The sequence below is a fragment of the Diabrotica undecimpunctata genome, chromosome 10, assembly GCF_040954645.1.
Source record: "Diabrotica undecimpunctata isolate CICGRU chromosome 10, icDiaUnde3, whole genome shotgun sequence".
NCBI classification, from domain to species: Eukaryota; Metazoa; Arthropoda; class Insecta; order Coleoptera; family Chrysomelidae; genus Diabrotica; species Diabrotica undecimpunctata.
The window spans coordinates 1,171,994-1,316,172 of NC_092812.1; the positions used below are offsets into that span (position 1 = coordinate 1,171,994).

The 144,179-nt window shown below is 33.4% G+C and overlaps 1 protein-coding gene across 1 annotated transcript; it reads left to right on the forward strand.

The window, feature by feature from the left end:
- Positions 1 to 3,262: 3,262 nt before the first annotated feature.
- On the forward strand, positions 3,263 to 118,288 carry LOC140451921 (uncharacterized). The gene is made up of 4 exons (XM_072545888.1): positions 3,263 to 3,328; positions 36,388 to 36,549; positions 84,778 to 84,948; positions 118,082 to 118,288. Exons 1-4 carry the CDS (start codon positions 3,263 to 3,265, stop codon positions 118,238 to 118,240), a joined length of 558 nt encoding a protein of 185 aa, XP_072401989.1. The 3' UTR covers positions 118,241 to 118,288.
- The last annotated feature ends 25,891 nt before the right edge of the window (positions 118,289 to 144,179 follow it).

A 144,179-nucleotide genomic window follows, 5' to 3' on the forward strand; every position in this document is an offset into this window, starting at 1 on the left:
TTTTTTATCCTTGGGCTGTGGAAAATGAAATTGAGTTTGCAATTATATTTTTCGTTGATGGACATTCTAGTCACTTGACTTTTCCTCTTAATGATTTCTGTACTGAAATAAAAATTATTCTTATTGCATTGCATCCTAATTCGACATATATTACGCAGCCGATGGATGTAGCAGTTTTTAGACCCCTAAAAATATTCCTGCAGAAATTAAGTAAACGATTGGAGAATACAAAACAATGGTTCAAAAATAAAGAAGGAAAGTTTTTCACCAGTTTTAGCAAAAGCCATAGAGAATTCCATTACCCCGAAAATTAATTTGAATGGTTTTCGTGCTGCCGGTTTGTGCCCATTCAACGCCGATTCAATCAACTACAAAAAATATTTCAAGTCAAATAATACAGAAATTTATAATAATCTATTTCCCGTAGAAGAAACTCCACAAGAAAAAACATTTCAACAAATGTTAGAGACCTACATTGATCCTGACTTGTTACAAGAATTTATTGCAGCAGACTCGGATACGTGCAACAGAAATATACAACATTTCTTTGTAGTCAGTCTTTTTCAAGTTTGGCTGAAGATCAAAAATGAAAAACAACTCAACACATTTATCGTTAGCAAATTAAATGATCCTGCAGTCTCAACAACAGAAGAAGACCGTTCAGATAACAAGGAGAACAGCATGGATAAATGCAATACAGATAAAGATCCACAACCACATTTTTATACGGATAATAATCCACCAGGTGGCGATATTGCAGTTGTTGAAGGCGATTGTAATGTTTACGATACAACTACTTTAGAAAATTTACATCAGAGTCTCATTGAAAAATCGCATGAAAATTATATACTAATTGATGGAAAAATTCCTACTCCATTTAAGAAGGCACTATTATGGCCAGACAAACCATGTTCTAAAGAAACGAAAAAAAGAGTCGGTGAAAGGTTGTTTTTTGTTGCAACTTCCACTTAGTGGAAACAATACCATTTAAAGAAAAAAATGAAAAAAGAATTCAAAGAATACGAAAAGCAAGAGCGAAAACGAATACGAGACGCAAAGAAGATTCTGCAAGAAAAAAACCAAAGCGTAATTACAAGGAAAATTCAGATTCTGATGAAAAGAAGATTTTGAAAGAAAAAAAAAACAAAACGAAATTTCAAGGAAAATTCAGATTCTGAAACATCTCTATCTGGTGAGCAATTAAATTTGGAATCTGATAGTGGTGATGACATTCCAGCTATTGTTCCAACATTCAACAGATCTCATTTAAAAGAAGGTGACCATGTTATCTATGAAGATCAACACTACCCGGGAAAAATAAAAGATGTAGAAGAAAATGAGGCGTTTGTTAGAGTTATGGTAAACAGCAACTTTAATTCGTGAAAATGGCCAAATAAAGAGGATGCAATATGATATGATCATACTGATATTGTGGAGAAGATCAATGAACCAGCAACTTTAAATATTCGTGGAATGTACAGAGTTCCAGAAATAATAAAGTTTTCCTGTTTTAATTAGATATTTGAATAAATAAGTTATTTAAATACCTTTTTTGATATGTCAGGTATTGGATATTTTGGATTCTGCAAAATTTGCGATGCCAGGTATTGGAGACAAAACATGTATTTAAAAATAATTTTTGTTTTTTGGCAAGTTTTATTTAAATCAGATCTCCTTTCACATGTACAATTAGTAATAAACTTAATCATATATTTTGCTTAAGAGAACAAAAAAATCTCAGTAAAATTAACGTTTTAATATCAGAAAATGTATCTTTCCGGCCTTAGAGTGCCCGGTACTGGTGCCTCTACCTTATATTTTTTTTTCAACGTGAAGGAATATATTCTGCTTGTTTTATAACCTTATTTGTGTTTTTCTGCATATAATTATTATGTATATTATTCTAGATATATAGCAAAACAGGTTTTGTTTTGACGCCTACTTAACCCTGCGGTGCGCTGGTTGGGTCTGTTAGGCCCATTCAGTTCTTCTTATATCTCTATTCGGTCAGCGAGTCTAAGTACGGTCCTGACGGTCTAGGTACCTTTCGTCGGCATAGCTAGCTATAATCCCTCAGTTATGAATGCGCATTGAAGCAATAGTGTCGATGATATATCTGTTTTCGTTCTCTCAGACCCAACCCGTTCCTTAATGTAAGTTTTTTTTTATGAAAGTACAAAACAAAATTTGCAGTGTATTGTTTTAAGAGCTTAGCAAAACAAAGTATTCTTACGAGAGAGAGGCAAAACATTTGCAACGTCTCTACGAGGAAGTTGCAAACGACGAGGAAGAAAATTATGAAGATTCAGATTCCGATAAGTCTATAGTTGGCAAGTTAAAACATGAAGATGCTAATCATAACTCAGAGTCTGAATTGGATTTATCAGACACCGAATTAAACGTACAAGAATGTATTCCACAAGGTAAGTCAAACCAACACCTTTATTACAATACCAAAGATGGAATGAAATGAAATAAGATATGCGGATCACGAAATGTTAGAACTAGACGAGAAAATATCATAACAAAACTTCCTGGAGTTATTCGTGAAGCGAGAAGTTGCAAAACTAAAAAAGAATGCTGGGAAAGCTGGGAATGACAAAATTATAAAACATATTGTTGAATCTACTACTGTATATATCGAGCGTGTGTCCGTGAGATATAAAGACAGTACCGATGCGAGGCTAACAAATATATGTGAACTAAATGCTCTGATTGGTCTGCTTTACTTAGCTGGAGTTTATCGTGGAGGTAGAACTTCAATTTTTGAGTTTTGGGAAAGAAATGGTACGGGCATTGACATATTTCCGGCAACGATGGCTCTCCGCAGAGAGCCACCAAATTATCACCCGTGCACCGCAGAGTTAATAGTTATAAAATCCAGCACTTGAAATTAATGCGATAGTTATATGAGGAAAAGAAAAATAAGAAGATGAATAAATTAACATCTTGTTTTGCAAAGATTAGTTTTGTCTTATATTACTTCAAAAAATCTTCAATGCCTTATTAAATGCTACAAAATTTGCTGGAATGGAAAGCGTTTAAAATACAATTTATTTACGTATCAAAAATAATTACACAATCTATTCCAATTGTAATTGGGTAAAATTCTTAACAAAACAACAAAAGTATTTTTTTATTTCCATTTAATTTAGCTTGAACACTAACGAGAAAATAATTATAATATTGATGAAATGATTGATATGTCGAATTATTTTATAATAGATAAAAAAGTTTCATTAACTTTAAATCATTTGTAAAAATGACTAAGTTAACTATAGTTCTTTGCGGCTTATTTCTTGGAATTTCAGGTGATATTGATATATTTGTACGTATGTCACGTTAATCGTTTGTAAATATAAACTTATAATAATTAGGTAGTACTATTCTCATTTTTTTTCTGTTTTTTTTTTGTCTACACTGCTAGACAAAGAAACATTGACATTTTCATATTTATATTGTATGTAACTTTAACCTTAATAATTTATTTTTTTTTTATTTATTTATTACCAATTACAAACACCACCTAGGTAGTAATTACATGTAAGAGTGCTCATTACTTGGTATAACAATATACACACAAAAAATACAAAAAAATACAATATACACACAAGTACAAAATAAAAACACAGAAAGTAAACACATTAAAAAAGACACAAGTTAATAAAATTTTAAAATTGAGTACATTACTTATCTATTCATAACATTTTTAAATATCCCTTACACTACAGTTAAAGAGGTCTATATCACAGATCTTTATTAACGCATTACACTGATATTGCATATTATAGTTTATTATTGCACAAGAATTATATGGACTACTAGAAAATAGGTCATTACTGTTTACCCTTAGGTTGACCTTTGGCACATGAAAGCTAATACATTTGATCAAACCACATGTCTTATATTTTACATTGTTAATAATATTATGAATAAATATAACACAATGCATATTTCTTCTTTGCTCTAATGACTGGAAGCCAAATATTTGAAGCAACTCTTGTGATGACGTAAGGTGAGTATACACATTGTATTTCTTAAGGTATAAATACCTTAGAAATCTTTTTGTACCTTTTCTATATCAATAATATGAACTTTGGCTTCAAGAGAGCATACCACTGATGCATATTCCAAATTTGGTCTAACTAAAGCGTTATATAGTCTAATGGTTGTGTTTATACTAAAGTGTTTGGAATTTATTATTACAACTCCCAATATTTTGTAGGCCTTATTAACAATATTATTATAGTGTTCATTAAATTTCATGTTTGCCTGTAGGTATATTCCCAGATCTTTACATTTGGTTTTCCTAGATACTACACAATTGTCAATTCTATAATTATTTTGAATGTAGTCCACACTTCTTAATATTCAAGATCATATTGTTGTCCCTAAACCATTCTACAACTGAGGTCAAGGCCTCCTGTAGTAACTGACAATCATTTGGAGTATGTATAGTCTTAAAAAGCTTCAAATCATTAGCATAGATCAAACTAGAAGAAAATTTAAGAGATTGTGGTAGTGAGTTGACAAAAATTAAGAAAAACAAAGGCCTTAAGTTGCTCCTTTGGGGGACACCAGATGTAGCCTGAAATTTATCTGAAAAACACCTACCAATTTTAACTCGTCGAAACCTTGATTCCACATACGATTTTATAAATGTACAAGCATCATGCAAAAAACCAAACTCATTTAATCTCGATAAAAAAATGCCATGGTCAACCATATCAAATGCTTTTGAGCAGTCAGTCATTATTAAATCTAATTGGAGTTTATTATTTATTGCCTTACTAACAAAATTAGACAGAATGCACAGATTACTAGTTGTTGTGGATAACCCAGGCAAGAAACTATGTTGTTCTGGAGCAAATTCATTTTTAAAATTTTTCAGTATATTCATATAGAGAATAGATTCAAATATTTTAGCCAGAGAATTAAGGATACTTATAGGACGATAGTCTTCTATATTGTTTCTATTACCTGATTTAAAAACTGGATTAATGATAGCCTCTTTGAGTTTGTCTGGAAAGGTGTTAGTTTTAAGAGATAGATTAAATAGATGTGATAATGGTTTTTGAAATACAGAACATCCTTTAAAGATATAGGCAGGAATATTATCAATACCAGTGGCCTTTTTTGGCTTTAATTTTTTTATACTAACCTTCACATCTTCTTCACTAATAACTGAAAAGTTAAAAGATACCTGTGAACTACCCTGATGTGTGGATGATACCTCATAAATTGAGCTGAAATGATGAGAGAAAGCCATGGCAATATCCTGAGGGCCTGTATATGTATGATCATTTAAATACATCTCGTGAGGAAAACCGCTGGTTTGTCTTCTACTTCTTATGAATGTCCAAAAACTATTTGGATCATACAAAATGTTATCTTCAATATTATTTTAATGCTGCATAAATTTATTTTTGATTTGCGTCACAAGCTTTCCCTATTTTTATATGCTTGCTTAATTTGTTGTTTTTTCTGATTTTTTTAATAAGGTCTACACTAAAATAAGCTGGATATTTCTGTTTTTGTCTATTTTTAATAATTTTCTTTGGGATGGCTTGATCAATGCATTCATACAATTTATCGTAAAATTGATTAATACAATCTGTAGCAGTTATACAATTATACATATCTGACCAGTCAGTGTCCCTTATTAATTGATACAAAAGAATATAGTCCCCCTTGGCATAATCATACCTATAAGACTGTTGTATATTACTCTCAGTGTATGAATTATCTTTAAATTCTAGTAACATTTCTAGTGCTGGGTGCTAATAATCTTCAGAAACCAAAGGAGATTGGTAATGGATATGTTTGACAGTATAAGATCAAGCAGTTTATTTTTACAATTTGAAATTGTATTATATTAATTTAAATTATTTAGATTTTGCAATTCTTTAAGCAAGCTGTTCTTTTCACAACTTAAGTTGGATATAATAAATCCAGGAATATTAACATCTCCAAATAAGATAATATTAACATTTTCTGACAATACTTGGTTATAAAGTTCTAAAAGTTCTTCATAGATATCTAACATTATACCAGGAGGTATATATACACAGGAGACATACAATGAATATGTTTTAAACCTTACCTTAAGTAACAAGCACTCAACAATTATATTACAATTAACTTTTATACTTTCTACAATAAATTTCTTTTTCGAGGCTACCAAACTCCACCACCCAATGTCTTACCACTGGCCCTATCTTTGCGGAAGACTATGTAGCGATTATCAAAAAGTTCTTCATTGGAGATTCCATCTATAAGCCATGTTTCAGTAGGATTATATCAAAATCTTCACTAAGAACATTGGTATATAGGTCACTTGTTTTAGTGCGTAGCCCTCGTAATAATGCTTAAATGAAACTTAATGTTAATATGGCATAACTCAATACTGTTTTAAGAACATTGCTCAATAACTTATTTTTCATTCTTCTGTCTGAATTTGTAAAAGCATTTTCAGATTTATTTTTTCAAAAATTATTGTTATGTTTGGAATTTTCGGTTTATAAATTGCGTTAGGCTTTCACGGCCATCGTCTAATTTGTTAAACTGTTTGTTCGGGCTGTTAGGCCGTTGTCTTCTGAGATTAGTTCTCGACGTTTCGCCAACACTAGGGTTTGGCATCTTCTGGAGATGTTACTACTTCGCTTGTAACCTGAAAATGACGCCACGTTGTACTACGGAGGCAATATTTATATTTCCCACTCGCCTTCCCTGCGAATTATATATGGTCCTTGCAGGGACAGCGTGACAAATGAATGGAGGAGCAGATACAACAATGAAATAGAGACTCTCTTCGGGAAAGGAAACATCGTAAGATACATAAAAGCCAATAGATTAAGATGGGCAGGCCACGTGGTACGGAGTAATGACGACAGACTGATTAGCAATGTGTTTTGGGAAAGACCAGATGGTAGAAGATCGACAGGAAGGCCTAGGAAAAGGTGGAAAGACGCAGTCAGGGAAGACCTGGAGAAGATGGAAGTAAGGCCATGGGAAATAATAGCACAGGATCGGAATCAATGGAAGGCAATAGTAAACGCGGCAAAAATTCACGAAGAGTTGTAAAAGCCAATGATGATGATGATGATGACTCGCCTTCCCTCCACTGGTTTCGTCTTGAGGGGGAGTGTCGTCGTTTGTAGTAGCTTTTCTTTCTTCGTGTTTGGCGGGAAGGGTGTTTGTGGATTTTAATATTGGTATCCATGTCTTGTTAATTTTCAGTCCTTCTATCCGATTACAATGATTTGGGTGCTTATATATTTCCACAGCTTTCCGATACAACCGTGGGTAGTACTGTGAAGTTTTGTCCAGCATCTGCGTTTCTTCAAATATTATTCGATGTTCTCCGCTTCCTAAAGCGTGTTCTGCAACGGCAGATTTGTCAATATGTCCTAAACGACAATGGCTTTTATGTTCATTTATCCTTGTATTTATGTGTCGTTTCGTGGTTCCCACGTATACCATTCCACATGTGCATGGTATTCGATATACTTCGGCCGTTGCTAATGGGTCGCGTTTGTCTTTCACCGATCTTAAACAGTCCTTGATTTTATTTGTAGGCTTGAAAATGGTTTTTACGTTGGCTTTCTTAAGTATTCGCCCAATTCTGTCCGTTACCCCCTTTATATAGGGCAAGAACGCTTTGCCTTTACATTCTGTTTCTTCGTCCTTTCTTCTAGAGATGTTGTTCATCGCTTTATGTATTTCTCTTCTGGTATAACCATTAGAGGTGAGCGCTTTTTCAATATAAAGAAGTTCACTTTGGAGATGCTGTGGTTCACAAATTCTCTTCGTCCTCTCCGCCACAGTTTTGATGATACCTTGTTTTTGGCTTGGATGATGATTTGAGTTCCTGTTTAGGTATATGTCCGTGTGTGTAGGAAGTCGAAAAAAGCTTCTTTTTTAGATTTAAGAGGTTCTATGGACTCTGGGAAACTAAAAATTTGTATGAAGTCATGTTTTTATATGCTTTATTGAAAGCACAAGTCACGGTGCTGATCGGTGCGGGGGCACTTTTGACCATCTTATCCCGCTATAGTTTTTGCAATGATCTTTATAAGCAATAGCTTATTGACTGAACTTTACACGTTCAGATCAAATAATTAAACCTTGTCCCTTCAGAAAAAAGTGGTTTAAGTGGCAAAGTCAATTGCGTATAGAAGATCGTATTTTGTGCAAGTTTTCTCTAGCATAAGACAACTAAGAAAGTGTGATTTTAGTCGTCGTAAAATGGGCTGGTACTTGTGGAGTGGATCTTGTGAATCTAAACTTTGTTTCTTTCGTTATCTAGCTACTTATCTTCGCATATTGGATGGATTGATAGCTACGATAGGTAGAGCTTACGTATTAATGTGTAATCTTAATATCCGCTGAATTTGGCTTAATAATTTATAGCTTAATCCAAGTGTTAAGAATGTGTTGGTGTCATTCATACTGGCAAGCTTGCGGAGAATATTATTTCTGGTCCTCAACTTGCCTTTTAGTTGTGTGTGCGATACAAACTATCTTTAAGGTATTAATAGGAAGTCCAGAGTTCAAGGATTTTATGACACTATTGGATGTTCAGTTTTGTGAAAGCGTCGTTGTTGGGAAAATTCAAGGAGCACACCCGAGGTTTTCCAGAATTTATAGTGTATTTTTATTTTGTTTAAGGTATCATTTAGATTTTTTTTCCACTTCAGCAACAAAAGTTTTTATTATATATGTATATGTTAATGTATATGTAAAATTAAACTGTATTTTTAACTGAAAGGTAAATTTAAACTGTATTTGATATTGTATTCAGATACAACGTAAGCATTTTCCTGAAAGTGATAATAGCAGATGTGTCTCTTTTGTATAAAAAATATTTGTAATGCCATGGTAAGTATTTAGAATAAAAGGACACATACCAAAGAAATAAACATTTTAATCAATATTTTATCATTAATTTATGTAGATTTTAGTAAAATTAATATAAAAAAAAGATGACAATGTCAGGCTATAAAAATAACAAAAGTTAATTCTGAAACTAAATAAGTATTGGTCTCAGAAACATAATAAAACTCTGTATCTTAAATTAAAACTAGTTATTCTTAAGGTACATAGATAGATACTGATAACTTATTAAAAGCAATTCAAAAATTATCTATTATTTTTAACAATACAAGGTACGGTTATAACTAGCTTATAAAAACTGTCACATTTTGGTCATAATTTGTACTTGTTAAACATTATTGTAATTCATATCTTTTGCCTCTCAACACATGACCCAAGTATTGAATTTTCCTCTCTTTGATTATTCTTAGTAATTCTTTTTGTTTACACATGTGATGAAGTACCTCAATATTAGTAACTCTTTGTACCCATGGAATTCTCAACATTCGTCTGTATATACACATCTCAAAGGCATCTATTCTTTTTTCTATTTCAGAGTCTATTGTCCAACTTTCACAACCATACAGTAAGACAGAAAAAACGTAACATCTGATCATTCGGATTCTAACCTGTAGACTAAGGTCTGATCTTGTAAAAAATGTTTTCATGCTCATGAATGTTTTCTTTGCTTGTTCGATTCTTGATAGGATTTCTTTTTTTGGATTACACTGACTATTGATATTTGCTCCCAAATATTTTATGGAATTTACCTGTTCTATTATTTGACCCTTGGCATACACCTTTACCTTTATTGGTGTCTTTGAAAATACTAAAGTTTTAGTTTTGGAAACGTTTAGATGTAAACCGAACATTTCGCAGTGGTGAACTACAGCATTTATTACATTTTGTAGTTCTTGTGCGTTGCTTGCTATTAAGGCGGTGTCATCAGCATATCTGATGTTGTCTATGCTGATTCCGTTAATCTTAATTCCGCCTTGGATCTCGTCTAATGCTTCTCTGAATATAGACTCCGAATACAAATTAAACAGTAGTGATGATAAGACGCAACCCTTTCTCACTCCTCGTCGGATTTGTATGTCTTCGGATGTTGTGTGCTCTATTTCAATTGTTGCCGTTTGGTGCCAGTATAGTTCTGAGACAATTCGCAAGTCTTGTTCGTCAACTCCAGTTGTTCTCAGAATTTCGATCATCTTTTGATGGTTAACGCAGTCAAATGCTTTTCTATAGTCAATAAAACATGCATATACATCTACATTCATGTCTCTGCATCGTTGATTTTAACCAGTCTGTTGGTATTTTACCTGTGTACTTTAACATCAGTCTTGAAAAAGAATCCTTATACGTTGGTATGATATTTTTATTTGTCAGGTTGGGATTTTTTGTTTTTCAATATGAATTATCTTTATTTCACACCCTCTCAACCTATCTTCATCTTCGTTAGTTGTGTAGTTTTTACAGGTAAGTTGTTTGAGATCAAAGAAACTTTCATGAGTCAGTTCTTTCTCTGAATAAGGTGGCTCTTTTTTCTTTGCAGTTTTTATTAATGTTGTATATTGGTCAGGCACAAAAATTGGAGACTTCAAAACTCTGGACCCATTTCTTTGAATTGTAGAATGAACCCAATCGTCCTCATTTTGAGTGTGTTCTTTAATTAGAAATTTGTGAGTAATGCTCTTCAGTTTTGGGGATATATTCACGGCATATTTATACATCGCCACCATATATTTATTTTTTTGCTGACCACAGCAATTATCGCTATAAAAGACAACGTCGAAATCATCAGTTGCTTTGTTTTGTAAATATTCTAAAAGCATAAACACGCACGAGCCAATTTCATTTACTCCTCGTGTTCCTTCTCCTTCATACCATACAAAACAAGTTGTAGCTTTGAAACGCAGTTCGGTAATTGTAAAATTAAGTAGATTAACTTTCGAAATATAATAAACACTAGAGCAAACTACTGCAAATCACATACTGCAACTATAAATATCTCAGTAACTTTTTGTTTTTCTGATCTTGAAAGGATTTTCTCTTTCAGGTGGTTTTTATGTTTCGCTTGTAAACTTGGTTTATCGTCAGCATTATTAAAGAATGTACATTTTTCACACTGGTCTTTCTTGGGCTGACAGGAGATAATAAAGTCTATCATAAAAATGTGATAATGCTTTTGGTATGGAAGATATTGTTAATCCTCAGAAACACATTTATTAACATTAGGTGTAAAGCAGCAATGGTAAGACTTCTATATATTCGCGTTTAGAACGAGATCTACAATAATGACTCTCGATTCTCGGAATGGAGTTAATATGATCACTGACGTCGTCGTAGAGATGGATTAATCTGGTGATGATTATTGTGTCTTCCTCTAAGGTCTTCATCCTGAATGTAATTGGCTATTATTGCAAGAACGTTTTGTAAGTACTAATTATTTTGAACATTATTTTTATTTTTACTTTGTGAGAAAATTTAATTTATATTATATTATTTAGTTTAGTACATACAACTATTTTGTAATTTGGGTCATATAAGCTCTACTTTGGCTCGATATCATTATATTATAATAATATTAATAATAATAATACTCATGTTACTCGTGTTAATGTCTCATTCTGTCTCCGGCTTCTGCACGCAATGTCGCTTTGCTTCAATAATTTTAAAGTGTTTGTTTGTCCTTTTGTAGTGTAGTGTGATGTACAGTTATGTTTATGACATTTTGTTCTTGTCGGATAGGCCGCAATTGACGAAATGCCCCTGAAGATGATCTAGGGATCGAAAGTACTTGGGCAAGATTAAATTAAACTGTGCTTAATATATGCCTTTTATTTGATCAAAGTTCATTTATTCGAGCATTCAACCTTATATTTATTTAAAGATATATTTGCTTACTTGGTCTACTAGTAAGCAGATAAGTTATAACGTATTTGATAAAATTACTGTTTATACAACTTGGCAACTCAGCCAATGGATATAATGATAGTAAACTGCAATTTATGTTAGGGTTTGAAAATATTACAGAGTCATTATGTAGAAATCTACAATTAAGTTAAAAAATTTATCACAGCAGCATGCCGCAGTAGAGCCATCTCTAGGATCAGAAACAAATTAATCGAGGGTGAAGATCAACCTTACCTTAATATATTTACTAAATTTATACACCGTTGTCATCCCTATTTACTATGCACGTGTTTAAAAATAATAAATGAAAAAAATATATTGGAGGGAAGTACTTTAATGTGTGGTAGCGACAATTAAATTTATTTCTTACACTTTAGCGTTTCGTGGTAAAAATGAAGTATTTTTTTTGTAAAAATAATGGTAATTATGTAGGTGCTTTGAAATATTTATCGATTTCAATCCAACTGCAAAATTGGTACCAATAAACTATTTATTCATACAATATGTGATAAATTTATTACTGGGAACATTTGGTACCTTATTTTTACCAGTAGAAGTTAATTCGGTCGTAAATGATATCGGTTTTATTATTTTTGTTTGAAATTGTAAACTACTATTTTTACGCGAGCTTTTAAGATTTAAGGACCCTTAAGCTAGCAAGGATAAATGAGCGGAATCCAATTTAACCTACGTAATATTTTTTCACCCATTTTTCACTAATTTATTACCACCCTAATAATTTTTCACCACCAAACCAACATTAAGGGGAGTGATTCTGCTGGTTTAAGGTTCAAGCTAGCAGAATTCGGAAAAAACTTTTTGCCTATGGCATATTTTTTCACCCATTTTTCACTAATTTATTATCACCCTAATAATTTTTCACCACCAAACAACCCTTAAGGGGAGCGATTTTGCTGGCTTACTGTTAAAACTAGTAGAATTAAAAAAAATATTTATGATATACAACAGTGCTCTGCTAGGTTTTTATGAATGTATTACCACCTTAGTAATTTTTCACCCGTTAATTACCCCTTATGGAAAGTTAATAATTCTGTTAGATTAATATATTTAAGCGGAAAAATCCTTTTTTTATTTTTCAAATTCACTCTCCTCTACTTACAAATGAAATAAAAAAGTATTTTTTAAATTTTTACTAAATTTTAACCACCCTGATAATCTTGCATCCCTAAACCAATCTTATTTGGAAACGTTCCTGTTAGCTTAATATTCGAGACAGACAATTCATAAAAATTATTTTTAAAATACCATAGTGTTCTGCTAGGTTTTTACAAATTTATTACCACCCTATTAATTTTTCACTTCTCAACTACTCCTTGTAAGTCAATATTAAGCTGAAGCTCGAATATAAAGCTTGCTAAGTCAAATAAAAATTTTGAAATACCACATGATTCTACTCGATTTTTACTAATTTTTCGCCTCCTATTAACCCGCTGTAGCTTATGTTAAAATAGAAAAAAGGAATTTTTTAATACCACTGTGTGCTACAACCTTTTCCAATTCATTTACCACCTTCACAATTGTTTACCCCTCTATAAGAAGCCAATAATTCGACTAGGTTGAATTTTGAACTGACAAAACAAAATTATAAAAAGTATTTTTAATAATTTTTTTGTATTGTATTACTTCAACCTTTTACTATTTTTTGCTATCTTCATATTTTTCACCTAACATACTGGACATAAATTCCGCACTTGACGTTCTAATTTTGGGGGCTTAAAGTTGTACTTTTTCGTCCGGTATAAAAAAATGCACGTTTTCGCATTTCAAGAGTTAAAATCAACTATAGACGTGATTGTGCGTAGATGAATGTGCACTGGTGTTTACTATTAAAAAAATTACTCAAAAACTATTGTACTCAGCATAAAACACACTCAGGGACAGTACAGAGGCGCTATATTTGCAATTTATTGCTAAAATTAAATAAAAGTAAAAAGGGCAGTATCAATCTAAAATCCAATTAAGACTACAGTCCCCACTCCTTGATTGGCGGTACACTTCGCTCAGGTCTAAGGATGTACTCAATAAATACAAATCTTTTAATCTTTTAACAATAGGTGCGCAAGATGTCCCGACCATCCTTTACAATTAGATAATTAATGTAATAGACATAATAAAATTATTTCAATTTAAATACTTCTAACCTAGTAATTATTCTGTGAAATATAACAATTCCATTGTATTTACTAAAAATCAATTTGATTTCAGTTATTTTATATTCATAAAAGGGACTCACGATTTGATTTCTCTTAGCCATGTACTCAATACTATAATCAGAGTCAATTTTTTAAAACAGTTAAAATTTATAATTTTTGTGATAAAGTATTTTCATATTTTCAATATTTAAACATTTAAAAAATAAGTAATAGTTAGCACAAAGTAACATTTAAGAATGTTTTTAATTAGGGTAGTTAAGAAAACAAAGAGTACACTGGTAAAAATATAGTAAAAATCTAGCAGAGCACTTTTGTATTTCCAAAAAGATTTCGCATTTAGTTGGCGTAAATGCGTAGCTTGTTGAATGTTTCCCATTAACTGTGGCTATGGGGGTCAAAAATTATGAGGGTGGATAAAATTCAGTAAAAATCTGGCAAGCACTGTATACTTTTAGTTACAAGAAGAGATTATAGAATAGTTACAAGAAAATAGATTTTTTATCACCTTAAATATTGACGCAACAGAATTATTGACTTCTCGCAAGGAGTAGTTAACGGGTGAAAAATTACTAAGGTGGTGATAAATTCATAAAAACCTAGCAGAGCACTGTGGTATATCATAAATATTTTTTTCGGAATTTTACTAGTTTTAACCGTAAGCCAGCAAAATCACTCCCCTTAAGGGTGGTTTGGTGGTGAAAAATTATTAAGGTGGTAATAAATTAGTGAAAAGTGGGTAACAAAAATATGTCATTGGTAAAAAGTTTTTTTTCTGAATCCTGCTAGCTTGAACCTTAAGCCAGCAGAATCGCTCCCATTAAGGGTGGTTTGGTGGTGAAAAATAATTAGAGTGGTAATAGATTAGTGAAAAATGAATGAAAAAATATTACGTAGGTTAAATTGGATTCCGCTCATTTGTCCCCGCTAGCTTAAGGGTCTTTAAGATTTAAGACATGGTCACTATGCTCAGCAGTTATTAATAAAGAATTTACTTCTTGTCTGCCATCTTCTTGATTAGAAGAGCATGGTAAATTGACTTTATTGTTATTTATAGTAATATTGCACCGCCTTGCTTTCTTGTATCACAACTTACAATGAAGTTGTAAAAAATTAATCAATAAATTTTTCCAGAAAAACATTGTATATAATGTTACAATGTTTTTATAAAAAATATTCATCAATAATAAAATTTTTCAATAATATTGGTTAAAACTTTTTTTCCACCAAGTAGTTCAAAATTTATAATTACAATGAGGTTATTTTGTTGAATAATTTTATATTTACATAAGATAGGATAAAAGTTATTAGACCAAAAAAAGGTTATCCTTTATAGATGTTATTTAATCCATAGTTGAAAAACATTGTAAGTAGAGTTACAATGTTATTCATATCAGGTATCGATATATCTCACATAGATCAGCGTACCGTCATTCTTCACTATGTTCTTCTTAGTGGTATAAAATAAGGGATTTTTGTGATTTTTACCTATATTTTCTGATACTCGTGAAAACTTAAAAAAAGTTATTTTAGAATTTTTAAATATTTTAGGTTTAGGCCTATCACCAGCGAGTTCTAAATTGAACATAGACATTCTCCTCCATCTCTGATGGCTTTATATGTTATATAAAGGTCATCGTAAAAAAACAGAGATGGAAATAGGCGCCAAGAAACTTTGTGTTAAAAAACAGTCGAATAAAATATAGATTCTCGATTCAAACAGTCAAAAAATTAAAGCACAGCTTAGTAAAATAGAAATTACGCCTATTCAAGATGTCCCAAAGTACAAAGCAGCTTCTAGCAGATACTGACGATATAGATATTATAACAAACTCCTGTTTGTATACGACATCTTCAACAAAGACCAGAGAGCACAAAGAAAGTTTCATTTGAAATCAACGAAATGAAAACCAAATACAAGCGAATAAAGAGAAGAGACCGATTCAATAAATCTAGATAAAACATTAAAGTCAACAACTACAATTTCGAAAGTATGGAAGACGTTAAATATCTTGGATCAATCACAATCACAAAAGTTCACACAATCACAAGCTAACAAAATTCTAAATAAAAACCCTTAAAAAGTTATAAAATTTAAATGTGTTACATTGTAGTTGAAAAGATGTTGTGATATTAAAGAATATAATAGATACCCTGCATGGCAGCGTAAGACTCCCGATAAGGGTTGTTGAAGACTCTCAGATTAGGTCTGAATGCGTTCTAAATATAGTTTGATAGATTTCCTAATTTCCATACTAATTTTTCCAGTTTAATATTTCTTTGTAATGAAATTTTTTTTGTCAAAATGAAGTATATCACTGATTTGTGTCTGCTTGATAAAAGTGTACTTTTCTTGATCTTGGTTACTGAAATATTTTATTGTGTATTATAAATTTTTAAGGGGTTCTCCATTTATATGTCGTGTATTTTTACAGATTTACGTTATCCCTGGTTTAGTCTCTTAGGGCTCTAAAAATTAATGTTTTTAATCTATGTTGTTCCGTGTTTCATCCACTTGGATTCACTTGGTGATGTAGTCAACATTTTTAATGTTATTCGTTATCGTCTGTTTTTGCTTATTAGTACAGCTATGCTCCTTAGCTCTGATGTTCTTGAAAATTCTGGTATATATGAGTGAGGTATTGGCCTAACTATTGTTTGCCTGTGACCGTTTTACCTCATTTGAATGGCGCACATGTCTACATGTGTTTCATTAATTCTGTTATGAGTTCCTTGCCCTTGTTGTTTAGTGCTGTAATATTACAGATCGCTATCATTTATTTACTTATGTTTACTTTTACTTCTGAATATTTCCTTGTACGCTGTGTTTAGTTCTGTCAAATGCCGTTAAAATACATTAATATCTTAATATTTACTAGTTTTTTCAGGTATATTTTGTAAATGCGTAGATCTGACCAGTTTTTCCTCTATTTGAGTCGTCGTATAATGGGCTGGTAGTCGAGGAGGGAATCTTGCGAATCTAGAATTTGTTTCTTTCACCAAAAGAAATTAATTGATGACGACTTGTCTGCAATATGTGTCGAAACTGCTGATCGGCTGAACTATTGAACGGCAATACCGCCGAAAATCGGGGTTACTTACTTACTTACTTAGTCCTAAGCCTTTCTACCGTTAGGTGTAAGGCTGGTGGAGTTAAGTTTTGCACTGTTGTCTCCATGCTTTCCGGTCTTGTGTTAGATTTCGTGCACTTTCCCATGTCAATCGTTTTTTCTCAACTTCTTTTCTGATTTCGTCTACCCACTTAACTCTTGGTCATCCTCGTTTGTTTTTCCCTTGCACTCCCGTTTTAAACACTCGTTTTGTTAATCTTTCATTCGACATTCTACACACGTGCCCGCACCATCTTAGTTGCCCCTTTACTATTTTTTCTTTTATTAGTTCTAGTTTTAGGTTTTGTCTGATTGTTTCGTTTCGTATTTTGTCTGTCCTCTTTCTGTTTGCTATTTTCCTCAGGAACCTCACTTCCATAGCATTGACTCGAGATTTTTGTCTCCCAGTCAATGTCCATGACTCGCCATTATACATGATTGTAGGTCTAACTACTGATTTAACGACTGCCGTTTTTACCTTCTCCGGTATTTGTTTTTTTCCCCAAAAATGTTGTTTTCATAGTTTTAAATAAGCTTCCTGTTCGTTCCATTCTCTCATTTATTTCAATGTCTTGTTCACCGTTTGATTCAATTATTACTCCTAGGTATTTAGAATGTTCCACTTGTTCTAGTTGTTTACCGTTTAATTGTATTGCGTGTGTCTTTCTCTTATTTGAAATTATCAATTGTTACCCTGTCAACTCTTCTTTCCTTTAATGTCCTTCATATGTCCTTTCTTTGTATTCTGTCAAACGCCTTTTCCAGATCAATAAAGCATATATGTATTTCTCTATTTTTATTGATTACTTTCTCACTTACTTATCTTATTGTGAATATGTGGTCTTGCGTGCTTCTGTCCTTCCTAAATCATTGTGTACCTTACATTGTGATACATTGTGTATCTTCCATAGTTGGTTCTGTTTGGGTTTTTATTTTTGTTTCTATTATTCTTGCGAATACCTTCCCAGGAATACTTGATATAGTAATACCTCGGTAATTATTACAGTTTCTCTTGTCGCCCTTTTTGTGTATTGGTAGTATAATGTCTTTCTTCCAGTCCTGTGGTATTTCTGCTCTCTTTATGATATCATTCATTAGTTCTTTCATGCTATCCACTCTCTCTATTCCCATGAATTTGATCATTTCCGGGGTGATATGATCCTTGCCTGATGCTTTGCCTAATTTAACTCTTTCAATTGCCTTTTCTAGTTCCTCTGTTGTTATGGGTTCTGCTTTTTGTTCTTCATTTATTTCTTGTATCTCCACTATGTTGTCTACGTCTGCATGAGGTAGCTTTTTGAAATGTTCTCTCCATTTTTCCAATATATGGTTTTCTTCTGTTATTACCTTTGCATTCTTGTCTTTTGTATTCAGCATCATGTGTTCTTTCTTTTGTCTGAGCTGTTTTAATGCGCCTTAGAAGAGTTTTTGATTTTCTCTATAATTATTTGTCATTTTTAGTCCAAACTTTTCCCATGACCTTTCTTTTTCTGCTTTCACAGCCATTTTAACCTGTTTTCTTTTTTCTTTACATGACTCATAATCCTCAGGGCGCTTTGTATTTAGATATCTCTTCCATTTTTCTTTTTTGTTCTTTACTTTCCTTCGTATTTTGTCCGTCCACCATTCAGTTCTCCTTATGCTATTATTTGCTATTTTTGTCTTCCCGCAAGTTTCCTCAGCAGCTATGATTAAGTTGGTCTTGATATTTTCCCACTTTTCTTCTATACTTGCAGTTTTTGCCCTACCTTTCAAAATATTGTCTAATTTTTCTTGGAATGTCTTTATATAATGTCGTTATATCTTTCTTCTTTTAATTTGTAGCTTTTTACTTTTTCATTTACTACATTTCTCCTCTTTTCTTCCTTTTCTTTTGCTGTTCTCATTCTCATTATTACTAGATGATGATCACTGCCAATCTCTGAGCCTCTTTTCACTTTCGTGTTTTGTACTCTTTTCCATTTGTTGCTACTTACCAAAAAGTAATCTATAATTGATTTTTCATTTCTGCTTTCTTGTACTCTCGTGTATTTGTGTACTTTTTTATGTTTAAATTTTGTATTTGTTATAACAAGTTTATTCTCCATACATATTTCTATTATTCTTTCACCATTTTTGTTTAGTAGTTCTTCTTCTTCTTTTCCCATGCATTCCTCAATTCCATTGTTATTATTTCTGACTCTACCGTTTAGATCTCCCATTACAATTATATTTTCTTCCCCATTGTCAATTTGCATTTGGAGCTTCTCGAAAAATTTATCCTTCTCTTCCTTTTTTGCATCTTTATTTACTCCGTAGGCTGTTATTATTGTCCATATTTCCTCGTTTATCAGTTTCATTTTCAGCGATAATATTCTCTGGTTGACATATGTTTCTTCTATAACGTATTGTAGTCTATTCGGTGCAATTATTATCCCTACGCCTTTTTAGCTCTCTCCTTTGCATCAGCTCCTACCCAAAATAACCAATATCCTTTGTGTATCTTCTTAAAACCTCTTCCTTTCATTTTCGTTTCCGTTATTCCTAATATTTCTATTTTTTGTCTGATCATTTCTTCTACAAGTTTTACCTCTTTTCCATTGATGCTTCTTACGTTCCATGTTCCCATTTTTATCTCTCCTTTTTTCTGCGGTATATCTTTCATCTTCTTCCTATTTTCATCCTTGTTTACCTTTGCATCGTGCTTTTTCCTATTCGTCGTCCTGGTCGTCATTCTCAGATCCTTTCCGTTGCTTTGGTCGTTATCAATATTTCTCTTGTGGGTGTAATTTTCTAGTTTTTTGGATGTTTTTCCAGTTCCTTTTTTATTTTGTCCCATCTCCATTCTTCTTGGTTTACTAACACCTTGTTGTAACCAATTTTGACGTCTTTGCCTTTCTCTTTTTCGTTTTTTGCAAAATTTCTTAGGTGTTTCTGCTTTTCTTTCTCTTCTCTAGTCAAGTCATCATTGATGAATACTTTCTCTCCTACGACGTTTTTAGTTTATATTTTTTTGCCATGATCTCGTATTTTTCCTCTTCATTTCTTAGTTCTATTACGCATGTATTCTCGCCTATTTTTTTTACTGTTGTAGGTGTAATATCAATTTGAAGATGTTTGTTAAAAAGTCCCTTTATTCTTTTTTTTGGACTGCTTGATTCATGTTGTTTTTTCTTCTATTTTTTTTAATTATTTCGACTGCTTTTTTCATTTCTTGTAACTCTCTCCTTATTTCTGAATTCTCTTTTCTTATATCCTGATATTCTTTTTTTAATTGTTCGTTTTCTACTGTTAGTTTTAGTAGAGCTTCGTTTGTTTTATTTTGTTGGTCTTTAATTTCTCTTTTTTCAGTTTTTATTTATTTCTGTTCTTGCTTCATATCTTTTTGAGTTGTGTTCGTTTCTTTCGTCATTATTAATAACTGGTCTAATTTCTCAGATTTAGTTGTTTGGCGTTTTGTATGAGTTCTTGGTGTTTTTTTGCTGTTTACAAAAAATCTATATTTTCTCCTTTTCTTTTTCTCCCTTCATCTGTAGAATATTCGTCGCTATCCATTCTTACAATATTTTCTTTGGACTTTTCTTGTTATTTTGCTGTTTATCTCCTTCCCTGTTCTACACCACGAAAAGAGTCGTCGACCAGTCAATCCGTCGAATCTCCGACCCTTATCGGTGTTTATATGTGGGTCACTTCTACCGAGTTACTTTTCGTTGTAAGTCCCGTTTTCCGAGTTTTCGTACAGCCGAAAATTAAAACGATATTTATTTCATTCACCAACGCCACTTTGCCGTCGATTTTAGTGTGTGGTCACCTTTATTGTAACGAACCGTAATTACTGTTTGGCACAAAAACGTTACTTACAATATAAAAAGTTAATATGTTAAAGTTGATAATACTAAAAACTTTTATTTTAAAAACAATAATTTAAGAATTTTAAACTTTTCTCTTAATTATATGAATTGAATTATATTTCTGAACCGCCTTCGTCTATAACTCTTCTTTGCATCTATAGGTATAGCATCTGCCAGATTTTTAATTTAAATATAAAGTGTACATACCCAAATTCACAATTTTTCCGAGAGAGCACTTTTAAACCTACTTGCTTGTAACAGGTGACCACACATCCCAAATCGGGGTTAATGTATCGTAATTTGCACGAGGTGTATAGGAACACTGTCGCAGTAGCGACTTCACCTTGGTGCTATGCTTCACACGCTACCTACCGCGAAAACAACCTAATGTCTTGTAAAGACGTTGATTGTTTCCGTCGAAAAGACTTCTAACAGCCAAGCACGACTTCAGCTCGGGCCACCGAGTAAGGAGTAATTCTAAGTCCACCTGGGACTTTTATTCACTCCTAATCGTCGGTAGTCCAGTGGAACACTGTGCCAGGGAATGTTCACTCCGATCTGATAGTTACTTTCGTGAGCTGATAAGTTTGCTATTAAACTTTTCTTCACCTCGATGAAAGAATGACCAACAGTCGCTACTTTGGTTCCTATACCTTCCTGGAAATACTTCGTAGCCGATAAAGCTTCTTACATATTCACTACGAAGGCGTTCGGACTCTTTCTCAAACGAAGTCTTCTTAAAAGGGTTCACTCTTGGGTAATAATATTAAACGTTGAATTTTCAAGAGGCACTCGGCCAACAAGGTCTAGCAGGGGCTAGTGATGTAAAACGACTAGATCCCGATCGGAAGATGTGCTGCCTTTTTTGTACACTTCGTGTTTGCAATTCAGCAGCGATCTTCCACCGGAAGGCCGATAACAAAGCAGTTAATAAAACCGTTTGTTATTGGCCGGTCAGAGTGACAATCTACCTCCTGATCGGTCACTTCTGGCGACAAAGGCAAGATACTATAACATTATAGTAGTTAATGCATATCATCCCTCAAATAAAAACGACGAAGATGAGAAGAACGAATTTTATGAACAACTGCAACGTATAATAAGATTAACAATAAATATACAGGATATATGAAAATAATAATCGGAGACTAATGCTTAAATAGACAATCATAATACAAGACATGAACAGGTGATGGAAAAGGAGGAAATAGGGGAGAGAATGAATAGGGAAAACGACAATGAAAATCGACTAATCGAACTTTGTGAACAATTTTAATTTAAAATAGGTAAAAGCATCTAGACATAAGCGGACACATAAGGAAGCATGGAAACGTCGCCAAAAGGGAGGTGCAAGAACCAAATAGACCACATAACAATTGAATATAAATAAAGAAGCTGGTTGCAAGATGTCAGAAGCTTTGGAAGTGCTGATGTGGGGTCAGACCACATGCTAGTCAGAGCGAAAATAAATAAAATTAACCAAAAATAAAAAACCAAAAACACCAGAAGGAACAAATAAAACTTCTAAAACAAAAAAGTACATCAAAAAATACATCCGCTGAGAAACTCACAATTAACCGAACTATATCACGACAAACTGGGGAGTCAGTCGAAGAAACATAAAAGCATTTTAAATAAGTAATGATAAATACAGCGAATAAAATAATCAGATTGAAGAGAAGAGAAAGTAAAAAGTAAATAACTAAAGACACTATACAACTAATAAAAGAAAGGAAAAAAATCAAAAAACAAATCCTTAAGGGAAAGATCGAAAGAAGAGAGGTTACTTAAAAAAAATACAAGGCAAAAAATGCCCTAGTAAAAAACGTTAATGATTAAAGAAGAGTAAAACATATAAAGAAAAAATTAAAACTATATAAATGAGATTTTAAATTTATTAGAGAAAGCAGCGTAAGAAAACGACTTACGAATACAATATATATTCATATAAAACCTAACACGAAAAGCACAAAAAAATATATGAGAAGTTAAAGATAAACAAGGAAATAGAACAAAAAATGAGAAAGGCATAATACAAAGATGAAAGGAATACTTCGAGGAAATATATGCATAACATGAAATAACACAAGTTATAGAAGATGAAGAAGAATCACCAGAGGAAGTGAATATAGGAAGTGAATATTGGAGAAATTGCAATGGAAGAAATTGGAAATACACCAACACTTTTACAGAATGAAAAAGCCACAGGAATCGACAATATACCCATAGACCTAATAAAAGACTGAGCAATCCAGAGAGATCAATAGAATTACCAAATTAGTGGAAAGATGGATTGATAATAAAAATAACAAAAAAAAAGGAGATCTGAGTAGATGCAATAATTGGCGTGCAATAACACCATTAAGCGCCGCATTCAAAGTGTCGACCAAAATCATATTGGAAAGATTGAAGCTGAAGCTAGATAAAACACTGAGATATAACCAAGCAGGCTTCCGTGGCAAATGCTCCACCATTGCCCACATTTGCACCCTTAGAAATATTTTGGAACAAACAAATGAATCGAATAAAGATATTGATGTGAGTTTTATCAACTTTGAAAAGGCCTTTTTTTACCGTGTAAATTGGACACGAACGTGGAAAATCGTAAGATTATATGTGATAGCACTAAAAATCATAAACTTTTCTGCGAAGGATATAAAGCTAAACTGAAACACTCAGGAAAAGTAACAGAAGAGATAGCCATAGAAAGTGGAGTCAAACAGGGTTGTGTACTATCTGCTACCCTATTTCTTACTATGATAGATTGGGCAATAAGAAAAGTAACTAACAATTAAACAGGCATCAGGTAGAACCTATTCAAATAGCAAGATCTTAAATTTGCGAACTAAATCTGCCTGCTAACAAAACTCCGAAGTGATATGCAAACAAAAATTGACAAGTTAGCACAGTAATCGGGCACGATTGGACTCCAAATAAAGACAAAGAAAAGGAAACTCTTAGAAAATAATAACCACCTAAATAATAAAATAATAATAAACGGTAAGGAAGTAGATGAAGTAGACTCATTTAAATATTTAGGATCAATCATGTAAAGGAACGGGGGTGTAAAAAACATAATACAGACAAGAATAATAAAGGCTGATCATGCACTCAACCCTTTGAATAAAATCTGGCAAACAAGCGAAAATTCCGAAACCATCAAAAATTAAAATCTTTAATAATTGCATCAAAAGTATACTACTTTGCGGAGCAGAAACATGGAAACCGGATGAAACCACAACTAAAAAATTACAAACTTTTGTAAACAAATCTTTAAGAAGAATCCTCAAAATATACTGGCCTTATAGAATAACTAATAAAAAAACTGTGAAAAAGAACAAAGCAAACTAACATTTCTACTACAGTCAAGAAAAAAAAATGGAAATGGATTGCCCATACTTTAAGGAATGATGAAAGTAACATGACCAGACAAGCACTTAAATAACAACCAGAGGAAAAAAAAGAGAGGAAGATCAAACAACAGCTGGAAAAGAACTACAACGAGAGAACACGAAAAATTTGGAAAAAGTTGGGTGAAGGGATTAGAAGAAACCATGAAGGTTGGACTGTATATTTGCGCTGGTTGGGAACTTCCTGTTGAATAAACTCGAATAACTTAATTAAAACTTTGACAAAATGAAAACGTGTTTGTCACTTGAAGGGAAAATTTATTCTTTCTTTACAATGTTGCCGTTCAGGTAATGTTGCGCTAATTGGCGCGTAATTTGAAGTTCAGACATGCCCCTCACCTTGAAAGGGGTAACTTTCAAAACAATTTACATTATAACAAAAAAGAAATACATACATAAGGTGAAATATACATAGATTAGATGAAATATATATATATATATATATATATATATATATATATATATATATATACATATATATATATATATATATATATATATATATATATATATATATATACATAAGCTAAAATAGAGTTTACTTAAAAATGCACTTTTACATTATTTGTCCGTTTCAACCGGACATATATTTGACACTGTCCTCCGAAGAACACCATTTAAAGTCTGCAATGACACAACCCTAGTAACGCCATCATTTCCAGGGTGAAGATCTCGTACTCGACCAAGAAGCCATTTCTTAAGTGGTAGCTGCCTGTCTTTAATGAGAACTAAGGTATTTACCTTGACGTTTGAACGATTCACCTTCCACTTCTGGCGCTGCTGAAGTTCTGAAATATATTCTAAAGACCACCGTTTCCAGAAATGTTGCTGAAGGAACTGGAGCCTTTCGTATAACTGTAGACAAATTTCCCTTTCATTGAATATGTCGACTTCAAGAATTGAAATGATTGGTCGGCCAATTGAGAAGTGGGCAGGTGTAAGCGGATTCACATCAGAAGGATCATTGGAAAGAGGGGAAAAGGTCTAGAATTTAGTATTCCTTCTATTTGAACAAGAATTGTTTGAAAATCTTCATACGTCAGTAAAGAATTGGAGAAAACTCTTTTCATATGTGATTTCATTGATTTGACCCCTGACTTCCAAATACCACCGAAGTGGGGAGTATAATATGGAATAAATTTTTAAGAAATTTGGTTATGATTGAATTCATCCTTAATTTTATCTTTATTTAATTTGAAAAATTCACTTAGGGCATTGAGTTCATTGAATGCACCAGTAAAATTTAATCCATTATCTGACATCAGATGAGTGGGTTTGCCCCTGCGAGAAATGAAACGTTTTAAGGATGACAAAAAGTTTGAGTTGAAAGATCTGATACAAGTTACAAGTATAAGGCCTTTGTGCTGGGGCATACAAATAAACATACATAGTCCTTATAAGTCTTGCAGCCACGTCCTCATCTGTCCTTAAGAAGAAACATACCGGCATAATCGACTCCAGTAACAGCGAACGGAAATGAAGGCTGTATACGGGCTGCAGGAAGATCACCCATTATTGGATTAACAGAAGAAGGATGGGCCTTGAAACAAGTTACACAGTTACGAACAACAGCCTTAGCAGTATTTTTGCCATGAATTGGCCAAAATTTTTCGCTCATGAGGTATAACAATTGCTGAGGACCATAATGTAATGATTGAACGTGAATGTCCTTAAAGAGAAGTTTGGTAACATGATGGCTGAAAGGAAGTAGGACAGGATGCCTTTTATCCTGACTAAACAATGAATTTCTAAGTCTACCTCCTACACGAAGAAGACCGTCATTATTGATGAAAGGATGTAAAGAGATAATGTTAAGTCTAACATTATTTCATGAAGAGTTCCTTTGATAACAGCTGAACAACAGCTGAAATTGGAAAGACGCTCAAAAGAAAGTAATTCTATTGTAGGTAATATTTTCATTGATATAGATTCTATCTTTAACTTAGGTAGATTATTATTGTATTGAACAGGTTGAATTGGGGTATCAAAGGGATCCACAGAAAGAAAACTGAAACCTTCCCACCACAAGCTGGAAGAATGTAGAAGTGAAGGTTCAAGGCCTCTGGTGAGTAATTCTGCAGGATTTTGCTTGGTACAAACATGAAACCACTTGCTGGAATTGATATTGCAGACAATTTATGACACTCTGTTTGCAACAAATATTTTAAGAACGGTTAGTGGTGTATTGATCCATCCAAGAACTATAGTGGAATCTGACCAGAAAAACATATCATGAAAATAAATAGTCAATGAATCAATATCCTTGGCGGCTAACCTAGAAAGAATAAGAGCTCCACAAAATTCTAGTCGAGGAAGACTTATTTTCTTAAGAGGTGCAACTTTGCTTTTTGCAAATAAAAGATTGACAATTAAAGGAGATTTAAACATGTGCCCTAAATCTATATACTCTTGAATGAAATTTGCATAAGCTTATTTAAGAGAGGAATTGTTTTGAAACATTCTTTTTATGCTATAAAACCGTTTAGAAGCAGATTAACTGGAGTCACCTAATTTGTTCGGAGATTCTTTAAGAGAAATAGAAACTATGAGTTTACCATTGGAACTTCTTTTGAATGTTGAGATTGTATGCTGTTCACATAGCTGTTCTTCCTCTGACAATATAGGCCTTGAAGGAGAACACTCCCCTATTCCCCAAAATCGAGAAAGTTCTTGTGACACCATATTTTAAGACAAATTAGAATTAATATTATTTGTATGAGAAATTGGCAATGGAGCTGAAATGATCCAACCAAATTTAGTTTTTTGAAAAACTGGCATATTTTGCCCTAAACGAATTTGACCAACTAGGAGAAGATCCCATAACACAGCAGAACCAATTAAGAGATCAATCTTAGAACGTTTAAAGAAATTTGGGCCTGCTAGACGTACATTTTGAGGTATAGAGGTATAGTATAAGACAAATTAGAATTAATATTATTTGTATGAGAAATTGGCAATGGACCTGAAATGATCCAGCTAAATTTAGTTTTTTGAAAATCTGGCATATTTTACCCTAAACGAATTTGACCAACTAGGAGAAGATCTCATATCACAGCAGAACCAATTAAGAGATACATTTTGAGGTATATTGAATAAGTTGGAATCTAAAGGAAACTTTGGAATTAGGTTACATATTTCTTCTACTACCAAACAAGAGATTGAGAGATTGAAATTAGAATTAGTTGCTTGAATAGAGACAGAACATTTAGAACTTACACGAGAAGGTACCTGAGTGATAGTTCTACCTGAGCAGAAACAGCAATATTCACATGTTCCCTTTTTGTACCCAAATTATTGCACAGTTTATCAGAAATAAAGTTTGACTGAACCAGAGTCTAAAATGGCCTTACACACATGATAATGGCCATGAGCATCACTAACAAGAAGAGTAACTGTTGAAAGCAATACCTGAGTATCAGAAAAACAAGAAGAAGAAAGGGTGATGGGAGCATTTGAAGGCTCCACTATATTTTGAGAAGAAGAAGCATGCTGTAGATTTGAAGGTAACCTTGAAGTATGTGAAGAACCAAAGGACTTAATATATGAAGCAGTGTATGATGCTTCACACCACATTTTTGACATTTTCCGTATTTACAATTTTTATTTATATGCCCCAGATGTAAACAGTTTAAACATAATTTATGACTTTTTGCCTTAGCTGTTCTTTGCTTTACAGATAAATTAAGAAACTTTGCACAATTTGAAATTGTGTGTCAATTTTAACAGAATTGACATACATATTCAGTTGAAACAAATTATTTTGCACTTCTATTAATAATTTTGAGGTGTTGAGGCTTAACTGAGTCTCACTCACGTTCAGAAATAGGATTTATCTTACTGCATACTATATAGTTTAAAAGTGTGTCCCAGTATTCAGTGGGCTCACCAAGAAAATTTAAAAAACGTAAATTATTTGAAATATTGTCTATTAATAGTCTTATAGTGGAAAAAGCCCTGGACCTGACATGCTTCCCATACAAATCCTAGAAATTCAAGATGAGAAGCATATTGATGTTTTAGTGATACTCTTGAAATTTATAGTTCAGGCGTATTATAAAGAGTGGTTAACGTCGATTTTTATTTGTTTCCTCAAAAAGAAAAACGCAAGAGAATGAAGCGACTACCGCACCATTAGCTTGATGTCTCATGTGCTAAAGTTACTACTAAAAGTCATCCATAACCGAATATATCACAAACTGAACATAGACGTTAATGATACACAATTTGGTTTTCGCAAAGGCCTAGGAACGCGTGAAGCTCTTTTTAAAGTTATACTTCTATACACGTGTTTGACGTTTAAAATTTGTACAGGAGTGAATTGGCAAAACCATTATATATGTAAGATATAGGTAAGAGAGAGACAGAAGATATATTTTCTCTCTCTTTCTCTCTCGAGAATAAAAATGTTCCTTTTGTAAATATATTTAATATTTATTAATATTATTATTATTTTATATTAATTCGGTAGATATATACATTTGGCCAGTCTTTTGCAAATAAATATTCTTCCTGAAACTTCTATGATTCGTAATAACCTTTCCATTTTTGAAATACAATAAATAAATAAACACAAACACAAAATACAACCAAATAAATGACATAATGTTCTTAACAAATAATGACATTGATTAGCCTCCTTATTACTTTTCTGGTCGAATGAGCTGAGGCGCGGTATTTAGAACCAGAAGTCGCGAGTTCGATCCCAATGAGGGATATTTTTTTAATTATTATATTCTGATTTTTGTCACTTTGGTTTTAAAAATCAAAGAATGGAGAAATCATAATATATTTTTTAATATTGTTTCGCTAATTGTATACATTATTTAATTTATCAAACTATTTTATTTATCATTGAATATTTAGTACATATAGTAGTCATGGGCGTAGAGATGAAAGGAACAAATATAATGATTGTTATTTTAAATTTCTTTTATGTATATTTATATGCATGACATAAATTTCAAAAAAGGTCGATTTTATTTTTAAATTATGATTTTTGGCATATATATGATACTAGTGACGTTATTCATCTGGGAAAAAGGAGTTATTCTTTCACCGAGAGTTAATTTAATAAGATTTTCAAAATTTAGTGGGGATTTTGAAAAGGTGCCACAAAGAATCAAAAAATCCAGGGACCTAATGATTTATACAAGTGCTTTCAAATAATATATTAATTTCTCCGTGGTCCCATTTAAAAGTATCTTACAAAATGGCGCCAAGACGCTATTAATAAAACTGAGGCTTAGTTCAGTTACCTAAAAATTTAGTAATTTAAGTTTTGAGGTTCAGACAAGAGTTGTTTGGGTGGGACTAATTTCGTTTTTTAAGTTATACTTCTATACGCGCGTTCGACGTTAAAAAATTGTATGGGAGTGAATCGGCAAAATCATTACATATGTAAGATATAGGTAAGAGAGGGACAAAAGATATATTTTCTCTCTCTCTCTCTCTCTTTCTCTCTCGAGATTAAAAATGTTCTGTTTGTAAATATATTTAATATTTAATAATATTATTATTATTTTTTTATTAATATTATTATCATGGTAAATTAAACATATGCGTAAGTATGTAAGTTATGCATATTGTCATTTTTAAATACTTATAAATGTTGCATTTTAATTTGTATTGTATTATTATATTCAATTGTGTTGCAGTGTATTGTATTGTATTTTTATATTAATAACAAAACAAACAATGAATTTTACTGCAGAGTATGTGTAAAAAAATTTTTTTGAATTCAACTTCTTTCATACATATATAAAAATAAAAATGCACTATATATCTATATACCTAATTCTGTTTCTCTTTCTGCTCTCTCTTACCTATAGCATTACATATGTAATGATTGTACAGACTGACTCCCATATAAATTTGTAACGGCGAACGCGTGTATAGAAGTATAAATTCTACCGACAGTCTCACTGGACTGCCACACCCGTTTTTTTCGCTTAATATACAAAGATGCCTGGACGTCAATAAAGATATATACGCATATTTTATTGACTATAATAAACCATTCGATAAAGTAGGACATAAACAATTAATGAATGTCCTGAAATTAAAGAAGATTGACTACAACGACCTCAGGATCATATCAAATTTATACTATAAACAGCCAGCAAAAGTACGTGTTAACGAACAGCTGTTAGAAGAAATTGAAATTAGACGTGGAGTGAGACAGGGATGCGTATTGTCGCCAATTCTTTTTAATGCCTACTCCGAAGAGATTCTAAAAACGCCCTTGAGGGTGAAACAATGCTCTGGAATAAAGGTAAATGGAGTTCCCATTAACAACATTAGATATGCGGACTACACTGTGATTTTAGCCAAAAATATTAAAGATCTTCAGAGACTGGTGACCAAAATAGCGGAGTATGGAAAAGAGTACGGTCTAACAATGAACGTCAAGAAGACGAAATTTTGAGAATATCGAAAACTCAAAGAAATAACGAGAATCTTCTAATAAACGAAACCAACGCGAACAAGTGGACAAATATGCATATCTGGGAACAATGCTTAACTCCACAAATAATTACATTCAGGTAATCAAAATCACAATAGCAAAGGCTAGAGAAAATTTCAACAAAATGAGAAGAGTGCTATGTACAAGGGATTTAAAATTGGAACTAAGAGTTAGGTTGGCGAGGTGCTATATTTTTTCGACTTTGTTTTATGTAATGAAATCTTGGACCTTGAATGCGACATCAATGAAAAAATTGAATCATTCGAGCTGTGGGTGTATAGAAGAATTCTGAAAATATCGTGGACAGAACACGTCACAATCAATGAGGTTCTGAGAAGGGTGAATAAAGAAATAGTGGAAAGTTTCGAACGTAGTTTTGAGGTTCGAATCGGTTTGTAAATGTCCGTTTGTCCGCTTCTTGTCAATCGACGATGATAGGTATAATAAAAGGTTGAAGTTGAGGAGTAAAAGTGTTGATTTATTGACAGCTACTGGTAATTACACAATATGATATTCGTTAGGTAACTACCTATGATTGACTGTACTCAAATGAGCTCAAATCCCCAATTTATAATCTCACAAATATTTCATACCTAAGCACAGAGGTTATTGCTTCCTATCATACCATACCAACAAACTTTGCTTACAATACAATTGAATCTACGCCTTAATTGCGACACTTAGGAAGTTCAATTAGAAAATATATTATTCGGCAATTTATTTAGTTGTAGGTAAATGAACTAATCATTAAAATATTATACGGTATGGTTTTACAATGTCACTTATACACGGTGAAACTATAATAGATTAAGAAGTTAAGAATAATGTGGGATTACAAATTAAGGGTTTAATTTGTGATTGAACAAATAGAAATTTTAAATACAAATAAAACAAGAAAATTGGAATATCTCAGACATATTACACGTGGAGAGAAATACACCTTGTTCCAACTGATTATGCAGGGAAAGATCCAAGGAAAGAGAAGCACAGGGAGGCGTAGAATGTCTAGGCTGCGCAACCTGAGAAAGTGGTACGGATGTACATTAAATGAACTTTTCAGAGCAGCCGTCTCAAAAGTCCGAATATCTATGATGTTTGCCGACCTCCACCGCGGAGTTAGCACTTGAAGAAGAAGAAGAATAGTCTTAAATGAAAAGAGTTGTCTTTATTTACTGTTGGCAAGTTGAATATTGCCTTTACATAACTGTCGATTAAAAGATCTTGATTTGCATATCTTTCACATATAAGCTGCCACGCAAGACTAAAATTTGTAGAAGAAAGTGGCAACGAGCTGATAACCTTTGCTGCATTGCCAGAAATGGCAGATTTTAAATAGTGAAATTTTGAATTTGATTTAAACTACTATTATTAATAATTAGAGACTCAAACGAGTCATAAAAGTCTAGCCAGTTTTCAGAGTGGCCTGAGCATTTAGGCAGCTAGCTCTATTGTAGACAATTTAATGTTGCTACAAGTATTATTATTTGACCTATTTTGACTTAATATTATTAATTATTAGACATTTCAGATGATTTATCTGTAACAGATTATATCTATCTATACAGGGTGTCCCATAATTAATTGGACATTAGCTAATGGGTGATAGCTGACATCAAAATAAAGCGTTGGAGCTCAAATTGCTTAGGAAAAATGTTGCTAGTTTTCGTTCTACAGGGAGATTCATTAATATTTTTTTATATTATTTTTATGGATATATTGAAAACTATTTAACCGATTTAGGTGAAATTTAATATTTTGCTATTATTTAGTATGCTTAATAAGAAAATGATATTAGTTTTACCATTGACACTAGGTGGCGCCACCTACTGTAAAATTGGTTTATTAATGGGGCCATAATTTTTTTGTCCGCCCTATATAAACATTCTAGGAAAAAAAACATGAAATGCCATTCAATTCTACACAAAAAAGGTATTCTTGTTTCAAATCAAAAAAGTACACCGTTTTCGAAATAAACGTATTTTGTTTTTCGCAAAACAAGCAGGTACCTAGGTATGCTGTGAACTTAATGGCAAAGTCAAGGCGTAAGTACGAATTTGTTTACTATTTGTTGTCAAAGTGCAGTGCGAGTCTATTATTAAAAAATAATATGTGTGTACTTTGTACGCAGGTAAGTTATACTTCTATTATATGACTTCAACGAAATTAATATATTTTAAACAGTTTATTTGTGTTTTATTTAAATATTAAACTAATTTTAATACTTATAAGTTTCCTAAAAATTTTCTTAAATAATACCGAAAATAAAAAAAGTAAGCAAGGCTTTATTCCAATAGAAGGCAACCAAACCATAAAACTATTAGATCATTGTTCGACAGATTAGGCGAAACAGGGTCATTTCATCCCAAAAACAGGAATGCTGGAAGACCGAGAGTAATTGATGCGGATATGGAGGATGAAATTGTTGTGCGTGTTGCAGAAGATCCAGAAACTAGTACAAGGCTTGTTTCTGCGGCCACTGGTATAAGCAAATCTACGGTGTCAAGAATAATACCGACAGAAAATCTGTATCCGTATCGTTTTACTCCAGTACAGAAACTTTTACCACAGGATTTTCCAGCAAGGCTTCGATTTAGTCAGTTTATGATGGGGCGGCATTTAGACGATCCAATGTTTTATAATAAAATTTTATTTACCGATGAAGCCACATTTACTAGAAGGGGTGTATTTAGCTGGCGCAATAGCCATACCTACGCGACAGAAAATCCTCATGCATTTCAAGAACATCATTTTCAACACGAGTTTTCTATAAATATGTGGTGTGGCAAATTTGGGGATTGTATTGTAGGACCATTCGAATTACCAACTAGGCTTGACGGAGTAACGTATCTAAATTTTTTGAGAAAAGATATACCAACTCTTTTAGAAGAGATACCTCTAAATTTGAGACGGAACTCTTGGTACATGCATGATGGTGCACCACTACATTATAGCCTAGAAGTTAGAAATTATCTAGATGAAATTTATGCTTAAAGGTGGATTGGTAGAGGTAGTGTATATCCATGGCCAGCACGCAGTCCCGAACTAAATTCCCTAGACTTTCACTTGTGGGGCTACCTAAAGTCACTTGTTTATAAAAAAAAATAAATAACTGTCAAGAGTTATGGCAAAATATTGTAGAGGGAGTTAACGTAATTAGGGCCCAAAGAAACTCATTATTTAAAATAAGACAAAACTTACACAAAAGATTTAGATTATGTAGTTTATCTAATGGTGCACATTTTGAACACTTATTGTAATTTTTTTTTGTTTCGTTTTGAATTATTCACTTTGTTAATTGTTTTATATTCACTTCATTGTTTAATTTAATTTCTGATTTTTTTAAAATTTGTTACTGAGTCAAAGGTTTAATAAAAATAATTGTTTCAATCATATGCATTTTGTTTGCAAAAATTATCTACTACTAATACATTTAATATTCACTTTTATTTAAGACCTTTTGAATAATGTTTGAATTTACATAAGTTTTTGTAAATTTTTTTTTATTTTATGCACGTCTCTAAAAAATACGTTTATTTCGAAAACGGTGTACTTTTTTGATTTGAAACAAGAATACCTTTTTTGTGTAGAATTGAATGTTATTTCATGTTTTTTCCTAGAATGTTTATACAGGGTGGGAAAAAAATTATGGCCCCATTATTGAACCAATGTTATAGTAGGTGGCGCCACCTAGTGTCATCGGTAAAACTAATATCATTTTCATATTAAGCATACTAAATAATAGCAAGATACCAAATTTTACTTAAATCGGTTGAATAGTTTTCAATATATCCCTAAAAATAATATAAAAAAATATTAATGAATCACCCTGTACAACGAAAACTAGCAACATTTTGCCTAAGCAATTTGAGCTCAAACGCTTTATTTTGATGTCAGCTATCACCCATTAGCTAATGTCCAATTAATTATGGGACACTCTGTATACTAACAGATATAAATACTTTTGATAAAGCTAAGCAGTCGATTTCATCTTGAATATTTTCAAATGTTTCTATTAAGTTATTCATTTTAGAAAGATGTGTTTCTAACTACGCTACTAGAAGATTCTGCTCGTCTAAAACCTTTATTTGATCTAAATAATTATTGATTTGTTAATTTTTTTTTAATTATTGAACGTTTTTTACGTAGCATTGCAATATCTGACATTTTATAAGTTTTAAGTCAAATATCAGGAATAATAAATTATATTAAAGGAAAAACAAAGAAAATTATAAGATAGGAAAGTTAAAACCGATATTACTTCCTATGACTTACTGTAAACTTTTTTAACAGCACCAGACCGATACCTTCTTAGAGGGGTATATTAAATTACATTTACCGCAGTACTGAAGGAAGTAGGTGTTACCGTTAGGAACTGGAATGAGACGATTCAAACGAGTTGAGCAGGCAGCTAGATGTTGATTTCTGTTACGAAGAGAACTGTTCTGTGTTTGATGGACCAACAATACTTGCTTTCTTGATGTATGATCGCCAATTTTTAGGTTATTACTTGAAATTATGAATTATATTTTTCTTGTTAATAACCAAATCCGGCTCGAAGGACCTAACCATGAAGGGATTAGAAGGAACCATGAAGGTTGAACTGTATATTTGCGCTGGTTATGAACTTCTTGTTGAATAAACTCGAATAAATTAATTAAAACTTTTACAAAATGAAAAACGTGTTTGTCACTTGAAGGAACAATTTATTCTTTCTTTACAATGTTGTCGTTTACAATGTAATTGGCGCATAATTTGAAGTTCAGACAATGGGCTGAAATAAACAAAAAACCAAACAACAGAAAAGAATGAAAAGAACTGGTACACAATTTATCCAAAAAATAAACAAGAAAGAAGATGTGTTGACCTGGCTAGTCAGCAATCTTACACTTTTGGCCAAGAAACGCAATAAGCGCCCAATACTCCACAAGGAGAGATGGAACTAAAGAGAAAGAGAGATTTCCATTGACCTGAATAAATAAATTTACCTATTCTTTAAATATCTAAAGTGATTTATTTCTTGTTTTAACAAATTTTGTCTACCAAACTAAGTATGTATAAATTAAGAATAACAGTTTCTTCTAAAATTTGCAAAAATATAGAGGGTGTCCAATTTAAATTAAATTGTGCCATAAGTTATTTAATTAGTCCCATCATCATCAGCCCATAGTCGTCCACTGCTGAACATAGGCCTCCTCGAAAAACCTCCATTTTGATCTATCTTGCGCTGCTGCAATCCAGTTGATACAAATCCTCTTTATATCGTCAGTCCATCTTGTGGGTGGTCTTCCCGGGTTTTATCTATCCGCTCTCGGTCTCCACTCCAAGATTTTTTTGGTCCAACTATTATCCATCATTCTAGCGACTTGTCCTACCCACCTCCATTTAATTTTGGCTATGTGTTTTATAATGTCTTCTAATTAGTCCCATACTTTAAGTCAACCCAGCATAATATAAATTTTTGTATCTTATATTTTATTGATTATTTTAATTCAGTTTAACGTCTTTGTTTATGACTTGATTCGTTGCTTCTTCCAAGTCTTTATTTTTTTAAGTTTTTGTAGCATTTAAGTATTACAATTAACTTTTGTTCATTTTCACTAATGCTTGTTACAGAGGCCAAAGACTATACGGTTTAATGTCTTCAGAGGAAGATGTTCAGAATATCCGAACGCTCCAATTACCTACTCTAACGTTCAGTTTAGCAATATTAATCGAGCACTATTTCTTTCAATGAAGCTGCATATTAAACGAGACATTAACTCCGAAGATTTGAAGGTAAGTTTACCAGCTATATAGTAAATAAATAAGAACTTTAAAAGGTGTTTGAAAGTGATTGGTGATGGAATTTTACAATATGAAATAATAACCAGAGTTGCAAAAATTTTTTGTTCATTATTAAATATCATAAATAATAATAATACATACCATAAAATCAAGTACTGTAATATATATATATATATATATATATATATATATATATATATATATATATATATATATATATATATATATATATATATATATATATATATATATATATTGTGACAATTAGGGTTTATAGAAAATAATTTATAAGTTATATACTACATAATATTAGATATTTGGTTGTTTTAAATAAGTTATATACTAGAGAATTTAATAAAAATATATTTATGTGAGGGCATTTTTAATAAATTAGCATATTATAATAATTGTAAAAAGTTGTATTTAGTAATTTTAATGTTGTAAATAGATTTAAGTGAGCCATGTGCTTAGGCAACCAAAAATACTCTCGGAGATTGACAGATATTTATACTCTGAAGTGACGTTTAAAAATATTTACGAATATAAAGTGGGTTATAATAATATATTGTTTGAAATGTGTATTTTATTAAATTAGAGTGTTAGTTACTAATTTAATTATATATTCTGATCTGAAAAGCCTAAATGTCAACAAAATTATTAATAGAAAAGAATGGAATTCTCTGGATCTCCGGAGATGGCCATGTTTGCGAAATGGTTTGTTCCAGAAAATTCAGACATGTATTAAATAGAACTGAATAGAACATGATATCTTACGAGATGGTTCTAGAATGTCCAAAAGATATAAATACCCGTGATTTGGATTCAAGATGGCAGTTTTTGAAAGTTATTAGTCAGAAAAGTTTTAGATAGTGCAGTCAGAAGAGTTTTAGGCAGTTTTTAGAAGTTTTTAGTCAGAAGCCAAGCAGTTTATTATGAAAGTTAGTTAGAGTCAGTGAATCAAGTACAAATAGTCCAATAGTTTAATATAGTGAGTTAAATGAAGATTAAAAATTATGCATATAATTTAATGCACATTTATAATTATACACAAATAATTATTGAAGATAAAAAAAGGTATATTGGAAGAAATTAAATTATATTATGGTTGGAGATTAGTATAAATCAACTTATAATAATTGGATATTGGTATATTGAAAAGAAGAATAAATATAAATGCTGTTTGCTGGTTTGGTTGGTGGTGTATAGATGCTGGTGAAGAAAAATATATCTTAAATTGGTAGAAGCTGATAATTGAAAAAAGTAATTTCACAAAAAACAAGGATAACTGAAGTACGAAGACATTCAGTGGTGATTAGAATCTATATACTTAGTGGAAAATAGTTCATTTAGGCATTCAGTGAAAGAAAGGTACAAAATTTTGTTAATATAATTTAGTTAATGTCATAACAATTTCAATTTTGAAGATAGTTTGTTTAAATTTTAGATTGTCTATAGAATTTAATTAGTTTTATAAGAATATCAGTTTAAAGATAGTTTATTTTAAATTTACATTGACTAGGTTAGATATATATGTGTGTTTCATAATAGTGATAATAAAGATAATTTAAAAAAGTACTTACAAGCTAATTCTTTGAGAACCGCGATAAAAACCCTATATTATTAAAAATACTCATTGCTCATCATTCAAACAAAAAACACATCATAACAATTTGGCGCCCAACGTGGGGCTCTCTATTTAAAAGAATTAGTTTGGGAAGATAAGTGCTCTCATATAAGTAAATTAATTTTCATTAGAAAGAAAAAATTATAGATTTTATTTTTAATTATATTTGAACAAGTAAAGTCTCAAAATGTCTCAAGGAAAGAAAGGTACAAGAAGCAAAAAGAATGAAGAAGATGTGGAAGTAGAAACACAACCTATACAAGAGGAGAGTTTAGTTCAAGTTCCACAAGATACTGCAGAAATGAATCCAGAAAGAGAGGAAAATGTCAATATGGCAGCTTTGATGTCATTAATGATGCAGATGAACAAGACAATGGAAGAGAATTCAAAAGAAATCAAAGAAGACATGAAAAAAATGGAACAGAAAATGGAAGAGAATTCAAAAGAAATCAAAGAAGACATAAAAAAATTGGAAGAGAATTCAAAAGAAGTCAAAGAAGACATGAAAAAAATGGAACAGAAATTGGAAGAGAATTATAGAAAATTAGAAAAGAAAATAGAAGATAATAATAATAAAATTGTAAAACAAATGGATAAAAAACTTGAAGCTGCAGAGAAAAAAGTAGCAAATGAAATAAAAAGTATACGGAATGACTACAAGAAAAGGATAGACAATGAGAGGACAGAAGTAAAGAGGATTATTCAAGATAATAAGATAGATATAGAACAGAAAATAGAGTTACAGAAATGTAACTTAGAAGTAAAAATTAACGAAGACAGGAGAAACACAGAAGAAAAATTAGACGATATACAACAAAATATCCAAATAAATAGTAATCAAATAAGAAATGTGGAACAGAGAATAGATGATATTTCACAAATGAGAGACATAGGGAGACCTTACTTAAATTTAACAAATGAGACTGGGATTAAATTCTCTGGTAATATAAAAAATTTGCATCCTAGAGTATACATAAATAGTTTAAAACATAAATTAAGATTTGTGAATAATATTAATGATATTAAAGATTATATTAGAGTGACATTAAATGACAATGCAGCAACTTGGTTTGCTAGTATTGAGAATGATTTAGATAATTTTCAAACATTTGAAAATAAATTTTTAAATTATTATTGGGGTGAATTAGAGCAAGCCAAGTTTAGAGAAATTCTATATTTTGGAAAGTATAATCACAATTTAAAATCAAATATGGTAGATTATGCATTAAAACTGATAACAGTTGCAAAATATTTAGAACCACCACTTAGAGAGGATGAAACAGTCTTAAATGTATCTAGACATTTTGATGCTGATGTTGTCCAAACAGTAACTGTACAAAATATTCAAACAATAGATAGTTTTATTAATTTTATTCAAAGAATACAAAGAGGCAATATGACAAGTAATAATAACAACAGAAAAAACAATACTAACTTTCAATATAATAAAAATGATATTCAACAATATAGACAATCATATAACATTAATACTAGGTATGGTAATAATTTACAAAATTTTAATAATACTAACACTAATCCAAATAGACAGAACTTTAATAATAATACTAGTTATAATAGACAAAATTTTAATAATAATACTAATTATAATAGACAACATTTTAATAACAGTACTAATAATAATAGACAAGATTTTAACAATAGAAGAAATACAGAGCGACCTAACTATAACAGACAGGTAAATTGTGTTCGAAGGAATAGAAGCTGCGAAGACAGGGAACGAAATAGTACAAGGCAAGAAAATGTGAGTAGAAGTCATAGTAGGGAAAGACATAGGACATCAGATCCAAGTGGTCAGATACAATCTGACAATTCTAATAATCAAAATTTTGTGCAGTAAACTTTCTGAATTACAAGTTAGGCCATTGCTATTATGAAAAACCTTCTGAATTTATTTCTTTAGATGAAGAGAAAATTATTGAATCTATTAATTTAATTTATATAAATGCTTTGGCCAAAAATAAAATGATTAAAATTATGATAGATACTGGTTCAGAAAGTACATTAGTCTCGGAGAATTTTATTTTTAATACATTAAAACTATCAGATATAATAAAGATTCCAAAAATTAAAATTATTGGTGCAAATAATAAGAAGTTGGGTGAAATTGATAAACTAGCCAATTTTAAAATTAATATTCTTAATAAAGAAATTAATATGCAAGGATTTATTGTCAAGGATTTATGTGTTGATATATTAATGGGAAATGATGAATTGGAAAGGAAGAAAGTAAAGATAGATTTTGAAGAAAAAATGGTAACTTTGGAAGGGCAAATAATTAAATTTATGCAGAAAGATGAGGTAGAAGAAGGAATAAGAGTTGATAGGATATTATTAAAAGAAAATAATGATGTTTATGAAGAAGAAATGTATTTTGATGATAGGGAAATGTCCCAGAAGAATGTAAAGAATAATTATTGTAGTGAATATTTAAGGAATGGAAATTTTAAGCAGATAGATGCCTACGAGGCGGAGTGCGTAAAATTGGAAGCAAGGAATAATGAGTACATATTGAAGAATAATGTGATTTGTAAAGAAGAAGATATGATGAAAGTTTTAAATTGCCCTGAAGAATATAAATCAATAGTCATTTCCATATTGCAGCAACACAAGGGACTTGTCAATAAAGAAAATAGAATTGCACAAAATTATATCCATAGTATAAAAGTTAAAGAAGAAAAAGATTTTAAAACAAAATCATACCCAATACCATATAAATACAGAGAAGAAGTAAACAAAACAATTAATAATATGTTAGAAGATGGGATCATTGAGAAGGCAGACACACGTTTTATTAACCCCATAGTAGTAGTACGAAAAAGATCAGGTGAAATCAGGTTATGTTTGGATGCAAGGAATATTAACAAGATTACTGAAAAGCAATTTGAAGCACCAATGAGTATAGATGGAATATTAGGAAGAATTACAGGAATGTCATTTTTCACTAAAATCGATTTACAGCATAGTTTCTGGTTAATACCTCTAGAAAGAAAAAGTAGACAGTATACAGGATTTCATAGATAGATGGTAGATTTCTTTGTTGTGAATAAATTTGACATCATACTTGTTGAATTTTGTACATATGGAAATTGTTTGGTACCCTAAAAATCATAATTTGGGGTTAGATACTATAATTGCTATAAAAATGTCTTTCTAATATAATAAAGTGGAAAAACTTACCAATTTATATTGATGAAGTTATTTTGAATGGAAATAATTCCTAGATTTTGTCTATAAATAAACAGAACACAATATCCATTATATTTTTAATTAAGGTTATATTTTATTCTCTCCATTTGACATGACAGTTTGACCATAGAATAGCCGAACTGTGCTCCGTTGTTCTCTGTTTTGACATAGACAGCGAACAGGGATGTATTTAACACATTTTAAATAAAAAAAAAAAAATTTTGATTTATTAAATTTAATAAGGTATGAGAAAATTAATATTTAAAAAAATAATAAGTAAATTATTTATTTTAAATATTATTTTTGGGGTATTGTGACAATTAGGGTTTATAGAAAATAATTTATAAGTTATATACTACATAATATTAGATATTTGGTTGTTTTAAATAAGTTATATACTAGAGAATTTAATAAAAATATATTTATGTGAGGGCATTTTTAATAAATTAGCATATTATAATAATTGTAAAAAGTTGTATTTAGTAATTTTAATGTTGTAAATAGATTTAAGTGAGCCATGTGCTTAGGCAACCAAAAATACTCTCGGAGATTGACAGATATTTATACTCTGAAGTGACGTTTAAAATATTTACGAATATAAAGTGGGTTATAATAATATATTGTTTGAAATGTGTATTTTATTAAATTAGAGTGTTAGTTACTAATTTAATTATATATTCTGATCTGAAAAGCCTAAATGTCAACAAAATTATTAATAGAAAAGAATGGAATTCTCTGGATCTCCGGAGATGGCCATGTTTGCGAAATGGTTTGTTCCAGAAAATTCAGACATGTATTAAATAGAACTGAATAGAACATGATATCTTACGAGATGGTTCTAGAATGTCCAAAAGATATAAATACCCGTGATTTGGATTCAAGATGGCAGTTTTTGAAAGTTATTAGTCAGAAAAGTTTTAGATAGTGCAGTCAGAAGAGTTTTAGGCAGTTTTTAGAAGTTTTTAGTCAGAAGTCAAGCAGTTTATTATGAAAGTTAGTTAGAGTCAGTGAATCAAGTACAAATAGTCCAATAGTTTAATATAGTGAGTTAAATGAAGATTAAAAATTATGCATATAATTTAATGCACATTTATAATTATACACAAATAATTATTGAAGATAAAAAAAGGTATATTGGAAGAAATTAAATTATATTATGGTTGGAGATTAGTATAAATCAACTTATAATAATTGGATATTGGTATATTGAAAAGAAGAATAAATATAAATGCTGTTTGCTGGTTTGGTTGGTGGTGTATAGATGCTGGTGAAGAAAAATATATCTTAAATTGGTAGAAGCTGATAATTGAAAAAAGTAATTTCACAAAAAACAAGGATAACTGAAGTACGAAGACATTCAGTGGTGATTAGAATCTATATACTTAGTGGAAAATAGTTCATTTAGGCATTCAGTGAAAGAAAGGTACAAAATTTTGTTAATATAATTTAGTTAATGTCATAACAATTTCAATTTTGAAGATAGTTTGTTTAAATTTTAGATTGTCTATAGAATTTAATTAGTTTTATAAGAATATCAGTTTAAAGATAGTTTATTTTAAATTTACATTGACTAGGTTAGATATATATGTGTGTTTCATAATAGTGATAATAAAGATAATTTAAAAAAGTACTTACAAGCTAATTCTTTGAGAACCGCGATAAAAACCCTATATTATTAAAAATACTCATTGCTCATCATTCAAACAAAAAACACATCATAACATATATATATATATATATATATATATATATATATATATATATATATATATATATATATATATATATTAATATGAATCTCAAATTTCAAAGAAATTGGAATATGCAGGCATCTGTTTCTTTAGATTGAGAATATGTAATTAATGTAGGTGAAGTGAGTCATCAAACAATGAAAAGTTTAAAAGTGTATAAAAACTTGTGCAAACAAACGGGACAATGAAAGGTAGTTTGTGTTTCCCTAATATTCGGTTACCAAGAACTATTTGTATATTTCGTTATTTAACTTAGGTTTAGAAAGTAAGGATTTGTATAATATAAAAATGAACTTCGGTTTTCAAGGTAATGTAAATTGTGTAAAAATGAAAGCTATCTATTTAATTCAAAAAACAATGAACGGTCGTTAGAGTTTTGTTGACAAAGGAATTTGATAGTGGATTCTAATAAAAGACAGTATAGTGAGTCAAGGAAAGTTTGACGAGAGAATGAAAGGAGATGGTAAGATAATTTTGTTTTGAGTGATTTGATTGGTTCGAGAGAGGTATTGGAGAAGTAAGAGGAAAGCGAAGTTAGTTTGGTTTTTTTTTGGGCCAAGGAAAAACGAGGAGTCTAAGATAGAACTGCAAGAGAAAAGGTTGTTTCCTGTGATAAGGTGTGGCCGTTACGAGATAAAGTGGTGAATCGTGAAAAAAAGATTGTGAGGTTGTTTGTGGCAGCAAAAAGCCGTGACAGTGTAAGACGAGATCTTAAAATCCACAATTTGTAAGTCTTTCTTTTAATATAAGAATTATTTGAGGCGAGGCCGCATATGTTTTGGTAAGAGAGTAAACGAGATCATGAGGTGTGGAGAAACAGCATAAGGAGAATCAACATAAAGTTTAGTTTGTTTTATTGAAAACAAAAGATAGGCCCAGAGATTCGGAGCGAAGTTTTGTTTTTGGATATAGAACTGAATAGAGACAATTTTTTATACAAATTTATAGGACCGAAGTGAACATTAGGATCATATGATCTGTTGTTATTTATACCGATAATTATATCAATCAATCAATCAATCAATATTCTTTATTTCATCTGACTTTTACAAGTCAGATGAAATACTATTACAAGTATAAAAACTAAAAGTACATAAAAACATATAAAATATACATAAAAACCATACAAATTGTTTAAAAAATGCCTGCAAGTATTCCTCTAACGAATAGAAAGTGTTTACCAGAAGTAAGTCCTTAACTGTTCTTTTAAATACATAAATATTTGACTATTTAACATAATTAGGTAATTTATTATACAAACGAACGCATGTTGGGTAAGGACCCTTGCCCACAACGGTCAAGTGACGAACAGAGGTCACCAAATCAACGAAAATTGTAGTCACTCATTAAGGAAACATCATTTCTGCAAATAAAATTGCATCTATGTGACTTTACATAAACAACACAACTGAAAATATACAGCGAAATTACAGTTAAAATATTTAATTGTTTAAAAACTGGTTTACAGGAATCCAAGCGCCTTCTAAACGTCATGGTACGAATAATTTTTTTTAAGAACAAGCACCTCATTAATTCGCGAGCAATTTCCCCAAAAAACTAAGCAATATTGCAAAATTGACTGTACATGAGCAAAATAGTAAAGTTTTAAGATATCTGGGGAGACAAAATTCCTAAATTGTCATAGAACATAACAGTGCACAGACAATCTTCCCACTACATAATCAACGTAAGAGCTCCAAGACAAATTAGAATCCAGGTAAACACCTAACAACTTAGTGGAGTGGCTATTTACCACTGACCTATTGTCAAATTTTACTAATGGACTCATCTGCATAAGAGAAGGTGAAAAGGTTACCCTATTGGTCTTTGATCCATTTAAGATCAGGGTATTATTTAAACAGTAATGCAGTGCAACTTTTTACAAGACAGTTTGCTTTTTGAACTACATGAAAAAAAGTATTGGAATTTACTGCAACTGTGGTTCGCCAGCAAATTGAGTGACATAACAGCCTGATTGCTGTTCAACGTTTTCTACTCGAACACTTATTGCATCAGAAAAATTATCTAATGGATTCCGAACCAAACATGTTGAGCTATCGTTTATCAGTTGATTTAAATCATTGACGAAAATCAAAAATAAAAGATGGCCAATACTTCCCTGTAGAACTCCGGAGAGGACACTTTCTTCTGAAGAAAATATTATATTCACATTCACATTGACCTTAATTTTTTAAAACCTTTTCGATAAAAGGTGTGGATCCACTTCAACGCAGTTCCTCTAAGACCACTATGATAAAGTTTTTCCAGCAGTATTGGATGATTTACAGTTTTAAAAGCTCGTGCTAAGTCAAAAAACAAACAGATAACTTTATTATCCTTATCAAAGTTCAATAAAATATGATTGCACAGCGCTAGTAGTGCATCTTGCACACTTATAAGCGTCTATATTCTTTGCTTATACCTTCACGGAAACCAAATTGAGACTTTTCTATAATGTTGTGCTTGTTAATATACGAGAGGAAACGTGTATGAAATGCCTTCTCATATTTTTTTGAAAACACAGATAAAAGTGATAGGCCTCGATAGTTATCAAATTTTGATTTGTCACCTTTTTTATGTATATGCAAAACTAAATCAGTATTTAGAATTTGGGAAAAAATCCCTTCCTGAAATGAAAGGTTTACTAGAGTAAAAGGGCTAGGAGAGTTCTGGCTATTTTCCGATGTTAAATCCCATAAGAAATCGCTAAGGTCCATTCTGGTCATTTTTTGATCTTTTCGTGGTGGAGGCGCGACTGCTCGTCGGATCGCGACGTATGAGGTATTGTTGGAACCGTATGCGCAACGGGTTTCGCGCAGCTATGGGTAACACTGTTTTGGCTACGGGGTGGTGGCGGTAGGGCGAAGGGAGGCGAATGGATCCGGGCGAGTGGTGCGGGGGGGGGGACGGGGTACTCGAGGTGTCGTCGATACATGAAAATAGCGTTAATTCTTCTTCTTTTGTGAAAAATCGTCCAAACGTGAAGATAGCGTGAATTCTTCTTCTTTTCGTATCGTTCAAACTTGAAAATAGCGTTAATTCTTTTAAAGTGTAACAGGAGTTGTTGGAAAAAGGGGGCGTTGGCTCGTCGGATCGCGACGTATGAGGTGTCAAACGAACGGGAAGGGGACGGGGAACACGTAGAGAGAAAAAACAAAGATATAGTCAAAACGGTACTATAACGTATCTCCGGGTCTATTAGTCCGATTGCAACGTATGAAGCGTTAAACGAAAGGTGAGAGAATAATGAATACATCAAGATGGAAAAAAGAAACAAAATCAATGTCAAAACGACACTATAACGCATCTCCGGGTCTGATGATCCGATTGCAACGTATCAGGCGTCAAATGAAAGAGGAGGGGGTAATGAATACATGGAGATGAAAAAACAAGCAACAAAATGAATGCCAAAACGGCACTATAACGTATCTCAGGGTCTATTGGCCCGATTACTACGTATGAGGTATCAAATGAATATAACGTACAGCAGCGGCTATCGCCGGAAATGAAAAGAATAGGAATGTACAACATCGTGACGTGTGAGGTACCGTTGGAAAGAGGAGGAGGTAACGAATATGTAAAAGCAAAAAAAAAAACAACAAAGACGGCGTCATTGCCAAAAGGATACTAAGCTTGTAATGTCTAAACGAATCAACGTTCAACAATGTGCAAGGTATCGATGGAAAGGGGAGGAGGTAACGAATACGCTGAAGCAAAAAAAACAAAGATGGCGGCATTGCCAAAAGGACACTAAGCTTGTAGCGTCTAAACTGCTCAACGTATAATAATGTGTAAGGTATCGATGGAAAGGGGAGGGACAAACGAATACGTTGACACGAAAACAAAGATGACGTCATTGCCAAAAGGACACTAATCTTGTAAAGTCGAAACAGCTCAACGTACAACAACGTGCAAGGTATCGATGGAATTTGGAGATGGTAACGAATATGTTAAGACAAAAAAGCAAACGCAAAGGCAATGCCAAAACAGCACTATATCGTTTCTGTGTTGTTATTAGTCAGATTACTACGTGTAACACGTTAAATAAAAGAGGAGGGGATATCCAATACTTTTACACAAAAACAAAGACAAGACATTGCCAAAAAGGCACTACACCATATCTTCGTTTCTATTGGTCCGATCTTCGCGAATGAGGGCTCGTTGGAAAGAGGAGAAGATATCAAAATATGTTATCATAAAAGCAAAGACAAAGACATTGTCAAAATGGCACTATATCGGATCTTTGTTGCTATTGATCGAATTTTAGCGTAATAGACGTTGAAGGAATGGAGAGTAGTCACTGAGCCTAACAGAGAAACAAACATGACAACATTGTGAAAACGACGCTAAATCATATCTTTGTTGCTATTGGACCTATTTAGAAGTGGATTCCACGTACATTACAGTTCATCGAAACAATCGACCAATGGTGGTATAGGAACATTCACAAGTAAACGCCTGAATGGTGACATGTCAACGCCCAATGATGACATGTAAACGCCCCAAACCGTGGTGTTACGTATTCTCGTATCACCAGGCCCTAACCAATACGTACCCTCATGCACCACACCCCAACATGTATCGACCACAGATGACATAGGAACGGTAAATAAACGCCTAAATGGTAACATGTAAACGCCCCTCAACACAATGAGAATTAAGTCATGACCAAAGAGATTCCACCCCGAGGCGCGCAGTCGTGTGGGATAAAAGTCGACCTGATAGAGGTTACATGATTGAATAAAATTCAGTATGTATCAAGCCTTCTAAGAAGTAAGATGGATAAAATCAAGTTGTTCAGAGGTCCGAACGCAGTCAGAAAAATAAAACGCTTAAATTTAGATGACATACTTATTGATCAACGGATGACAAACACAGAAGTTACCTGCTATATCTTTTATATCAGCGAAGAACCAGTATCGTTTGTTCTATTATCAAAATGCGCCTTTGATCCACTCAGACACCATGATGTACCAAGAGTATTAGATTATGTATATACATTACCTCATCATCGAAAAAGAGGATACGCATGCAAACTTATAGAACATGTAAAGAAAAATAACCAATTCATAGCATTTTGCTCCAACAAAGAATCGGAACGGTTGTTTGGTAAATGTAAATGTGTTAATCATGGAATAATGAATTATACTGTAATTTTTAGATATCCATAATAAAATCGAAATAAACATATAAACAACATATCGTGCTTTATTTCTTCCACACTTATTTCAGTCTATCACACTGTACTCTGTAATAACGGAATAGGTAATAGAATTTAGAAAAACGTGATATTCTCAAAGGACATACGATGGGTATATCGCATCAGAATGACTAGAAAATAATTCACAGGTAACCTATCGATGTTTAGCAATTTTAAACTTAGGACAACAACAAGTAATGTACCCTAACTGTAAACGAACTGTAACAGATATCTAACGCGATCGAACATATAGCAGACGTATACCTGACACTATCTAACGCATATGAGATGTATAGCAGACGCGTTCTAACTCATATCAGACGTATAACAGTTGTATACTAGACTCAAGATATGACAGAACAATCGCTAAAGAAAATCTGTCGGAAGAAAAAAAAACGAAATTTGTCAGAGTAAGAAATGAAAGAATCGTAAGAAATTATGTGCGTTAATCACAGAATAACGAAGGACATCGCAACTACACTGGTATGGACACGTCCACAGAATGGGCGACAACAAAATAACAAAAAAGTATTATATTGGACACAACAGGAAAGACGGAAATGTAGGTCATCAACTACTATACATAAATATATAAATCTCATCTGAGCAGTCATTTCAAGTATCCTCCGAACAGTAACTACACAACTCACAAATACGATTATTGGTATGCGATAACGTTTTATTGCATAATATATTTTATCTACAACAATTACTATTTTACAACGATATTCAGATATAATCCAATTATAACGAGGACTAAAAACGAATTTACCATTCTTCCAGTATGTTCAAACAACTAACGTATATTACTCGATATAGATATGAGTTGGATGATCACAAACCGACAAGGACCTAAACGTTCTCTACAAGCCACATCTGAACGACCACTACTATACACAAATCTCCACTGAACGTACAATTCGACAAGAGTCTTCGCTGAACACTCACTAATACACACAGATCTCATCTGAACGTATAATTAGTCAAGAGTCTTATCTACATATTCACTACTATACATAAATCTCCAAGATGACTATTTTTCGATTTGATGCATATTATATTTTATCTACAACAATTACCATTTTACAATGATATTCAGATATAATTCAATTATGACGAAGACTAACCAACGAATGATTACCATCCATAAATTATGTTCAAACAAACTAACGTGCCGAAAGACCTTTACAATATATCTTCGTTGTTATTTATCCGATTTTGACGTACAAGGCGTTAAATGAAAGGTGAAAGGAAAGCGTAAATATGTGCCTACTACAGTTTATCCACGACGAGCAAGTAATTTATTGTTTTAAAGTGGATAATGAACATTGGTCTCTGTAAGAATATATGTTGGTCATACACGGTTCTTCGATAGCCATCAGGCAACAATTTCCCCTGATCATGTTTATAAAACATACGGAATGCACTGTATATACCTAACCCTAGTTGACAGCGCACTTTGCAGGTCCCGTCTCACGATCAACTAAGAGGTTTAAGTACAACTCCCTTCGTGAAGGTACACAAGCGTGAATCCGTGCAGGAAAATGTCGACCATCCTTTTTATACTCCGTAAAGGACCATCAAATATTCAACGTTAAAATATTTCAGGTGTATTAACAAAGAAAAATTAAATTAAATACATTTTTAGAGTATATATAATTATAGAGTATATATAGTTTTAGAGTATATCCTTTGGATGTGAAAATTGAAAGTAAATATATTATGTTATATAAAAGAACAACTCAGCCATCGAGTAAAGACATGACTACCACAATACGCTACGGTAACTCTAAGACTGAAATGATGTACATAAAATGATAGAAAAACATGTATAAAATATCTGATATAGAACCATGTAAGACAGAAAGCATGGACAATATTGATGGAAAATGTATAAAATATCCGACATAGAAACACGTAAAAAATAAACGCTGTACATAAAATGATAGAAAATGTGTGAAATATCTGAAATACAAACACGTAAGGCAGAAAGCATGGACAATAATGATAGAAAATGTATAAAATATCTGACATAGAAACATGTAAGACAGAAAAGCTGTACATAAAATGATGGAAAATGTATAAAATATCTGACGTAGAAACACGTAAGAAAGAAATGCTGTACATAAAAATGTATGAAATACCTGACATAGAAACACATAAGGCAGAAAGCATGGACAATAATGAATGAAAATGTATAAAATATCTGACATAGAAACACGTAAGGCAGAAAGCATGGATAATAATGATAGAAAATGTATAAAATTGCATGTTTTAAATAATACATAAATTAATAAACAATATGAAAAACTTGGAAAAAAATAATGGATAACAGATGTGGTATAAAACCAACAATTACTTTTTTATTTGTGAAATGCACTGTTCACAGAGTGAAGTGTGAGAAAATGCTAAAAAGGAATGCAGTGACATCCGGTAACGTTCTCGTTAGCAGTATTTCGCATCATATTACGTCCAGCCGTATATGTATACCTATATGAGTAACAAGCTGATTCTTGAAAAAAATTGTTGCACGTGTTTCCGACGACCGTGCGAGAAATGTTAAAAGGAAATGCACATCCGCTAGTTGGAATATTTATAAAGATTTATAAGTTTAATTATATAATATACGAAGTTACTCGCAAATTACTTCTTCTTCTTCTTCTTTTGGCATCATAACCCTGGATGGGTCTTTGCCTGTCTGGCTATGTCCTTCCATTCAGATCTCTCTTGTGCCCTTCTTCTCCATTGTCTTATGTTCATTGTTTTCAGGTCGTCTTCCACGTCATCCAACCATCTCGTTCTAGGCCTTCCTTTTTTTCGCCTTCCTATGGGCTTCCATTGTAACATTTTCTTTGTTGTTTTTGCATCGTTTTGTCTCTGCACATGTCCCAGCCATGACAGTCTTTGACTTTTCACAAATCTTACAATGTCATAACCTTCATTTAACTCATTAACCTCGTCGTTTCTCCTGATTCTCCATGTGCCATTTTCCTCTTGTACCGGGCCATATACTTTCCTCAGTATTTTTCTCTCGAATGTCCTGAGTTGGGCTTCATCTTTTTTCGTCATTACCCAAGTTTCACATCCATAGGTTACTACGGGTCTAAGCAGTGTTCTGTAGATAGTCATTTTGGTTCTTTTGTCTAATAATTTCGATGTCATCAATCTTTTATTAGCATAGTATGTACGATTCCCGCTGGAAATACGTGCATTAATTTCGCTACTTACGGAGTTGTTCTGATTGATTTCTGTGCCGAGATATGTAAAGGCATCCACTCGCTCGATAGTATAGTTGTCTATTGTGATATTATTTTCATTGTCAGTTATTCTTTTGACTGTCATATACTTCGTTTTTGCTTCGTTTATTTTGAGACCTCTTTTTCTTGCTTCAGGATCAATTTATTTGAACACTTCCATTAGTCGTGGCTTAGCACTCGCAAATTACTAGTAATATATAAATTGAAAAGTCAACGAATTTTTGCTATTACACTATTCGTTGTGGATAAAATATATACGAGGTTGATTAAAAATTACTCGTAAAATATAAATTGAGAAAATTTAAAAGTTCTTAGAAACACGTAAAAAAAGAAATGTACATAAAATGATAGAAAATGTGTGAAATATCTAAATTACAAACACGTAAGGCAGAAAGCATGAACAATAATGATAGAAAATGTATTAAAGATAACTGCTGTATATAAAATGATAGAAAATGTATAAAATATCTAACATGAAAACACGTAAGAAAGAAATGCTGTACATAAAAAATGTATGAAATATCTGACATAGAAACGCGTAAGACAGAAAGCATGGACAATAATGATGTAAAATGTATAAAATATTAAATAAAAATTGAGAAGTACTGGAAAGGATGATAGAAAATGTATAAAATATCTAACATAGAAACACGTAAGAATGAAAGCATGGACAATAATGGTGTAAAATGTAGAAAATATCTGATATAGGAACACGTAAGAAAGAAATGCTGTACATAAAATGACAGAAAATGTGTAAAATATTTGACATACAATCACGTAGGGCAGAATGCATGGACAATAATGATAAAAAATGTATAAAATATAACTGCTGTACATAAAATGATAAAAAAAAATCCGACATAGAAACACGTAAGGCAGAAAGCATCGGCAATAATGATGAAAAAAAATTTATAAAATATCGTAAGAAAGAAAATGTCTAAAATATATGGCATAGAAACACGTAAGGCAGAAAGCATGGGTAATAATGAACGATTTATATGTAAAATTTGCTGAATAGAGAATAATTATATGTCGAAACCGGCAAAATTTAACATATTATTCAATTGCCAACAATGAGCATAGATGTAAACAACAAAAAAATCTTTATTATCCCCATCACAAACATCGCTAACACTGAATATTACCAACAGGCAAAGGTCTACTCGGATGGTTTTACGATGAAAAAAGGAGTGTCTAAAAGTAAATCGACGTCGGCATATTGTAAGGTTACTCTAGATTTCAAATACGACAAAAAAAAAATGGTTATTGCTGTAAATACAGATGCTATGATATAAATAAAAGTAATGTTTAAAGTATTTGTTTTTTTTTAATGTTCGCGTTTTTAATGTTCGCGAAGCGAACCACCTAACCTAATAAATTAACCATCGCTCAACCATCGCTAACTTTACTCAAGAGACGAAAAGACGCTTTACTCCCATGTTATCCATATGTAAGATGTGACGTGTTGACTTTAAAACGTGACGTTTTTGACGTGATTCGTGACGTTTTGACGTGACGCGTGATGTCTTCACGTAAAAATGTGCCGTTTATACATGATATGTGGCGGGTGACATTTTGATGTTACAACGTGACGTTTGGACGCAAAAGTGACGTTTTGACGTGACGCGTGACACGAGTTAACCTAATAAATTACCTATCGAAATTCTGTCTAAACCTAATTACGTTGACATTTGACGGGGGCGTGACGTGGTAAAAGCAATGAAAAAACTGTCGCTTTTCATCGTTTTACGCACTTGTTGATCCCATATAGAGACATGTAAAATCATTGATAAATAGAAATTTTTTAGTTTAAAAAGCGATGTAAAACGATGAAAAGTGATCGCTTTTCATCGCTTTTTCAACGCTTAATTATCACTTTATTTTATACTCAGTCATAGGTCTTCTTCGAGTCAATAAATTAAAATTTGTCTTATAGGATAAATCTATTACCATCAGTAGTACCGTATTATATAACGTATTTCACTATAATTTTATTATTATTAAAAATGGTGTATCGTGCCCTTTTATTAGTTGTCATGTTTTGTTTATCTATTACAATATATTTGTTAGCTCTTCCCCTTTCAGTTGATGTGTCACATGTTGGGTTTCGACTGGATGTTTGTTTAAGGGTGTCAGATGCCTTCTTTAGGTCAATAAATGTAAATTGATATTATAGTGTGTCTATTATCGTCCATAGAATCATATTGTATGACGTATGTCGCTATAAGTTCATTAATAGCAAAGATAGTGTATAGTGCCTTTTTAGTATTCAATATGTTTTGTTTTTCTATCGTAGTATATTCGTTAAATCTTCCCCTTTGATTTGATGTGTCACATGTTAGGATTCGACTGGCTGTTGGTTTTTTACTGCGTCAGACGCCTTCCTTAGGTCAATAAATTCAAATTTACTTTATAGTATTTCTATTATCGTACATAGTATCATATGATGTCACATATGTCACTATACTGTCATTAATATCAAAGATAGTGTATAGTGCCTTTTTTAGTATTCATTATGTTTTGTTTTTCTATCTTAGCATATTCGTTAAATTTTCTTTTTTCATTTGATGTGTCACATGTTAGGATTCGAGTGGTTCTTTGTTTTTTTTACTGCGTCAGACGCCTTCTTTAGGTCAATAAATACAAATTTACCTTATAGTGTGTCTATTGCCGTCCATTGTATTATATGATGTCACATATGTCGCTATACTTTCATGAAGAATCAATATAGTAAGTAGCGCTCTTTTAGCAGTCTCCATATTTATTTTTATATCTCAACATATTCATAATACTACTCATCCTACTTTCCTTATATGTGTCGTATGTATGCATTCGGCGGTTTGTTTATTTAATACTTAGTCAGAGGCCTTCTTCATATCAATAAATTAACATATATATTACAGCATATATAATAATATTAGTAGTGTCATATTTCTCGTATGTTACTATATATTCATTAATAACGCTAAAATTAGTTTTACTTCATAATTTTTAATTATCCCCGGTATAATTACTAATAAAAGTTTTCATACATCATAATAATTCCTTGAAATATTATATTATAAAGAAAATGTGTTGTCTGCTATCTGACGTCACCGGATGTAATTGAATTCCAATCGCTATTTTCGTTCCCACATCGAGAAGTTCGCAATATAATATCCGGTGCACGTGTAACAAGCTTGATCTTGCAATTCTCGGTAATATCCAGTCGAGTTACGTCATACCAGCCTACCTATTTAATGAACGAATACATTTTTATACTCGCAGTGTGCAGTTAACCTTTGTGGTAGCGTGTTCGTTTAGTGTTTGTGCTACAAATAAAAATTAAAAAGTGAGTACTATTTTATATATTTTAGAGGGCTCGAATTTGATTTTTTACACCATCATTCTAAGTTTGTCATATTGTTAATTTATTTCAGCATTATTTAAAACATGCAATATTATTTGTCAATATGTTTAATTTTCTCGTATTACGTTTAAAATTCTCACACTTTTGCTGAATAATATTTTTGTACACACCATATTTTGTTAAAAATATTGTTGTAAAGTGTTCCCGCAGGTATTCTATTAAAACATTTTCTTCGTATTTACAATAGGTCATTTCAACAACTGAGTTATAAACAAAAAAAAACAAATACTTTAAACATTACTTTTATTTATATCATAGCATCTGTATTTACAGCAATAACCATTTTTTTTTGCCGTATTTGAACTCTAGAGTAACCTTACAATATGCCGACGTCGATTTACTTTTAGACACTCCTTTTTTCATCGTAACACCATCCGAGTAGACCTTTGCCTGTTGGTAATATTCAGTGTTAGCGATGTTTGTGATGGGGATAATAAAGATTTTTTTGTTGTTTACATCTATGCTCATTGTTGGCAATTGAATAATATGTTAAACTCTGCCGGTTTCGACATATAATTATTCTCTATTCAGCAAATTTTACATATAAATCGTTCATTATTACCCATGCTTTCTGCCTTACGTGTTTCTATGCCATATATTTTAGACATTTTCTTTCTTACGTGTTCCTATGTCAGATATTTGATACATTTTACATCATTATTGTCCATGCTTTCATTCTTACGTGTTTCTATGTCAGATATTTTATACATTTTCCATCAATATTGTCCATGCTTTCTGCCTTACGTGTTTTTATGTCAGATATTTTATAAATTTTTTTTTATCATTATTGCCGATGCTTTCTGCCTTACGTGTTTCTATGTCGGATTTTTTTATCATTTTATGTACAGCAGTTATATTTTATACATTTTTTATCATTATTGTCCATGCATTCTGCCCTACGTGATTGTATGTCAAATATTTTACACATTTTCTGTCATTTTATGTACAGCATTTCTTTCTTACGTGTTCCTATATCAGATATTTTCTACATTTTACATCATTATTGTCCATGCTTTCATTCTTACGTGTTTCTATGTTAGATATTTTATACATTTTTTATCATCCTTTCCAGTACTTCTCAATTTTTATTTGATATTTTATACATTTTACATCATTATTGTCCATGCTTTCTGTCTTACGTGTTTCTATGTCAGATATTTCATACATTTTTTATGTACGTGTTACGTGTTTCTACGTCAGATATTTTATACATTTTCCATCATTTTATGTACAGCTTTTCTGTCTTACATGTTTCTATGTCAGATATTTTATACATTTTCTATCATTATTGTCCATGCTTTCTGCCTTACGTGTTTGTATTTCAGATATTTCACACATTTTCTATCATTTTATGTACAGGGTTTATTTTTTACGTGTTTCTATGTCGGATATTTTATATATTTTCATCATTATTGTCCATGCTTTCTGTCTTACATGGTTCTATATCAGATATTTTATACATGTTTTTTTATAGTAGTGGATATGTAGATAAGACTCTTGACTAATTATACGTTCAGATGAGATCTGTGTGTATTAGTGAGTGTTCAGCGGAGACTCTTGTCGAATTGTACGTTCAGTGGAGATTTGTGTATAGTAGTGGTCGTTCAGATGTGGCATGTAGAGAACGTTTAGGTCCTTGTCGGTTTGTGATCATCCAACTCATATCTATGTCGAGTAATATACGTTAGTTGTTTGAACATACTGATAAATGATAAATTCGTTTTTAGTCTTCGATATAATTGGATTATATCTGAATATCGTTGTAAAATAGTAATTGTTGTAGATAAAATATATTATGCAATAAAACGTTATCGCATACCAATAATCGTATTTGTGAGTTGTGTATAGTAGTTACTGTTCGGAGGATACTTGTAATGACTGCTCAGATGAGATTTATATATTTATGTATAGTAGTTGATGACCTACATTTCCGTCTTTCCTGTTGTGTCCAATATAATACTTTTTTGTTATTTTGTTGTCGCCCATTCTGTGGACGTGTCCATACCAGTGTAGTTGCGATGTCCTTCGTTATTCTGTGATTAACGCACATAATTTCTTACGATTCTTTCATTTCTTACTCTGACAAATTTCGTTTTTTTTTTCTTCCGACAGATTTTCTTTAGCGATTGTTCTGTCATATCTTGAGTCTAGTATACAACTGTTATACGTCTGATATGAGTTAGAACGCGTCTGCTATACATCTCATATGCGTTAGATAGTGTCAGGTATACGTCTGCTATATGTTCGATCGCGTTAGATATCTGTTACAGTTCGTTTACAGTTAGGGTACATTACTTGTTGTTGTCCTAAGTTTAAAATTGCTAAACATCGATAGGTTACCTGTGAATTATTTTCTAGTCATTCTGATGCGATATACCCATCGTATGTCCTTTGAGAATATCACGTTTTTCTATATTCTATTACCTATTCCGTTATTACAGAGTACAGTGTGGTAGACTGAAATAAGTGTGGAAGAAATAAAGCACGATATGTTGTTTATATGTGTATTTCGATTTTATTATGGATATCTAAAAATTACAGTATATTTCATTATTCCATGATTAACACATTTACATTTACCAAACAACCGTTCCGATTCTTTGTTGGAGCAAAATGCTATGAATTGGTTATTTTTCTTTACATGTTCTATAAGTTTGCATGCGTATCCTCTTTTTCGATGATGAGGTAATGTATATACATAATCTAATACTCTTGGTACATCATGGTGTCTGAGTGGATCAAAGGCGCATTTTGATAATAGAACAAACGATACTGGTTCTTCGCTGATATAAAAGATATAGCAGGTAACTTCTGTGTTTGTCATCCGTTGATCAATAAGTATGTCATCTAAATTTAAGCGTTTTATTTTTCTGACTGCGTTCGGACCTCTGAACAACTTGATTTTATCCATCTTACTTCTTAGAAGGCTTGATACATACTGAATTTTATTCAATCATGTAACCTCTATCAGGTCGACTTTTATCCCACACGACTGCGCGCCTCGGGGTGGAATCTCTTTGGTCATGACTTCATTCTCATTGTGTTGAGGGGCGTTTACATGTTACCATTTAGGCGTTTATTTACCGTTCCTATGTCATCTGTGGTCGATACATGTTGGGGTGTGGTGCATGAGGGTACGTATTGGTTAGGGCCTGGTGATACGAGAATACGTGACACCACGGTTTGGGGCGTTTACATGTCATCATTGGGCGTTGACATGTCACCATTCAGGCGTTTACTTGTGAATGTTCCTATACCACCATTGGTCGATTGTTTCGATGAACTGTAATGTACGTGGAATCCACTTCTAAATAGGTCCAATAGCAACAAAGATATGATTTAGCGTCGTTTTCACAATGTTGTCATGTTTGTTTCTCTGTTAGGCTCAGTGACTACTCTCCATTCCTTCAACGTCTATTACGCTAAAATTCGATCAATAGCAACAAAGATCCGATATAGTGCCATTTTGACAATGTCTTTGTCTTTGCTTTTATGATAACATATTTTGATATCTTCTCCTCTTTCCAACGAGCCCTCATTCGCGAAGATCGGACCAATAGAAACGAAGATATGGTGTAGTGCCTTTTTGGCAATGTCTTGTCTTTGTTTTTGTGTAAAAGTATTGGATATCCCCTCCTCTTTTATTTAACGTGTTACACGTAGTAATCTGACTAATAACAACACAGAAACGATATAGTGCTGTTTTGGCATTGCCTTTGCGTTTGCTTTTTTGTCTTAACATATTCGTTACCATCTCCAAATTCCATCGATACCTTGCACGTTGTTGTACGTTGAGCTGTTTCGACTTTACAAGATTAGTGTCCTTTTGGCAATGACGTCATCTTTGTTTTCGTGTCAACGTATTCGTTTGTCCCTCCCCTTTCCATCGATACCTTACACATTGTTATACGTTGAGCAGTTTAGACGCTACAAGCTTAGTGTCCTTTTGGCAATGCCGCCATCTTTGTTTTTTTTTGCTTCAGCGTATTCGTTACCTCCTCCCCTTTCCATCGATACCTTGCACATTGTTGAACGTTGATTCGTTTAGACATTACAAGCTTAGTATCCTTTTGGCAATGACGCCGTCTTTGTTTTTTTCCTATTCTTTTCATTTCCGGCGATAGCCGCTGCTGTACGTTATATTCATTTGATACCTCATACGTAGTAATCGGGCCAATAGATCCTGAGATACGTTATAGTGCCGTTTTGGCATTCATTTTGTTGCTTGTTTTTTCATCTCCATGTATTCATTACCCCCTCCTCTTTCATTTGACTCCTGATACGTTGCAATCGGATTATCAGACCCGGAGATACGTTATAGTGTCGTTTTGACATTGATTTTGTTTCTTTTTTTCATCTTGATGTATTCATTATTCTCTCACCTTTCGTTTAACGCTTCATACGTTGCAATCGGACTAACAGACCCGGAGATACTTTATAGTGCCGTTTTGACTATGCCGCCATCTTTGTTTTTCTCTCTACTTTTTCCCCGTCCCCTTCCCGTTCGTTTGACACCTCATACGTCGCGATCCGACGAGCCAACGCCTCCTTTTTCCAACAACTCCTGTTACACTTTAAAAGAATTGACGCTATTTTCAAGTTTGAACGATACGAAAAGAAGAAGAAACCACGCTATCTTCACGTTTGGACGATTTTTCACAAAAGAAGAAGAATTAACGCTATCATGTATCGACGACACCTCGAGTACTCCGTCCCCCCCGCACCCCTCGCCCGGTTCTATTCGCCTCCCTTCGCCTTCCATTCGCTTCCCCTACCGCCACCACCCCGTAGCCAAAACAGTGTTACCCATAGCTGCGCGAAACCCGTTGCGCATACGGTTCCAACAATACCTCATACGTCGCGATCCGACGAGCGGTCGCGCCTCCACCACGAAAAGATCAAAAAATGACCAGAATGGACCTTAGCGATTTCTTATGGGATTTAACATGGGAAAATAGCCAGAACTCTCCTAGCCCTTTTACTTACTAGAAATGTTAATTGTTTATATATGTTATGAGTAGAGACTGGATTATATGCTCTAAAAAATGGTTAAAATATGCATGCAATATGCACTTAAAAAGTAACCAAATACGCCTTTATTATATGCAATATTATGCATTTATATATGCACTTAAAAAAAATATTTTTTAATTTTTAGGGCTTGAGATTTGGTGAGAAATAAAATTATAGTATAACTTAGAGAGTGTTTATTTATTACTACATTTAATAAAAAAATATAAATGGAAATTCACAAGAAAATGTCCTCGTTCTTGCTGTTAAAGTATATAATCATAAAATGTTCAATATTTTCAAGAGTAATGTTATGCCTTCTATCAGTTAATATGTGTTTATATAAGGTGTCCAATATCAAATCTTTAGAATTCATATCCGAAATTGGACAGTATAATTTTATCACCCAGTAGACCGAATGAATCTATTTGTTATTAAATACACACACGTAGTTAATTAGGTTACATACACATTTGGTCAATTATCAATAATATAATTTGGACATCAGTCAAAAGTGCTGACAAAGTTAAACTATTTACATAAATTAAATACACATGTCACGCGAGGTCCGCGAAAATATTGACCCAATTAAAGTTTATATAAAACTAAGATCTCTTGCCTAGAGAGGCATTCAATCAATATTCACTCAACGAACTTGATAGTCTTCAACGATCAACTTCATCAGTCTCTACTCAAAGTAATCCCGGGTCTACACCCATAGTGTACGTCTCTACAATAAACTCTGCTACTATTATTTGGTGTTTCCATTACAACTGAACGAACATCTTCACTGAGCCAACGAAGTGGATCTGTTCATGGTCCTATCGAGAAACAGAATACTTCAAGGAAGTTTGAGAGAGCCTATACAGTCCACGCCAGCAACACCCTCAGTAGCAGAGAGAGACCACTAGACCCGGGAGAACGAGAGCCATACCAAAGCCGAGAGCCACACTAGAGCCGCAGAGCAGTACCAAAGCCGAGAGCCACACTAGAGCCGAGAGCAGTACCAAAGCCGAGAGCCACACTAGAGCCGAGAGCAGTACCAAAGCCGAGAGCCATACTAGAGCCGAGAGCAGTACCAAAGCCGAGAGCCACACTAGAGCCGAGAGCAGTACCAAAGCCGAGAGCCATACTAGAGCCGAGGCAGTACCAAAGCCGAGAGCCATACTAGAGCCGAGAGTAGTACCAAAGCCGAGAGCCATACTAGTGCCGAGAGCAGTACCAAAGCCGAGAGCCATACTAGAGCCGCAGAGCAGCCAAAGGACAGGACCGATTGCAGAACCCACCAGAAGCGAGGGATCCTCAACGTCTAAGAACACAAAAAACCGTAAGTTTTTGAATAATTACAAAATCTTCCAACTTTTACAATCTTACAATTTAACAAGTTTTTTTTTTATTACAATTTAACAATTTAGAACAACAATCTCCACTCTATCAATCGTATAATAATGTACTTTAGAATGTATACCATTTAAATAATACAGAGAATTGATAAAACAAAAAATAAACGTCATTCACAACTATAACTTACTAAACAGTAATTTTGTATGACAATTTGAAAAAAGAAACGTTCATACATATAGCTTGCTTTTAATTTCAATTAAATACTTTATTTCGAAAAATTAAAATAATTACGTAGCAAATAATTTCATTTATTTTGATAACAATATATATATGTATATATATCATTATAAGAGTGTGTGGATTACATCTTGACCTACCTCAGTACAAAGAATAGCACAGCAGGCAAGGTCAAACTCATATTTCGCTAAATTGCACATTCTGATAGAAAAGAAAGTGTTATAGTACAGGTATACTTATTTAATAAATAACGTACATTTCGTATTGTCTAATATATTTACCGCTGAATGTAAAAATTTATAAGAATAATCATGGAAAACATATACGTTAAGCAAGCGGAATTAGGAACAGAAATAACGAAACTCGTTTCAAATACAAAAAAGGATTCCCAATCTCGGAAAAATCAACAATACATCCGGGATAGACAGGAAAAATTAGAAGAATATTGGGCAAAATTTTTAAATAACCACGAAAAGCTGCTAGAAGGGGGTATAACGAAAGAAAAATATTTTGAAACAAAATACTATGATCAGGTATTTAAGATATACATTGAGGGGAAAACCCTGTCGGAAGAATATGGAAGGGTGCTGAAAAGAGGAAAAGCACCGAAAGTAAAGGAGATACAGATAAGAAAACAAAGAATCGAGGAATTATTACGGCCAGAACATGAACAAGACTTGCAGGAGGATGAAGAATTGCAGTCAGAGTTAAGAGAATACATGGAAAAGGTGAATACACTAATGATTGAAGCAGCAGTAAATGAGGAACTAGACGCTACAGATAATGGAGAAGTAGAGAGAATAAATCATCTAAAGAGGAAAGTCAGGGAAGTTTTAAAGAAAATAAGGCCAGGAATGCAACGGCCAGAAAGCACACAGAGGAGGGACGGTGTGACATTGCCGCAGGTAAAAATCCCTGTGTATGAAGGCAGATATGAAACGTGGAGAACTTTCCACGATCTGTTTACTAAAGTAATACATGAAAACGACCAGTTATCAAACGCAGAAAAAATGCAGTACCTAAAAACTCAAGTAAGAGGGGAAGCCAACAGAATGATACAACACTTAAACATATCCGAGGCCAACTACGAAGTGGCCTGGAACATGCTAAAAGATAGGTATGAGAACCCAAGGATGATATTGTTTAAATTAATAGACAGGATGCTACTAGCGCAGGAAGTAAAGGAATCTTCTGCTAGAGCATTGAAATCACTACATGACACCTTCCACGAAAGTCTGGAAGCCATAGGAGGGTTAGGAACAGACACGGAAGCGTGGAGCCCATTGATAGCCCGAATTATCATAACGAAATGGGACAATGAAACTAGGAGGCTGTACGAAAACCACATTGGAGACAGTAGAGAGATACCGACGTACAAATCGACACAAACATTCTTACAGCGAAGATTTCAGACACTGGAACTGCTGGAGTCAGAAAAAAGACAAGAGAAGCAAGGAGGATCTCTTAGGAAACCAAGAACACATTGCGTGATATGCAACGGAGATCACGGAGTACCGAACTGCAGAGAATTTCAGGAACTCAATGTAAGAGACCGGAACAGGATGATAAAAGAAAAAGGATTGTGTACAAACTGCCTAGCACATAAAAAAGAAAAACAATGTTATTCACAATATAGGTGCAGACACTGTGGCGGAGACCACCACCATATGTTGCATTATGAAAAAGGAAACACAAGCAACAAAAGAAACTCCAATGGAACGAAAGGAGAACAAACACAAGAAAGAAATGGAAGAGATTCAAACAATAGAAGAAACGGGTACCAAGCTGATAGGTACAGAGGAGGAAATAATAATCCATACAACGCCAGAGAACAAAATAACAGAAGGCGAGAAAATACACAAGATACCAATGGGCCTAGGAATAGCAACGACTAACAAAGAGGGCAGAATTCAGTAAACTGTGCAAGCCATAAGGAAGGTAAAGCATTACTAGCGACAGCTGTGGTACGCATAAGAGATGCGAAAGGAGATTCACACATAATGAGAGCACTAATCGACCAAGGGTCACAATGCGCATTTATAACGGAACAAGCTGCGACGACGCTAGGAACAACAAGGAAGCCCATACAGGCGACCATATCCGGGATAGGCTCGTCAGGAGAAAAAACAGCCAACTGGAGTATGAAACTTATAATCGAAACTCATTACGAAAGTGACTTCGAGATGGAAATAGAAGCACTAGTACTACCGAAGATAACAAGGAATTTACCGGAACAGGATATAATTCTACCGGACTATAACGAGAAAAATGCAATACTGGCAGATCCAAGATATTACAAGGTAGGGAAGATAGACTTACTACTAGGAGTAAAAGAATACAGTTACATATTGACAGAAGGGATGCACAGAATAAGTAATGGACTCCTGAGTCAAAACACCAAACTAGGATGGATAGTTTCGGGAATAGCACGAGAAAGGGAGAATATAAAAGCAGAAGTATGCTGTATGATATCAAGACAAGAAATGGACGTACAAATAAAGAACTTCTGGGAATTAGAAGAAGTAAATCAGGACACAAGTTTCTCAGTGGAAGAACAAGAATGTGAAGAACTGTATCGACAGACTGTAAAAAGGAATGAAGAAGGGAGATACGAAGTAAAAATTCCGTTTAGGGAAGACGTCGCAAAGTTAGGAGAATCTAAACAGCAAGCATTCGCCAGATTGATGCAACTAGAAAGGAAGTTTGCAAAAGACAAACAGTTAGAAGCGAATTACAGACAATTCATGGAAGATTATAAAAACCAAGGTCATATGGTAATAGCAGAAAACCAGGAAGATGGGTACTACTTACCTCATCATTTAGTGAGAAAAGAGGACAGTACTACAACGAAAATAAGAGCCGTGTTTGATGCATCAAGCAAAAGCTCATCGGCAGTAAGCCTGAATGATATTATGCACACAGGGCCGAAATTACAACAAGATTTGACAAATATACTATTACGATGGAGATCCAATAAGGTAGCATACTCAGCGGATCTGGAAAAAATGTTTAGACAAATCAGAATGGCAGAAGAAGACCAAAAATATCAAAAAATTTTGTGGAGAAAGGACACAAAGGACCACATACAAGAGTATAACTTAACGACGGTGACATACGGCACGGCCGCAGCACCCTTTTTAGCGTTAAGAACAATACAACAATTACAAGAAGACGAAGGAGCGAGGTACCCGTTGGCATCGAAAATTGTAAAAGAAAACATGTATGTAGACGATATACTAGGAGGAGCTGAGACAGTGCAGGAAGCAGAAACAGCCCAAAAGGAATTAATACAACTGTTCAGAAAAGGAGGTTTCATTCTTAGAAAATGGTTGAGCAACGAAAAAAAAATAATGGAGAACGTACCGGAGGATATGAGGAACGTAGACTCCAAGGCATTCAAACAAGAAGAAGTACGGAAAACGTTAGGAATACACTGGTCACCTAAAGAGGATATAATCACATTCAAAATAGGGATAACGACGGCAAAGAAAATAACGAAAAGACACGTACTGTCAGAAGTAGCAAAACTATACGACCCACTGGGATGGATAGCACCTGTAGTAATTCAGGCGAAAATGTTCATACAGGAATTATGGGAGCAAAAGACCAGTTAGGATAAAGAATTAACTAGCAACCAACAAAGCAGGTGGAATACATACCAGGCGCAATTAGTAAATCTGGAGAAAATAACATTGCCCAGGTGGAACAACTTAAGCAAGATAAACAGAGTAGAACTACATGGATTTGGAGATGCGTCTATGAAAGGATATGGAGCGGTAATCTACTCAAGGGTATTAGGCCCAGAAATTAAAACGAATCTAATGATAGCAAAATCGAAAGTCGCACCATTGAAAGGGAAAACGACGTTACCGAGGCTCGAGCTGTGTGCCGCGGTACTACTAGCAAATTTAATGAAGAAAACCCTACAAGCATTGAACAGGGAAAACATTGAGGTATATGCATGGTCGGACTCAACGATAACCCTGGCTTGGATAAGGGGATCATCAAAAAGGTGGAAAATGTTCGTCGCCAACAGAGTAGAGGAAATAAGAGGCGTTATAGGACCGAAAAATTGGCATAAGGTAGATACAAAGGAAAATCCAGCGGACATCCTCTCACGTGGAAGTACCGCATCAGAATTATTAGAAGCAGAGCTATGGTGGAAGGGACCAACTTGGCTGACTAGTAACAAAACTTTAACGCAGGAATCAGAAGAAATACCAGAGACAAATGAGGAGGAAGTCAAAACGAAAATAACGGTGCACACGATAACGATAAAGGAGGACATATGCGAGAGATTCTCAAATTTAGAAAGAATGAGAAGAATACTTTCATATTGTAGGAGATTTGCAGACAAATGAAGAAAAAAGAAAGACAATGGACAAAGTCAGCTTACAGTCCAAGAATTAGAGGAAACGCTAATAAAGGTGATAAAGCACACACAGCACGCCTACTTCAAACAAGAAATAAATAAGCTGGAGAAGAAACAGCAATTAGACAAGAAAAATAAATTAGCGTCATTGGTACCATTCCTGGATAGACAAGGAATTCTAAGAGTCACCGGAAGACTGAGACACACGAATCTAAAGTACGGAGAAAAACATCCGATAATTTTGCCAAAGGATAGTGCATTAACAAAGTTACTTATAACAGATAGTCACGCAAGAAATCTACATAGCGGATTACAACAAACACTACAGTACATAAAAAGGAAATACTGGATAATCAACGGCAGAAGAACCGTGAAAGATCATCTAGCAAAATGTTTAAGGTGCAGGAGGTATAAAAGCCAAGCAGCACAACAATTAATGGGAGATCTACCGAAAGACAGAGTGAACCCGAGTCATCCCTTTACTAACACAGGGATAGATTATGCCGGGCCAATAAAAATAAGTACCACGAGAGGCAGAGGACAGAGGAGCTATAAGGGCTACATCTCAGTATTTGTGTGTCTGTCAACGAAGGCAGTACACCTTGAGGTAGTAAGCGATATGTCTACGGATGCATTCATCGCAGCGTTCAAGAGATTTACGGCACGCAGAGGACAGTGCAACAACGTATACAGCGATAACAGAACCACATTCGTAGGAACAGCAAATTTGTTGAAAAAAGAAAATCAAAAAATAGATGACGAGATAAAACAAGGATTACTGGCACTAGGTACCCAGTGGCATGTCATACCTGCATATGCACCACATTTCGGAGGATTATGGGAGAGCGCAGTGCGAATAATGAAATATCACTTGAAAAGAATCATCGGGGAAACAGTTCTAACATATGAAGAATTGAGTACGGTGCTGGCACAAATAGTATGAACTCGAGACCATTATGTGGGTCATCAGAAGACCCTGAAGGGAAAATAGCCCTGACGCCAGCTCACTTCCTTATAGGGAGAGAAATTATATCACCAAATCGGGAAGAAGAGCTTACGACTTATTTGAAGATGCCGACGAGGTGGAGATTAGTGGAGAAAATAAAAAGAGACTTCTGGAAAATTTGGAAACAGGAATACCTGCACCAATTACAACAGAGAAATAGATGGCATAAGGCGCACTCTAACATAAAAGAAGAAGAAATAGTTATAATTAAAGAAGAGGATACACCTCCAGGCAGATGGCCATTAGCAAGGGTAACAGAAACACACCATGGAGCGGAGGGATTAACCAGAGTAGTAACAGTGAGAAAGGCAAACGGGAAACTGACTAAAAGACCCATACATAAGCTAATACGACTGGAAGAAGAGAAACAGGAAAAGCCGAAGAAGGCAGCAGCACTAAGATGGAAGAAAATACTAGTAGCTATAATGTTTTTAACGATGTTAAAACCCATAAAGGCAGAACCGTATAAAATATATAATCCGGTACCAGGATTTTTCACAGAAGACCTTGGAGAGGTCGTCATAGACCGGGGAACATTTCGAATAAAGGTGTTACTCGAAAAAGGAAGAATTCGAACAGAGCACCAACTAATAGGAAATATGATACAAGGCGTACGAGAACTGTGTCATGAGATAAAAATCGTGAATTGTAAGGATATAATAGAGAAGTTAGAGGAAGGACAAAGAAAGGCGGAGTCAGTAAGCGAGGGGTTGACAGTAGAAATAAAAGGAAGGGAAAGAAGAGGAATATTAGGAACAATATTAACCTCAGTATTTGGAGTCAATGACGAAGCCTACAGTAACATTGAAGCATTAGATAATAACCAAAAGGAGCTAATAAAGGGATCACAGCACTAGGCGAAGATAATGTTAGAAACAATAACATCAATCAATCACACAGAGAACAGGATAAACAAGCAAATGAACAAGTTTAACAAAGCACTAATCACAGGTCTACAAGAAATATCTAAAGGACTTAACGAAGTAGAAGACAAAGCACAAAAACTAGAAACCGAATATAGCACGTTACGAATACAAACGATAGCATTACAAGTTATGGACTTCATAAACGAATATACTCAATTTTACGAGGGAATATTAAACCTTCACTATAACCACGGACACTTCATTGATATAGTGAAACCGGGTGAAATAACCAAATTAATAGGGAAAGCAGGGCAGATACTGCCTCAAGGGGTCGAAATACGACGACAACCCATTATAGAAACAGAAGTCAGTCATGACGACAGATATATAACAGTCATCGGCTACTTCATAGTGACAGGGAAAAATAAGTACAGCATGCTCAAAGTCACGGCCATACCACTTAACGTTGAGGGGTCGGTGTTAGGAATCTACTGGTCGTAGATTATAACACACTGCACTACTTCGAATTGACCGCGGAAGATAGAGAAAGATGCTTACTGTTGACAAAGGCGCAGATAGCGTGCTCACCAACGGCTATAAGAAACATGGATACCCAACCAAACTGCATACTTGAAGAAATTTATGAGCGATCTAAGAATAGCACATGTCCAGTGGTAGCCAGGACAATACAGACACCTCAATGGAGTAAGATGGGTACTCCCAACCTCTGGTATCACGCCAGTCACGATACACATATCCATTATTTGCGATGGAAATCGGAACGAAAGAGTACTGGAACGAGTCACATTCATGAAGCTTTCACCCAAATGTATCGCCCAAACGAAAAATATTACATTACTCCCCACCAGCAGTGGGGTGGACAGAGCAGTGACGAGTTACCTGAAGTCGCCAATCACTCTCGTTACCCAACTGGTGGCGAGGACACCCCGCAAGTTTAACACGCCTCTAAACACCTACCTTGACATACCAGGAGGAGAGCTACGTCATGTGTTACTTGAGGAGGAGAGTCTGGAACAAGAAATGACGCATACGCAGTGGCGATCGATTCACGAATCTAGTTGGCATTATTTTGTGGCCACCGGGATCATTACTATAATGGTAATAATTGGGATACTCACGTTATGGAAGTACCGTCCTGTTGCACGACTATGTCGTTCAGGCAATCCACAAACTCAGACTAACGAACAGGAAGTACCTGTATTAGTTAGTAATCGGCACAACAATGTACCGTCGACTTCCCAAGTTGACATCCCACTTTCCACATTTTCATCCAATTGCCCTAATTTTAATCTAGAGATAGAGTCGGACATTGATAGCTAGGGTACGGTTGGAAGATTGTTGATTATTCTTAAACTATTTATAATTTATCATGTTTGAATTTTACTATGTTATGTAATACTTATATGTAAACTTTGAGTATTGACACTTGGGCCAGATTGCCCGATTCCGCAGTATGTCCAATATCAAATCTTTAGAATTCATATCCGAAATTGGACAGTATAATTTTATCACCCAGTAGACCGAATGAATCTATTTGTTATTAAATACACACACGTAGTTAATTAGGTTACATACACATTTGGTCAATTATCAATAATATAATTTGGACATCAGTCAAAAGTGCTGACAAAGTTAAACTATTTACATAAATTAAATACACATGTCACGCGAGGTCCGCGAAAATATTGACCCAATTAAAGTTTATATAAAACTAAGATCTCTTGCCTAGAGAGGCATTCAATCAATATTCACTCAACGAACTTGATAGTCTTCAACGATCAACTTCATCAGTCTCTACTCAAAGTAATCCCGGGTCTACACCCATAGTGTACGTCTCTACAATAAACTCTGCTACTATTATTTGGTGTTTCCATTACAACTGAACGAACATCTTCACTGAGCCAACGAAGGGGATTTGTTCATAAGGAAAACGATCTTTTAACATCACATGATGTAATTGGCGCAAATCTAAAATTTGACACTAGCGAGGGATCCATATTAATAACTTCTTTAGAGCTTCCATTGATTATGTTATTTATTGATCGCAATAAAGGAAAGCCTTCATTCCGGTTTAAAACTTCACTAAATTTATCTTTAATTTTTTTTGTCCAATTGTCCCTGAAAGGTTTACTATTCTTTCTTTGACATAATCAACAATGCAAATACTATCATTTAAAGATAATTTTTGACTCTTTAGTTTTGTAATAGAGTTTACAGTTATGTCAAACTTTGCTTTTATATAGGACAGTTCATTCTGAACAGAATTCTCACTAAAAATATTTTGACATTTCTGAACAGCAATACAACAACAAGGATCAAAATTTGATATAACATTTTTGATATCAATATAATTATTTGCGAGGAATATGGTACTATTCAACCACGTCCCCCATCTAGTCAACACTGGTTCCGGTGTCAAAGGAATATCTGGAAGCATCTCCCTATATACTTCTACTCGCAATGGTGCTTTTAAAAATACTTTCTTTACATTCTTGATTATTAAAGTGTTTACATTTGGAAACTAGAGTCTAACTTTCTCTGCCACCCTGTTTAAACCATGCGCTAAGCATGTACAATGAATTAAATTCGGAAAAAAAATCTTAAGACTAGTAACAGATTTAACCATGTAGGAAGCGGCATCGCTAACTAGTAGCACAATTTTTTCAGAAGGTACTTGATTCGGTAAAAGGAAATTTGTCAAAGATTCATTAACAAATCGAGCAGTTGTTGCATAGTTGGTTTTTTCTAAACATTTTACGCCGATTAAATACGACTTGTTGGAGTCATCAACTGAACCGTTTAAAACTCCAATAACTAAATTCGCGATTGGCCGACCCTTGGCGTCAGTAGTCTCGTCGACAGATATCCACAGATATTCATCTCTTACCCGGCTTTTAATACCTTCAATAACGTCTTTGGAAGATGTCCCCACATATTTCTTGCGAAGAGTTGAAGAACTTGGTACCTGTACTGACATATTTTCAACTTTACAATATGTTTTTAAAAAATTTTGACACACCTTGCTATCCAATTTATACAGTGGGATATTGCAACTTACAAAAAAATTGCATACATATTTTGCAAACATTTCTTACCCCTTCGATGTGCGACGATTTTGAATAATATTGTTCTGCGGAAGCTGCTGGCGTGGTTTCTTGAAGTCCTTAGATAGTTTATATTGGTGGAGAGCTGTTTTCAGGTGTTGGGGAATTTGGAATTTTTTTTCACATGGAAGCTGCAATAAAACGGTTTGGTAAATAGGAGTCTAATGCAATATTTTGAACTTCAAATTTTTAAGATAACTTATATTTTTTTGCTCGAAACTAAAACTACCGCCTAAAAAACCGTACTAAAAAAATAAATATGAAGAAGAAATAAATAAAATTTTACAACAATGTTACCAAAATTTACAGACAGATCAAGCCTAGGAACAAATTAAATCTGCCGTAGGAGAAGCTAGCGAGAAAATAGTTAAGTACGACTCCAAGAGACGTACAAACAAATATTGGTTTGACGAAGAGTGTCAGGCGATAGCAAAGGAAAAGAAGAAGATCAGACAACAAATATTATCAGATAATAGAGAGTGTAAAAGACAAGAATATAGAAAAATTCGAGGAAGATTGAAAGCTCTGTGTAGAAGAAAAAAGAGATACCGCAATGAGTTGAAATTAAAAGAGATAGAAGAGAAGTTTACCAAAGCCAGAAAGCCACTGTAGTTATACGAAAGGTAAAGACGGAAATTTAATTAGCGATCCGGCAAAAATACTGACGGAATGGAAAAAACATTTTGAAGAATTATTAAATGGTGAGGTGGAGCACGAAGCAGTAGACAACTGGACGGTTGGAGAAGATGCGATAGTTGAAAGGCAGCCTACAGAGGAGGAGGTGGTGACAGCAATACAAGAAATGAAAAATAACAGAAGTCCTGGTAAAAATGACATATGCATAGAAATGATCAAGTTTGGTAGAGAACAACTACAAAGAGAAATATATCAGCTACTAGTGCAAGTATTGGAAAAGGAAATAATGCCATCGGAGTGGTATGAGGCTCGCATATGCCCTCTGCATTAAAAAGGAGGCAAACTAAAATGTGACAACTATAGAGGTATTACTAGAGCCTTACTAGACACGGTATACAAAATCTTGGCAAGAATATTGAAAAATAAACTAAATTGCTATACGGAAAGAATCCTAAATGAGTATCAGGCCGGCTTTAGAAAGGACAGATCTACTGTAGACCAAATCTTCTCATTAAAGGAGATACAAACGACTTGTTATGAAGGTAAAGTTCCCCTGCATGTTTTGTTTGTGGATTTTAGACAAGCATATAATAGAGTCGATAGAGTCAAAATATATCGAGCAATGGAACATTTGGGTATACCAAAGAAACTGATCCGGCTAGGTAAAACGACACTTAATAACTCTACGTGTGAAATTGCTTGGCAGAGTCACATATCAGATTAATTTACGGTTGCAAAAGGCTTGAGACAGGGAGATTCTTTATTCACTACATTATTTAATTTAGTGTTAGAAACTGTAATCAGAAAATGTAGCATGAAGGTGGAAGAAACGATCATGAAAAATGAGCACCAGTGCTTGGCATTGGCTGACGATCTAACGATCCTAGCAAAAACCGAGAAAGAATTAAGAGGAGTTGAGTTGTGAAGAAAATTATTGAAGAAGCACAGAAATTCGGATTGGAACTAAATGAAGACACAACCAAATATATGATTATAGGAGGGACAGAAGAGAAAAAAGGAGACTTTAGTGTGAGGTCTGTAAGTGGTAAAACCTATAGTTTTAAAAGGGTGGACAAATTTGAATACCTAGGTGTAGTTTTCGATGAAAATGGAAAAGAGCAATGGGAGCTCGAAGCCAGAATAGCAAAAGGGAATAAAAAATTAGGTAGTTTAAGAGCCCTACTGAACTCAAAATACGTTTCTAGACAAGGTAAACTCAGAATATATATAACAGTAATTCGACCCACAGTAACATATGCCGGTGAGACATGGACATTAAACAAGAAGGAAGAGGATACTCTGGAAAGATGGGAAAGGAAAATATTGAGACGCATATTCGGAGAAAGGAAGATCGAAGATGGTTGGGAGAGAAGAACCAACAATGAATTAATGGCTTTATACAAAGAACCTACCATTACCAAGTTCGTCAAGTCACAAAGAATCAGATGGTTGGGACATGTGGAAAAAATGGCAGCAAACAGAATGCCCAAACTAGTAATAATCAGAAAACTATTCGGCCCCAAAAGAAGAGGTAGACCCAGAACGAGGTGGATTAGTAAAGTGGAGGAAGACCTTAAACACGTGAAGGTGAAGGACTGGAAAAAAAAGCACAAAATAGAAGCGAATGGAGAAATATTGTCCACCAGGTCCTTCAGAGTAGTTAAGAATGTTGTATATACATATTTAAGTTAAAGTTTTGTTTAAAATAATTGTAATTAGTTACTATTGGTATAATGTTTTTAAAAAAATGCCCTAGGCGTTAACGGCCTGTTGTGCGTATAAATAAATAAAACTACCGCTAATAGTTAAACTGTTACATTTTTGGTATAGGTATACCGATTTTCTTGCAAAAATGAGATTTTAAATTAAATTTTTGAATCGTTAAAATATAAGTGGACTCACCTTTTTATTACAATTAGTACAGAAAACACTTTCATTGTCTATAATCTTCATTTCACTGTTGCCACCAACCCAACTCTGCAATAGACTTGATTTTTGTTTCGGTACTTTCGGCATATTTTCAAAATAGAAATTATTTTTATTTTATAAGCACAATATTCACGATCACCAGTTGCTTTGCCAGCTGGTAGAGAGAATTTAAAAACGAATTTACTGTATAATACCTACCTGCATGTTGGCCCTATTTTTCTAAAAAATAATTCCCAGATGGGTTTTCCCAAACAATTGTAGATTTAGTAGATATTTGTAAGAAAATTATTTCGTATTTACCTTACCTAGTACCTGCTATAAATATTTCCAAGAAACTATTATCTAAATATGTATAGAAAACCGTTTTATTAATGAGTTTTTTTTTAAATATGTGGCAATATGCCCTTAATCAAGTAAATATGAATAGCATATGCATTTATAAAGAAACCCACAAATATGCTGCATATATATGTACATGCATTTTGCATATAATCCAGTCTCTAGTTATGAGATACATGTGTTAACATAGAATACGGGATCTCATCCAGTCCAGCCGAGGATTTTTTTGAGATATCTTCAATTAAACTTTTTATTTCGTCATCACTAACAGGATAAAGGAAAAGGGAGTGTTGACTGAAAGATTCTGCTATCTCATGAGGGTCATCCACAGAAATTCCCAAATTATTTTTAAATTTACTTGGGTATTTAAAACAGTTTCGATTTTTACCTCCGACAGTGTTTAGATTTATGAAGCACCAAGCCTTAGGCGTACTATTCTGCGCATTTATCATTTTATTATTAAAATAAGTTTGCTTGGCTAACTTAACTTTGTATTCATGATTTTTTTTAGAATGGTATACCGTATTCTGAGCTCATGACTTTCTGAATATTTTATAGATCTGAAAATATCTCTAATAAAATCTCCGTCATTTATTAAATTATAAGTCAACCAGTCCTTATTTTTAGACTGTTTAGAAAATCGTCTAGTATCCACCGTTTGAAAAGGAAATGCTTTATCGAATACTTCCATAATTTTTTCATAAAATGTACAAAACTTGTTATCCGAAGATAGATGTGAGTCTAGAAACCACCAAGATTCCCTAGAGAGCAATTGATTAAAATAATTAATATTAAAAGTGCTATTAAAATCACGTTTATAAACAATATTATCCCCCGAAAAAGTAGCATTAAAGTTGTATTCAACTTTCTGTAAAAAATTATCACTCACATCGGCATATACTGTAACGAACACATTTTGCCTACCACATGTGGTATTATTTAAAGGGGTGGAAAATTGGGGACAGAAACTACTGGGGTGGAGATAGCGCAAGCAAAACAATAGTTTCTTGTGCGAACGGCACTCAGGGTTTGTTAGGAGAGCTGGGGTCGTGGATAAGTAAATGACAAGGGGTTTGGATTGGGGCAACTACAAAAATATGAAACAAAAGGTCATGAATCTCTTGGGACAAACAAAACAAAACACAGAAAGGAAACAGGAAACACCTCTAGTAATTTAAAAACGACGCCACTTCGAGGTACCTAATTATAACCATTACAACAGCTAGTTGTAACTATCGAAATAATTATTAGAAATGCAAAACATATCTTTCTCAAATGAAACTCAAAAAAGGGTTAGTTAAAAAAATAAACAAAATGTTAAAAAAAGTTAAACATTTATTGTTGTGTCACCACAAACAGTTACAAAAATAAGACAATGCAAAAATATTACATCAATAGTCGTAAAATACAAAAAAAAACTTACATGTCATCCATTTACAAACTCTAGGAGTTGGAGATACTACACAAATTTACAAAAAAATTGTTACTGCAAGAGAGGTTAACCCTTTTTTTTTAAAACCGAAACAAACTAATAAAAAAATAATAGAGCTAGCTGTCATACGTTAACATTAAGTTTAAAAAGCTAAAAACAAATAAAATAACAGCTAAAGTCAAAACCCAAAATTTATAATTTTAAATATTACAATTTTTAAATTTTAACGAAAGCAAAATATTACTTAAAAAAATGTCTGTCTTTACTTTAAATTTAAACACAAAAAAGTTACCTTAATTCACCAAAAAATTGCACTAAAATTTCTGGAACCATAACTGGAGCTATAACTGGGGGTAGACATGGGCTTCACTCTATGTGCAACGAACAAACGAATAAATTTATCTTCATAATGCCAAAAAGCCTGGGGTGACAACCAGGGAGAAACAAAACGAGGATGGAAACGACTAGATACAAATTCAAACGAATTGTCCGAAATTAACGAATTTGTCCTCCTAGGCCATATATTTGGCCATTTAATTTAATAAAGCGATAGCGGCTTTCGCTAAAAGATTTTATCTTTTACACATTTCGCATAGCGCAAAGGATACAGAAAACGATATCATATTGTTTTCGTTCACGGCCGCCAAAGCAGGCGGCGCCTTTGTAAGCTACTACTGTTGTAGTGAAGTTTTGGGAGACATTCGTTGGACTTTCCGAGTTTGAATTTGTATCAGCCCAAGTGTCTGATGAGGCTGGGATAGGCCGAAATGATCATAACACTTTATTGATACCGATTCGAGCACGGGAAGTTTAACGAATTTGTCCTCCTAGGCCATATATATATATATATATATAAATATATATATATATATATATATATATATATATATATATATATATATATATATATATATATATATATATATATATATATGTTTGTTTTGAGGTTTCCGCGGGAGCTATATGTGCTGTCACTATTTTTCCGGGTTTGACTCCGCGTTGTAAAATGCTGGTTTTCTTGAAAACCATTGTTTTGGCGACGTTTCGGCAAGGTCTCACTTGCCATTCTCAAGCCTGGTGGATCTACTTCTCGTCGTTACTCGATTAGTACTGGACTTAGACCACTATCAGCTCAAGGCTGCCAACCCTGGCATATCCTATATATATATATATATATATATATATATATATATATATATATATATATATATATATATATATATATATATATATAGGATATGCCAGGGTTGGCAGCCTTGAGCTGATAGTGTCAATACCAAATTCTGTATTGCTCCTTAGTTTTATAAAAGTTTACTTCTAATTTGGAAAATTAAATACTAGATTTAGTGCTGTCTGGTGAAGTTGAATGTCGTGATTATTTTGAATCGCTTGGATTATGTTTTCAAAGTAATGATCAACTATTTATAAAAAACAAATATTTTGAGATTCTGAATCAGCTGATTTTACTGACAACCTGTTTACCAACTTTCAATAAAACATCAATTTAAACTAAATACTACGAAATTCGGCCCCCTACATATAGGCAGCACAAATTACAGGCTGTTTGTTTATTTACTTTATGGTGTGCCCATATTTTATACACAAGTTATTGTAATTACTACATAGCAGCTATATTTAGAGATAACTCAATGAATAATCGAGAAATAACTGATTTTTTTACTCCCAAGCCTAACCAAAAGAGACGAAAGAGTGAAAGTTCACCACAATTAAATAATATGGAAATGGATAGTATTAGTATAAATAAGGAGGAACTAAAAACAATTATTGAAGAACTTCTATATAAATCATTACACCTCGTTAACAAAAAATTGGAAAATGTATCCACTAAGGATGATGTAAACAGGCTGAGTCAGGACATCCAGTCATTGAGAGTAGAGAACCAACAATTAACATTAAAAGTTCAGATGTTAGAGGCTAAAGTATCTGGGATATCTGACGAGTTAGAAGAGTTGAAAGGGAGGGACACAGTTAGGGGAAGAATGCTAGAGGACCAAGAAGAAAGACAAAGGAGGAATAACCTTATTTTTAGAGGTGTTCGTCATTCTGGTAGAGAGCCTTGTGCTTTAGTAATTTCAGATTTTTGTAAAAACTTTTTAGGTATTGAAGATCAAGTTATGATTAATCGAGCACACCCACTTGGACCACCAAAGCCAAATGGACCCATAATAGCTCATGTGCCGTGGGATACTGATATTTCTAAGATTCTGGGACAGACTAAAAAATTAAGAGGTACTGAAATTTACATTGACAGAGACTATACCAAAGAAGTCAGGGAGAAAAGATCGAGACTAAGAGCAATTATGAAGAAAATAAAAGAAAAGAATAATGAGCTGAAAATGAAACTGGTCTTTGATTCGTTATTGGTGGAATCAGTTAAGTACAGTTGGGACTCGAGGGATGGATTAAACTGTGGAAAGGATAATGGTATGAATCGTTTGAAGATGGACTGGAACGTCGATTTAAACTTCTTGTTTAATTCTCCAAGTATTAATAGTGATCCAGCAGAAGTGATGGATCATTCAGAGAATATAAATCAAGAAAACTCCAATATCCAGTCAGGGGAATCAGGAAGAGGGTTGGTGAACCAGATTTGATAGAGAGTGAAGATGATGATGTCGTGGATTTGGAACATGGAATGGCTGTTGGTAATATGGCTATTGGTAATGAGAGTTGGAACACAATAAAAATACTTATGTATAACGTAGCAGGTTTGAAATCAAAACTTAATCAAATAGGATTTGTAAAATATGTAAGTAACTTTGAAATATTTATATTATGTGAAACGCATGTAGAAACTGTATTTACTGATAAGGTTTTTAATAATAGATATAAGTTATATACACAGGCAGCTGTGAGATTTTCCAATTTTGGTAGAGCGAGTGGAGGGTGGTTGTGTGGTGTTAATCATAAGAACATAAGTTGAGGAAAGTGGATGGTCAAATGATTATAGATATAAAAGTAGGTGATGAAAAAGTAAGCATTATTCCAGTGTATATGAGGCCAGGAGAGTACTGGGCGGAGTGTTTTGAAAATGTTGAAAGGGTTTTAGTAGAAAATTTAGATCAGAATGTTGAAAATAGTTTAGTTGTAGGTGATTTTAATGCAAGGTTGGGGAAGGAAGGGATTTTAGGTGATGAGCTTGATGAAGATGGGGTATACAGAAGGACAAGCCTGAGTGAAAGGAGAGTTTCTAAAGATAAGTTTATTAATCATCATGGGAAAAAGATAATTGGACTATGTGACGACTTTAATTTGGTTATTTTGAATGGTAGAACAAAAGGCGATATAGAGGGGGAGTACACATTCTTAGGGCCGTTAGGCAGTTCTGTCATAGATTTTGCATGTGTATCAAGACCGATGTTAAATTTAGTAGATAATTTTTTTATAGGTTGTGAATATTATTCTGACCATATGCCTCTAATAGTGGAGCTGACCTTCGGTAATGACGGCCAGGGATCAACTAGTAAAGTTTTGCTACTGCTTCCTAAAATTACTTGGACCCAAACTGATTCGGAAAAATATAAAGAAAGAATGTCTTGTGAAATGAATAGGGTGAATGAGTGGACTGATCAACCGGAGACAACTTTAGAGTTACTACAGCAACGTATAAAAAAGTCAGCACACAAGGGAGAATGTAAGCTTTTTAAGGCAAAGGAGGAGTGTAAACAAAGCCAGCAATGGTTTGATGGTGAGTGCGCAAGAAAGAGGAAGCAAGTAATGTCATATCTCAGAGTATCTAGAAAAATTAGCTCAACTTATGCAACAAACATATACAGGAATGTTAAACAGGAATACAAACACCTTTGTGACTTTAAAAAGAAAGAATTTTATAAGAATGCTGCATTGGGTTTAAGAAATACTAAAAATTCAAAAGAATTTTGGAAGGCTGTTGGACCATTGTTCGGCCAAAGTTCGGCCATTGGGGAAGGTGTTAACTTAAATAGTTTACTGCAACATTTTGCAAGACATTTGAATACGGAGATAACAGCAGATCCTGTGTTGTATGCAGAACCGTTTATCCTCAATGAACATTTAGACCGGCCGTTTAGTATGGAAGAACTTCAAATAGCATTGGATTCTTTAAAACCAAATAAAGCACCAGGAGTGGATAGAATTGCTGCTAAGTTCTACAAGTTTCTTCCAGAAAACGGAAAAGTGCTTGTACTTGGGCTTGCTAATAATTTTTTCGTCAAACCAAACTTTCCTCGGGGATTTTATGATGCAATAATTTTTCCTCTTTATAAGAAAGGAAATATGGAAAGTGCAGAAAGTTATCGAGGTATTAGCTTCTTAAATGCAGTAACCAAACTCATTGTGGCATTGACTTTAACCAGACTTACCTCGTGGGTACAAAATAATAACATTTTAAATGAGTTTCAGGCAGGATATAGAACTGGCTATTCAACTATAGACAACATTTTGAATCTTACGAGTATAGTAAACATCCAACATGCACGGGGAGTAAAAAATGTTTATACATTTTTTGTGGACTTTAGTGCTGCCTTTGATACAGTTGATCGATGGGCCTTTTTTTACAAGTTGAGTCGCTTAGGATTATCTACTAAAGTGCTGAATTTGTTAAAAAGTATGTTCGCAAGTACAAAATCGGCAGTCTGGTCAAGGGAAGGTATATCTGAATGGTTTGACTGTAATTTAGGAGTAAGACAGGGATGTCTTTTAAGTCCATTACTGTTTGCGCTTTTTGTGAATGACCTGCATGACGCATTGGGAGGCGGTTTGGAGATAAATGGTTTAATTATAAGACTTTTATTATATGCAGATGATTTGGTTTTGATGGCAATCAATCCGAAGGTGCTACAGCGGATGATTAATGAACTGGAAAAATACTGTAGGATGTGGAATCTAAAAATCAATTTAGATAAATCCAAAATTCTTGTATTCAGAAGAGGAGGTGGTGTGATCAGGGAATCTTGGAAGCTGAATGATCGAGTATTAGAGGTAGTGAATAACTATAATTATTTGGGAATGATACTAACACCCAAGTTGTCGTTTAAAGCTCATCTAAAAAAGCGCCAGAGTTTGGCAAAAGTAGCGATTCACACGGCTTGGAGTAGGTTAGTGTCTAAGGCTGATATACCCTTTTTGGCTAAAGTAACAGTGTATGAGTCGGTGATAACATCAATTTTGACTTATGGGTCTCAGGTATGGGGTCTTTTTGAGTACGATGAGGTGGAAATAATCAGAAGATTTTATATAAAAAAAATGTTCTCTTGTCCAAGGTATTGTCCTAACTTTATGTTAGATTTGGAGACAGGTATTGCTAGAGTCAGCCTATATACAATGAATTTACATCAAAAATATGTTAAAAAAATACTAGGATATTCGAGTGATAGGTTGCCAAAATTTCTTTTGAAAGAAATGATAAGAGCAAGGTGTGGCTGGTGGAAAGATTGGATGAGCATGGGAGACAAATTTGGAATTGAGGTAAGGTGTGAATGGGAATGGAGAGAAAGCTGGCCTAGTATGATTGAGAATATGATAGAAAAAAAGAAGGAGGAGATACAGCGTCAGGCTGAGAATAGGGCACTCGAATCAAATTTTTGTGGACACTACAAAGAACTGCGAGAAGAAGGAGTAAACATGCATTATCTACTGGAAATGGAAAATTTTGGGGACATTCGATGGCTCTTCAGATTAAGATGTGGAGTTCTATATTTGAATGATCGACCTGGCAGAAATGATAAAAGAAGGTTTTGCTCAATGTGTAACACGAAGGAAAGGGAAGATGTGATACATTTTTTGGGAAAATGTTCGGTGTTGAGACATATTAGGTTAAAGTGGTTGGGTAGACATGAACTTAGTAGAGTGGAAGTAGTTACAATGATGAGACAGGGAAAGGCTGAGTTAGCAGGTTATTGTAGGTAAGCATGAGCGTATAGGTATGAGTTAGTGAGCCTATTTAATTACTAAATCTATTAGCATGGTGTTATTTCATTAGTATTAAAATATTAAAATTAGTATTAATAATTTGTTTGCGAATAGCTATTATCTTTTCATCTGTCTTGTCTATCTTGACTATCTTGTTATTATTATTATTATATCAACAGCTTTCACCCCCTCTAAGGGACACATTTAATCATTTAAATGCAATATATACCTTACTGTTATACTTTGTTATTACTGTTTAGTCTAGGGCGAAGTGCTACTTAGTAGGATATACACATTCAGTTTATTACTTACATTTATATGAATATTTACTTAATTTATTTTTTATTAATTTTAATGAACTTGTTAGATGTAATGAGCCTTAGTGTAATTTTTTGTATATTAATTAGGGAATAATATTAGTTTGCCAACCCTCCTGATGGCATGTGCCAAGGAGAACAAATGTCACTAAAAGAGAAAATTGTATTTTTTTAATGAGAAATAAAAAGACATTATTGATTGATTGATTATATATATATATATATATATATATATATATATATATATATATATATATATATATTAATGTGATATTAAGTCAGAGGTGCGCCAAGCAATTAATTAGCTAATTAATTAATTAATTAAACTTATTTAAATGACGCAACTATGATTTTATCACACTATTTAATTCTCTTATCTCAGGGTTATATTCGTGCTTCAATATCTATGCTTTACATATGATAGGTAAGGTCTAAGGAATATCGGAATAATAAACATATATGATACAAAATTATATATTGAAATAAAATTCACACTCAAATATCTTCAACAAAAAATATCTCATATAATGATTATCAAAATTTTGTTCTACGTACGTAAACCTTTAAAAATTAATGTTATATACTATATAAATTAAAATTTCAAATCAAAATTGTTGTTCTATATCTCCTGATAAATATTTCTATCTTTTCTGAAACAATTAAAAAAAAAACTTTGTTGATAAAGAAAAACTGACGAATGGTAAAAAAACTATCTCTCTGATGATGAGTTGTCTAAATCCTTGTTCCTTGTAGCCTACACTATCTATTCTTAGCAGTTCCCTAGGTAATCAGCAATCTTACAACAAATTATTGCGAGCCTCTCGTGTTCAATGATCTCCTTCAGATGCACGTATCGTTCAAAAAGATGCTAGCCTCTTCTCCTCTCAATAAACTGAATCTCTCGTTCCGGCCTAAACAGTGACTCTTGGAATATATAAGTAGAAAAGTATAACTTACAATATTTTTCTGGATCAGCTTCCGTCAGATACACTAACTCCAAGAAAACTCACAAACATTCACTTCTAATGCTTACTATCACTTGAGTACCACCAGAGAACAAAGACTGTTCGCCTTGCACCTTTGGAAAACAACTGATTATCTTTTTTCCCTCAAAAATCTAGCTAAACTCTCATCCCTACATAAATATCCCACTTTTTCCATTCTCCGCCAATCAAAGTTCGTCATATTTATCCCCATCTACCATTTATATAACAAACAACAATTTTACCTACAATTATAACTTTCCTAAAAACTATTAACATGCTAATCGTTTCTACAAATTCTTAAAAACTAACGCAGAATTATACATTTTAAATATTTCGATTCTATTGTCTTATTCACCGTATCGGCGTACAAGTATATTTGGAAAATCCACTCGCATTGTTCCATTATTTCACTACGTTCACTCAAATATATTTTACATATAATTTTATCATATTTTATTATAATTTATGCATATCTTTAAATTTTGTTTACTACAGGTAATCCAAAGATAATGGACTTTCATTTCTTCGAAATATCTTTTATAGTTTATCAGTTGAAATATTTTGAATTATTATATTTTATACTTTGAAATATATTAAGAGCAAACTAATATTATTTTCTATTTTTACATAGCATAACAACTCTCCAGGATATCTTGAAAATTTATTTAGATGGTCTATTTAGTAATTTTAATTTTATCTTTGGCTGATAAAATGAATCATAACAATATATATATATATATATATATATATATATATATATATATATATATATATATATATATATATATATATATATATATATATGGGGATTTCAATTTATCATATATACGAGGAGATTCCAATATAATACATATACGAGAGGATTTCAAAATACAAATCAAAGTACAAATCAAAAGTACAAATTAAAATTCAATTCAAAATACAAATTTTCTTCAAAAAAAAAATGCAAATGCTACAATGCAATAGAAAAAGATAAAAAATTAATATTTACATTGCAGAAAATATTATCAATCACAGTTTTAGAATCATTATGTATTCTAGTATATTCAAAAATACATTGATTTAAACCATAAGAGGTAAATACATTTTTTAATCTTAATGCATCTATATTTTGCACCTTTGGATCAAAATTTATATTGAAGTAACCACAGATGAAAATACTATTATTTTTGTTTAATATTTATCAATATTATCAATATTATCAATATTATCAATATTATCAATATTATCAATATTATCAATATTATCAATATTATCAATATTATCAATATTATCAATATTATCAATATTATCAATATTATCAATATTATCAATATTATCAATATTATCATTATTATCAATATTATCAATATTATCAATATTATCAATATTATCAATATTATCAATATTATCAATATTATCAATATTATATTATCAATATTATTAATATTAACAACCAGATTTAGCCATAAGGCTCACACTCCCTCTAAGGGGATAATTCACTTATCCCAGATACCTACTGTATCAAAAGGATTGAGCTCTGGTGGGACTTTTTCCATGTTATGGAGCCCTAGGTGACTTGGTATGTTGGAGTATCTTCCAAAAATTTTCGTACACATCTGGACGTCGCAAGGAGTAGGGATGGCGGTTTTTGACAAAACACCGGTTTTCGGTTATACCGGTTTTTTTTACTTACGGTTTAACCTGGCGGTTATAACCGGCCAAAAAAACCGGTTTTTCCAAAAACTGGTTTTCGGTTTTTTTAATCCAATAGGTTACAAGTTTGCACTTTCAGTTTGCTTCTGTATTTATAAAATAAAATAAAATTTGAATTATGGTTTTGTTTGGAATAATTAATGAGAATAATAATTATGATTGGGATCCAAAATAATAATTACCGTAAAAACCTAATAACCGGTTTTTACTTTAAAAATAAAAGGCCCGTTATAACCGGGACAAAAAAACAACCGATAAAACCGGTTATTGCGAAGTAAAAAAACCGGCTTTCGGTTAAAACCGGTAGATTTTTTCCATCTCTAGCAAGGAGTACAGCTTTCTGCATTAATATTATCAATAATATCATTCATATTTGGGGGTCCATTGAACATATAAAACAATAAAACCCCTTTAACGTTGTAGTTTCTTATTTTTTTAAACATAATCAATAACCCAAAAGGGAATTTGAGTTTTCTAACACAATTTTTAATTTATTAACACGTAGTGAAATGTTCAAAAAGTTTTCATATTTCAATCTCATTAGCTATAAAAATAAACTTGTTTCAGTTACATTTACACCTAAAAAGATGCAACAGTAATGATGCCCTAGATACCTGCGAAACATATAGTACTGTTAAATTAAATCATTTTTGCAAAATTCTTGTTGCTGATGATAAACCGTGGACTCCATTTAGAAAATTATTTAATCCACCACCAGGAGGATGCCCTCTTAGAAAGGTAAGCATTTAGTAAGGAGGTTTTTGATACATATTGTGTCTTCGTTTTTTTTATGATCAATCTTGCACAAAAATATTAAAGTAAAAATATCTTTATTTTATAATTTGTGGCAGATTGTTACATTTGTAAAGTACAATCTGTTCATCCTCCATGTTATTTTAAGCTCCAGGATGGTTTCCGACCGCCGCTCTGGAGGAGGAACGAAGGTTTTTCGATTCCATCCTCTGTTTGCTCGGGGAGTTATATACCTTCCGATTGCACGTTAACCGGGGGTTCTGCTGTAAGTAAGGTGCTACCGGTAGTGTAGAATACTTTAACAGCTCGAATTTATTACGTGAATGTATATATATATTTATATATATATATATATATATATATATATATATATATATTAATTATCTCATTATGTACAGCAACATAGCCGTCAAAATCGGCAGATAATTTAACAACTGCGGATAGAAGTACGAAACTATTATTATTAATTTTGTTTATAAGTTTTTCGAATATCGTATTAAGGGACTGTCCAAATGAGATTTGATTGTTAAATTTTTTCATGATTTTATTTTGTTTAAGTTCAATAGCTGTATTATGTGTTCTTAACATATCTAGTTGTGAATTATCGAGATTACCTTTTTTCTGTTTTCTAGTTATTTTGTGTAAATTGTCTATAGCTGGGTCATATAAGTGATTATACTGGAAATACAATGACGACAGAAGTCCATTTTTAATGGGGATTTTAAATATTAAATAGGATCTCTTTCTAAGGTTTCTTCTAATTTTTGTAAATTTATGTGTAAGAAGTATCTGTGATAATGTAAGATTTCTCTGGATTTTCGAACTTCTTCGGCAAAATAACTGTGGGGTATTAACAAACAAATGTACTATTACGAATTAATAGTACTTAAATTAACAGAACTATTCCTTCGATAACTCTGGCGAGAAAAAATGAACTTTTACTGATTGGTGCAAATAATTATTAAAATTTAAATGGTTGCAATAAACAATCAAAGACAACTTATAGGTTTAGGTAAAACTAGGTAAAAACTTACCGCTGGGTCTAATTTACCATGGTTTGCACTACTAAACAACGAACGAAACCAATTCAATATGCGTGCATGGGTTCACTTGCCGGGTTACGTCTTTTCTTTTCAACGACTGGTGCTCTTCTGTTTTCGAGATATATTTCCGAGCCCCAACGGTACTATTAAGGGATCGGAAGAATACAGGGGAGGAAAAATGTATTGATTAATTTATACAACCATATTTGAATTTAAACATTCTCCCCCCTTTAAAGGTCATAAGGTCTTTAAAAAACAAAACGAATTCTAAATACTATCATTACTTAAACAACTAAAACGATAATTAATGCAAACAATTTCTATACAAATCTTAAACAAATATTCAAAACTTAAACTACAATAAAAAAATTAAAATGGTGGTTTCGTTGCGGTTATATTCATAAAAGCCGAACAAAACAAAATTAATAAAAACGTTGTAAAGCGGCCAAAAAGCTTCCGTGGTCAAATCACTAGCTAATTAAAGATTTAAAGCCTTTGTAGCGCAACATATAAATAGACACAAATAGGCCTTTTGAGTTCTAACTCCCCTGTAACGAGACATGGTTATCAAAAATGGTCCACCATAATCTAACCCACAAATCGAAAAGGGTTTAATGGCACCAAGACAAAATTTAGGCAAATTACCCATAGGGGGTTGTAAGTTTTTAGGAGATTGTTTCCAACATCTAATACATTTGGACAATACCGAATTAACGGCTTGTTTAGAATACATTATCCAAAACCTTTGACTAACCAAAACCTGATTACTCTTAAATCCAGCATGTAAATACTTCTCATGATAATGAAGAACTAGAAAAGTAGTAAGGCGAGATTTTTTTGGTAACAAAAATGGGCGTTTTGCTTCATACGATAACGAAGACTGAGATAGACGACCACCTACTCTTAAACACTGAGTACTATTATCTAAAAATACTCCCAACTTACGAAATGGTTTTGGAAAAGAATTTGATTGAAGATGTTCTTCAAAAAACTTCTCCTGTGTAAATCTGACAAGAATAATCAACGAGTCTTCTAATTTTACGAAAGTCAAGGGTCCTGACCGTTTCGACCTTTTAGAACGAGAGTTGTGCGCGAATCGCAACATAAAAGCCAAAATTCTTTGGATCGAGGTAAAAGACGATTTATTTTTCAGCAAACAAGACAAAAAATGTTCCTCACTAGTGGAAACAAATACTAAAGCTTTCTTTATCTCTTCCAAAGAGGATTTTTCCTGCAATGAGGGAGGAACCTCTGGAAAAATTAATGGAATATTATACAAAAACGAAGGACCTGTTAACCAGTCTAATTTTGATAGAAAAGCGGCGGGTAGCATGCCTCGCGAAGGCGCATCGGCTGCATTATTTCGAGATTCGATATAATGCCAAGAATAATTTTGACTATGGGACTGGATATACGAAATGCGATTTGCGACGAAAGTTTTGAATCTCGAGGGGGAACTTTTAATCCAGTGCAATACGATTTGCGAATCTAACCAAGCATACACATTTTGAAATATTATATGCTTCCACGACTTTAACACAAACGACATAAGTTTTACCAAATGAGCAGCTAACAATTCTAATTGAGGTATAGTAATCTGTTTTATAGGAGCTACTTTCGATTTGGCACACAGTAAATTAACTTGAACTAGGTTACGAGTATCAATACTACGAATATAAACGACACAAGCATATCCCTTTTCACTAGCATTGGCAAATCCATGAAGCTCTAAGATGGGACATGAGGAAATATTCAAAAAACGAGGAATTTTGAACTGTGAAATAAGAGATAGTTCGCTCTTATATTGCTCCCATACACGAATTATTTCCGAAGGAGGGCGATCATCCCATTTAAGACCGGTTGCCCAAAGTTGTTGGATTAAATGTTTAATAAAAAAGGTAATAGGTGTTAAGTAACCACAAGGATCATAAATTCGAGCTAATTCGGACAAAAACGATCTTTTGGTACAAGGGACGTCTTGCAATTTAACTGAAAATTGAAAGACGTCGGACTGTTCAATCCACTTCAAACCAAGGATTTTTAATGAAGGACCATTTGCTTCTGGATCAAAATTAATGGAGTGAGGATTAATATGGGATTCAGGAAATTGCGACAACAATTTGGGTTCATTCGAACACCATTTCCGTAATTCAAAGCCTCCTAACTTTAACAAAGCGACTAATTCATCAACTAAAGTTTGTGCTTCTTCGAGAATCAAAGCACCAAAAACCAAATCATCAATATACGAAGCATGACGAATAAGCGAGACGGCTTTAGGAAAACGAGAGCCTTCGTCTAATGCTAATTGTTGAAGAGTTCTTAAAGCGAGATACGGCGAAGATACTATTCCAAAAGTAACGGTTAATAAACGATATTCCTAAATATCTTCAAGGCTAGAAAATCTCCATAACACACGTTGATAATCCGTGTGGCCAGGAGCGACTAAAATATTACGATACATCTGACGAATGTCCGCACACAGCGCAAAACGATTAAGTCTAAAATTCAACAAAAGCGACACTATGTTCTGTTGCAGCTTAGGACCGACCAGTAAATAGTGGTTCAAAGATTTGCCACGACTGGGACTTTTCTGAGACGCATTATACACAACTCGAATTTTATTTGAAACACTATCTGGTTTCACAACGCAATGATGTGGAATATAATACTTTCCCCTTTTCTTTTCGGCATTAGGGACTAACTGCATATGACCTAAATCAAGATACTCCTGCATATGAAAAGAATATTCTTTTTTCAAACTTGGTTGACGAGATAAGCGCCGTTCTAATGATAGCAGTCTATTTAAAGCAATATCATAGCTATCTTGCAAACAAGGCGGCGATTCACGAAAAGGTAAAGACACAACATATTTACCTGAGACGTCCCGATTATGCGTTTCTCGATAAATGTTCTCGCACAGAGCGTCTTCTGGTTCTGAAACTGGCTTTTCCGGTATGTTTTCCAGTTCCCAAAATTTCGATAACGAAGAATCTAGTGGGTCTTCAATATTTGAAAGACAAACAAGCGAAGTCGACGAAAGGTTAGGTGTGCTAGTAGGTCCTAACAAAATATAACCAAAAACGGTATTTAGGGCATCTGGTTGTCCCGCTTTACCTTCAATTTTACCTTTTAACAACACCTTCGAAAATATGCTACAACCAGTTAACAAATCAATAGATTGACTACAGTTAAATTCGGGATCAGCTAACTTTAAATTTTTAATATAATTCCACGTCGATATATCAATTTTGGTGCTCGGCAAATCCGAGCAAACCCGATCTGTAATAATAGCCTCCAAGTGAAACACCGGTGACTCCTGATGACGAGGTTGGATAGAAAAACTTATTTGACCTTGATTCAGTTTCATTTGCATCGAATTGAGTCCGTTAACTTCAAATGAACAAGGAGTTTTAGGCCAGCCTAATCTACTGACAGCTTTGCGACTAATGAATGAACTCATTGAACCTGAATCTAGAAGACATCTCAAGGGCTGTTTACACCTCTTACTATCAATCGCGTGAACTAAAACGGTACCGAGCAAGATTTCCTTTTTTGTTTCGTTTTTCTTCCCTACAAAACTAGCAGCACAATGTGATATTTCAGGCGAATTTTGTTCGACTCCCGATGCCCCTGAATTATTAGTATTTTCTGTGGACGACTGACTATTGGAACGATTTCTATCAAAGTGCAACAAACTATTATGAAGGTGACTATTACATTTACTACATTTAAAGGCCTTTGGACACGACTTGACAGAATGATTAGCCTGATTAAGACACGTAAAATACGAGGAAGATTCTTTACAAAATTGGTATCTTTCTTTTGGGGATTTTTTCAAAAACAACGAGCAATGGTTAAGAAAATGACTTTGTTTACATAAAGCACAACATATTGACGACGAATTTGTAACAAAGGATGAACTACTATTATGCCTTGACTCATTGGAATGTTTATAATGACACTTTGGCTCCGTATAAGTTGGGGCCCGCGACGATTTCTTAGATTCATTTACGCTACTATTCAAATTATCGTAAGCAATGTACTGAGTTTCAATAAACTCTACCAATTTTTGAAATGACGGGATTTTATTCGATTTGTTTTCTAACTCAAATAACTTTACTGAATCCGCGTCTAATTTCGACAAAAGTAAATTAAATTAATTTATATTTAAATGGGAATAAGCCACAATTAAAGGTTAAAATACGTTTATTGACGTTTCAATTCCCACTTCGGAAATCGTTCTCAAAATACAAACATTAGTAAATTAAACAAATTTTGTTTTTTGTTACTTAGTGAAAAATTCTTCTAATAATTTAATTTTATCTGACTCATCTATATTGACAATTCAGACATACCTTATACATTTTAAGTTTTGGACTAGCAAAGTTTTGGACTAGCAATGGGCTCTAGTTTATCTCCATTATTAGCCGATATATTTATGGAAGATTTTGAAACAAATATTATTTCTAAACAAAATTTAAAACCCTCAGTATGGTGGAGGTATGTAGATGATGTATTCTCAATATGGCCTCATGGATCAGAGTTGTTGGACACATTCCTAAATGATATAAACGATAAAGAAGAGACAATAACATTTACCATGGAAAAGGAATATAATAACACATTACCTTTTCTGGATGTTTTAATCTCTAAGAACGATACTCGATACGAAACTCAGGTGTATAGAAAACCAACACACACCTACAGATATTTAAATTTCAAATCAAATCACAATATTAATATTAATAAGGGAATTATTAAATCTTTATACGATAGAGCCAAAATTACTTGTTCTAACGAAAATTCGTTCTTGGAGGAAAAACATTTGTTAACAACTGTTTTATTAAAAAATGATTATCCTTTATCGTTTATAAATAAGGAATTTTCAACAATCGATCGAATAGAACAAAACAACTTAGAACGAGATCCTACAGCATATGCAAGGAATAATACGAGGAAAATAACAATACCATACATAAAAGGATTATCGGAAAAGCTTAAAAGGATAGGAAATAAATTCAACATTTCAACAACATTCAAAACAACAAATACGTTGAGATCTATTTTGTCCAAAACCAAACCTAACAATGAACAAGAAAGGACAAAGAATTGCATTTATAAAATACCTTGTGAATGCGATCAGTTTTATTTAGGTGAAACATCAAGACCATTAAATGTTAGAATAAGTGAACATCAATCCTATATTAAAAATAGAGAATTTGATAGATCTCAAATCTGTAAACACGCATGGGATAATGAACATAGGGTTCAATGGAATGATTCAAATATAGTCCTAAAAGAAACGGATGGTAAAAAGAGAAAAATCAAAGAAGCGGCTCTAATTATGCTAAATGAGACCAATTGTGTCGCGAATTCCTCGGCAGAATGTAGTAGGATCTGGTTACCCATATTGAAAGAGGAAGTTATTAAAAGAAAAATACCAGTATTGGTAAGTCAGTAACATATAGAGAATACATCATTTATGTTTTTTAAATAACAAACATATAAAATCGGAATTTGGTGTTTATTGAAGGTAAACTAAATGCACGATCAAATACTTACCATGTCGGGATAGTATTGTGAGGTTTTTTTCCTGGTTTTTCCCTCATAATTTACTATGGAATCACTAACAGGAGAATTTTACTGTCATCATGGCATGTATTTGTCTTTTTAAAGACGAATTACATGTTATGATCTTTTCTGACGGATATTCTCAAGTTAAAGTTGATTTCATGTAATCGAATGAACTATCTTATAAGTAAAGTCGTCCCAGGAACGCAACTCAACAATATTGGCAATATCATTTTAAAGTCGTCTACTTTAAAATGTATAAGGTATGTCTGAATTGTCAATATAGATGAGTCAGATAAAATTAAATTATTAGAAGAATTTTTCACTAAGTAACAAAAAACAAAATTTGTTTAATTTACTAATGTTTGTATTTTGAGAACGATTTCCGAAGTGGAAATTGAAACGTCAATAAACGTATTTTAACCTATAATTGTAGCTTATTCCCATTTAAATATAAATTAATTTAAAATGCCACAAGAAAATAGCTTCAGAACAATATTAAGTAAATTAAACATAATAAAGTCCCAATGTTCTGTCGGAAGACCGAATGTTTCCAATGCGGCTAAATTTTCTAAAAACGTGTCTACTAATTTAGCCAGATTTTTCGAATTAACTACCGATATTTTCTGTACGCCCAAGATCGCATCCCAATGCGCAGTCGCACAACGACGAACATTTGTGTAGCGTTTAACAATTAGGTCGTAAGCAATTTGATAATGATCGCTATTTATTGACAAATTACGAATCAAACTAAGTGGAGTCCCTTCTAAACATCCTTTCAAATACTTAAACTTTTCTACGTCTGCTAGGCCTGCGTTATTATGTACAACCGAATTATATAAGTCTAAAACGAACTAAACTCCTTAAAATCACGAATATTGATATATAAGCGAATATTTGATTGTGGAACTACTACCGATCTAAACGGTTCTGGAGTTTCAAATTGTGGCTCAAATAATTCCGCACTAAATAGTTTTATTTTATAAAATTGTTCCAAAAATAATTCCCGAACATTTTCTTCAACCCTCGTATCCGCGTCTGGCACAGAAAGAATATTACTAATAATATTAGTGTGATGTTCTAAGAACTCTTCGCGAATCGAATCTAATTCTTCTAGTATAATTTTAAATAAAGGGCGAATAGAAACGTCTGAAAGGGCCTTAAAACCTAAATCGAAAATTAACTGAATATCATTTAAAGCAGTTTTTCTTAAAAATTTGAGCTTCCTTTTCTTTTCTTCAAGTTTTTCCATTTTAACCCTTTAAACGCCGAATCATTAAAAACTGTAAACAAATTTCAACTATCCATAAAAAAGATGTTATTGGGATATCTTTTATAATTTTGTTTTGTGAAAAAAAAAAATAAAATGCTGTTTTTGAGAAAAAAACCATGTTCCCAAAATGGGAACGTTGGCATCTATAAGTCACAACATATAACAAAGTAATATCATTGCAGTAAAAACATATTTTATTCCATATATTATAACAAAACTAACAAAATTTAAAATAAAACTATAAATCTAATGTTACAAATAATATGTTAGCAAGGTGAGTGATATTTATCAAAACAAAAATTTTTATGTAGACGCTTTTCACATTTAGTACACTCTAAGCGTGTGTTTCTTTGGCATACAGTACATCTACCTTGTGATGTACTTTTAGAAATATGATTTATTCCATCAAATCGTATATCTCTAAGAACTGGACAAGTTGGACCACCTTTTCTTTTTCTTGAGCTTGCTCCAACTTTGATTAGCGCCATAGCAACATTTCTTCGAAAATCCAAATGAGTTATAGTACTTTCAGGATTTACGTGTTGGTAGAAACGGAATGCTGCTACCACCGCTAAATTTAAGGAGTGAGAAAATAAATTCCACCACCATTTTTTTGATCTTAATCTTGGACGATAACTAGCACACATTCTATCGCAAAGGTCGACACCACCCATTCCAAAATTGTACTTCTTGATCAAATTTGGTTGTGGAACTTCTTTTCTATTTTCAGATTTTACTCTTCTTGTCGCATTTTGGAGCGGACTGATGGAGAAATGATTGCTTGCTATTGTAACTGCAGCGTTGTCATTCCACTTGACGCAAATAACTGTACCATCGGATTTGTAATCAAATGTTCCCCGATCTTGCTTCTTTATTGTTTTTGATGATACCAATGGACATTTATTTATTCTGTTCTCACGCACAGTTCCACATGCCCGAATACCTCTATCACACAAGCTTGACAATAGTGAATAACTGGTGAAGAAATTGTCAAAAAATACATTATGGTTGTTGGGGTTCTCAATTACTTCTAACATTTTATTTACAACGTGGGAACCTAAAGGCATCTTTCTATCTATTGTTTTACCGCAGTATATCTCTAAATTATAGGGGAATCCATCTTGTCCGCATAACATCCATATTTTGAAACCGAATCGTATTGGTTTATTTTTTATGAACATCTTAGCCGAGTGATGCCCATGATACGGAATCATCGATTCATCTATGCTGAGATTTTCATGGAAAACTCCAAATTTTTTGAAGTTTTGTTTCAGCATATCATATAATTCTGCAACTTTTGCAACTTTATTACCAACTGGAAGGTTGGCATTATCACAAATATGAAGATAACGTTTTATAAGTCGGAACCTTTGCCGACTCATTATTTTCGAAAAAATTGGAGCCTGCATGTCATCTGCAGTAGACCAGTAATCATCCTCAGAAGGAACATGGTGATATCCGCTTATCAAAAGTAACCCCAAAAACTGACGAAGTTCTTCCTCAGAAACAGTAAAGTTGTGAATATTTTTATCTCTATGAGCGTAGAGTTCGGTATTATGACGAATAAATTGAACTATTTCAGATGTAAAAAATAATGAAAAAATTTCGAACTCAGATTTGCCCAAGTGTTCATCGCCTACTCTTGGTGGTGTGGAAGCTTGAGCTTGAATTCCAACCTTCTCACTCTTTTTCCATTTACGTTGAACCGATACATTTTCTTCCTTATCTTCGTCGGAAGATTCATAAGCGTGAATTTCTACTTCACCGGGTACTTCGTCTGGTATATCAGGAATATCTAACACCTGATCGTCAATAGTATCCTCGTCGCTTTCAGTACCTTGATCAGCTGAATCAGGTGGAAGAATAACAATATCCACTGGTTCTGCGGACGTTGAAGCTTCCACATCGTCGAGTGCATGTATTAGAAATCTATGCCTTCGTATAGATGATCTAAGTGTATAAAAATATATCTAAGTATTATGCTTTTTTTTGTTGCCACCAACTTACCCATAAAAACTTTTTGGATCCAAAGATATATCCATTTTTTCACTGAAATAAAACTAAAACTCAAAATTATTATAAACACCACGTGTTTTCTTCGTCGTAATGTCGTGACGACTAATCCAAGCCGTTACAATTACGCGCGGTCATTCTCTAGGGAACCTTGAATAACAGTGTTTCGCTGTTGCCAACGTTCCCATTTTGGGAACAATGAATGCTGAACGTGATATCTTTAGAAATAAGTTACGTAAATGTGTTTTTTGTAAATATTTCCTTTATATAATTCATTTACTGTATTTCTATTCAAAAATAAATCACAGTTTGGTACATATCGACTCCCAGTAACAACATTAGCACAAAAAAGCAAGTGATATGAATTTGGACGTCATTTTGCGCGGTTTCTAGATGAATCCCGTAAGTAAAAAAACATTTCAGCTAACAGAAAGTAAGAATGGGACATACAGAAAGCATATTTGTTACAATATTTGAAAATATTTCAATATTTTCTGAATCCAACTTATTTTTTACTGTGTTCCCAAAATGGGAACGTTGGCGTTTAAAAGGTTAAATTTTTAACAAGTTCCAATAATATTATACAAACGAAAATGTACAAAAATGTGATATAAAACCCCGAAATTACCGATTTGTAATTTGATACTTTATTAAAACGACTATAATCCCCTTAAAAAGTCCCATATGTTCAACTTTAAAAGGTCATAAATTATTCTCGAGCCTCGAATTTAATAGCTTTCGACGAGAGACGCAACTTAATCAACCCGGTTTCTGATAAGAACCCTCAAAACGATAAAAAATACGACATTAGACGAAACCAACCATTCAAATTTATATTATAACAAAATATTTTTTTCAACAAATGAGTTCAAATCCGGCTAGATAGGCCAATGTGGGGTATTAACAAACAAATGTACTATTACGAATTAATAGTACTTAAATTAACAGAACTATTCCTTCGATAACTCTGGCGAGAAAAAATGAACTTTTACTCATTGTTGCAGTTTCGCAACGATATATAAATATTTATATAATATGAACAGACTTTTTTTTTGTTAGTTTTGATTCTCCCCGTAGTATATTTAAACGAGATTTGCGTGTACAAGGGCACAGCAGTTTTAAGGGCTAAACATTCCAAGATGAGCCATCTGCGAGATAACGGCGATAAGGGCGAGTTCCATATGCCAGATAAGGATATGTGTTTTTGAAGTTAAGATCAGCGCGTCGAGACACTTCATTGCGGTCATGTAAGCGAGTCGAGTTTTGTCTCCCAAACGACAGACAAGTGTTATTTTGGTTTGAGGACCACAAAAACTTCGTCTTGTAAAAAAGGCGAGATTTTATTCCTGAATTTTCACCGAACCAGAGGGTTCGCAATCTCATCGTGGCTGAAATAATTTATGGGGTAAGCTACAATACACTATAATTTTGTTGCTGCATATATCAAGTACGTTTACTTGGTATATAGATGTCATATTTGCTTCGAACTTTTTATCAGTTGTGCCGCGATCGCGATTGAACTTTATTGAGAACATTTCATTACCTTTATGTAGATTTGTATATTTTTCATATTGTAATAATTTCATTCTTTTGTTTTGTATGTATATTAGAGCTTTTACGTGATGAGTTTATTAATTGCATTTTAATTTTATTATTAATTTAATGTGTTTTTTTGTTACCGAGTATACTTTTGAATTACCGAGTATATTTTTGAGTTTATTGTATTAATATTTGTATTTGAATATATAATTTGAATCACGTTTAATATCAATTTTTTTATATGACATATATATTCATATTTTTATTTCTTTTTTGTATAATATTATTTCTATCTATGGTTTTGTTTATGGTTCTCTTTTTGTGTGTCGTTTCTTATTGACTAATATTTAAGTTTGTATATATTCTTCTTTAGTTGTAATTGTGTGTGTTTATGTATATTTATGATTGCTTTTACTTCTTGTTAAAATAGAGTTTTATACAGTCCACTGGTTTTCATTTCTTTTCTTTTATTTTAATATACATACTCAATCCAAAAAGGGGGAAACCAGCGAGTTCTAGATTGAACAGAATATCTTCTCTCCCCCTTCAGGATGACCAAAATTATTATATTGAGGTCATCGTATGTGCAGAACGCAACACTCATTGGTGCAAATGATTATTAAAATTTAAATGGTTGCAATAAACAATCAAAGACAATTTATAGGTTTAGGTAAAACTAGGTAAAAACTTACCGCTGGGTCTAATTTACCATGGTTTGCACTACGAAACAACGAACGAAACCAATTCAATATGCGTGCATGGGTTCACTTGCCGGGTTACGTCTTTTCTTTTCAACGACTGGTGCTAGGTGCTCTTCTGTTTTCGAGATGTATTTCCGAGCCTCAGCGGTACTATTAAGGGATCGGAAGAATACAGGGGAGGAAAAATGTATTGATTAATTTATACAACTATATTTGAATTTAAACAATAACCATTATTCCGAATTTGTTGGATCTTGAGAAGATGGCCCAGGGATAGGATCATCCTGTAAAGAAGTTTTGTCGATAAGTTTTCGGGATCTTTTTCCAAATTTTAAGTGAGTACTTGTTTCGTTTTGTTTGTCATTTTAACCGAATACTTTTGTCTTATTTTGTTTATGGGGACGTAATGTAGAATAGTGATTTTGTAATTTAGGTCGATGGTTTTTTTAGTTATGTACAGGGGTTTGGCAATTGTATTTCGGGTATCTCTTCGGCAGTCTCGTTTTCTTTGTCAAATATGTTCTGTCTTTTTTCTTTTTGTTTTGTGTATAAGTGTTCTATAAAAGTTTGAAGTTCATCTTTATATAGGCTTCATTTACCAGAAGTTCGAAATCGAAATGTATTTCTTCGGCATGAGGTCCGTAGAGAATAGAAAAAGGAGACTAATGGATCATTTGGATTTTGGTCTTTTAAAGTACTAAGCTTTTCGATAAGGGTAGAATGAAATCGTTCTACAGGGGAGTTCAAAGATGAATTATTTACTGTAGTGAAATGTAGTTCAATTTTGTGAAGATTCATGAATTCTTAAATTACGGCAGAATTAAATTCTGTACCACTGTCGCAATCATATTTTTTTGGGATAGCTGTGGTGTGAGAAGTAATGTCTGAGTTTGCTTAGGACTGACATCAAAATTTTGTCGGGTATTTTGTAACACTGTCCATACTTTGAGAATGAATCAATGACTGTCAAATAGAGATTTTTGTTTCAATGGATTAAATCTATGTGTATGGTATCAAAAGGTTTCTGGTCAAGTTGTAGCATAATAAACTCCTTATAACTATCGAATATTTAAGGTATAAAAATTGTTTTGGTACGCTCCTGGGCTGTATACAAAACTTGGTATCTTTGTTTACACTCGACATTTCCCAAGCAAGAATTCAGCTGCGAAGATAAATATGATTATATTTGGTTTATATTTGTACGTCAAGGTCATTTATGATACGATGAGAAACGCGTTTGAAAATAATTTTGGGTGGGCCCGTTGCGAAGACTGGTACGCGGAGTAAGGGAAACGGTAGAAACCGGGTACACAGATCGAGGTCGAAGTGAATTCAAGTTTCAGGTTTGCAAGAAACTTTGAACATTCAAGACGCTGTGAGTGTCGGCGTCCAGAAGCTGGCAAATTTGTTGAAAATAGTGAATTATACTCAATGTAATGTTCCAGTTTTGAAATCTAGTTGAGTAATCACTGTTTCTATGTTTCTAAGTATCTAAGAGATTTGTGGCGTTTACCAAAACTTGGAAGGATAACCACATGTTGCCATTGTGTCCAGTTGTGTTCCAGTTTTTAAAAGAAGCAGAGTTTCAAATTTTGCGTCCAGTGTCCCAACTTTCAACCTCAATTTTTGCAGTTTGGAGATGAATTTGTTCGTGTGGCGGTGAATCTAACTCCAGTTCTAACCCCTAGAAATTTTAGTGAAACCCAGGTAACTTTTTTTGTTTGAACTTTTAAAGAAAAAGAAACATTTTCATTAATAATTGCTTTCAAACAGTTTAAGAAATTGTAATAATTAAAATTATATGTGTTAGGGTGTGGTATAGCTTGCTGTCATATTATTTGTTTACAGTTTTAAGATTTAGTATTGACATATCACCGTTAGCACTATTTTTGACATTTGGTAAATACCTAATCATAATGGCCTCCAGAAACTTCGGTTTACTCCAAGAGCAAAGGTATACTTATTTTACAATCAATTTGTGATTAAAAATACTAGATGTTTTTTCATTTTTAGACATTATATGGAAAAAAAAATTTAAACTTATCCGAACAGCAACTGAAATTTAGAGGAAATCGGAGTCTTCCAAATCATATCCTACAACTAGAAAGTCCCTATGAATATTTTAATTTATTCTTCACAGATAGCATTGTAGACAAATTTGTGGAGGAGTCAAATGTATATGCCATACAGCAGAATCCTAACAAACCAATGAATATTACACGAAGTGACATAAAGCAGTTTATTGGAATTACAATACATATACGCCCCTGGTTCATTTGCTTTTGATAAGGCCATATTGGTCAGAAAAAATTGGCTTTGAGAAAATAAAAAGTACTATGTCAGTCAACAGGTACAAAAATTCAGACAATTTTTACATTTCAATAATAACGAGAATGCTTTATCCTCTGACAATACAAACTACGATAAAGTTTATAAAATTGACCATAATATTTGACCACAATAATTGACCACCTCAATGAAGCATTTTCAAACGGAATTCCATTGAAACAATATCTTTCCGTCGATGAGCAAAATTGTTCTACCACAATTAGGCACTACATGAAGCAGTACCTACCAAACAAGCCACATAAATGGGGTTTTAAATTGTTTGTCTCATGCAGTAGCTCTGGATATGCGTATCGTATAGAACTATATACAGGACAAGAGAATGATCAAAAAACGAGACCTGCTTTTGTACTTGACCTCAGAGCAACTGCAAATGTTGTGTTGAGGTTGGCTAGAATTATTTGAAGGAATATGAGTCACAGGCTTTATTTTGACAATTATTACTCTTTTATGCCTCTCCCTGTATATCTTTCCAAACAAGGTATTCACAGTTTAGGAACCGTAAGAAGGAATAGGATTCCAAATTGATTGTTGGTACTTGCGATGGTATGGAAACAAGTAGCTTACTATGGAAAGATAACAAATTAGTCACGTTTCTATCGACTTTCGCTGGCGAAGTTCCTAAAACTACTGCTAAGAGATATGACAAGGAAGAAAAAGAACAAAAGAAGTAAGTTGTCCATATCTTGTACAAGAATACAACCGTCATATGGGCGGTGTTGATTTGTTGGACAGCAATATGGGACGAAATAAAATTATTCAAAGGAGTAAAAACTGCATTCTAGAATATTTTACCATCTACTAGTAGTTCTAACAGTTGCTAACAGTTGGATTCTTTACAAGAATTCAGCTGAACATAGAACTGGTATGAAGCGTTAAGTCACACACGTACAGTTTAGAATACAACTGACAGAAGTATTATGCAGGACAGGAGAGCGATTCACCATTGCAAAAAGGGGCAGACCTTCAGCCAGTAAGTAGGGTTCTCTGCTAGTAGATACCTTTTTTCCATGTGTTTTTGTTATGTCTAGTTGCGGTTTCCTTATGGTAGGAGCCTTGTCGGTTATTTTAACCAGTTTCCTTTGGTTGCTTACGGTTTCCTTATGGTAGGGACCTTACTAACTGTCATAACCATATAGTGTGGTATATCTTTTATGCTAAAAGATATCCAGTCGTCTGCCGAAAGACTATTTCTTCTTTGTGTACTTTGTCTAAGGTGCTCTTTTTACAGAGACCTTTTTACGGTTTTTATAACCATTTTATATTGTGTATTTCTTTTATACTGAAAGGTACCTAGTCTGCCGAAAGACTACTTCTTTCTTATATACTTCATTCAAGGTGCTCTTATGACAGAGACCTTTTCCGGTTTTTATACCCGGTTCTTGCTAATTTTTTATACTTCTTGTAGTGGAGTATTTCTTTTGTATAAGAATATAGTCGGTCTGCTGAAAGACATTATTACTTTTATTTGTGCCAGGTTTTCTTATGCATTAGACCTTTTGTTGTGGTTAGCAAAACCAGTTACATTGGGGTATTTATTTTATCATAAAATATACCCAGTCTGTAGAGACGCTTCTATTTTTTTGTGTTTGTTAGTGTTTGTGAGGTTTAAAACTTATTTTCGGTTATTGCAATCATTTTCTATTTAACTTTTTTCTGATTGTAGGAATATTAGTAGCATATTCTGATCATTATTACAAGCATTTCTTTGATTTGTTTGTGTGAAACATTCAGGGATTTAAAGTTCTTTTTACACTGTAGCAATCCTTCTGTTTCCTATTGTAAACTTCCATATATTGGCTGCTCCATTTTTTATCTAAAGAATGGATAACTTGAAACAAACTAGAAGGAGTGCAAAGGCTGCAATCACGAGGCAGAATAATTGGATTCAGGATAATATTTCATTGGCAGATGCTCACCAGTTGAGGGTTCGCCGTGAAGTCCTACAGGCTGCTTTCGATAAATATACTGAGGCACAGGATGAAATTGACAATTTATTGTTTGAAGATCCCGCCGCTGTAGACAGCGAGGATCGCACCAGTGTTGAAGATGTAGCTTTGACAGCTATAGCATTGATTAGAAATAAGATCGAGTCACTGCACGTTAAAGTAGGTAGTGTATCTTCAAATCATTCTCCCAAAACACAGGTAAAATTGCCCGAAATAAATATTCCTCAGTTCTCCGGTAAATTATCTGAATGGAATTCTTTCTATGAACTCTTTGTTGCTTTGATTGTTGAGAATGTAGAATTGTCGAATGTGCAACGTTTTATGTACCTCAAAAGTTATCTAAAAGGCGAGCCAGCACGGCTTATTGAAAATCTGCAGGTTACTAATGACAATTTTCAGATTGCTCTAGATACACTCACGCATCGATATGCGAATAAAAATATTTTAATTCAGTCATTATTAACTTCGTTATTGGATATAAAAAGTGTGCCAAATAATGCACAAGCATCTCAAAATTTGTTACGAGATTTTCATGTTTCATTAACAAATGCAATTAGAGCTTTGGAAAATCAGGGTCTAAGTGACCGTCAGTTGTTTGAATCCTTAGTAGTTTGCCTCTCTGAGAGAAAGTTGGATTTCGCAACGAAACGTCACTTAGAGTTTGATAGCAATAAATTAAATGAGCTTCCTAATTTAAATAAATTTCTTAACCATATCGATGTAAGGGCAACTCATTTAGAGAATTTAAATGGTCAGGCACGGGAAGGTAGAGAAAAGTTAAGTACTGAAAAACAGGTAAAATCAGTGTTTCATGCTAGCTCCAGCTCGAATAATGGCATTGGTCAGTCCCAAGGGCGAGATAGAGCTACGAAATGTTTTTGTTGTTCCAGTAATGCTCATAAGTTGTACACGTGTGAAAAGTTTTTAAGTTTAACAGGTTTTGAGAGATGGAGATTTGTAAAAGATAAGGAACTTTGTATAAATTGTTTGTATCCCCGTCATATGGTATCACAGTGTAATAGTACTAAAACTTGTATGAAGTGTAACAATCGTCATCACACTTTGTTGCATAAACATGTGGGAGAAAGTCATTTTTCAAACGTTTCCACACAACGTCATGATACCTCGTCCCGGTCGTCTCAAAGTAATAGGTCGCAAAATTCCTCGTCTCAGCATCAAACTAATTTCAAGCCATCTACTTCCCAGATAGCTCATATGAATGCGCCTAGTTCATCAAGCGAGCATACCTCGACTTCTTCGCATGCTTCAGTAGCCTCTTTTTGTGCCCAGCAAGGTCTTGTATTGCTAGGTACTATCTCTGTATTTTTGTATTCTTCCGAAGGTCGGAAAGTTAAGGCTAGAGCCCTTATTGATTCTGGAAGTCAAATCTCCTTCATAACAGAGGATTTACTTAGTAAACTGAAATATTTGCCTTATCAAAAATCCGTCTCTATTGCTGCACTTAATGCGAGTCCTCAAGTCGCTAATGATATGGTGGATATTGTAATTCATTCTCAGATTTCTACGGATCGATTGAAGGTCTCATGTACGGTCTTAAAAAATATAACTTCTCGTCTGCCACAAATTCAAATAAATGTGGGTAGATTAAAGATTCCACCCAATTGTGTTCTAGCTGATCCTAATTTTGGAGAACCAGATGATATAGACATATTGCTTGGTATGGATCAAGTTGCTCGTATCTTACAAAACGGTCTTACGCGATTAGGAAATAATTTGCCAGTTTTACAAAATTCGATTTTCGGCTACATTGTTTCCGGGAATGTTCCCACTTCTTGTTTACAACCCTCTACGAGGCCACGACCCCTGTCTAGTAATTTAACCTATGTTTCTCATCATATGGTTACCTGTCAGTCGAGTATTGTCACGAATGATACCTTGACCGATATTGTCGAAAAGTTCTGGACGTGTGAGGAAATGCCAGAGGAGCACAGGCTGACCTCAGACGATGCCATTGCAGAACAGATATTCTCAGATACCACTCTGCGATTGCCAGATGGTGCTTACCAGGTGGATTTGCCTTTTAGGTGTCCATTAGAAAAGCTAAAACTTGGTCATTCCTATAATATGGCTGCCAAGCGTTTCTCTTCACTTGAAGGTACATTTCTTCGAAATCCTTCTTTGAAAGCTGACTACACGAAAGTAATCAACGAATATCTTCATCTATCGCATGCAGATATTGTGCCAAAAATGCTGCAGAATGACCTTGGTAATAATGCATATTTTCTCCCACATTTTGCAGTAGTAAAGGATTCTGGGTCATCCAAGACTCGGGTTGTTTTTGACGCAAGTGCGCGTACGTCTACGGGATTATCCCTTAATGATGTACTATTCACTGGGCCTCAGGTCCAGCCTAACTTGTACGATATTGTACTTCGTTTACGATCGTTTCGATTCGTTCTCACGGCGGATATTCAGAAGATGTATCGGCAGATACACGTTAATCCTAAACACCAATTTGTACTTAATTTTCTTTGGCGAGATAATCCACAGGACAAACTACAAAGTGTGCAGCACAATAGATTAGTTTTTGGTACTAGGCCGGCTCCTTATTTGGCGACTCGTGTGTTGAATCATTTGGCGGAGGTTAATAAGGAGAAATACCCATTCGCCTATGATGCCCTGGCCAGTCAAACTTACATTGACGATATTTTGTCAGGATGTAATGATGAAACTCATCTCAGAATCTTATTCCAGCAACTCAATGAGGTATTGACTTCAGCCAAATTCTCTTTGCATAAGTATACGTCTAATTCACTTCAATTTTTGAGATCTCTTTCTATTGATTCTACGGCTATTGAAGAGGTGGATATGGATCCATCTACGAGCAAATTATTAGGTCTTAAATGGTCTCCTTTTGACGATTGTTTTTTCTTTACCTCCCCCACTATTAAGGTGTCAGGAGCTGTCACAAGGAGGGTGATTTTGTCAATTGTAGCGAAGTGCTTCGATCCAGTGGGTTTCCTGTCACCTGTTATACTGCTCGAAAAATTGTTAGTTCAAAAGGTGTGGACGCTCCGCGTTGGGTGGGACGACCCAGTTACTGATATCACAGTACTGACCGAATGGAATACTTTTCTTAAAGAGTTGCCCCACATATGTAATATCAAAATTCCTCGATACTTTCTACATCCATTTGATACTTCTACTATCGAATTGCATATCTTCTGCGATGCCAGCTCGATAGCATACGCTACTGTAGCGTATATTCGTGCATTATACACAAATAATTCTGTATCTGTACGGATGTTGACTTCACGAACCAAAGTAGCCCCTTTAAAAAATCCCCTAACCATTCCTCGTTTAGAGTTATGTGCCATGCTTTTGGGAGCGGAATTAGCTTGTAAACTTGTGAAAATTTTCAAAAATAGAATTCAGTTGTCATCAGTTCATCTGTGGACGGATTCTGAAATCGCCCTTCACTGGGTAAATGGCTCACCTACGAGGTGGGAGTTGTTTGTGGTCAATAGGGTAAAACGAATTCAAGACTTGTCAAAGGATTTTTATTGGCATCATGTGACGTCTAAAGACAACGCTGCGGATATAGCTTCGCGGGCAGCTACTCCCGGAACACTTGAGTCGACGAAAGCTTGGCTTTGTGGGCCCGAATTCTTGTCGACTCATGACATTGACTATTCTAGGCATTCAATTAATTTAGATTTTACGAATGTAATTGGGTTAAAAGACTATAGAGTAGTGTTTCACTCAACTCAGGATTTAACATTCTGGGAAGACATTTTCAAATTGTATTCAACTTTTTTCCGTTTGCGCCGAGTCCTGGCATTTGTTCTTCGATTTGTTAACAATGTTCGTAAAAGAGATCCTATACAGAAAGGACCGTTGTATGTGGCAGAACTACAGCAAGCTGAATTGCTGATTGTGCGACGTGTCCAAATTATCTCATTCCCTCGTATTATCGAATCATTGAAATCCGGAAAGGGCAGTCAGGATAAGCAGTTGGCTGCTTTAAATTTATTTCTAGATGAGAGTGATAACTGCCTAAAAGTTGGAGGTAGGTTGAGGAATGCGAACATACCTCTTACTCAAAAGAATCCAATTCTTCTTCCCTCAAAGAATCAAGTTGTTTCGATGATGTTATACGAAAAACATGTACAGTTGGGGCATTTAGGGCCCCAAGGTACACTGTCTAATTTCAGACTTCGTTATTGGCCTTTAAATGCATTGCGAGATGTCAAACGTGTCATTCATCATTGCGTAACCTGTTTTAGATTTAGAGCTGTAGGCTCCAGCCAATTGATGGCAGATCTACCCAAAGATCGTGTCGTACAATCAATTCGTCCGTTTCAGAACGTTTCTGTAGACTATGGGGGATACTTTCTTATAAAAGCCTCTAGATTACGAAAGGCCAAATTACTTAAAGCTTATGTAGCTATATTTGTTTGTATGGTCACGAAGGCCGTACATATTGAAGTGGTATCTAGTTTGTCTACAGAAGACTTTATTTTAGCGCTTTAGCGGTTTATCTCGCGTCGAGGTAATCCCACTACATTGTATTCCGATAACGGCTCTAATTTTTGGGGAGCGAAAAATCTTCTTTTCGAACTATACGAATTTTTTAAGGATAACGAGAATTCTCAGGAGTTGCACGATTTTTGTTCAAAAAACTCCATTCAGTTTTATTTTATTCCGCCCAATAGTCCACATCATGGAGGACTACATGAAAGTGCCATTCGTAGTTGTAAATATCATCTGCACCGTCTTGTGGGAAATGCCAACCTCACTTTTGAGGAATTTTATACGGTGATCAGCCAGATAGAAGCAATCATGAACTCAAGGCCAATCACTCCATTGTCAAGTGATCCTAATGATTTGGAATGCCTGACACCTGCACACTTCCTAATAGGAACATCTATGACGGCTCACCCTGAACGAGTCGTCATCAGTTTACCTGAAAACAGATTGTCTTTGTATCAGAGGTTATCTCGTATTCAGCAGTTGTTCTGGAAGAGGTGGCATGTAGATTATCTCAACCAACTTCAAAAACGACCGAAATGGGTAGAGGAAAAAGCAAACTTAGAGCCTGGTATGGTGGTACTAGTCAAGGGTGATAACACCCATCTATTGCAGTGGCCAATTGCTAGGATCGTGGATACGTTCCCTGGACCGGATGGCAGGGTGAGATCTGTAAGGATTAAAACAAGTGCAGGGACATATGTACGTCCTATAGTAAAAATTTGTCTACTTCCTTTTAATGATAGGGAGATCTGTAAGGATTAAAACAAGTGCAGGGACATATGTACGTCCTATAGTAAAAATTTGTCTACTTCCTTTTAATGATAGGGAGCTCGAGTCTCAACCTGGACAGTAAACTATACAATGAAGTTTTTAGGTGAGCGCATATTTGCTTCTGTGTCGCTCTGTGTCTGTCCATTTAGGTTTTGAAACCATGTTGATATATAGTATTGATAATGTAATTATGGTAGTGATGTCTATTTAGTATGTAGTTATGTATTTGTAACCTATTATCGTTTGTAAGTTTATTGTTCTTTGTACCTTTTTGTAAATGTATAGCATTTGTAGTATTGTAAGTGTGTCGTTCGTTTTGAAACCGAAAAAGTGTTTACGGTTACGGAATTTGTACAGTGCGTCGCGAGTACAAAGTACAGTTATGTGTTATTGGCACTTATGCCAACGCGGGGAGAATGTTGCAGTTTCGCAACGATATATAAATATTTATATAATATGAACAGACTTTTTTTTTGTTAGTTTTGATTCTCCCCGTAGTATATTTAAACGAGATTTGCGTGTACAAGGGCACAGCAGTTTTAAGGGCTAAACATTCCAAGATGAGCCATCTGCGAGATAACGGCGATAAGGGCGAGTTCCATATGCCAGATAAGGATATGTGTTTTTGAAGTTAAGATCAGCGCGTCGAGACACTTCATTGCGGTCATGTAAGCGAGTCGAGTTTTGTCTCCCAAACGACAGACAAGTGTTATTTTGGTTTGAGGACCACAAAAACTTCGTCTTGTAAAAAAGGCGAGATTTTATTCCTGAATTTTCACCGAACCAGAGGGTTCGCAATCTCATCGTGGCTGAAATAATTTATGGGGTAAGCTACAATACACTATAATTTTGTTGCTGCATATATCAAGTACGTTTACTTGGTATATAGATGTCATATTTGCTTCGAACTTTTTATCAGTTGTGCCGCGATCGCGATTGAACTTTATTGAGAACATTTCATTACCTTTATGTAGATTTGTATATTTTTCATATTGTAATAATTTCATTCTTTTGTTTTGTATGTATATCAGAGCTTTTACGTGATGAGTTTATTAATTGCATTTTAATTTTATTATTAATTTAATGTGTTTTTTTGTTACCGAGTATACTTTTGAATTACCGAGTATATTTTTGAGTTTATTGTATTAATATTTGTATTTGAATATATAATTTGAATCACGTTTAATATCAATTTTTTTATATGACATATATATTCATATTTTTATTTCTTTTTTGTATAATATTATTTCTATCTATGGTTTTGTTTATGGTTCTCTTTTTGTGTGTCGTTTCTTATTGACTAATATTTAAGTTTGTATATATTCTTCTTTAGTTGTAATTGTGTGTGTTTATGTATATTTATGATTGCTTTTACTTCTTGTTAAAATAGAGTTTTATACAGTCCACTGGTTTTCATTTCTTTTCTTTTATTTTAATATACATACTCAATCCAAAAAGGGGGAAACCAGCGAGTTCTAGATTGAACAGAATATCTTCTCTCCCCCTTCAGGATGACCAAAATTATTATATTGAGGTCATCGTATGTGCAGAACGCAACACTCATTGGTGCAAATGATTATTAAAATTTAAATGGTTGCAATAAACAATCAAAGACAATTTATAGGTTTAGGTAAAACTAGGTAAAAACTTACCGCTGGGTCTAATTTACCATGGTTTGCACTACGAAACAACGAACGAAACCAATTCAATATGCGTGCATGGGTTCACTTGCCGGGTTACGTCTTTTCTTTTCAACGACTGGTGCTAGGTGCTCTTCTGTTTTCGAGATGTATTTCCGAGCCTCAGCGGTACTATTAAGGGATCGGAAGAATACAGGGGAGGAAAAATGTATTGATTAATTTATACAACTATATTTGAATTTAAACAATAACCATTATTCCGAATTTGTTGGATCTTGAGAAGATGGCCCAGGGATAGGATCATCCTGTAAAGAAGTTTTGTCGATAAGTTTTCGGGATCTTTTTCCAAATTTTAAGTGAGTACTTGTTTCGTTTTGTTTGTCATTTTAACCGAATACTTTTGTCTTATTTTGTTTATGGGGACGTAATGTAGAATAGTGATTTTGTAATTTAGGTCGATGGTTTTTTTAGTTATGTACAGGGGTTTGGCAATTGTATTTCGGGTATCTCTTCGGCAGTCTCGTTTTCTTTGTCAAATATGTTCTGTCTTTTTTCTTTTTGTTTTGTGTATAAGTGTTCTATAAAAGTTTGAAGTTCATCTTTATATAGGCTTCATTTACCAGAAGTTCGAAATCGAAATGTATTTCTTCGGCATGAGGTCCGTAGAGAATAGAAAAAGGAGACTAATGGATCATTTGGATTTTGGTCTTTTAAAGTACTAAGCTTTTCGATAAGGGTAGAATGAAATCGTTCTACAGGGGAGTTCAAAGATGAATTATTTACTGTAGTGAAATGTAGTTCAATTTTGTGAAGATTCATGAATTCTTAAATTACGGCAGAATTAAATTCTGTACCACTGTCGCAATCATATTTTTTTGGGATAGCTGTGGTGTGAGAAGTAATGTCTGAGTTTGCTTAGGACTGACATCAAAATTTTGTCGGGTATTTTGTAACACTGTCCATACTTTGAGAATGAATCAATAACTGTCAAATAGAGATTTTTGTTTCAATGGATTAAATCTATGTGTATGGTATCAAAAGGTTTCTGGTCAAGTTGTAGCATAATAAACTCCTTATAACTATCGAATATTTAAGGTATAAAAATTGTTTTGGTACGCTCCTGGGCTGTATACAAAACTTGGTATCTTTGTTTACACTCGACTTTTCCCAAGCAAGAATTCAGCTGCGAAGATAAATATGATTATATTTGGTTTATATTTGTACGTCAAGGTCATTTATGATACGATGAGAAACGCGTTTGAAAACAATTTTGGGTGGGCCCGTTGCGAAGACTGGTACGCGGAGTAAGGGAAACGGTAGAAACCGGGTACACAGATCGAGGTCGAAGTGAATTCAAGTTTCAGGTTTGCAAGAAACTTTGAACATTCAAGACGCTGTGAGTGTCGGCGTCCAGAAGCTGGCAAATTTGTTGAAAATAGTGAATTATACTCAATGTAATGTTCCAGTTTTGAAATCTAGTTGAGTAATCACTGTTTCTATGTTTCTAAGTATCTAAGAGATTTGTGGCGTTTACCAAAACTTGGAAGGATAACCACATGTTGCCATTGTGTCCAGTTGTGTTCCAGTTTTTAAAAGAAGCAGAGTTTCAAATTTTGCGTCCAGTGTCCCAACTTTCAACCTCAATTTTTGCAGTTTGGAGATGAATTTGTTCGTGTGGCGGTGAATCTAACTCCAGTTCTAACCCCTAGAAATTTTAGTGAAACCCAGGTAACTTTTTTTGTTTGAACTTTTAAAGAAAAAGAAACATTTTCATTAATAATTGCTTTCAAACAGTTTAAGAAATTGTAATAATTAAAATTATATGTGTTAGGGTGTGGTATAGCTTGCTGTCATATTATTTGTTTACAGTTTTAAGATTTAGTATTGACATATCACCGTTAGCACTATTTTTGACATTTGGTAAATACCTAATCATAATGGCCTCCAGAAACTTCGGTTTACTCCAAGAGCAAAGGTATACTTATTTTACAATCAATTTGTGATTAAAAATACTAGATGTTTTTTCATTTTTAGATATTATATGGAAAAAAAATTTAAACTTATCCGAACAGCAACTGAAATTTAGAGGAAATCGGAGTCTTCCAAATCATATCCTACAACTAGAAAGTCCCTATGAATATTTTAATTTATTCTTCACAGATAGCATTGTAGACAAATTTGTGGAGGAGTCAAATGTATATGCCATACAGCAGAATCCTAACAAACCAATGAATATTACACGAAGTGACATAAAGCAGTTTATTGGAATTACAATACATATACGCCCCTGGTTCATTTGCTTTTGATAAGGCCATATTGGTCAGAAAAAATTGGCTTTGAGAAAATAAAAAGTACTATGTCAGTCAACAGGTACAAAAATTCAGACAATTTTTACATTTCAATAATAACGAGAATGCTTTATCCTCTGACAATACAAACTACGATAAAGTTTATAAAATTGACCATAATATTTGACCACAATAATTGACCACCTCAATGAAGCATTTTCAAACGGAATTCCATTGAAACAATATCTTTCCGTCGATGAGCAAAATTGTTCTACCACAGTTAGGCACTACATGAAGCAGTACCTACCAAACAAGCCACATAAATGGGGTTTTAAATTGTTTGTCTCATGCAGTAGCTCTGGATATGCGTATCGTATAGAACTATATACAGGACAAGAGAATGATCAAAAAACGAGACCTGCTTTTGTACTTGACCTCAGAGCAACTGCAAATGTTGTGTTGAGGTTGGCTAGAATTATTTGAAGGAATATGAGTCACAGGCTTTATTTTGACAATTATTACTCTTTTATGCCTCTCCCTGTATATCTTTCCAAACAAGGTATTCACAGTTTAGGAACCGTAAGAAGGAATAGGATTCCAAATTGATTGTTGGTACTTGCGATGGTATGGAAACAAGTAGCTTACTATGGAAAGATAACAAATTAGTCACGTTTCTATCGACTTTCGCTGGCGAAGTTCCTAAAACTACTGCCAAGAGATATGACAAGGAAGAAAAAGAACAAAAGAAGTAAGTTGTCCATATCTTGTACAAGAATACAACCGTCATATGGGCGGTGTTGATTTGTTGGACAGCAATATGGGACGAAATAAAATTATTCAAAGGAGTAAAAACTGCATTCTAGAATATTTTACCATCTACTAGTAGTTCTAACCGTTGCTAACAGTTGGATTCTTTACAAGAATTCAGCTGAACATAGAACTGGTATGAAGCGTTAAGTCACACACGTACAGTTTAGAATACAACTGACTGAAGTATTATGCAGGACAGGAGAGCGATTCACCATTGCAAAAAGGGGCAGACCTTCAGCCAGTAAAACCAAGGAGGCGCTAAAAATAAAGAAGAGAAAAGACCCAGCACAGGTTATGCCAGAAAGGAATGTTCGAATGAATGGAATTTACCATTGGCCTATATGGTCCGAAAAGCAAATAAGGTGCAAATTTCCACAGTGCAATTGCTATACAACATGTGTGCTGTGCGAAAAGTGTGGTGTAGCACTTTGCTTCACTAAAACAAAGAGCTGTTTTAAAAATTTTCAAATTTCCTAAATATTGTTATAAGTATATCCTCGTTTCCAGAATGTTGTTTATAAACAACACTTATATTTTTCAAAAATAAAAAAAATAGTTTACAATTTTTTTTTTTATTTTTTCCCGCAAAAATAACGAAAACCAGTCTGCAAACTTTTTGTAACGAAAAATAAAAAATCATGCAGTGCAGGGTTAATTTTTCTATATGAATAGGTTCAATTTGAATATGATTACAGAGAGAAATATTAACTATGTAATTGTCTTTCGCAATGTGAATGGACTCTGGTATGACTACGAGATTAATTCTGGTTTCAGGGAATAGAATTTCACCTTCCGAAATGTCTACTGGAATTTTATTATACAGTGTATGAAATGGAATTTTGATACCGACACTCTTAAGGGTCAATGTTTTTTTTTCTCATAATTTATGACAGCTTGTAAATTTTCTAAATCACGATTTCCGAGTAAAATATGAAACTCAGGTTATACTCAGCAATTCGCGCATCAATACTATTATTTACGTTCATACATTTGAGTAAAGGTATTTTTATATTTTGAAAATATTTGCAAAGTATGGAAATCGGGGATAGTTATTAATATTATTTAAATTTATAGAAGATGTGGGTCGTCTTTGAAAAGGCCGTACTGAAAATCCTGAGAATGTTCATAACTATCTTTTTTTTTATTTAAACACAAAACCACATCAAACGCGCATGGTTATTAGTGGATATAACAAATACATGAACTATTACAATAAATAAAATTGAATAACTTGATGTCTTTTAAATAGTTTAACACTGTCGAAATTTTTTTGGTGAGAATTGTCTTGAGATCATCATCTGTGAATCCGTGGGATCTTCTTTTTTCCTTGAATTGAGGACAATCAAGCAGGATGTGTTTCACAGTCAGTGGGTTAGAGCAGCTGGAGCAGATAGGTAGTGGTTCTTTTGTTATTAGGTATTTGTGTGTTAAGGCAGTATGGCCAATTCTTAAACGATTAATAATGACTTGGTTTATTCTGTTTAAAGGAGTCTCCAGGATATCAGTTATTTTTGGGCAAATTACATTTAATTTAGTACCTAATTTTTCCCAATAATTTTGCCAAGTATTAATACAGTGGATTTTAATCAGGTTTTTTAGATCGGTGTACGGATATGTCTTCAATTTTGCAGGATGTTTTGAGTTCATTCGACTTTTGTTAGCCAGTTGGTCTGCTTTTTTATTTCCGTAAATACCTGTATGTGAAGGTACCCAAATAAAAGCTGCTTCCTTTCCTATTGATCAAAATTTTTCTAGTTCCTTTTTTTCTCTATTTCTCTGTATAATAGGGTTGTTGGTATATATTTGTTTCAGTTCCAGTAATGCATTTAATGAGTCTGTTACGATAATGCACTTCATCGTTCTACTCTTTTCGAAGAAGATTAGGGCTTCCAAAATAGCTGTAGCCTCACCTGTTAGTATATTGATTGGTATCGATATGCTATAAGAATTTTCTTTACAGTAGTAGGCAGCAGCGTGACCATTTGGAGTTTTAGAGGATAAACATCACAACTATCTGATACGACGTTTTGTGTGAATTTTTCGGGATTTTCGTCAATATTAGTATCTATGTTAAAATTATGAGTTCTTTTTGTAGAAACAGTCATGGATTGATTGCTATAGATTGTTTGTACACCACTCATAGGAGAAGTACAATTTCGATTTAGAATATTTCGTCTATCATACAGAATTTTTGGGAGAGACTTTTCTGAAATTTGGATTATTGCCGAAGTTATGGCTTGATTAGCCTGTGGAGGATTACTTTTCGGTGGAAAATTGAATGTGGGCTCTTGCATATTACGAGGGTGGCACATAAAGTTATTTTAAAAATTGGACAGATTATTTTTTCTATTATTAAACCTATCTGAATTATTTTGATTTGAATGATTAGGTTTTTGTCTGAATGTATTAGGTCGATTATTTTGTTGACCTTATAAAAATTCATGTACTGTTGTTGGCTTTTTGGTTGTCATACGAAATGCATTTTTGGAGGGCTTCTTCGAGAGAGTTAATTTGAAAATGAAACAGATATTCACAATAGGGGTCATTTATGCCGGTACAAAATGTTTTAAGAGCAATATTCTTAAAATAAGGGGTTTTGAAGGCAACTGTGGCAGGATTGTCATTAAGAGAGATATGCTGTAGAAGATCATTTAAGTTATTGGAAACCCATATTGGATTTTTTAGAATTACAAATATTATATTTAGAACTGCTAGTATTTAAGACAAGATTTTCAAATAAAACTTCTAAATTATTTCTAGAAATATCGTTTATAATACTCATAAAGGATAAAAGGAAAATTGACTGATCCCGGGTTCAGTGGATTCTCATCGAAAAACTGAAGTTGAACAGGAAACGGGTGGTTTCCTTAAACATATATTTTAAAAAAGGTTTTATTTGAGAAATCGCAAAAATACAAATTATGGAACTTTTGTTAGGCAATGAAATTAGAAATTAAAACGAACGTTGAAAAAAATATGTTGCACCTATTTATTGGTTCGGTTACGCCGGTTCCTACACTTTCTATTGTTTGGTTAATGTCGAAGTCTTGAGACCCCGTGTTTATTTAAACACTTAAGAGCTTTAGAACCCTCTTCGAAGTGAAGGCTTTGTAATTCGATGAGGTTTTTCACAAAGGTGAGAAATTAAACGCAGAGGTTTATTGAAAAGTCTACTCAGTCAAATAGGTCTTGACGGTATCAAGGTGTAGACTGATTTGATCCCGATTGCAAGCAAGCAAGCAATAATTTAATTAAACCCAGCCTGTGAGACATGTTCACCCCTAAGAATTACTTTCGGGTGTAACAATTCATTGGAGCGAGGTGTATTAACTCCGTTAGGAGTCACTCCGCCGCGCTTCAATGCTCCAGACCTTTCCTTTCCCCCCTATAGCACTCTGATGCGCGATTAGGGCACAATTATTAGCCAAATGCTCTTTATGTGGGAGTCTTGGGTAATAAAACCCCAACATGGTTTCCTAACCGAATTCAAAACTCAGGACAGCGCATTGTCGCTATAATCCTGTTATCTTAATGTGGCTTATCCGCGAACTAAAATTGCTTACTTGGGACTCAAGTCTCCGCTTTGAGCTAGGCTCAGTTCGGCGACTTGGTGCTCAAGGGGTTGGGCTCTACGTGTCCGGGTTTTTTAGTTTTTTGTTAGTTTTGTTGTTGGCTTGCGCCGGTTTTTGTTAGTATTTTTGAATTTTTTTGGTGACCGAGGCCGTTTTTTGTGTGTTTTTTAATTTTTTTTGTAGGTAGCCCCGAAACAAAAAGTCATAATTAGTACAATATCTATATTATAACATAGAAGAAAAATATATACAAATATGTGACAATATAACTAACAATATAGAGTTTGTCCTCCTAAAGCAATTGGGCCCACGTTGCATTTAGCGATTGTCCACGAGTGTTATGAGCTACGAACTATCTTCATTGTGCGTTGTTGTTGTTTTTTGAAGTGTTTTCTCTCTGGTGTTCTGTTTTCTCTCTGGTGTGATTGTTGATTTACTCTCTAGTATTTTCATTTTATTTTACTATTTGTTGTGTGAAGAATTATATTATTTAATAATCTTACTTTTTTTTCATTCTAAGTTTGCTTTTTCTTCCTGCTAGGCCTCTTATTATTGATGCTCTTGCCATATTGGCTTTTTGTACTCTAGCGTCTACATGTTTACTAAACGTTAGGCTTTTGTCCATGATTACTCCCAGGTATTTTGCTTCGTTTTTTCATTCGATGGGATTGTCTTACACAGTCACCTATTCTTCTGGTTGTTGGTGCCGTTTTTTGAAAAGTACAGCCTCTGTCTTTTGAGAGTTTATAGCGATTTTCCGTTTTAAACTCCATTCTTCTATGTCGTCTAGCGCTGTTTGTAAGTTGTTTACCGCTGTGTCTACAGTTCTGTGTTTGGCCGCTATCGCTGTGTCGTCGGCATAGAGGCTTAGTAGTGTACCTGGAGTTCTAGGTATGTCTGCTGTGTGTATCGTGTACAGTAGAGGTGACAGTACCGCTCCCTGTATCTCCATGGTACTCCAGCCTCCGGGTTCCCGAGTTCGGATAGGACTTGTCCTATTAGAACTCTAAAACTATGATTGCTCAAGTACGAAGAGATTGGTATTGTCATTGCTCCGCTGTAACCGTATCTTCTCATTTTGTAGATCAGTCCTTTATGCCAGACTCTATCGAAAGCTTTGCTTACATCTAGGAAGGCAGCTCCTGTGAATTGTTTATCAATAAATCCAGCTGATATGTACTCTGTTAGTCTAAGTACTTGTAGCTCACTGGAGTGTTCTGATCTAAAACCGAATTGGGCTTCGGGTAATATGTCTAGTCTGTCTGTTGCAGTTTGGAGTCTGCTGAGTATTAATCTCTCTACAATCTTGCTGATTGCAGGTAGTAAGCTTATTGGCATGTAGTTTTGCGGGGATGTGCTGTCTTTTCCGGGCTTTGGAAACATTATCACATGGGCCTCTTTCCATCTCTTTGGGAATTTCTTGAATCTTAGCATCGCATTGATTATATTTTTGTTAAATATACTATGGCTCTCGCTGGTAAGTATTTTAGAGCCTTTTTTATTATTTGATTGGGACCAGGTGCCTTTTTCGGCGAGCTGTTTTTAATTAGATCATTAAACTCCTCCGGTAATGTAGGAGGGATAATTTCGTTTGGGTTTTCGGGTCTTTCTCTTTGCCTTTCGACTTTTTCTATGAAATCGATGTCCTCATGACTTGATCCCGATTGAAAGGTGCGCTGCCTTTTTATGCATTTCTTAATTGCATCTCCGAAGCAATCTTCGGAAGGCCAATATAAATGCAGTTAATGAAACCTTTGTCATTGGCCGGCCAGAGTAACAATCGTCGCTGTGATTCGTCCACTCTGGCGACAGTAATTTAAAATTATAATTCTAAAAAATGAAAAATTGGAATTACGTTTATTATGTACCTATAATAAAATATCTCATCTCATGATTATAACTGACTTAGTTTATTAATACGAAGCGTTTAGTAAAGTTTTGTGCGACTTTTAGTTTTTAGTAGTAAATTTAGGTTCTTAGTTATTACTAAAGTGATATTTTTTAATTGTCGAAGAGGGACACATCAGTATCGATACAATGGGTCCCAGAAACCCAAAACATATTGATTGGTCCTAGGAAACAAAGCTAAAGTAGTTACCCTTCGTAAAGGTTCAAACAAATTGGAAGGTGGCGCCACAAAATCAGGTATAAAAAACGTATGTAAACGTTATCATAATATTGGAATGACAAAATCAGCAAACAGAACAGGTAGAAAACGGATAGTTAATCAATACAATGAGGGCATAATATGCCGCCTGTAGATTCGGAAAGTACATTATTGCTATTATTAAATCAACTGGCTTAGAAATATCGGACCACACTATCAGAAGAAAGTTGTGTGAAAATGGATTGCTAGCAAGAACCCCTAGAAAAAAGCTGTTCCTGAACGAAAAACACAGGCAAAAATACATTGATTGAATGAAGAGTAAAATAGAACTAATAGAATCAATTATTCAAACCTGGTTTAGAATTATTACACCAGAGGATTTCGCTTGTCTCGTGAACTCCATGTGTCGCTGAATCGAATCTGTGCTAAAAAATAAAGGTGATTTCACCAAATAGAAACTAATTTTCATCATAATACTAATTTTTTTTTAATGTGCCTATATACTAATAGCTAAAGGCGGTTTTTAAAATTATTTTTAAATTTTTAGGTTTTTTTAAATATACGTCAAATATTAATTAGAAGCCTAATGCGATATAATAAAATTACAGATAATCTTGTAAATAACATAAGTCGTGTGAAAAAGTGGAATGCTACCAACAAAACTAAAATTTTTGTAAAGTTTCCAAAATTTTCTCTATTTGTAGGGCAGTTAGTTATTATGTCGGAATATAATAAGTTTTTTCTGGTTTTCTTTATAATTACCAAATTACAGACATGATAATTTTGCTTTCAAGATTGAATATAATATTTTCACTTGCTCGATAAAGACTTTTATTAAAATTGTGGTTATATAATCAATTAAATTATCCTCAAATAAAAGCGTTCTAAGAATGTATATCACAATTTATCATATTTTCAATGCCACAGAAAATATTTATAAACCAATTGGTTATGAATAGATAGAGAAAAAAGTAATATATTTTAATATTTTGTTATTCCAGGGAGACTTTGAAGTTAATAATGGAACTTTCGACGGAGGAGCATTAAGTGCGTTTCCCATTTCTAATTTTTATTGGAAAGTTACCGTACTTATGTTAACAGATCCTGGAGATGAAGTTGTGATGTGTAATAAAGTGGAAGGTCAAATAGCTCCAATTTAAGAATTTATCTTTTTTATGTATCTTTAATAAAATATGTACTTTATCAAAGTTTGTGTAAATTATTAACGTAATCACACAAGTAATACAAATTTAGTTGTTACCGTAGAATAGGGATACTTTGATTTACGGGGATTCATTGATAATCACTTTCCATCCATTTAAAAGAGCTTCTTGTTGACTTATTCTCAAACTTGAACAGACTCCCGCAACACATACACGTACATGGTTCTATCGCGGACGTAACGAAGAGCGTGCTATTCAGTAGACTACCGATCGTCGGCTTAGTGACACAAAAATGTAACTACATTTTTTCCCGTTTTGAGATATCTACACCATTGAACTTACTTTAGTGAGTTCTATTGAGTGACACAAAACTGTATCTCTCCGAACACCTAAAACCCCAGTAAGGTATTTTCGTAACTACATTTCTTAGCAATCTTTTAGTGTCACAGAAATGTAAGTGCTGTTACATTTCTGTGATACTATGTTTTCCTACTATAAATAAGCTAATATTGAGTTACATTTTTGTGGCAATAATTTTATTGCACTGAATGGCGATTGCAGGTAGCAACTGTGGATTTGATAATTTGTTTATTATGTTTAGCAGGGTGGTCCGTTGTATTTGCAGTTCTGTTACAGTTGTGAAACACGTGAATCAGTTGATAATTTGTTTATTATATTTAGCAGGGTGGTCCGTTGCATTTCCAGTTCTGTTACAACTGTGAAGACGTAAATACGTTGAATCAGTTTTAAGTTAATTGTTGTAGAGATTGTTATAATAATCGTTATAATACTTTTTTTTTAATTTTATTATTACACAATAATGGATGCAAGAGGGAAGAAGTTAGTTTTGTTAGCTCTTAACAAATCGGTACGAGATGATACAACACATAGTCATAATTTACCGCTCTCATTACAACAAGTGACATATTCAGACGGTGCCTCCCATGTTTCTGCCAGTGAACCTAATGTATCAGGATATGAACAATGTGAGGATATATTTTTTGGTGACGATTTAGAATAAGCGACCATTGCTTTTATGAACCTGGCCATTCGATGATGGAGTGTGGCTCGGTCCATGGTTATATTGAGAAAGCATAAAAAAAATGTGGATATATTTAACCCCAATGGGTGGTACTCCATTGTAAGAGTGGCGTCAAAGAAATCAAAATACACTGTACACGAGATTGAATAGGAAGAAATTTATGACTTCAAAGCTTTTGCCACAATTCTAATAAAAAACAAAAAAGTGGACATCGATCGTAGTAGTATAAATTGGCTAAAATTAACATGGCTACAAGGAAAATGAAATTTTCGGGTCTTTTGAGGTTGTCCGAAAAGAAACTAGGAAATTTTCCATGCCAAACTTAACAACGGTATATTAAGGACAAGGGCCAATAAAAGAGGAAAATATAAGGATTTAGGAGAGCTGTGCAATAAAGGCATTATTCCTTCCCAGTATCATCTCTTCTATAAGTCATTGCTCACCAACAATAAGGTCAAACAATCAGATGTGCAAAGTGATTGACACAATTAAATTTATTGTTTGAAAATGTTTTCAAAGTTTATATTTGATTAAAAAAAAATATTTTGTGATTTTAAATAAAGTTATAAACGTTTCAATGGGAATAACCACAATATATTTATTAAAAAATAAACTTTATTGACGTTTCGACTTCTAATTCAGAAATCGTTGTCTAAACATTTTATAAAGTTTCTTTTATTAATAAATATATTGTGATTATTCCCATCGAGACTTTTAAATAGTATTCATTGCCACAAGAAAATAGCTTCAGAACAATATAAAGTTATAAAATGAATTATGATTATTATTTTAATTATTATTATTAGTAAATTGGGTAAACCTCGGTTGTGAAATTAGATTATAATGCTACAGCAACAAAGAATTACAAGTAGGTACCATTTCATTTTAGAAAAGCTTAATCCAACTACAAAGTCATTAATTTGTACTTAAATTGCGTGGTTAAGTTTTCGGACCAGGTAGAGATTAATAAATTTTAATCCATTGTACTTTTAATTATTATACCTGCCACTCAGTATGTTCATGTCTTGAAATTTATCGATATTACTCAAATACAAATGACTTTGTAACAGGATTAAAATTAAGTATTTCTAAAATAAAATGATATCTACATAAGTCTCTATAATAATAGACTTTTCAGTTAGGGACACAAAAATGTATCTCCGCTACTTTATCTAATTGTTGATATTTTGAAAACACAATTTATCCAATGTTGCGTATGATTGTATTACCGTAAAGAATACATTTCTAAGATTAATAATTCGGAACAAAAAAGTTGAGAATAAACTACAGGTCATTACAAAATGCAAATCATTTTTTTAAAAACCTTAAATAAGCTCTCCTGAAAAGTAATCATTTTTTTTTGAGATACATTTTTGTGTCACTAAGCCGACGCGATGCAAGGTGAACAGCTGTTTTAAGTTGGCGCTGCGTGACATGTGTTTTTTATCTGAAAATAACTTCGGAGCTGCGAGGGTAAGTTTTATAAAAATTCCAATTCTTTTCAATTGATACTTTTGTTTGAATATTTAATTTGTTTGTGTGGTTAACTTTGATCAGGTGTATGGGGTAACTTTGATCACAGCACATTATGTGATCAATGTTGCCCCATACATAAACATATTATAAGCCTATTGTTTTCTGAACTTATATTTTTTTTTCTTTTTTACAGGAAATGCCTCGTACACATAAGAGAGTACCTGAAAACCGTTCTTATGCAGATTATTTGCCAGAAAAGTTGGAGGAAGCGCTCCAAAACGTAGCCAATGGGGATTTAAGTATTCGTGCAGTATCAAACCAATTTAACATTCCATACGGCACTTTGTACAATAAATTCAAAGTGGATGGACAAAAACCTGGGCGGCGTACAATATTCACTTACGAGGAGGAACAAGCAATTCTCCAAGTTGCAGCAAAATGTGGTGATTTGGGTTTCCTTTGACTTTGTTTGATATACGTATGATGGCCAAATACTACTTAGATAGAAAAGGAGTTGTCATAAACATGTTTCAAAATAATTTACCCGGAGTTGAGTGGGCATATAGTTTACTCCAAAGAAACAGAAACTGTTATGGACAAAGAATAGCGACTAATATTAAAAGAACTAGAGCTATATTTTCAAAGAACACCATAGAACAATTCTCTAATAATATAGAAGATGTCACTAAAGATTTCCCTTCATTAAATCAAATTTAATTATGATGAATCTAATTTTGCTGATGACCCTGGAAAAAAAGTACATCTACAGACGAGGAGTGAAGTACCCTGAGAAAGTCATGAATCATTCGAAAAGCTGTACAACTATAATGGTGTGCGGTTCTGCAGATGGCATTTTGTTGCCGCCCTATGTCATATACAAAAGTATTCATTTATATGATACCTGGAAAGAAAATGGTCCAAGGGGAGATCCTTGTTGTAAGAAAAGTTGTTGCCGTTTCGGTACACGTTATAATCGGACAAGTGGATGGTTGGATGGAGAAACTTTTAGAGATTGGTTCAAGACAGTATTTCTTCCACATGCTAAACGTTTAGAAGAAAAGTCTTGATAGGTGACAATTTGTCATCTTATATTGATCCGGAGGTACTAAAAGTATGCAAAGAAAATGACATTGATTTCGTATGCTTAGTTGCCAACTCGACACATTTGTGTCAGCCACTTGATGTGGCATTTTTTTGCCCCATGAAAACAGCTTGGCGTGCTATTTTATCAGAATGGAAGCTTCAGAACTTACAAATAAATACTGTACCAAAAGACATGTTTCCAGTATTGCTTAAAACTTAAAAAAAGTGTAAATAGATTGAATAGAGTTGCATCACGAAACAAAAATTATAAAGAAGGGGCTATAAAAAGGAATTTGAAAAGTGGCTTTAGAGCGTCTGGTCTGTTCCCACCTAAACGATATCAAATTTTGCAGAAATTACTGGATAAAAAACGGATAATCCTGACGAAGCTGTAGAATCGGTATTAACAACTTTGCTTAGAGAACAGCGATTTGGAGGACCTAACCGTCCTGAAAGGAGAAAGAAAAGACTCCATGTTCCAGCATGTTGCAGTGTCTTTACATATAACGCAAATGAAATGAATGATAAAGTATTAGATTTGAATGACAATGAAGATGAAAACAAACAGCAAGCAGTTGAGGTCGTCCAGGTCTATAACAGCAAAGAGGGCGAAAAAATCCATAATACAAGAAATTTGCTTGTGGGTCAATTTGTCTTGGCCAATTTTTCATCTAAACGTATAAAAAATACTTACAAATATTTTTGCGAGATAGTTGAGTTAGACCAAGATGATATCACCATTGTAGGGCTTAAATCAGTCGATAAAGTAAAATAAAATTTAGACGAGGTCTTAACGACATCTCGGAAATTAAAGAAGAAGAAATCGTAGAGATTTTACCGTAACCTTTAGAAGGATTAGACGAAGATGATTATATACACGTTTAGTAAAAGTATTGCAGTGCTTGAGTTAGCTGTAAATGTGAAACAAAAATAAGTTAAGCTGAAAAAAATATTTTACAACAAATATTACAGTAGACTAAGGCATATTATCTTGTCCAACCTAGTGTTTACATTTGGAGTTTACTGACCTGACAAAATACTGATACTCACTATCTTCACTCTCACTTTCGGAACTGTGCACATCACTTACACTAGCTTCTGTAACTTGATGCACTTTCTTCTTCTGCTCTTTCATCGCCTTTCTTGGAATTTCTGGTTTCCTTCTCATATTGCTTCCACTAGGTTTATGGTCTTCTCTACAAACTTGGCCTTGACACTTAGCACATGTTTTACCCCAAGCAGGACAACATCGATTGTCTCTCAAATGATTATATCGACATCTGGTACACATACGATTACATCTTGGTTCTCTTCGTTGACTGCATTTATTAATGACTCATTTCGTAACATTTTAGACTGGTTTTTACTTTTAAAACTTTATTTCTATCGCTCGACATATGTCAACTGCTTTCATTAACGCTAACTCTGATTACCTTAGCAGTTTTTCTTGTGTTGCTTTGTTGTGTATGCCCATTACTATTCTATATCTGATCATCTGGTCTTGTTGGCTATACTCTGTTGTTTTAATGGCTTTCCGTAGTTCTGTAACAAACGAGTCAAATGGTTGCCCTTCTTGTTGGCTAATACTATTAAACTTAAATCTTTCAAAAATGACATTTTTCTTTGGTGAACAATACTCTTCAAACTTCTTTTTTACGAAAGTTACTGTTCTGTCTTTATTTTCGTCAGATGTGAAGGTGTTATACAGCTCTAATGCCTCGTCACCCACCGGACTTAAGAACACTGTCAGCTTTTACCTTCTGGTTTGGAGGTTAGGTCCGTAGCTATCATAAATAGATCAAACTTTTGGCTAAGTTTGCGCCAGTTTTCAGATATATTCCCATCTAATACTAGAGATTCAGGTGGCTTAAACATGGATTCCATGATAAAATCAAAAAATGATACTCACGTGTTGCAAGGTTACAGTTGAGTACCTATCCAAACAAGAAATGGTTTCACCACGCAAAGACTATCATACCTGACACCATGTATAAGTCTGATGGAAGGTGTAATAAATAAAACAAATACTATATTGCGTAATTGTATAAGCAACAATTATATTAACTTCACATGCCAATAACCTAACCTAACAACCTTGTCTAATCTAATAATCTGTCCCTGTCACCTCCTGTAATGCCATCTTGTTACCGACATGAATAATAATATGATTGTCACTTAACTGGGTATCATACACAGGAACTCCAAGATTATTGCTGCACAAGACTGGCAAGAGTGGAGGAGAATAGTAAAAGCGGCCAAGATTCATGTAGAATAATTGTAGAGCCAAGAAAGAAGAAGAATAAGAAAAAGTAATGCCGTCTTTAAAATTGAATTACAGCCATACTTATAAATTTGGATACTGCTGTACGTAATCAGTTTGTGAGTAATTAACGCGAATCGTTGGCCCAACTTTTTGGAGGATGCCCTCTTTTTTTAAAAGTATCTTCTCTCGGTCTCTACTAGATAATTTTTTTAGTAGGTACACATATTATCTTTCATTCCTGATCGTTACCATCTTACTGTAGCGTAGTTACCCTTTCCACAGTATACTTTAGTTCACCTCTGCTTTGGAGTTGTGTATTTGGAATCCAATCTCTTACAGAAACGCCCAATACAACTACCAATCCATAAGGTTGCTAATGAATATATACAAACATTTTACGAGAATTATTTCCAACAGATTAAGTTCCAAGCTAGATCTATATAAACTATGTGATTGGGCAGGATTTAGGTCAGGATAATGGTACTATAATAATTGTTGGGGTAAAATCGCTTGTTTGGATAACTCGCTTGCGTAAAATTAATACACTAGTTTCTACTTTATTTTTACTGAAAACAAACTTACAAAAAAACTCATTACAAAATTACATAATTAGGTACGCAAATTACAAAAATTGTACTTCTACTCTCAAAATAAAGTCTATAGCTATCTTCATGTTATTCTTCTTTCTGCGCGTCTGCTGTCACTTTTGAAGCAAGGGTGTGGACAACTGCACCCACTCTAACCACACTGCACTGATGTTTAATTCTCCGTAACATACCGGCCGCCTTGAAACGTGTTAAAACGTCCTGTGCTTCAGTCGGTAATATACAAAGTTTTGAAACGGGTCGTTTAAACATTTTATTGTTTATGCGAACTATTACCACTCGCACTACTCCATCAGTTTCTGGATGAACTTGTTCGACCTTACCCATTGGCCAACTTAGGGTTGGAGTCTGTTCATATATCAGTAGGACAATATCCCCTGGTTGGATGGTTCTCTCGGAATGTTGTTTTCACTGTACCCGCTTTAATGACAGACTAGAGGTTACACAAAGAACGGTACTAGGTTTGGGCTTCAGTCTGGTAGAGGGCTCTTGGTCGGGGCTCTTATTAAAGCTCAAATATAAAGAATCAATTAGAGAAGTACTGAAGATACAGGGACGAGAAGTTAGAAGATAAAGAGAACAGAGGTTAGAAGATAAGAGAAGGGAAATATTTGGGCACTACCCTATTTATAGAGGAACAGGAAAACCTTAAGACATATAAAATAAGATAACAAGAAAGGTAAGGTACAGTTAAGATAATCACGCGAGAATAAAGTAAACCGTGAGAGAAAAGGTATTATGATTGTGCGGTACACACTTAATATTTCGATACATATACACTGTTTATATGATAAATTAAATAGTAATATAAATTAATAACAATGCCTGAAAGAGATACACCATGCACAAAAATATAAATTTATATCATAACAAAAAAATAAAAGGCAAGTAGTTCTTCAACAAAGTTATATTGAGGTATAGTAGTTAAAGTAAATGCACTATAACAATTTTTACTGAACAGTTAAATGGCATGAGATAAGTGAGTGCACAATTTATTATTGAATACAACAAAAAATATCTTTTTTGAAAAATAATTACGAATAATTTAGTATTCTCAAGAATAGAAAAAAAAGCAAGAAGTACTATAATTGTATCTGCGTCAATATTCGTCAAATAAGTGACTTTTGTGTATTGAGAATACGTAAACATTTACTAGTTTTATACTGTTAATAGCTGGTTCGGTTAGAGTTAGTCATAACTAAGTAAGGTTACTAAACTGAAGTCGTAAATCAACTTCCAACGATTTAGGTAAAAATGTCGGTACTCATAATTGGATAATCTGCATTGTACTTAGTCGGCAGTGAGTATGCAGAGATAATGACGCCTTTCATAGAACAGTCTCAGTAATCAAGGCACTTGACGCGTTACCCTCGCAACAGGTACATTATCTCCGCAATCTCTCAAATTGATGTAGGCAGAAAGAAAAGGAAGAAAGAGAAGCAGCAGAACAAGAAGATCACGCAGTAGTAATACAGGTAGCAGTACAGGTAGTAGTAAATAGTAGAGACGAACGGTAAAGACGAACGTAATAGTAAATAGTAGAGGTGAATAGTAGAAACGAATAGTAGAGATGAAGGGCAAACAGAAGTGACTTCGTTTCTATGAATTGGAAGACGTCTGTTTGACAAAAGAGAAAATAGTTAATATAGGAAGCACTGTGTGAAAATATATGGATAAGGGTGAATTGAAAATACCCTTACCGCTGTTTGATGAAGACAAACCGCTTGCCACAAAAACCAACTCAAAAATGAGCTCGAATTCTGATCTTAGACAAGCTAAGGAAAAAAAAGAGTGGAAGTATTAACCGAAGAGTGTAACGCGAAAAGGATACTTAAATGGCAAGGCTAGTGTGGTCGTTTTTGTAACCTAACCACTTTCTCCCGACAGGAATTATAATTTCATCAAAAACCAACACCTCTGCTTTGCCTAGAAGGTAAGCAGGGTATTTGACAATAGAAACTGATTTTTTTGTGACGAGGAAGGGTTTATATTTAACAAATGAAAGTTAAAAAGATTAGCGAACATTTGGCGAATTATTTCGTTGTTAAAAAAAGGCAGGACAAATCGCTCGTTGCTTTTGGGATATTTTTAAGGTTTCTATAGTCCATTTACATCATATTGATAGCACATTATGTATGCAAATCCCTAAACTGTTGATACGGGTGACTCAATGAAAAATAGATATTTATCAACAAGTTTACAGAAGTATATAGGAAAACAATTTTAAATTGAGTATGACCACCAGGTATAAAGGTTGAAGCAGAATAGAATACAATAGTTTTGAGGGTTACTAATCCCTAAATAAAGTTCCCAGTGTCGGAGTGATGGAGATTAACAGGTAATAATGAATTTGCAAGAAATGTAAGATGTTTATTTTATTGGTTATATATAAAATAATTTGTGGCCGTAACAGGGGCCGATTTGTAAAAAAATGAATATTATTTTAATCAAATTACATTTCAAATTCACTGCTTTCTTCAGAATCTAAGGAATCTTCAACTCCAATGTTAATTATTACCGGTTCCAGCATTGCATCAGTCATATTATCCAAATTCCACATTTTATTTTCTTCCTTGTGAGCATGACTAACAGCATTTTTCCAATTTTCTGGAGTTACTTTTGATGTACTAATAATTGTTGTAAGTCTTAATTTAAAAGTTTTGTTGTTGCGTCCGACTTCACCCTTTACTTGAGACTATATATTTTCTATCGGATTCAGATCACAGTGGTATGGGGGTAGTCGTAAAATAATTACATCACGGTTTAATGCCATTTCATCAATTATATATTTTTTAGAAGCTGCTCTATGTTGCCTTACAATAGGTAATAATTCCTTTTTTGTCGAATTCTCCTTGTACTCAATTGCGTGTTTATCCAACAATTCGATTATCTCTCCTTTTTTCCATGCCGTTGTTGGCAGTTTTTCTGCTGATCTTGAATGGTAACTAGCATTATCCATGACTATGACAGGTACTATTGCGTTTCAATCTTAAATCCTTACTTAATCTTTCAAAATCTTCAGGAAAGACTACTTTTGTGCCAAGGTTACTCATACGTCGACTGCGTCTTTTAATTCTTTACTAGTAAATAAGCCCCCACTCTTTTTTCCTTATCGCATAAATCTTTCACCCTTAGCCTTAATAATTGACAATTGAATATAAATCACGCAATATACGCTGTTACTCGAATAAGTTTATTCAAATTTGAAAAACATGTGAACAAATTAAAATTATCAATTAATATTGAGTAATGAGCAGTAGCCTTTTGCTCTTCTTCTTCAAGTGCCATCTTCGTTCCGAAGGTTGGCGATCATCAGGGCTATACGTATAATCGAAACTGCTGACCGAAACAATTCGTTGTTGCTACAGCTATACCATTCCCGTAGATTCTTTAGCCAGGAGTTTCGTCTTCTTCCTATGGACCTTTTTCCTGCTATTTTTCCCTTGCATAATTATTCGAAGCAGTTCATATCTTTCGCCTCTTGTAATGTGTCCCAAGTATTGCAGTTTTCGTTTTTTGATCGTAAATATGGCTTCCTTTTCTTTATTCATTCTTCTCAAGACCTCCACATTTGTGACTCTCTCGGTCCATGATATTCTCAGGATTCCGCGATACATCCACAGTTCAAATGCCTCTAATTTTTTGGTATCAATCTTTTTCAACGTCCATGACTCCATTCCGTCGAACAGCACAGAAAGTACGTAACATCTCATCAGGGGAAGTTTCATTTCAAGGCTCAAATCTCTTCCGCAGAACACTCTCTTCATTTTAGTGAATATGGATCTGGCTTTTTCTATTCTTATTTTGATTTCTGCTGAGCTATCGTTGTCTTCATTTATAAAAGTGCCTAAATATTTGTATTTGCTAACTCGATCGATAATTTCATTGTGTAAATACAAATTTTGGACATTTTGTGTTGATTTCGATATTACTATAAATTTAGTGCCTAAATATTTGTACTTGCTAACTCTATCGATAATTTCATTGTGTAAATATAAATTTTGGACATTTTGTGTTGATTTCGATATTACCATAAATTTAGTTTTCTTTATGTTCAAAGATAGTCCATATTCTTCGCTGCAGTCTGCTATCTTATTCACCAATGTCTGTAGCTCTTCAAGTGTTTCTGCGATCAGAACGGTGTCGTCGGCAAATCTCAGATTTTTTAATCTAACACCATTTATTTTAATACCTACGGATTGCTCAGAGAGTGTTTTGCTCTGGTAAACCTTCAAAATTTAGGATGTTACTAGATATAAATTCTTTTAGATCATTTGAAGTTAGCTAACTGGGACCTATCCACCACAAAGGCTATAGTGGGATAAGATGATCAAAATTGCACCATGTTCGATTCCGTTTTGGGTCTGGCCATTCTAATGGACATAATTAAAAACTCACTCAGTTAAATTTTCAAGTCCCTAGGTGCCTCTGGGGGTTCCATATGGGAAAAACGTATTTAAAAAAAATTTTTAGACGCTGTATTGTTGCAAAAAATCTGAAAAAATTCGTGAAAGCGTATTTTAATAATACAAAACTGCCTGATTTTTTCAGATTTTTAGCTTGAAAATTGAGCCCAGGAAAAATATTTGAAATTTTCAGTGATATTGTAGGTTATGTCGGAAATTTTTGGCCAACTTGAAAATAATGTTTTTTATTGGTTTTTTCCCGTTATTTCGAATGGCATAGGTATTATTATCATTTTCAATGTAAAAAATGCCTAAAAATCGAAAAAACTGCTTTTTTGGCACTTTTCTGAAGTTTTTGACTCATAAGCTCAACAACATACACCTGAATTAATGATAATTTATAGTTTTATATGTATTCATACCTTTACAATCGAAATAAGCTATTAAAACTATTATTTTTTTCCTACAGCATGCTCCAAAAACCCCGTTTTTCGGCGTTGTTTTTAAGCTTTCGCTATATAACCTCTAAATTCAGTGTCTAAATGAATGATAATTTACATTATCACATGTATCTTTCCCTCTATATTCAAAATCAGCTATTAAAAGCATTAGTTTTATCTCACAACATTCTCAAAAACCGGAAAACCCTATTTTCTTCATGATTTTACTACATAACCTCAAAAGACTCTGAAAAATGAACCATATTTTCGATATCTTTTAATTAATTTTTACAGTTGATCGTACGTAGGAAAACAAAATATTTTTTTGGTGGTAAAGAAAATTCATATATTTACTAATTAACAATCTATATTTCCAATATTCTATTTAATCTAGTTACATTGAATGACAGAATAATTACATTTTATTAATCTTCCTCACTATCCTCGTCGACTACCGGATCAATCTCCGTTTCACCAAATATGTCTGAAAGAAATTTAGCTGGTCTAATAATGTCAGATTTGTACTTAGCATTGCTTAAATAATATATAATAGCAGCAACATGTGAGCAGGATCCAACAGTTCTCAATCCATTAGCGCAATCGCACAAGTGACGTAAAAGTGCATTGTAGCCAATAGATTCTGGCTTATACTCAATGTAACATTTTTTGTTGATGTCTGAATTGTATCAAAACCTTGATAATACTCGGTTTCATTCGGATGTATTCTAAATTAATTTCGTTTCTATTCAACAGTCTCTGTATTATTAATTTTTTTAATTCTTCATCTTCTCCTTCATCGCTATATAATCTTTTTCCATAACGGTTATTACGGAAACATGCAATTCTGCAATATGCTCCAGCTTTTGGTAACAATTTATTATCCAATTGTTGATGGAGTGGCTTATATTTTTTTTCAAGAATGCCGTGGACAGCTTCTACTACCCATCTTAGTTTCGTAACGTAACGAGATTTATTAGTTTCAGCTGTGGATAAACTTGATATTTTTCCTTTCAATGCAGGCATCAGAACCTTGAAACCAAGATCTTCTAAATAGGATACGACGTCTCTAAAGCCCCTATCTACAATACAAACATCACCTTTTTTCATAAGTGACCTTATTCCATTTGGATCTTCCATAACCTTCTTCATGATGCTTGCATCATTTTCTGTAGCTAAGAATGGACCGGGTAGATCTACAACAAATCCGTCTGTTGTGCAGATGGTAAACGGCTTGCACACCGGTTTTTTCTTCTGTCCCGAATATGATTTTCTTTGATGCCAATTATTTTTGCTTTTTTGGTGAGCTAAATAAGTACCATCGAAAATTAATGTGAGCTGATCGTCCGTCAAATTAAATAACTTTTTGGCATAAACACAAGTATGGTTACAGATTAAGTGTTCTCTCACGAGACTTTTTACTCCAAAATATTGTGGCAATACTCTCTATTGTGACTTTCGAATGAATTGATTACAGACTCGCAAAAATCAGATACTTGGATGTCATTATCTATCCCGAAAACTGATGAAATAAAATTATTTGATGATCCAGTTCTTAATTTAAATAAGCATACAACCAAAGCTTGCATAACATCTCTTGAAGTTGAGTTTTTTATCGAAACTAATAATTGCTGTAGATCTTCTAATTGATTTTTATTAAAACTTGTAAAAGCGAATAACTGATTTTCACTAAGGTCATTTAATTGAACTTTATCTAAAAATGTTGAAGAAGCTGAATTCGATAGTTATGTGAGAAATAAACATATTTCATCTGTTTTTAAGAAACTGTAGTTACTGTGTATTTGTATCATATGTAAGTCGTCATCAAAAAAAATTTTTTTTATTAAGTGACGAGTACAAACTCGATTTCCACTAGGAATAAAAATATTTAATTTTTGGAAGCATTGCAGCTTGGCATCAATTAGTACTGAGGTTAAATTATCTTTCATTTTACATACACAACAAAATATATGTGAAATAAATGTTCTATTTAATGGTAGTTCAACCGTAGGCTTGTTTTCTTTAAGTGGATTAACTACAACCTCAAAAACACTACCAGAACTTTGGGATGAAATGGGTGTGTTCGAACTTACTGGCTCTCACTCGATTGACTGGCTGATGGTTGTGGTTTAGATATATTGTGCTCTGATAAAAAAAAACGTGCCTTCTGCATGAATCGCAAAGCTTGAACCCGACTTCGACATTAATATCTAATTGCTCTCGAACAGCCTCGCATTCAGATGGAGTATTAATAATTTTTATGCGAGCAGCGGATTTGTTGATTATCCGAAAACATTTGCAGCATTGAGTATTTGCATTAAAAGCAGCAAGGGAATCCATATTTGAGTTACTGAAAAAAAAAATGACATTGTTTATGACGAATAGAAAAGTAAATACCTATTGGCTACAAGTATTTGTTCATTTATCATTCAAGTATTTGTCCTAACATTTTTAGTTATAAATTTAACAATTATTTAATAATTATGATTAATATTTATATTTTCGAATTGGGAAAAATAATTATAATTATGTACATTGAAATTATAATTATAACCTGTAATAATAATACTCTGTATTTATTAAATATTATATTTAATAAAGGTATAAGATTAAGAATACACACGTTACATCTTTTTATGCTAACCTCTATCTCTATCTGTCTAACTTCATCGTGCCACGCCTCTTCTTCTTTTCCATGTGGCCTATTACTACATCTTCCCCTTTTACATTTTTTTTTTTAACTTTTTTAACAAACTTTAATCATACAAAAAAAACTAAAAAACTATGCTAATACAAAATACAATCAGAGTAAACTGTACTAATATAAAATATAATCAGAATACTTGGCAGGCTGTATGATAGTACGTGATGGTCTCAAGCTCATGTCAGTATCACACTCTGAACTGCTAGAACTCTGAGCTTTACTACAACTAGGTGTATTATCATTGTCATCACTTAAATTCTGAGTCTGCCTAATATCATGATCAATTTTTGACTTACGCAGGTGATAGCTGTTTCTACGTAAGATATTTTTACCAGTATCAATTAAATAAGACCTTGGAGACTCATGTTTATTGACAATAACAGCCGGACTCCATTGATTATTATCTTTGTATACCACATTTTCACCTTGCTTATATTCGGGCCTATTTCTTGTCTGTCTATCATAATATTCCTTATAAGTATTATTTCTTTCTTCTAATTTTGACCTAACTTCTTTGATATTATCATTTTGCTTTTCAACAACTGGTAATTTAGTTTTTAGTTTTCTGCCAAATAAAAGTTGAGCTGGTGACCTCTTGAGATCAGTAACAGGAGTATTACGATAGTTCATTAGAGCAACCCACATGTCATCTGATTTTCTAATAATATTTTTAGATATCTGTACAAACCTCTCAGCTAAACCATTCGATCGAGGGTAATGGGGGCTACTAGTTTGAAATTTAAACTCAAATTTATCTGCAAACTTTTTGCATTCATACGATCCAAAAGGCATATTATCAGCTATAATTACATCTGGTATACCATGTGTTGCAAATATCTGCTTGAGTGCATTTATAACATCAGACGATTGTTTACCTCTTATAGGGATTATTTCTAGCCACTTCGTTAAATAATCAGCAACAACCAAATAAGCTTTGCCACCATGTTCCATAATATCAGCACCCAATTTTTGAAATGGCAATTCCGGGACATCATGAGATATTAATGGCTCTTTACTATTTGCATACCTATACTTTTCACAAATTTTGCAACTCTGTATCTCATTCGCAATATCCACACTCATCCCTGGCCAAAATAAGACATCTTTTGCTCGATCTCTTGAACGATTTATACCAAAATGACCTTCATGTACAATTTGAAGCATCTCTTTTCGCAAAACTTTAGGTACAACAATTCTATCATTGAAAAATAAAAGATTATCATTAACAAACAACTCATTTCTTAACTGGTGAAAAACTTTCATCTCTCCTTCATACTTTGTATTCTTCCACCCTCTCAGACAACACTCAATGACTTTACTCAGTACATTATCTTTTACTGTTTCTGCTCTAAACTGAATCTTTCTAGTATCACTCATTCTTAAATGTTTTTCTAGTGAATGCACCATTTCATTCATATCAGCATCATTCTCTGCACTTTCATCACTAACATTTCTAGACAAATAATCAGCAATATGTAAATATTTACCAGGTACATACTGAATTTGTATATTATATTTCAGTAGCTTCAGTTTTAGCCTCTGCAACCTAGGAGAACTAATTTGACTTATTTGCTTACTCATGATATTTACATTAGGTTTGTGATCTGTTATGAATTTTACAGAGCGACCATAAATATAATTGTGGAATTTTTGACATGCAAACACTACGGCTAATAACTCTTTCTCTATAACAGCATAATTTTCCTCAGTACCTGTTAAACCTCTAGAAGCATAAGCAACAGGTCTTCCACCTTGCATTAGACAACATCCCAAACCAAACTGAGACGCATCTGTTTGAATTACAATATCTTTACTAGAATCAAAATTCTTTAGAGATATATTTTTAGCAAGTTCCTGTTTTATCACTTCCAGTGCTTTACTGTGAACTCCAAGCCACTGAAAAATAACATTCTTTTTCAGTAATTGATACAGTGGGCTTGCAATCTCACCCAATTTCGGAACAAATTTTCGTACATAATTTACCACACCCAGTAGTTTTTGAAGCTCTTTCTTGTTTGATGGGTTTTTTAGGTCATTTATAGCCCTCAATCTATCATTATCTATTTTCATACCATCTTCACTAAAAATGTGTCCCATGTATTTCACTGTCATTTGCCTAAACTGAAATTTTGATTTCTTAAACTTTACACCCATTTCCCTAGCTCTATTAAACACTTTTTTAAGTGTCTTGTCATGCTCCTCCATGGAATCAGATGCAATTAATAGATCATCAAAATATATAATAACATTTTCAATGTCACCAAAATTTTTACAATTTAATTTCTGAAAATATTCTGGGGCCAGATTTAGACCGAATGGTAATCTGAGAAATTTGTAACACCCAAATGGAGTTGCAAATGTTGTTAAGGAACTAGATTTTTCATCTAATTTAACTTGATAAAAGCCATCTTTGAAATCTATTACTGAAAAATATTTTTTTCCTGAAAGTTTTGAACTTATTTCCTCTAAACTAGGAATTTCAAAATATTCCCTAACAATACATTTATTAAGCTCTTGAGGGTCTAGACACAGACGCAGTGAACCAACTGGCTTCTCAACTATAACTATATTATTAACGCATTCACATGCTTCTGTTACTTTGGATATAATATTTCTACTTTCTAATTTAACTAATTTCTCTTTTAGCTTATTTTTTATAGTAAATGGTACTCTTCTAGCTGGTCTAGCTACTGGAACACTATCATTTTTTAATTGTATTTTACAAAAACCTGTGAATGTGCCCATTCCCTCAAATACATCTTTATATTCTAGTAATAATTGTTCCTTATTAGTAAGTTTCTCATCAACATTTACACTCTGTGTTTCTTTAATTAAGTCAAAAGAATAACATGTTTTTAAACCCAAAATTGGCTGGACTTTTAAATCTACAACTACAAATTCTAAATTATAATTCCTATCCAGCCTCTTACAATTTAAAGTAATTTTCCCTAAAGTTTTCAAACGTGTACCTCCATAAGCTTCTAATACAGTATTACACTTTTCAATTTTGTACTTACTGTTTCTGAATATGACTTTTAAAATATCACTGGGTAATATATTTACTTCTGATCCAGTGTCCATCTTGAACTCAATGTCTTGGTTGTTTATGTTGACTACCTCGATCCACTGATTACGACTTCTACTATTGATTGCCCCAACTCCTTTCACGGTATGCACATGCATGTCATCATCTGTCAAAGAGCCATCAATGTTCTCGTCATGTCTTCTAATTTCTTTAACTTTTTTAACATTTTGCCTTTTATATCTTTGCTGATTGAACATTTCAGCAAAACACGCATTACTAAAGTGATTTTCTGCACCACATTTAAAGCAATTTTTTCCAAACGCTGGGCACTGGGCAGCTACATGTTTACGTTTGCATTTTCGACACAAAAATTTTAACTCACTTTGTGTATTTCCACTGTCTTGTCTATTTTTTACTGCACTTACTTCCAAACTTTCATTGTTTCTTACAGATTCTAACTGCTTTTTTGTTATTTCAGAGTTTTTGCATATCTCTATTGCTGTTTCAAGCGTTAACTTTTGAGCATTTAATATTTTTTCTTGAACTGATGGACTATTTGTTCCTAAAACTAACCTATCTGTCAATATGCTGTCCTCCTGTTCATCATATTCAGAACTTTGTATCAACTTTTTTAGATCACTAAGATAACTATCAAAAGGTTCATCTGCAGCTTGAATTCTTTTATTAAATACAAAACGTTCATATGTTTTATTTCTTCTGGGAGCACAATATTTCTTAAATTCTGATATGACACTATCAAATTTATTCGGTTCTGGTATTTTGAGAATGTTATATATATATCAACTCCTTCTGGTCCAATCATATTTAAAAACAAAGCAATTTTTACACTATCAGCTTTGTCATCTTTCTCAGTTGCAATAAGATACATTTCAAAATTTTGGTAAAACCGTCTAAAATTTTCATGAACGTTCCCCTCGAATTTCATGGATTCTGGCACTTTTCCTTCCATTCTGGATAACTGTACTTTTGGCTCTTGTACTGACTGCGCCATGTAATAATAATACTCTGTATTTATTAAATATTATATTTAATAAAGGTATAAGATTAAGAATACACACGTTACATCTTTTTATGCTAACCTCTATCTCTATCTGTCTAACTTCATCGTGCCACGCCTCTTCTTCTTTTCCATGTGGCCTATTACTACATAACCTTTTTTAATTAATTCAAATATGTCATACGCCTACCAAAATGCCTAAAAATTGTTTTTATGCTGTTTTGCCAGGTAGCAACAGGTATATTTATACAGAATTGACAGTTACGTTACAACCAGAACTTATTTTTGCCACAAAGATTTATTTCCTTATTAAATATGTTTGTAAAGCTGATAGTGTCACATGCTAAATAAAACATGGTATTGTAGTGTGTATTGTAGAGTAGCGAATAAAAAATGAAAGAGGAATTGTAAGGCGCAGAAGGAGAAGGGCCCATACCGATAAAAAAAAATAAAATATATTCTATACAAAAACTCATATGACCCATATTGGAAAATCTTAAAGCTCAAACAGTTTTGAAATACAATTTATACAGCTATGCATAAAATCTTATAATAATTATGCTATCATTAGGTTTATCAAGAAATACTCACTAAGATATTTTTGTTGATTGTTAATAATTCGAATAAATAGAAAAAAATTAATCAATGTTATTACAAAAATAAAGTACTATTGAATAAATAACCAATCTAACCAATAGTAACCAAAACAATATGTGTAGAAGACTTCATTTAAACTCAACTCGGAGTTTAACATAAAGACTTCAGTGAAAGAAAGTGATAATAAAGGGCGGACGTAATTTCGGCCGGAAAAAGAGCAGGTACTAAAAGCCGGTAGGTAAATTCGGCCGGAGGTTTTAAGTTGCTTCCTTATCTCATAGGTATTTTCGGCCGCAAATCAAATAAAATAACAGAATGCTTTATATTAAAATATTTCTTTATTTCAATAAAATTATTACATCAACTTATTTCTATAAATTAAGTAAACTATAAATTTTTAAAAAACGTTTTGATGTGATACAGATTTAACGAAATTAATTCTAGAAATATTGTCAGATCGAAGCATATTTACCATGTTTTCGATAAATTTTAGTTTGTTTTTTACTTGTTTGTCTTTAATTTTTGCTGGAATATTTAAATTTTTTATTTTTAAATATGCATCGATCTGACAATCTTTTAATTTTTCTATAAAAATAAATATAGAAGGGTGACTTGAATAAAAACTAGAATTAAAGTGCGACTGGAATGATTCGCAGGCATTTGTGGTTCTTTTAATTGATGGGTTTTCATATGCCCATATATTTGGTGGAAAATGAGATTCTGGCGCTATGTAGTTTTCTAATAAATAGTCTGCGTATTTATCTATAAGTTTATGGTCTGGTTTGTATGACATGAGATCAAATATGAAACAATCTTCAACTTCAGAGGGGTCTAAATAAGTTAGCCCAAAAGTATGAGTAAGCCATTTGCTTTCCTCGCAGTTTTTATCTTTATACATTTGGGTTAACCCTAATGATTGTATTTTCCTATACCACGCCTGGTGCAAGTGGAATCTACAACCTCCAACGTACTTCACCACTTTTTAATACGTCCTGTTTACAAAACTGAAACTTTTCTACAACTAGTAAGTCACAACCGCGTGAACTCTTAATTACTGAAACAGATGCCATCGTATACAAATAATATATTTTATGCTTTCTATCGACTAGTAGCTTCAAGATAAGTTATAATACTGACTAGCTATAATAATTTTATACCTGTTATTTGTGAATTTTATACATTTAAAGGAATAATCTTAAGTAGGTACAACATAGTTATTAGAATAAAGAGATAAGTAAATTAAAGGTATTTCCGACAGGTACACAGGATTAGGTATTTCCAAATAAATACACAATTAATATTTTACAGAAACTATGAAGCGTAATTACCAATATTTTAATCTCATCGTAAACATCAACCCCTCGGCCGAAATTACCCCTGTCATAAATGGTACCCCTTGATTTATGCAGGTAGGCCAAGGGATTACCGGCCGAAATTACGCCCGCCGATAATAAAGACCCTTTTAATTCATTTGTTAGTTGCCTAATAGGTTCTAATAAACTTGAAAAATTGGGACAAATAAAATAAACTGGCAACCTTAGTCAACAAGACCTTTTTTAACCATTGGACCTAGCTGAAAACGCGCTTTACCGGAAGTATCTACTACCACAGCAAACATTTTCACACAAAATTTTTAACACAAAAGAAAGAATTGCATAATTTCACCAACTTTATCACAGTTAAACCTGATCAAGCCAAAATTATTAACACGAAAAATTCAATATAAATCAAATTCTGAACCGAACACTTGAACGGATACAAGATCTAGATATTTATCACTTCTCAAGTAATACACAGTGAAACTATACATATATAAGTTGTATATACAACAAAGTATATTATAAAACAATTAAAAAAATGATGTAGTGTAAAATATTACAAAATAATATTATAAGATAGCTTACAAGCACAAGTAAAATAACTCTAAAGCTAAGCATAAAGCAAGGAAAGATTTTAAAGTAAAATAACAATAGTAATCATTTACATTTTATAATACAAAAAATTCAAAACTACAATGTTTTCTTGAAATGAAATTATTACACTTTTTTCTCCGAACCTTTAAAACTTTGTTCAAAATAATAAAGTTTATTATCAAATATTTATCTACTTCAGTAACAAGAGTAGTAATAATACAACATTAGCAATGAAATAAGTGAATTTAAACTACAAAATGTTCTCTAGTATGATACTTTATATATTTTTTTTTTCAAAGCGGCAATCCAAACACCCAGAATAAGTATTAAAGAGATACTTATAAACTTACGTTGTTACACAGTTGATTCACAGTCAACAATTCAGAAAGATGTAGCAAGAGCTATTCAGCACAACGTCCAAACGCAGTGTAAATAAAAATACATTCGTGAACCTCCATATGATGTTTTCATTACTATTAACCTCCGACCAATAAATAACCACAATGCATAGGGTCGACGTTATAGTAAAAAAAGAATTTGTTGCTTCACAATATAAAACAATAATACTGGTTGTTGTTGCCTGTTATTTTAGACACGACACAATTCTGCTGTCAAATTCAAAATCAATTCAAAATAAACACAAAAACAGAGAGCCATTGAACATTTGCGATAAAGGCCCTAACACGCAAACTGACTAAGAGCGATACAGAAGATATGGCCCTACACACGCAAACGCACTAAGAGCGATATCGAATGCGAGCCCGATTATAACAGATATACATATGGATATACATGGCGTTGGTAGTTGCGCCGCGTAATATTAATTACCGTGCGGCGCAACTATCAATGCCATGTTTTCTGTTACAATCAGGCTCACTGGATATGCGGGATGTAGGGCTAAGACATGAAGGCCAAAACAGTAAAGTAAATATAAAATATTAAATGAAAAAATAATGTTATAAGCATGGGTATAACGCTCTTGTATCTAAGCGGAAGATTAAGGCATGGACGAGCGTGGTACGAGCTTATGAATGTATATAACAAGGATCTCAAAAGTCACGGAACTATATAGATATGCGTCTGTGTATAAATGCATGTACATTGTGATATAATATCACGTAAATAGCTATATTCGCTAGCTTAAAATTCCACAACTTTTGAGTGTACAAGTGCGTTTTAATTAACGATTCTGTTGGAACCTTTGACTGATCTCCAACAATTGTTCGGGAGAAAGCTTATTAAATTCCTTTCCCCGTGCGTGTACAGTACCAAATATTTTAGGACCATGGACTGTACAAGAGTTTCCTTCGATATATGTAAGCAGACTTCACAGTGATGGTTCCGTATGTGTTTGGTTTTATAGGGGTTTGTACTTAGAGAAAAATAAGTGTAATTAATCGATACTACACATTTAATAACGAGAATATTTACAAAAGCACTATTACTAAATAAAGAGTTCGTTTTACCACATTGTTCATTATTCTACCGGCGTTTTAGGGCGCGCGAACATAGCGAAAACTAATGCACCTTTTCACTGCACTTTTGAGAGTAAGAGATTATAGCGTACCGAGTACCAGCACACAGCCGATACCTTCGGCTGTTAACTTGAGCTTGAGACACTCAATCACATCTGCAATTCTTTTTTGGCTTGAACCAAACCTTATCTTGTCTACCGATCGGGGTCAGTTTTACTCAAGGAGGCCCTTCTAAAAAATTTATGGCACAAACACCCTGCAGGCAAAAAGTACAGCCTGTCGCATAAGATACAATTTAATATTTGTTATAACGAAAAATAAACTAAAATTAATATAAAATGTTGTTTTTACAACAGATTCATTTTTCAGAGTATTTTGAGGTTATGTAGTAAAACATGGAGAAAACGGGGTTTTTCGGTTTTTGAGAATGTTCTGAGATAAAACTAATGTTTTTAATAGATGATTTTAATTGTAGAGGGAAAGATACATGTGAAAATGTAAATTACCATTGATTTAGACACTGAATTTAAAGGTTATATAGCAAAAGCTTAAAAACAACGCCGAAAAAACGGGGTTTTCCGGTTTTTGGAGCATGCTATAGAAAAAAAAAATAGTTTTAATAGCTTATTTCGATTGTAAAGGTAAGAATACATATAAAATATGAATTATCATTTATTTAGGTGTATGTTGTTGAGGTTATGAGTCAAAAACTTCAGAAAAATGCCAAAAAAACAGTTTTTTTCAATTTTTAGGTATTTTCCACATTGAAAATGATAATAATACCTATGCCACTCGAAAGAACGGGAAAAAACCCATAAAAGACGTTGTTTTAAAGTCGGCCAAAAATTTCCGACATAACCTAAAATATCACTGAAAATTTCAAATATTTTTCCTCAATTTTCAAGCTAAAAATCTGAAAAAAAGCAGGCAGTTTTGTATTATTAAAATACGCTTTCATGAATTTTTTCTGATTTTTGCAGCAATACAGCGTCTAAAAAATTTTTTTTTAAATACGTTTTTTCATATAGCGAACCCCCAGAGGTACCTAGGGACTTAAAAATTTAACTGAGTAAGTTTTTAATTATGTCCTTTCGAATGGCCAGACTCAAAACTGAATCGAGCATGGTGCAATTTTGACCATCTTATCCCGCTATAGCCTTTGACATAAGTATCTCATCAACACTCATACCCCTAGAGACAAGATCCGCGGGATTTTGATCAGTCGCTACATAATAATAAATCACTCACATCTGTTAGTTGTTGAATTTCATTTACACGATTGGCTACAAATAATTTCCACTTACTAGCTGGTCCACGAAAATGCTATCTGTGAATCCGAATAAAAATAGCACTTATCAAACTTAATTTGTAAATTCTTTATTGTTCTTTGGGCCAACTGTACTAATGGCAAAGAAGCACGTAGCTCTAATCAGGGTATAGTTAATAACGTTTTAACTGGTGCTACTCTAGATGTTTTATATATATGTTAGCTCACTAATTACGTATTTAACTTTTTAAAAAAGAACTTTATTTGTTACACAATAAATAGTACAAAATTAAATTAATTTAAAATGACTACAATAACTGGACTGGTCGAAGTTGCAGCTAAGAGTGGTTCCGGCATCTGAAAATGGTAATTTATAGGTTTGGTATGAAGTGCTGAATCGCTGTTCCCATGAATATTGGCCAACGGTTCGTACAAAGTTCTAATGCGTGCTCAGCGGTTTCTATGGGAATGGGATGATGAAATCTGAAGTCGGCGAACTTAAGCTAGTTCAAGGTTAATATTTTCTCATATAACAGCTTCCCTTATTAGTGAAAAGTCAATGCCATTGCTTTGACTTTTACAGAGTAATTGGTGTTTCTGCTTCGCTTTCCTGTTGGACATTGGGTCTTCTTCTGAAGGAGGTTAAGCTTTGAAGTTTCTGTCTAATGGAATTTCTGCGTGGTAGTGGAGTTGGAGGCTGATCCTGGGACAAGGAGATTGCAATTTTTGGGAATATTTTGGTTCGGTATTTGCAGAAAAGGTATAAGATAACTAGGATAATAATCAGGGATAAGGTTGATATTATAGTGAATAAGGGTAGATGTTCCTCAATGAATGATTGGCTCATAATATGGTCCAGTTCTTCTGAATATTGGTCCAATTTGTGTTGTGCAATATTTAAGTCATCTACGTTGATCTTACTGAGTTTTAGTGGTTTCAATTTTGATAGGTGACTCTTTGTCTCAAAATGGCCACATCATCTATAGGGTACGTTAACTGGGTGACTTCTATACGTTATATTTGTATATTTCTCAATTTGGTCTCTAGCATGAATTCTGGTACTAATGATGAATGCAATACATTCGGGAATTAATCTTAAGATTGAATTTGTTTTGATTATTTGTGTAGTGACGTCATTTCTTGCACATTTGATTGTTACTGGTAATGGATCGGAAATGGTTAGTAACCATAAATTTCGCTCAATTTCTTGTACATTGTAACCTTGTGCTAAGAGCATGGACATCTGGCAAGTTTTTGGTAAGTTGCTGAGAGGTTTCAAAAGCTGGGCTTCACATATAGCATCTGTGTCTATGGGATACGGAAGAATGTCTGTACACATTCTTTGGTTTTGACTGATTTGTTTGCAATTTTCGGTGTCCATGGGTAAGACATATGAAATAGAATCATCATCTCGCGCTATGTATTTATGAACAGTTAAAAGTATATGATGAAAACTAGTTTGATTATCTAATATTGGTATTGAATATAATTGATACAAGGTGAATATTTCGGGATCAACTGACGGAATTTCGAGAACGAAAACAATTTTTGAATCAAGCTGATAAGCTTGCAGTTTTATTATGTCAATATACTGAGCTATATTTGACATAAAGTGGGTAGAGGCAATACGTTATTTTGTAATGACTGTGAGATTTCTTTTAATGCGTCCATTAAGTCTATGGGGGAAATAATAGAACTATGTAGAATTTGCAGGCGAGAGAATGTGATAGAATTTAGTATATCATTTAAATAATTTTCTAAAAATACGTAGCTTTCCATTAAGGACTCACATAAATCTAGTATTTGTAATTGTGCTTGGTAAAAGGAGATGTCATTATTAATGTCCAGAAGTGTAGTCTCGATAGTATTTAAGTCTTTGTTAAAAGTTTCTTCGTCAATTTTCAATTTTGGAATTGTAGTGTTGAAAGTTCTTATAACTGAACTGGTAACAGATATTTGATTTTTTAGGAGATTTTCAATTTGAGGTTCATCGGAATTTATCTTATTTATACATTTATTGAAGTATTCGCCATCAGAGGCGTCTAAATTTCCAGTAATAGATTTCCAGATTGTTCTAATACCATTTACTAAACCGCGTTTTAGGCGTTTATTATAAGGTACTGTGTCAGAGGTTATTTCTTTATATTTTAAGTTAACTTAGTTTGAGATTTGTTTTAGCAGACTAACATGTGTCTGTACTTCGGCTTGAAAGGCAAGTTTTCTCGGTGTATTCACCTTAATAAATTTTTCTAATAGGTTTTCCAAAATTCTGTCATTGTTGGATATTGTAGTTTTGATAGGGAATAATTCTTTGTAAACATGTAAAGTCCATTTGTCGTTAGATATTCGTATAGTTCCTTTTTCATGAAAAAATATTCCAATTGTGTTATTAATTGGAGTGAGGAGAATTTGGGATTGGACGATAGAAAGAAGTCCATAGAATCTGTAAAGGAAAATTATTCAAAATAAGGTTTTAGTCTGTCAAAATTTACTTTAGAGGTTTGGTTAGTCTTGGGGTTAAGGATAATTGCGGAATTTGTAAAAACTTCTTGAATTTCGAAAGGTCCATTAAAAAGATTATCCGATTTTGATTTAATTTGGGATTCTTTTACGTAAACTTTGTCA

Bases quoted from the DNA above. Each gene is read 5' to 3' on its own strand.
- LOC140451921 (XM_072545888.1), top strand. From the start codon at position 3,263: ATGACTAAGTTAACTATAGTTCTTTGCGGCTTATTTCTTGGAATTTCA. The intron at 3,329-36,387 runs GTACGTATGTCA...TGCTTGTTACAG, and splicing joins CAGGTGATATTGATATATTT to AGGCCAAAGACTATACGGTT. The intron at 36,550-84,777 runs GTAAGTTTACCA...AACTTGTTTCAG, and splicing joins TTAACTCCGAAGATTTGAAG to TTACATTTACACCTAAAAAG.